The sequence below is a fragment of the Vicia villosa genome, linkage group LG7, assembly GCF_029867415.1.
Source record: "Vicia villosa cultivar HV-30 ecotype Madison, WI linkage group LG7, Vvil1.0, whole genome shotgun sequence".
Classification (NCBI taxonomy): Eukaryota; Viridiplantae; Streptophyta; class Magnoliopsida; order Fabales; family Fabaceae; genus Vicia; species Vicia villosa.
In genome coordinates this window covers 83332656-83472895 of record NC_081186.1, presented here as the reverse complement: position 1 = coordinate 83472895, position 140240 = coordinate 83332656, and the positions used below count along the sequence as shown (strand labels likewise).

The 140240-nt window shown below is 34.0% G+C and overlaps 10 protein-coding genes and 1 pseudogene across 13 annotated transcripts; 4 read left to right on the top strand and 7 right to left on the bottom strand.

The window, feature by feature from the left end:
* The first annotated feature begins 22823 nt into the window (after positions 1–22823).
* LOC131617631 (protein yippee-like) lies at positions 22824–25281 on the top strand. 2 transcript variants are annotated; one of them, XM_058888889.1, is made up of 6 exons: positions 22824–22979; positions 23119–23243; positions 24035–24078; positions 24267–24375; positions 24463–24518; positions 24991–25281. In XM_058888889.1, the coding sequence occupies exons 2-6, from the start codon at positions 23148–23150 to the stop codon at positions 25073–25075; spliced, it is 390 nt and encodes a 129-aa protein (XP_058744872.1). In that variant the 5' UTR covers positions 22824–22979; positions 23119–23147; the 3' UTR covers positions 25076–25281. The 2 variants fall into 2 exon arrangements, with proteins under 2 accessions (XP_058744872.1, XP_058744873.1); XM_058888890.1 differs by having other exon boundaries at positions 22847–22979; positions 23146–23243.
* A 5967-nt stretch (positions 25282–31248) lies between these two features.
* On the top strand, positions 31249–43900 carry LOC131621014 (uncharacterized). Of its 2 annotated transcripts, none has more exons than XM_058892212.1 (5): positions 31249–31403; positions 39744–39861; positions 41403–41517; positions 41932–43101; positions 43376–43900. In XM_058892212.1, the coding sequence occupies exons 3-5, from the start codon at positions 41446–41448 to the stop codon at positions 43655–43657; spliced, it is 1524 nt and encodes a 507-aa protein (XP_058748195.1). In that variant the 5' UTR covers positions 31249–31403; positions 39744–39861; positions 41403–41445; the 3' UTR covers positions 43658–43900. The 2 variants fall into 2 exon arrangements, with proteins under 2 accessions (XP_058748195.1, XP_058748194.1); XM_058892211.1 differs by lacking the exon at positions 31249–31403 and adding an exon at positions 31473–38976.
* Positions 43901–44458: 558 nt separating this feature from the next.
* On the top strand, positions 44459–45561 carry LOC131617630 (uncharacterized). The gene is made up of 3 exons (XM_058888888.1): positions 44459–44941; positions 45029–45096; positions 45247–45561. Exons 1-3 carry the CDS (start codon positions 44684–44686, stop codon positions 45404–45406), a joined length of 486 nt encoding a protein of 161 aa, XP_058744871.1. The 5' UTR covers positions 44459–44683; the 3' UTR covers positions 45407–45561.
* A 7653-nt stretch (positions 45562–53214) lies between these two features.
* On the top strand, positions 53215–53990 carry LOC131621013 (pleckstrin homology domain-containing protein 1). The gene has a single exon (XM_058892210.1). The coding sequence runs from the start codon at positions 53346–53348 to the stop codon at positions 53778–53780; it is 435 nt and encodes a 144-aa protein (XP_058748193.1). The 5' UTR covers positions 53215–53345; the 3' UTR covers positions 53781–53990.
* A 1246-nt stretch (positions 53991–55236) lies between these two features.
* LOC131619518 (probable LRR receptor-like serine/threonine-protein kinase At3g47570) lies at positions 55237–57473 on the bottom strand. Its single transcript, XM_058890606.1, has 3 exons — positions 57178–57473; positions 56274–56719; positions 55237–56164 (listed from the first exon to the last, which is right to left on the bottom strand). The coding sequence occupies exons 1-3, from the start codon at positions 57471–57473 to the stop codon at positions 55812–55814; spliced, it is 1095 nt and encodes a 364-aa protein (XP_058746589.1). The 3' UTR covers positions 55237–55811.
* A 2909-nt stretch (positions 57474–60382) lies between these two features.
* LOC131621012 (probable LRR receptor-like serine/threonine-protein kinase At3g47570) lies at positions 60383–63802 on the bottom strand. 2 transcript variants are annotated; one of them, XM_058892209.1, is made up of 3 exons: positions 63056–63801; positions 61028–62599; positions 60383–60918 (listed from the first exon to the last, which is right to left on the bottom strand). In XM_058892209.1, the coding sequence occupies exons 1-3, from the start codon at positions 63705–63707 to the stop codon at positions 60566–60568; spliced, it is 2577 nt and encodes an 858-aa protein (XP_058748192.1). In that variant the 5' UTR covers positions 63708–63801; the 3' UTR covers positions 60383–60565. The 2 variants fall into 2 exon arrangements, with proteins under 2 accessions (XP_058748192.1, XP_058748191.1); XM_058892208.1 differs by having other exon boundaries at positions 61028–63802.
* Positions 63803–73700: 9898 nt separating this feature from the next.
* On the bottom strand, positions 73701–77277 carry LOC131617629 (probable LRR receptor-like serine/threonine-protein kinase At3g47570; annotated as a pseudogene).
* A 10968-nt stretch (positions 77278–88245) lies between these two features.
* LOC131619517 (uncharacterized) lies at positions 88246–89283 on the bottom strand. The gene is made up of 2 exons (XM_058890605.1): positions 88938–89283; positions 88246–88700 (listed from the first exon to the last, which is right to left on the bottom strand). Exons 1-2 carry the CDS (start codon positions 89281–89283, stop codon positions 88246–88248), a joined length of 801 nt encoding a protein of 266 aa, XP_058746588.1.
* Positions 89284–92939: 3656 nt separating this feature from the next.
* On the bottom strand, positions 92940–96288 carry LOC131617628 (probable LRR receptor-like serine/threonine-protein kinase At3g47570). The gene is made up of 2 exons (XM_058888887.1): positions 93603–96288; positions 92940–93493 (listed from the first exon to the last, which is right to left on the bottom strand). Exons 1-2 carry the CDS (start codon positions 96271–96273, stop codon positions 93141–93143), a joined length of 3024 nt encoding a protein of 1007 aa, XP_058744870.1. The 5' UTR covers positions 96274–96288; the 3' UTR covers positions 92940–93140.
* A 10968-nt stretch (positions 96289–107256) lies between these two features.
* Positions 107257–108294, bottom strand: LOC131619516 (uncharacterized). The gene is made up of 2 exons (XM_058890604.1): positions 107949–108294; positions 107257–107711 (listed from the first exon to the last, which is right to left on the bottom strand). Exons 1-2 carry the CDS (start codon positions 108292–108294, stop codon positions 107257–107259), a joined length of 801 nt encoding a protein of 266 aa, XP_058746587.1.
* A 4133-nt stretch (positions 108295–112427) lies between these two features.
* LOC131617627 (probable LRR receptor-like serine/threonine-protein kinase At3g47570) lies at positions 112428–115776 on the bottom strand. Its single transcript, XM_058888886.1, has 2 exons — positions 113091–115776; positions 112428–112981 (listed from the first exon to the last, which is right to left on the bottom strand). The coding sequence occupies exons 1-2, from the start codon at positions 115759–115761 to the stop codon at positions 112629–112631; spliced, it is 3024 nt and encodes a 1007-aa protein (XP_058744869.1). The 5' UTR covers positions 115762–115776; the 3' UTR covers positions 112428–112628.
* Positions 115777–140240: the final 24464 nt, after the last annotated feature.

Genomic DNA, 140240 nt, shown 5'->3' with positions numbered 1-140240 from the left:
GATTGAGTTGTGTAAACAAATTAAACGTGTAGTACTTGTCATTTATCTTATTGTGTGGATTACTTACATCGTTTAACGGATTAATTAATTTAACTTGAAAACATTTATTTTAGTTGTAACTATTCTTTATCCTACTCATCAACAGTCTTAAAGTGTTTGAATTTTGAATTATTTTGCTTTAACAATACAAATAAAAATATTTTAAAATAATCGAATTATATTAAGTGTGTCATAACATAATTGGAAGAAAAAAAAATGATTTTAAGATACTACAAAGAAATCTAAGGAATGATATCTATTATTTATAGGGTCAAATATGTTTTTCATTCCTATGGATAAATCAACATTCAACATTCAATTTTAGTCCTTAAAAAATTTTCCTTCTAAAATTTTAATGTATGCAGTTTTATTCCCTGCTATTTTTTAAAATTTTAAAAAATGTTTAGTTACCTTTTAATTTTTAAATAATTTTTTATACATGTTTAGAATACTGTAAATAATTTAATTATCAAACTTTAAAATTTTTTAAAATGAAAAAATTAAATATGAATTTTTCAAATTTCAAAAGATAATGATAAAAGTAATGAAAATCTCAACTTAAAAATCAAATTTTGAATTCTTTTTTCAAAAAAAATTTTAAAAACGTTCAATATAATTATTCAAAAATATATATTGATTTAACAGTAGAGACTAAAATTACATACTCCCTCGGTCCCAAATTATAAGAGAAAATTACTTTTTAGATTCATTGAATAATTAATGTATTTGGTTTATATAAAGACCAGATACATTAATTCTTCACTGAATCTAAAAAGTGATTTTCTCTTGTAATTTGGGACGGATGGAGTATATAATAATTTAGTAAGGAACAAAACACATCATTTATTTTTATAGGGATAAAAACAAATTTTGATATTTTACATGGATTAATAATATATTTAATTCTTATTTATATGCAAAGTTTTTTTTAGTTTTTTTTTAAGGAATCATGAATACAATATTATTCATTAAGGCTGCATAATGCAACTTTAATAGAAAAATATTAACAACTTAGTTGAGATGTAGTAACAATTGCACTAATTTTTTTTATGGAAACTAAATCGAAATTACATTTATTGTGTAGGATTGTTTTGTCTGCAGTTGCCGACATTTTAGTTTTTCCTCTATCAAAATTAATGAACGTGAATAAGGTGAAAAATACTGTCTAAAAGGACATGTACATTTCTAAAATTTATGAACTTGTTTTGCTTTTTTGGATGCCAAGAAAACAGCTTGTGGTATGAGGTCCCTAGTGTAAAACTTTTTTTCTTCTATTCAATGGAAAACTGATTTTATTGCACTTGTGTTGTGTGTCTCTAAAGAAGTAGGAGTGTACATTCTTATGAAATTTTATATATTTTTTATTAAAAATATAACTATTATTTTTTTTCTTTAAAGAATATCAAATACATTTTCTTAAAAATATTTAGAAATTCAACTTTCCTATTTTTATTTTCGGATAACCTATATCTGACTTAATTTTCTTTGTTTCTATGTAGGATTTTGTTAGTCGAAAGTTTCGACATCAAACTTAATTTACTTTTGATAAGTAAAGAAAGAAAATATCTTTCAAAACATTGTGAGATTTTGACAGGAAGAGCTTGCAAATAGATGTCAGTCGAAGTCGTCCTAGTGCGAGAGGAAATCGTTAGATAGGACTTAGAAATATTTTCTAAGTTTAAATCTTTATTCGATGAAGGCAATACTGAGGTTGCTCTCGACGAAGTTAATTCAAATTTAAATAAGAGATAACGGTTGTTCATCCTTATTCAGTTTCAAAGAAGAGAAACGTGTAACCTAGAGATAATTGAAAGACATACCGAGCGAAACATGTGGATTTGTGAAGAAGAGACCGTCGATTGCAATTATTTTTGATTTAGTATAAATAGGGGTCTTAGTATTAGGATTTCTGTATGTTCAATTCTGTACAAATACTCAATATCACTCAAAGTACCAATGTTTATCGAGATATTGCAAGATGTTGCACCGAGGAAGGTATGGAGCATGAGGTCATTGCCCCATATACACCTTGGCATAATGGTATAGCTAAGAGAAAAAAATAGAAATATATTGAACATGGCCAGAAGTATGTTAAAAGCTAAGGAAATGCTAAAGAGATTTTTGGGAAAAGTAGTTAAGACAACAATATACATACTTAATAGATTTCCAACCAAAAAGATAGTCGACAAGACACCTTATGAGGCTTGGATATGACTAAAGCAAAATGTTAGCCATCTTAGAGTATTTGGATCAATGTGTTTCATGCATGTACCTGAACAATTAAGGAGAAAGCTAGATGATAGAAGTCAAACCATGATGCTCATAGGTTATCATTCGACTAGTGCATACAATTTATTCTCCTAATGATGATACACTAGTGATCAATAGGGATGTTCTGGTGGAACTAAGCAAAGGGTGGAATTGGACTCACGAGTTAGTTCGACATTTGTAAGAGATAATCCCAATTGTGCTTAAAGCATATCTACAAAATGTGGTTACAACCATGCAAAATAAAGAACCACCCGAGCATAATATAAGAAGATCGACTAGAATAAGAGTCGAGTCGACAAGGCTAGCTAGATATGAGAGATTTCCAAATCAAGAAATTGATGCAGATTGTGATCTTATAGGAGAAGTGATAAAGATGGTTGAATCAGAACCAATTAATTTAGATCAAACCTTGAATGATTTGAATTGGTTGGTAGCCATGAAAGAAGAACTCAGGGCAATTAAGAAAAACAAGACATGGGAACTTGTTGAAAAATCTAACAAGAAACCAATTGATGTAAAGTGGATGTTCAAGATGAAATTGAGGTCAAGTGGTGAAATTGTCAAGTATAAGGCAAGAATAATGGTTAGAGGATTTTTACAAAAGGTTAGTATCAACTTCAATAAAGTCTATGCACCTGTTGCAAGGTTGGAGACAATCAGGATTGTTATGTTGACTACATCATACAAAGGATGGAAGATACATCTATTATATGTAAATTCAACATTTTTGAATGGATCGTTATAAGAAGAAGTCTATGTTAGTCAACCACCGGGATTTGAAATCAAAGGGCAAGAGCAGAAGATTTACAGATTGAGGAAGGCTCTATATGGCTTGAAGCCTTCCCCCAATGGCTTGGAATAGAAAAATAGACAACTTCCTGATCAAAGCAGGTTTCACAAAATGTGTTTCAGAACACGGAGTATATGTCAATGATGCAGACAGGGACAATTGAATTATTTTATGTCTATATGTGGATGATTTGTTGATCGCAAGTGAAGATGAGGCAGAGATACAAAGAGTCAAGTCGAAACTGATGCAGGAATTTGTCGTATTTCTTAAGGATGAAGTTTAAAAACACAAGTGAATGAGTGTTCTTACACCAAAAGAAATATACTCAAGACATCTTGAAAAGGTTCAAGATGAGAAACTATAATGTAGCAATCACACCATTGGAGACAAGAGCAAAGTTGAAAAGAGAAACAAATGAAGAGTTTGTAAATGCCACATTGTACAAACAAATCGTTAGATCTGTAAGGTACTTATGCAATAACATACTTAACATTTTCCAAAGTGTTGGACTTTTAAGTAGGTTTATGGAGAAGCCACAAAAGTGTTATCTCACTGCAGTCAAGAGGATGCTGAGATTCATAGGGGACAATCGACAATGGTGTGTTGATGCCATACGAGAAGAACATGAAGAACAATGCAGAAGTGTATGGTTATACAAATTCCGTCTTTAGTGGAGATCAAGATGAAAGAAAGTATTGCATGCTACCTATTCATGATTGGTGGAGCATCAATCTCTTAAAGCTCAAGAGAGTAAAGAATTGTAGCATTATCATCAAGTGAAGTTGATTATGTAACTGCATCTAATGCAACATGTCAAGCATTATGGATATAGATGTTACTAAAAGATCTCAAGATCATGGAACTTAGGAAGATGAAGTTGTTTGTAGATGACAAGTCATCTATCGACCTAGCCAATCATCCTATGTGTCATGGTAAGAGTAAACACATAGAGACACATAGAGAGGATGTATCATTTTCTCATGGATCAAGTAAATTAAAGAAAACTTAAACTTGAGCATTGCAAGTCAGAATTTCAATTAAGTGACATATTCACCAAACCATTAAAGAAAGTCATATTTTATGAGTTGAAGAGAAGAATTGGAATGAGAAGTCTTGAAAACATAAATTATAAGGTGTGTTAGAAGCTAATAATTCATTGTTTTAGTAGACAAATCTGTGTTCAACCTTATCGAAATAGTTGTAGACTATATAGTAGAATTTATCAGTGTAAAGTGTAAAGTTAGCTGTATTTGACATAATGAAATATAATTGTTATGTCGAAATATGTCATTATAGTTTTTTTTCCTCTCACCTTCTTCTTAAATAATTGAAAATAAAAAAGTTTAAATGAGACACTTATTATAAAATAGATGGAATATGAGATTATTTTCTATTACATTTTCCCATTTCCTCCTCCCACGTACAACCAAAGAGATGAAACCCATCCCATCCCATTTCAATTCCTCAAGACAAAAGTCAGCTACAAAACACGAGGTCGTCCTCTCATTTCACACTTCCCAATGTCTTACACCACTTGCCCGCACGAATGGCTGTGTCAGTACTTGCACGTGTGCCTCTCATTCTTTTCATTTTTTATATTCAACTCTATATTTTGTGGGACCCTTTAAGCACTGTCAAACGTCTCTATCTTACTCATGTTGTAAAGTTATATGCTTCACGTGCAATCAACTCATACTCATATCTGGCTTGTGCCATGTTTGGAGCATTGCATTATATTTATTCCATTTTGACGTTTTCTAATTTCATTGCTACCTTCCACAATTCTCTTACGTTGTATTTTCAGAAGCATTTTTCAAGATGGAGTCATTCTATTCTATGTCATGGCTAGTGAGTTTCATTTTCAAACTCTAGTATTTTATAGCTTATTCTTTTTCATTTTTATTGATTCTATATATTGGATATTTCATGTTCGTGTGGCTCTATATATTTGTTCATGTCATGGGTATACTGTTCAACTAGGGTTTCAAATGGATTTTTATTTTTACAAATATGAAATGTGTTCTTTGACAAAGATATTTGTAATACAAATGTCAAATTTTCAAGAAAATATATTTATAATATAAAAATAACAAAAAAAAATAGTGTCTAAATCAATAAAAAAAAAAGTGTCTAAATCAATAAAAAAGAAAGTGTCTAAATCAATAAAAAAAATAGTGTCTAAATCAATAATATATGGAAAGTGTAATGAAATGGATAATGTATAAGTTCATTTATAAATTTTCTTGAAACTTAGAGAATATATACACAATATAAAACATTGCAACAAAATGGTATGGCTTTTCTTGAAACTTAGAGAATATATGCACAATACTACACAACATACACTAAGAACAATGTGTATTTTTTTTAATGAGATTCATTATAATGCAATTGGTAATGCTCACTTTATTGAGAATGATCGATTTAGTAAAAATAAGAAATCACATAACATAGATATTATATGCAGATTCACTAAGAATCTTTTCTACCTAGAACATCTTCTCAAATTCTTTCCCCTTTTGTTTTCTTAATGTCAAACGATACACATACACAATAAAACAATATTCAAAATATGCAAAATACACATTTAGTAGATCAACTAGCTGACAATGTTCAAGTCACTAATGAACAGAACAAATGATGGGAGAAGCGCAAAAAATAGCAATGAAAGTGTCTAAAAAGCAAAACAACCCAACTGTTTCAAATAAGTAGGGGTCCGTTTTTTTAAAAAAAAAATATTATTTATAATATTATATAATTTTGTGTAAAAAAATTTTACAAAGAAATTTTTTTATAGAAACTTCAAATAAAAATTTTGTTTGAATAATTATTCTTAAAATGTGATTTTAAGTATTTCATCTATGTAAAAATATTTGAATATCAAAATTTAAACAAATAACTTAATTTTGAAGCTATTTCAAATAGATTTTCATAAAAATTATTTTTGAAATAGCACTTTTTTAAAAAATTGAGATTTTAACTAAATTTTAGTATTTAATAATGTATGTTTATGTTATAGGATGTTAAAATTAGTGTTTTATTTTTAAAAAAATATATAAAAAATTTGTAATATCTTGAAAAAACGGTTTTTAAAAATCTACTTTCAAAAATAAAAAAAAATTATTTTTTTAAAAGTAAAACAAACAGACTATATATTATTTTATTCAATTAAAAAAAAAAGATGACTACAAAAGAGATTTTTTTTCTAGATTAATTGATAGAAGGACTCTTTGAGTAATATTTTAACTTTAGTTGTTCATTATGACCTGAGTTTTACTAAGTTGATTGAAAGAGAACATTTCAAAAGCGTGGTTTATCTTAAAGTTTGAATATTATGAAATCAAGGTAGCCAAATAGAGCGGAGCGGAATGAAATGAGACATAATGGAACAGAACAGAACAGAATGAATATACCATTCTATTATTTGAAAATTTTAAAATGGAATAAGGCAAATTATTCATTCTACCCAAATCGGAAGAGAATGAATATGGTAGTAAATGATAAAATGTAATGAAATTCATACCATTTCTGCTCTGCTCCATCAGTTTTTAAATTGAAAATTAATTTTTAACATTCCATTCGTTTTTAACATTAATGAATTGATATTACTATAGTTTTATGTATCATTTCTATCATAAATTATAAGTCTTTTAAAAAATTATATTCATAAATTCTTAATCCTTTTAGAATTTCTTTATTAAAAATTAATTTTTTTTAATCACACCTCCATTTATTACTCTCTTTTATTTATATTCTTTAAATTATCATTATTTAAATTTTAAATAATTTGTTTTCACATTTAAAATTAACTACTAATCTATAAATTGAGTTTTTTTCTCCTATTCTTTTTTAATCAGAATAAATGGTATATCTTAGGTGAACAAAATAATTTCGATTGTGATTTGATATTAAATTTGAGATAATGACTTGATTGTCGACTAAACATGCAATACAAATAATTTTTAGATCCATCATACGTGTAAACACAACAACCATGTCCATACCCCTGCACAAAAATATTAATGTCGTTGATAATGATCAATGGGGGACCATCAGGTTTGCTACAAGGTTAAAGCATGATTAGCATCAAACTAATACACCTGGAAAATAAGTTTATGTAATCTACAAAAAGCTTTAATTTTAATTTTCTATTGACTTTTAAGTTTTGCTAGATAGGGATGGCCCAAAAATTCAACTTGGGATGTATCCTTTACAACCTTGTGGGCCTTGAATTTTCTAGGACCATACTCGACATTAACATGTGTTAATGATTACTTATTTCTCTCTTTTTCAGTTCCATATCAAACACTTGATGAAAAGAAATTTCTAAATCTTTTAATTTCAATCATCTTGTTTCCTTTACAGCTAATTATTTGATTGTGCTATGTTGACAAAGGTGTATTATTTTGGGTTTGGAAAGTAGTTTATCTTTAATAATTCAATCAAGATTAACTTTTTATGGAATGTCATGATTCACAAATTGAAGTACATGAAATACAAGAGGTACTAGTGATACTACATGTGACAAAAGGAAGGACTTGTTGACATGCCATGATAACTACATGCTTTGGTTTGTGTAAGATCATTTCTTTTGCCTTTTGGTGATCTAATAAAAGTTGTCCATGTGTGTGTAAATTGAATGTATATCTTTTGTTCTTGTTCTTTTAGATGGGCATTAACTAGTAGGGTGTTCGCGGTGCGGTTTGGACGATTTTGACGAAAAAAATTATCTGAACCGCAAGAGAAAAAATGGTGCAGTTTAGTTTGGTTCGATTGACTTTTAAAAAAAATCTGAACCAAACCAAACCAAACTAAAGTGGTTTGGTTTGGTTCGGTTGGTTCGGTTTTTTACAAATATTTTATTGAGCTATACATACACATATAGATGACAACATAATTTTGTATTTAGACATTCATACACTATCAAATAGCAACAAAACTCGTCATATTTTGACAACAATTTTCCATTTAATATGTAAAGGTTAAATTAGACAAAAGTGGAATATTAAACATAAAATAATATTAAAATTATTATAATGAAATAAAAAATAGAAGAGACAAGATTAGTGAAGGTGAAAAAGGAAAAAAAAAGTGTTGAGAGATTAGAGAAGAAGATGTGCGATAAAAACGAAACTGAAATACGAAACATTTACATAAAAATGAGAAGGTGAAAAAGAAAGAGTATAAGAGAGTAGAAATTATAGAAGAAGAGGGAAGATGTATGCGACAAAGAATGTGCAATAATGTTATTAGAGATTTGAGAAGATCATGACTGAAATTATATGTGTAAGGATGAGAAAATTGTTCGTAATCATAATGCTAATGTATAATAGGTTTAAGTTTGGGTTGGATGTGAGTTAAGTAAAATTTAGGTTGTAACATAATGCGGTTTGATTCGGTTTGGTTTGGTTTACAAAATACAAACCGCAAACTGAACTGAACTGTGCGGCTTTGTTAAAAAATGACCCAAACTAATCCGAACTAAATGCGGTTTTTTGCTGTTTCAGTTTGGTTTGATTTGGTTTGCGGTTTTCTATTGGGTTGGTTTGGTTTTGAACACCCCTATTAACTAGCATGAATATCTGAATTCTACTAGGAACTTTCTTTGGTCATGTTAGATAATAGTTGGTTGAATTTATGCTATTTGAATAGTTATAAATTTAATTATATATAATTAACCAAAATTTTCATTTGATACGTGTCTTTTATATATATATATATATATATATATATATATATATATATATATATATATATATATATATATATATATATATATATATATATATATATATATATATATATATCACGAAATCTCTCCTTCATTATATCTTGCATATCTCTCAACTTTTGCTATCTTTTCCTTTTTCGAATTTTCATAATTTTTAATATTTTATTGGAATTCTAGTATTGTTTTTGTTATTTATGTTCTTGCATCTTCTATACGATGATATAGTATCAAAATTTAATATTAACCCTCTTTATTATTTTGTTGTTGAATTTTCAAAAGTATAATAGTGTGTTTTTTTTTATGTTTGATTTTGTTGAATAAGAAACTTCTCATGATGATGATTATTGAACATATGGAAAGGTGTGATGGATGAATCACGCTTTTCTTATTAAGGTTGTTTTTCTTATTACATGAATGAAGTTTATGGCTTCTATAGTTATGCATTGCATGTATGTGTTAGGAGTTAGTTATTCAAGTGAAACTAACATAACTAACATTCTAACTACCTCATATCTTAACTAACTAATCATTCTCTAATATTTTCCCTCATACTCATGATGGCTTGAAGCAAGATATCTCGAGTTTGTCCTGAAAATGAACAAATAGATTAGTTTGTAATGATTTTGTAAGGATGTCTAGAGGTTGTTGCATGTAAACCTCTTCTTGAATATCAACATTTTGGAAGGCATTGTTGATGTCCACTTATTACACTTCCCACTTACAGATAGTTGCTAGTGTGAGTATGATCCTTATTGTGGTAGGTTTTACGACTAGAGAGAATGGATCATGGAAATCAAATCCAAGTTGTTGATGAAAGCCCTTTGCTACAAGTTGTGATTTATACTTGTTGATGCTCGCATCTGCATTCTCTTTGACTTGGTAAACTCATTTGCATCCTATTGGCTTCCTATTAGGTGGTAGAGTAGTCAGGACCCAGGTACAAATCTTCATAAGCGACTCATAGTATAATTTCATTGCTTGGAACCATTCAGGTTGAGCTAAGGCTTGCTTTTTTATGGTACGTTCTACATGAACTATGAAAGCCTTTGGTTTGGATTTCCCAGTCCTAGCTCTAGTGAGCATGGGATGATCATTAACTAAAAGTGGGGCTGGGTGATTTGAGTGTGAAAATATGGTGAAATAGACTCATACATGGAATGACAGTTATGCGATGTTGTCCAATAGGTGCAACAAACACAGTTAGTGACTGAGATATGATAGGGGGAGTAGAAGGACTGTGTAGAAATTGACAAGTGTCAGACACGTGTGAAGAGCTACTTAGTAACTATTGATGTGATGGTTGATATTATCAAGAAGTAGTTTTTTGGTTGTGTGCATTAGGTAATCACTGTGGCCTATAGGTAAGGTAGTTGTGTTTGCATTGTTATGAATTGTTTGGATAGTTGGAAGCACATATGTATGTGTAGTGTGATATAAGTGATGAGTGGATTTAGACTCAAGTAGGAACAACATAAAGCTTTAAGTTTTGGATTATTGGCCAGGTTGAAAGTTTGAAGTGATGTCTGCCTTGAGATAACTTATTTTGCAAGGAAACTCCGTTTCATTGAAAATTACATCTTTTGATATAAAGATCTTGCCTTCCAGGTTAAGACATCTATGACCTTTGTGTGTTGGAGAAACACCTAGATATGTGCATTGATCACTTCTGAACTGAAGCTTGTTCATTCTGTAATGCTTGAGTAAAGGATAACAGACACATCCAAATATTTCAATTGTACTATACTCAAGTTGCATGTTGAAGAGAACCTGAAAAGGTAAGTTGTAGTTATGTAAAACATTAGTAGGCATCCAGTTGATCAAGTACACTACAGTGGTGAAATTATAATCCCAAAGACTTATTGGCATGGGTGCATCTGCTAGCATGGTGAGTACCATTTCCATAATTCATTTGTGTTTTCTTTCCACCATTTCATCCTGATGTGAGATGTGTGGACAAGTCAATCTATGGATTATGCCTAGTTCATTAAGTAACTTTGTGAAGGGTCTGAATTCACCCCCAAAGTCTGATTATATTGTCTTGATCTTGGCCTAAAATTAAGTTGACTTATAGCTTTGAAGTAACTTAAATGCACTTAATACATCACTTTTGTGCTTGAGTAAGTAGATCCAAGTATACCTAGAAAAGCATCCATAAAGGAAATATATTAGGAGTATCCACTGCTTGAAGGTACAGGTGATGGTTCCCATAAATTAGTATGAACAAGTTCAAATAGAGTGGTGTGCTTAGTGTTGGACAATGGTGCAAATAATTTATGAGCTTTGCCAAGACAACAAGACTCACAGAAATCAAAAGGTTCTTTATTATTAATATGCAAGCTACACAAATTCAACACTTTATAAATAGCTTTGGGATAAGCATGCCACATGGAAATTTTAGCAAAGCTAGGGTTGTCATGTTTATCAATAATGAGAGATTTATTGGAAACTACTACATTATTAGCTATAGATTCTACATCATATGCATTGTGCTTCAAGTTACACCTTAAAGATTCCACATTTGGAGTATTGAAGTAATATAGCCCACTTTGATCTAGGAATCCTTCAAGCAGCACTTGGCTAGATGCTTGAGATCTCACAAAGCATTTATTAGGATGAAACTCAAAATATACTTTGTTATCTTTGGCAAATTTTGAAACGGAAATGAGTTTTCTAGTTATCTTGGGCACATGTAAAAGATCAGTTGCAGGCTTACATGTAGGAATTTGACATAAGAGGGTAATGCAATTTAGTGTTTCCTATTTCTTGAAATTCTAAGTTATGTCCATTTCCAACAACTAATTTATTTGGTCCAACATATGATTTAATAAATTGCAAATTGGAAGAGTTAGAAGTGATATGGCGAGATCCACCAGAGTCTGCAAACCATGTGTGATACTCCAATCCACGAAGTAGTTGCAACTGATCTTGATCAGCTAGATATGCATTTGCAGAAGTAGACAATGTGTCTTGATTCTTATTATCTTCTTAAGCATGTTTGATGTTGGTGGAGATAGTGCCTTGAGATTAATATTTTGGTGGTGTAGGTTCAAAGAATTTATTAAACTTGTGCCAAAAATCCACCAATGCATGCCTGTTGCAAAGTTTACAAGTTGGCCTGTTTCCAGTTGTGAAGTTTGATTTGCTTTGACTTCTTCCCCAAGCAATTTTTCGTCTACCACATGAGTATAACCTAAACCTCTCGAGTTTGTTGGTCTAGTAGCATGGGTGTTCACCCCATCTTGAACAATGTTGGCTTATGCATTTGGTTCTGCAAGTTCTTGATGATATTTGTCAAGTTGAGGTTCCTGAACATACAATAACCCTTCTACTTCATAAATATCCATTGGATCGGTTTCACTATATACTAGTATAATGAAAGGATTATACTCTTCAAGAAGTCCTAGAAGGATTGAGTCAATTTGATCACGTTATGAGATTGGATCCCTAATTTCCATGAGTGAATCTGCAATAGCTCTAAATCTGAGAAAAAATTCAGAGATTATTTTGGTACCTTTCTTGGTCATCTTACAATCTGCACGAAGTTGATGAACTCATGTCTTCTTTTGAGCATTGAAGTGTCTGTGCACCTTTTCCCACACCTCATGAGCATGTTTGCAACAGAGAATGCAAGAAAGCACAGACTCTGAGATTGTTAATTGTTACCAAGTGAACACAACTTGGTCTTTCACGATCCATTCCTCAAAAGGTTAAGATACAATATTTTCAATCCGGTCATGTTCATTCTTGAAAATAGGTGGGATGTGAGGGTTTACCACAATCTTGTGAAGTTTGTGTGCGAGAATTACACCCTCAACTTGTTGATTTCATAAAAGGGAGTTGCTTTCTTATAGTTTAATCGAGAGTTTTAAAGTAACCGTTTTAGCTAAACCTATGACTGCCATGACTTTTAACGTAGCTTGTGAGGTTTGAAATTCTGGTTGTGTACATTGTGGTGAAGTTTCAAGCTTTACTATTGTGGCTCCTTTGAGATTTAATGTAGGTCTGAGTTAGACTTTGAGAGAACTGCTTCTTCGAAGCTTTAATTGGTGTTGTTTCACTAGCAATTCTTGCCAATAGCTGGAACTTTAATTTCTTTGAAATTGGATCCTCCGATAAAGAAGTAACACATGTTCTTGCTTGTTCTGAACAATTCAATTTCTTTGAAATTGAAACTTCTTGATAACGCGACGAAACGATGGTTCCAGTTTCTCTAAAACTCAAAGACTCGAGCAGATCAATAAAAAGAAGATGGTGATGGTGCAAGAGCAGGATTGAGGTAGCGGAAAGGCAATACGGTCCACTTAGGTGTGTGATACCATGTTTAATAAGAAACTTCTTATGATCAGGCCCGACTTTGCATAATTTTAGGGGCCCAATTTTTTTTATAATTAGATAAAAAATATTAAAAATAAATTAAAATATTAAAAACATAAAAATTATATAAAAAATTATAATTTAAATAATATTTTAAAATTTTTAGTGTTTTGTTGATTAATATACAATTGTATTTTTTATGTGTTATTTTTAATTATTAAAATTAATTTTGTTTTTAAAAAAAATTAGATTCATTTCTTAAATTAAAACAGGATTGGGTCGGCCCTGCTTATGATGATATGATAATGGAAATGTGTGATGGATTTACAATTGTATTTTTCATTATATGAATGAAGCCTATGATTTCTATATTTATACATTGCATTAGAAGTTACTTATTCAAGTGAAACTAACCTAACTAATTTCCTAATTACCTTCTATCTTAACTCACTAATCATTCTCTAATAGATTTTATTCAAAAAAAATTTTTGTTAAATCGTTAAACTATTTTCAACATGTCATTTTTCACTTTATCATACGAGATTGAATTGTAAGCAACATGCACTTTTTGTGAGTTTAATTTGTTAGTGAACTCTAGAGTTTGATTTATGGATCACATTATTAACATTTTAATTTTAAAAGACAATACTTTTCCATTTTTTTTTAGATGTTAAGTGTGTGAATATAGACAAATAAAAATATTCTCCATTTTATTGGGAAGTTGATTTTGTTTTGGCTCATTGATGTCTTTGATATAGCTTCTCAACCGATTTGATGTTTGATGGCAGATCATTTCTTACTAATTTGATTGATTATGTGGTTGTTTGATTGACAAATCAGTTTGATTGCAGACCATTTTCTTTAGATTAAAATGAATAATTTGTCACTCATGCAAAATATTAAATTGCAAAACTCATTTTTTCATCAATTTGATTGGTTATGTGGTTGTTTGTCTAGTAGGCCAAATTCATAAATGTGTGGAAATTTTGTAAATACTAATAAGTTGGTGCATAAGTTACCACTTATTGCTTTAATACCTATCCATATGTATGGGGAGAACAATCCTTTATGTGAATGATAACAGAACAATGCATACAAAACCTAGACATATATCTAGCAAGTACAAGTACAATCTAATCAATATGCAAAAATAGGCCAAAGTGTGTCCTTTAGAAAATAGGGAGTGCAAATTGAATCCCAAAAAAAAGAACACTAGTTATATATTAGTGCTATATTTTGGGCCATAGTTAATGGATCTCGAGTTCATTTGGTTTTACAAATTTTTTGAATCAATTTATGGAAAATTATACTTTAGCACCCCACATCAGTAACCGACACTTTCAAATCTTAGATGAAAATGACCTTATTGTCTTTAACTAAAAAAAATAATAATAAAACAGTCCAATGCAATTAACATTTTTGAAATATTTTGTAATTGATTATGGGTAAGGTTACGTGTTAGATTTGTGTTTGCCTAAGAATTATTTTTTTTGAAAATTTTTGAACTTCTCTAGACTTAAACATATATTCATTAATAAGTCAACCTTTTTTATTTTTTATCTGTTTTAGTTTTTATTAGATATTTCGAAAATACTATACAAATTCGATAAAAATACACAAATTTTATGCATTTATATAACATGTGTAATAAATCTATTAAACTGGAATAAGATTAGGTTTTCACTTAATTTTTAGATAAATCTATTGTTATATGTAAGGTTGATCATGAATTTTTAGAGAATCCAGTAAAAATTAACGGGATTATACTGAATTTTTTATAATAACTGATATAAATGTAAGGCAACCATGGTTCTCACCGTATGAAGACCAGAGAGATTCGTGGACCTCAGGCTCGCCATCAGAGAGGAGAAAAAAGGGGGACGCTCCTAAGGAGATGATGACAAGACACATATTGAGGTGCATTGTCATGTTGATACAAAGGCATATGTTGAGGTATTCGATCATACAATGTTGCATGAGCATGATACAATTGACGATCATCAAGGGCTCGCATGGTAGGATTTGCATGAGGGTCATTCGACCTGATAGTGCTGACAAGGTATCATGATCATGCTGCCTTCAAATAATGTCATAGAGAAGTATACAGATTTTAATTTAATTTAATTTTAGGTATTAGTGGTTTATTTAAAATAACCTATATTTTATGAACTAAATATTATAGGACTAAATCCCATTGAAGATCCCTACTCATGGGTTCAAGATGGGAAATTTTTAAGGGTGAAGATGCTTGAAGAGGTCACGAGTTTAGTGGATGATGTTGCCTTGCGGTCGCTGGTGCGATGTTCACTCAGCATGTTTGACGCTCATTCGCCATCTTCTTTTGTGGAGAGATGACTTAATAAGACATCTTCATTCCATCTTCTATTTGGGAAGATGACGACCACCATAGATGATGTCTCTAGCCTATGCTATCTCCCTCTTGCTGGTAACTTCTTCCCCCTATGTTGATGAATGTTGAGCTAGCTACTATGAGTACAGATACATACTTGGGAATTACACAGGGGACCATTTTGGAGGAATTTAAGCTTAACATGGTTGCTCATTTTCTTATACATAATTGGTGGAGCATGTCATGTACTAGGAGGCCTCTAGAGTATACATTCCACATCTAGTTAGATCATTATTTTGGCATATAAGTAGCATGCTTACATTGATGCGAGGTGGATATCCCTTCTAATCGACCTTTGATTTCATATACGGGCGTATGAATGTGATGCTTTTTAATATTCTAATCTTTCAATGCTTGATAATTGTCATACTATCAAGGTTCTGATCTTTCAATGTACCTATTATGAACCTTAGCGCCATGTGGTACTTTGTCTTATCATTCACAAACTGTCTTTCATCGATTTTTTAACTGTTGAGTATATTATGAATGTCTAAAGTCTTTGCTAGATCATGGTTGTGAATACCACATCTAACCTTTATGTTCCAACCATAACCACTTGGCACATATCTCAAATAAAAAGAACACTCGACCCTTTTGCTACAAGGAACATGTCGACTTTCCTTTGTCCATGTAATACCTATCGATATGTTCGCTTACCATGTTTGAATCTCATTTGTTATCTTCTTTTGTGGAGCGATGATTTAAGGAGACATATTCATTCTATCTTCTATTTGGTTAGATGACGATCACCATGGATGGTGTCTCTAGCCTATCCTATCTCCCCCATGTTGGTAACTTCTTTCCCTCCATTAATGAGTGTTGAGCTAGCTACGATGAGTACAGACACATACTTGGGCGTTACCCATGGGACCATTTTGGAGGAATTTAAGCTTAACATAGTCGATCGTTTTCTTATACATCATTGGATTTAAGCTTGTTCTAATCAATCAAAGGATTTTTTTCATGGTATAACCTATTACCCTATTAGGTTTAAAAAACTATCACTTTTGTAATGCTCATAATTGAATAGAGGAATTCATAATTTATTAATGATAACACCATTTATAAACATTCATTTTTTTAGCTTAGCTAATCGATTAGCCCCAAGAGTTAATTAATTAGCAGCACTAAAAAGCTCATGGATTATATTTTCGTTTTGAGATACACTTTGCCCTATAAATTGACATTCCATTTATCTTTTTATTCACACTAGAAAATGTATTTTGAATACTTTTTTTCACTCTTCAATCTCTTCAATCTCTTTATTTCTTCTTTGCTTTTACCTTAGTGCTTTAAGAGTAAAATTTACTTGTGAGGTGTTAATTTCCGGTGTTGGGGCATTTTTATAATATCTTTTTTTGAGATTTTTTTTGTTTGATTTTGAGCTAAACAAAGTTAAAAGTATCTTGTTTGGCTTTTGAGGTTGTCCGTCAAAATCTCGTTTGATTTGTGAGTTTCGTCTGTTATAGAATCTCTCATTAGTTTGTGAGACTGTCCTTCAAAATCAAAGTAAATACATATGAGTACGATTTATTAAAACCAAAACCAACAAACAGTAGATTCTAACCACTCATGGTCTCTAACCACGAGGAGGGGAAATGAAGAGGAAGAAGAATCAACCAAGGTGTCCCGAAGAGTGACTCAGATCTGACTCCAATCCGCAAAGATTAGCTTCTATGTTGTTTGTAGCACTTCCCTCACTCTCCAAAATGTTTATCTGCTTGTCCTAGCCTGCCGCCATGAAGAATCATGATGAATGACCCAAAAAGTGTGAAAAATCACTTAAATAGGAAGGCTGACACACCAGGTCACGCTAAGCGCGGTAAGAGCGCTTAGCGCGATACGAGCGCTTAGCGTGGTACGAGCGCTTAACGCGGTTAAAACTGTCATAATTCATGGTTCAGGTGCTCCTAGCGCGCTAGAAAGTCCGCTTAGAGCGGGTTGCTGTATTGAAAAAAATAGATCTTGTTTTCATTATAACTTTAGAACCGTAACTCCGATTGATGCACGATCGTAAACGTTGGAAAGTTTTTTCAATGCTCTATAAGACAATGACTAAAGTTCACTAAAGAGAATTGCTTGAACACCTACAAAAATGAGCACTGATATAAGAAATCAAACTATTTACAAAAAAAGAAGCAAAAATACTTTATTTAAATGATATGTACACAACAATATGGGTTTTGGCCTATTAACCAAAAGAAATGAGTCAAATGGCGCCCAAAACAAAGCGAATATATACATAATTTTGTATGCATCAACTACCCTGATGTCTATCCTAAACACGTTTTCTCTGATATCTTCCTCTACATCTAACTAAAGGTTATCCTCTTCTTAGGGACCCTCTTAACCTTCAACGTCACCTTTAGAGTCACCCACAATGTTAGAGTTATCTCTATTCTCTAAAAAGTGCATGAGAGGATATGTCACTGCTAAAGGGACCATGTCTAGTATTTCAGGATCTTCTGCCCTAGTTAATAAAGAATCATAAATTATATCATCTCGACTAGATAAGTCTGCTAATGGAATGTTCAGCTTTTCTATGTTGGCCATAACTAAGTAATAAACATAAACAAGTGAAAAGGGTAAGTGTTATCTTGAGAAGACTACCAAGTTTGAGTCTAATGGGAAAAGGAAGAGTCACGAGAAACCCATTAACGTTGCCTAAATGCGAGAGTAATGGTCAAACAAAACAAACAGTAAATCACTTGCAAGGAAGATACTGCAGGGAGAGATGTGGTACAAAGCTTTGTGAAAAAAAGATCAAAATAGAAACTTTTGGTGATCAATCCTTTTTATAGGTAACCAAGAATTGTATGTCTATGACTTAGATTAAGAATAATACTACAAGGAATGATCAATGATTCAAAATTAACCTCAATTTCATAACGACACTTGAGTACATTCAAGTGCTATAATGGTGACGCCACTCCCTACCATAGGATCCTAGGGCCACATGGAGAAGTTAATATGCAAAATGTTTTAGTTACATGACATGTATTTAATGCGCATGCTCCCAGTGTCACCTACTCATATTCAACACGTCTTTAGCCTCATCTTCAAGATAAGAATTTGCCCGGGCTCATCGAAGCGGAAAAGAATGTCGATTTAGAGGACAACCTTAAAGTTTATGTCACAATCCTAGCTTTATACATGATAACAAGTACTTGAGGGATAACTATTTTGGATCGCCCAAATGGTCCAACAAGTCTTGCCCAACACCAAAGAGCCAATCTAGAATACCCTCGCAGGAGAACGTGGAACATGTATACCTTCGCCAGAGGGCCGCTCACCAAATATCAATTATTCAAACACTTGGATCTAATTAGCAATATCATGCATTTTGCAATTAACCAATCAGTAGCGATTTTAACTCTCCGTCATATACAAGCTCATTTAATGCATATGTCTTTGACCCTACTAACTTTGGAGTTGAAGTCTTATCATCAAAGACATTACCCTTGATCTACCACATTGGAGGCCCAACCATCGTGTCAGAAAAGCTCTACGTTCATACGTTATCAATGTTATGTTCAAATTTTTACTCATTGGGGTTTAATTTTTTTCTTCTATTTTTTAATTTTTAAAACTCAATTTAACATTATTTATAAATTTATCCCTACTATTTTCTATTACAAATAAATAAAATAATAAATAATTAAGATATTATAGAAGAATGAGAAACAATAATATCAAAAATTAATAACATGTATTATTTATATTAGTATGCATAAAAATATTTTTTTAAAAAAATATAAAAGTAAAAGTATTCTTATTTAAGATTTTTTTATTAGTTTATTACAAGTCTAAAGGATTAAATAGATTTTTTAAAAGAACTTTGAATATCGTTAGTATTATATTCTTTAACAATTATTTATTAATTTATTAAATTTTGTATGCGAAGAATTATTAGTGTTAGAACATTAAATAGTGTTAGAATTATACTCTTTAACAAATTTGTTTTTATTGTTAGCAAAAAAAAAAAAAATTGTTTTTATTGATTAAAAAACTTTGAATAATGTTAGAACTTTGAATAGTGTTAGAACTTTGAAAAGTGTTAGACTCTTAACAAATTTGTTTTTATTGATTAAAGAACTTTGAATAGTGTTAGATAGAACTTTGAAAACTGTTATACTCTTCAGCAAATTTGTTTTTTTTTTTTTTTTTAAAATTTTTTAATTAAATTATTATAGAAAAAGAGAAACAATAATGTCAAAAATTAATAAAATTATATTAGTTTGCATATAATTATTGTAAAAAATATGTAAAAAGTAAAAATATTTGTATATAACAGTTTTCCTTAATTAATTTTATTACAAGGCAAAAAGGTGTAAATAAATTTGTTTTATGTGTGCAATATAAATTTATTAAACTTTAGAAAAAGAATTGATCAACACTTTGATTCCCTTGAATTTATTTGGATATTAATAGGTGTGATAAAGTGGGTCGTGACCCACCAGACCGATCCACGCACCCGTCATAAAATAACGTGAAGGGTTGAGATTTTAGGTCCGTCGTCTATCAATGTCCGTCCCGTCAAAATTTGCCGCTCGCCAATGCTCGCTCCGCCAAAACCCACCTCCCACCAAAGTTTGCATTGACTATTGTTCTGCCTATTCTACCTTAAGTCCATTATTTTTTTTAGTTAATTCTAGTAATTCCAATTTTTGATAATTTAATATATACATTTATTTGTAAATATATGTAATATAATAAGTAAAATTTGTTAAATAGATATTTTTAAAAAAATTGTTTTAAAAAATAAGTGAAAAATTTAATTGAAAGGTAAAAAAAAGTCTATTAATATATTAAAAATATGTAAAAATAAATTAATAAAAAAATAAGCGGGTAAATCTGTCGTCCGCCAACCCTGTTACTTTGACGGGCCGACTTGTTTTTTAGACCCATTTTCATTGGCTTGCACGCCCCGCTATTTTTTCCACGAACGTAAGACTTGGCGGACGGCCTATTTCGCACCTTATATATTAGTACTCTTGTCCAATCAAATCATATTAATTAATTACAATTTTTTTTTTATAATAAATTTAGATCTATTGATAGAGGAGATACCCATGGGATTCAGATCTGCAGAGGGGCACCTAGTGTGTCGCATCTGCTTTTTGCTGACGATTGTTTCATGTTTTGCAGGGCTACTATAGCGGAGGTTTCACATATCATGGAGATCTTGACTACTTATGCGAAAGCAACAGGCCAGGAGATTAATTTGAATAAATCTGAAGTTTTCTTTAGCCGCAATCTCAGTCAACCGGCTCAGGAGGATCTAGCAAAGATTATGGGAGTCCGTCATGTTCTCGGAATGGGGAAGTATTTGGGTTCGCCTTCTATGATCGGTAGAAGTAAAAAAGCTACGTTTGCGTTTATCAGAGATCGTATATGGGCTAGAATTAACTCTTGGAAAGGTCGCGCCTTATCTATGGCGGGGAAAGAAGTTATGATCAAGTCAGTTCTCCAATCTATTCCGGCTTATCTGATGAGTATCTATATTATTCCGGATGCGGTTATTAATGATATTGAGAAGATGCTGAATGCTTTTTGGTGGTGTGGAAGCTCTAATCGAAAGGGTATTCGGTGGATGGCTTGGGATAAACTAGCTTGCTCCAAGAATGAGGGGGGTCTAGGGTTCAGAGATTTTAGAGCTTTTAATATGGCTATGGTTGCAAAACAAGGTTGGTTTCTCATGAATAACCCGGAAGCGTTGGTGTCCAGAGTATTTAAAGCAAGGTACTTCCCTAAAACTACTTTCTTTGATGCTACTCTTGGTTACAATCCTAGCTTTGTCTGGCGGAGTATTTGGAAAGCAAGGGAGGTACTAACTATTGGTTGTAGGTGGAGTATAGGTGACGGTAGTCAGATAAGGATTATGAATGAACCTTGGATTCGAGGAAGTTCAGAGGGTTGTGTGAAGGGGCCACAACAACAAGGTATGTATGATTTGGTTTTTAAAGACTTGCTACTCCCCACCGTTAAACAGTGGAATATGAGGTGATTCGTGATTTGTTTGATCATGTAGGTGCGGAGGAAATTCTTTTGGTCCCACTTGTGGATGATGTTACGGAGGATAGGTTGATTTGGAAGGAAGAGCAGAATGGTCAATATAGTGTTCGATCGGGATATAGAGTTTGGAAGAATAAGAAGAAGTGTTTTGCTGTTCAACATCATGAGGTTAACTGGAAAGATTTGTGGTCGATCTATGGGCCTCCCCGGGTGAGACACCTTCTTTGGCGGATTTGTTCAGGTTGCTTACCCACCCGGACTCGTCTTAACCAACATCATGTTCCGTGCCCTCCTTCTTGTCCTTTCTGTGACGCTCCTGAGGAGGATGAGTGGCATGTTTTCTTTGGGTGTCCGGAAACCAGTTCATGTTGGCAGGTAGCAGGTTTGCACGATATTGTCGCTCCTTTTATTACCCGTTATAGTGACATTAAATCTATTATTTTGATGGTGTGTAGAGAGGTTGACAGAAAGGTGGCTGGCCGCTTTGCAATTATGATTGACACGTTATGGCACAATAAAAATAATTTCATTTGGAATAATGAAAAAGAGGAGGCTTCTAAACTTGGGTGGTTAGCTTTTCACAGGTGGCAGGAGTGGTTTATGGCACAAAATATTCAGGATAGTGAGGCTGCCCTTCCTAATTTGTATTGTTGGAATCCCCCTCCTTTGGGTTGGCTTAAGTGCAACGTTGATGCGGGCTTCAATAGTAGTCTTGGTACGACTAATAGAGGTTGGTGTCTTCGTGATAACAGGGGGAATTTTATTCAGGCGGGGGTTGCTTGGGATGTCGGTAAGGTCTCTGTTATTGAAGCGGAGGCGCTAGCCTTAAAAGAAGCTATTCAAGGAGTCTCAGCAAATCATTTTGATCGTATCGTGTTTGAGTGTGATTCGCAGAAGGTGGTGCAAGCTATCCGGTCCAATATTATTGGAGGTTCCGAGTTCTCTTCTATTATTCGGTCTATTAAACTTTTATTATCTATTTTTCCAAATTTCGAGGTAGAGTTTATTAGGCGTCAAGCGAATATGGCTGCTCATTGTTTATCTAAGGCGGCTAATTCTTGGGCTCGACGTAGTTACATTAATATTATACCTCATTGTATTGAACCTATTTTGTTGAATGAAAGAAGTTAGTTTTGCTTTGGTCAAAAAAAATTTATAAAAAGAAAATATCAATAAAAAAAAAGTGTTAGAAAATTATAGTAGAAGATACAAGAGTTTTGTTTTGCAAGTAAAGTATAGCAAATAAACCATGTTACATTAATGATTAAACATAAAAATTAAAAATTAACACAACACGCATCTTGTCGGGTACTACTTTTTCAGAAAAAGCGATGTTTGATTCATTCTCTCTCCAAATTTCTTGCAACTCCTTTTGCGTACTCTTCTTTCCGTAACCAAACCAAACCAAGGTAAGATTCAATTCAATTCAATTCAATTCAACCGTTTCTCTCTTCATCATCTTCTTAATTCACACCATAACTTTATATTTATCGCTTGTATTTGTTGATTTTACGTTGACCCTAAAAAACTGTTTTTGATCTTGTCAAGTTGTTTTGTGGAATTTTTGTTGTTGAGATATGGGGAGGTTGTTTGTTGTTCATCTTGAAGGGAGGATCTATAGCTGTAAACACTGTAGGACTCCTCTTGCTGTTTCTCAAGATATTGTTTCCAAGGTTCGATTTTTAATTCTGTTATTTGTTTTTTTGTTTTTCTTTTTGGGATTGTAATTTCATCCTAGTTTGAATTTACTGTGAATTTGATGAAATTATGATCATACACTATGATTCTGTCAAAGTCTAAGCATAAATTTGAATGATGTTACGGTCGCGTAAAAGCTTTCGTGATTTCGGTTGGTATAGGTGTTGTGATACCGATTATGGTCGTCGCGGTGTGAATTAGCCACATAATTGTGAATATCGGTATCGGTATATGCTGATACCGTTTTTTCGGGGCGGTCAAAACGACTGCAGGCCGTCTCATAAAACCTTTCATAGTTTGATTATGATGCATGTTGTGCTTGTTTGGCCTATTTCCCTGAGGAGCTATGAGAACTTGAAAAGCCATTCTATTCAGGTTTTGGTTTTTCTTGAAGAGAAAAGCTATTTTGACACCAATTTTCAACACCTACAATGTAATTCGCTACATAATACATACTAGTTTCATTTTTTAATAATTTATTTTACATTGATTTGTGTGCGAGATAATTTTGCTTTGATGATTTATACGGTGTATGATGTGGTGTACTCAGACATGGTGTCAAATTAGCAGAGCTCTTTCACGAATCATACTTTTGTGAATTTCAGTGTGCCAATGAATGAATAACCAAATTTTTTAGGCCTGGTTATATTGAAAGTGTTGAGATTTTCGAAACTCTAATCTTTTCTTGATGTTTTAATGGTGTTTATTAGTTGGTACCGACATTTCAGTATGGGTCATTTGAAAATGTTTGTGCTGTTTTATTCAGGCTTTCCATTCCAGACACGGGAAAGCTTATCTCTTTCGTAAGGTGTAAGTTATCCTTGATATCTGTTCTTTATCACTGTGTCATTTCAGTAATAACAGAAACTGGCATTCTGTTAGTTATGTTCTTTTATTAGTTGGCTTCTTGCTTCCGAACCTCTATAGTTCTGTCCGCGTTATATTTTGCAGTTGGTTCTGTTCGTCGATATAGTTAAAAATGTTGTATGTTTTTACAGCGCGAATGTTTCTGTTGGAGAAAAAGAGGACAGGCCTATGATCACTGGGATGCATACTGTGGCTGACATTTTCTGTGTTGGTTGTGGATCAGTCGTTGGTTGGACATATGTAAGACTTATCTCGGCGCGTCTGAGAAATTTTGCTTTTGTTTTCTGTTTCTATACTGCATTGAGTTATCCTTTTGGTTTCTTTCAGATAACTGCTCATGAAAAAAGCCAGAAATACAAAGAAGGAAAATCCGTTATTGAACGGTTAGTAGAATTGATGTTTGAGAAAACATTTTTGAATGTAATGTGATGTTGTTTGAGCTATGAAGCTCAAGCACACCAAACACCAAACACCACACTGACACATCAACATTGTGACGTCGTTTGAGCTATGAAGCACAAACACACCAGACATGCAGACACATCGATATTGGGATGTTGTTTGAGCTATAAAGCACAAACACACCAGACACGACATACACATCGACATTGTGAGGACGTTTGAGCTATCAAGCACAAACACACTAGACACGACACACTGACACATTGACATTGATAATTGTTTTAAAGAAATGAAAGAACATGAGTATAACGACATATGCCTGGGTTGTGTAAGTGCCTAACTCCTAACACCGTCGACACGTCTCAACCACTAGACACATTTTTAATATGGTGTTACGTAGGTTTTGAGCGGTATAAGTATCACAGATTATACGAGTTTTGCTTTTTTGGTCAGGTTCAAAGTATTAGGTCCTGATGGCAGTAATTATTGGGCCAGCCATGAAGCACATGTTGGTGGAAGTGATGCAGATGATGCTTAACCATCCCCTCTTGACAATTGAATTGTACATTCTTTAAATCTTCCTTCTTCCCTTGTTCAATGAATGTGGATTTATAAAGGCAATTTAGCAAAATCAGCATTTTGCCCAAAACAACATTTGAATTATTGATTCTGATGTAAAAAAAAAAAAAACTAATGTGCAAACTTCTATTCAATAATGCATTTCATGTTATTATTTGTCTTTAATTGTATTTGCCACTTTTTAGGTTTTTGTTTGAGCCTTAAAATGCCAAAGTAACACAAGAAACTTCTATTCCTTTGCCACTCCATATTTCTATTGTAAATATGAATCATTGTAAGACATGTGAAGAAATTTGTAAATATAAGTTTGGTTAAAAAAGAGTTTGCTTTATAATTTGTTTATCTTAAGTGTTAAAATGTGGAACATGTAATTTTGTTTTGATTGTTATTCTCAACTTCAAAACCAAGGTTGACTAGTGCAGTTAATTTAGTCTAAAAATCGAACTGAAACATAGTAAAAATTCATTTGAACCATAATGTATCGAACGGTTTCAATTTATCTAGAATTAAATTAAATCAAATTTATTGGTTTGGTATATAGGTTCGAAATTTCAAACTCTATCAAATCGTTAGAAATCTGGAATTAAACCTAATCAAATATATTGGTTTGGCATACAAGTTCGAAATTGCAAACCCTATCAAATCGTTAGAAGGCAGTATTCTCAAATAAAACCATTTGTTAAATTTAAAATTACATTTTTTTAATAACAAATTTAAGTTTGTTTTTAGCATTTTTTATTTTTTATTTTGATTTGATTTATATGTCATTTGTTCAATTCGATTCTATAATTGTTTTTGCAACATAGATGCGGTTCACTGACTAAATATGATAGTATAATTATTTCAATTATAATGGGTTTTTTTAACTGTCCTAAATTGATTATATAAAAAAAATAATTGAAAAAATATTAAAAATTTCAAAGTACCCGTGATATCTATTTAAGGGTGTGGGTTCCTTTCATAGATTAGAGTATGAACAACCATCATAGGTGGCCTATAATGAACATATTATAAAGGCATATTCTAATATTTCTATTACTCTCGTGACATATGACTTTTGAAAATTGTTATTGTTGTGAATTCAATGCCAAGAACAAAGTATAAAACAAGGAAGAATAAAGGACAAGGAAGAAGAGGAACACAAGAATTGGTTATAACTGCTATTCTTTCACTTTCTCTTAGAACAAGATTACAAGTTTACAAGAATAACAAATAACCTCTCTCACCCTAAATTAGGATTTGCAGCTTAGCAATGATGAGAGACTAGTATGCTATTTATAATAAAACCTAACATACTAACTAATGGGCTTTTTCAGCAAGGCCCATTACACAAGCCAACTTAATAAACAAGCTAACTTAACAAATTAGGGTTTAAACACTAAAACCTAATTTAACATGCTAACAACCCTAGCATCTTCGACATCTGCATGCTAGACCCATCTTCGACTACAACATGCACACTTCGACACCAGCATGTGAACAATCCTTCGACTTCATGCTTAACTCTGTCGAACTGTCGAACCAAAAAGCTATCCTTCGACAATACTAGAGTTCGATCTAATATCTCACAAATCTCCACCTTGGACCTAACTCTACAACGTCAAGGAACAGACTAGCTTTCTTCACGCAGCTTTATCAACTGCATACAGTGGAAAAACTTGCAACTCGGCAATGTCTTGGTGATCATATCAGCAGCATTGTCTTCAGTCGAAACCTTCAGCACTTGGACTTCTCCACGCTCGATTACTCCTCTGACGAAATGCAGCCTCACATCAATGTGCTTAGTTCGCTCATGATAGGCTGAATTCTTCGACAGGTGTATTGCACTTTGACTATCACATTTAACAGTGATACCTCGACCTTGAAGTTTCAGCTCCTTCGCAAAACCTTCAAGCCACAATGCTTCTTTCACAGCTTCAGTTAGGGCAATATACTCCGCTTCAGTGGTTGATAGAGCAACAACCTTCTGAAGTGTTGCTTTCCAACTAATTGCAGTGCCAAACATAGTGAAAACATATCCAGAAATAGATTTTCTGGAATCCATACAACCTGCATAATCAGAGTCGACATATCCTTCTATTACTGCTTTACTATCTTCACCCAAGGCTCCACCATAAATTAGGACTCTATTCAGAGACCCATTTATGTACCTTAAAATCCACTTCAATGCTTGCCAGTGAGCCTTTCCAGGATTCGCCATGTACCTGCTTACAAGACTTACTGCGTATGCTATGTCGGGTCTAGTACAAACCATAGCATACATCAAAGAACCAACTATATTAGCATATGGGATGCTATTCATATAGGCTCTTTCCACATCAGTACTGGGACACTGATCAATACTCAGCTTGAATTGAGGGTTTGTTGGAGTCACAACTGGCTTCGAATTCGACATACCAAACTTTTCAAGAATCTTCCGTAGATATGCCTCTTGAGATAGGCATAACTTCGACTTCTTTCTATCTCTTCGAATGTCAATTCCAAGAATCCTGGAAGCAGCTCCCAGATCCTTCATATCGAACTCCTTATTGAGTTCAGCCTTCACCCTCGTCACATCTTCAACATTCTTGCTTGCTATGAGAATATCATCCACATAAAGCAACAAAATAACAAATGAATTACCAGGTCGAAATCTGAAGTAAACACAGTGGTCGAACTGACTTCTAATGAAACTTATGCGTGCCATGAACTTGTCGAATCTCCTATTCCACTGTCGAGGAGATTGTTTCAGCCCATACAAAGATCTTTTTAGCTTGCACACATAATCTTCCTTTCCCTTTTCGACATACCCTTCAGGTTGCCTCATCAGGATCGTTTCATCTAAATCACCATACAAGAACGCAGTCTTCACATCCATTTGTTCCAGTTCAAGGTCGAACTGTGCCACCATGGCAAGCAACATTCGAATGGACCTATGCTTTACAACAGGAGAAAACACATCATTGAAGTCGACACCTTCTTTCTGAGTGAAACCCCTTGCAACTAACCTTGCCTTGTATCTTTTCGACGTCACTCCTTCAATTCCTTCCTTAACTTTGAAAATCCATTTACAGCTGACTAACCTTGCCCCAACAGGTTTCTTGATCAGTTCCCAAGTATGATTATCATGAAGAGATTTCATCTCATCATCCATGGCCTTCAGCCATTCAGTCTTATTTCGACTCCTCATAACTTCCTTATAGTCTCTAGGTTCTTCGTTTAGAACCTCACTTGCAGAGATTAAGGCAAAAGCTATAAGATCTGCATATCCAAGTCTCTGAGGTGGCTTGATGACTCTTCTCGACCTATCTCTCGACAATAGGTAGTCATCGTCAGTTTCCTCAACTTCAGCATCTTCTGCTTCTTCTTCGACTTCATCTGGGATATGCAATTCAGCATCAACATGCTCCACCTCAACAGGAATCTCTACCTGTTCCAGCTCTTCTGCACTTCGATCATCATCATCAGTTTTCTTAAAAGCCATTTCAGCTTCATTGAAAACTACATCTCGACTGGTGATACACCTCCTGTGACCTGGCTCTAGGCACCATAGCCTATAAGCTTTGACTCCTTCAGGGTATCCCATGAACATGCATTTCAGAGCTCTAGGTTCGACCTTGTCTTGCCTAATGTGAGCATAGGCTATGCAGCCAAATACTCTCAGTTTGTCGAGATCTGGTGGATGTCCCGACCAAACTTCTTCAGGTGTCTTCATATCTAACGCTGTCGAAGGACATCTGTTTATCAGATATGTTGCTGTCGAAACAGCCTCAGCCCAGAACACCTTCTTTAAACCGGCACTAGTCAACATGCATCTGACTCTCTCCAAAATAGTTCGATTAAACCTTTCAGCCAAACCATTTTGCTGTGGAGTACCTGCAGTAGTTCTATGCCTTGCAATACCAGAGGCAGCACAAAAACTGTCGAATGCCTCATTGCAAAATTCAAGGCCATTGTCGGTTCTCAACCTCTTGACCTTCCTGCCAGTCTGATTTTCAACCAGAGTCTTCCAACTTTTGAAATTCTCAAAAGTTTCATCCTTAGTCTTCTGGATGAATACCCATAATTTTCTGGAATAATCATCTACTATGGATAGAAAATACCTTGCTCCTGAATGTGATGCACACCTTGCAGGCCCCCAAAGATCAGCATGGATGTAATCAAGGGATCCATGTGTTCTTTGTTTGCCTTTGTTGAACTTCACTCTGCAAGATTTTCCAAGTACACAGGGTTCACAAAACTTCAGCTTTTCGACTTTGTCTCCACCAAGCAGATTTTGTTTCCCTAATTCGACCAGACCCCTTTCACTGACATGGCCCAATCTCATGTGCCAGATTTCTGTTTTCGACAAAGGTTTCGTGGATGCAACATTTGTCGAACCACTTACAACTTCAGCCTCAAGAGTATACAAGCCTTGTTTCTTCACGCCTCTCAAGACTTCCTTCGAACCCTTCATGACTCTTAGGATACTTTTCTCTCCTTGGAAAACATATCCTTTCTTGTCGAATTCACCAAGAGAAAGCAGATTTCTCTTCAAATCAGGAACATACCTGACTTCAGTCAACAACCTTATTGACTCATCATGGAGCTTGAATCTAACAGATCCAATACCTGCAATCTTGCAAGCCTTGTTGTTTCCCAGCAATACTGATCCACCATCTTGATCACATAATTCCTCGAACAAGTCTTTGTTTGGAGTCATGTGCCAAGTGCACCCTGAATCCATAATCCACTCTCTTCTCGAGTCACTGCTTGAAACTACAAGAACATCAGATGATTCAAAATCATCTTGAACAATGGCTGCATTGCCATTATCCTTACCTCCATGATCTTTCAGGCGTTCAGGGCACACCTTTCTTGTGTGACCCTCCTTCTTACAATGATAGCATCGAATGCCAGATGCTTCGCCACTGTAAGACTTCGACTGACTTTTGCCTTTCTTCTTGTCGAACTTACCATCCTTTCGTAAGAGTTTTCCTTTAACGGCCAAACCTTCGCCAACAGTCGAAGGTTTATGCTCCTTTCGTTCATTCAAGTCCTTAGAGTACAAGGCTGATTGAACTTCTTCAAACGTCAAGGACTCCCTTCCATACAAGAGAGTTTCTTTGAAGTGAGCATGTGATCGAGGCAAAGAACACAATAGTAACAGCGCTTGATCTTCATCATCGATCTTCACATCAATATTTTCAAGATCAAGAATCAGCTTGTTGAACATATCCAACTGCTCAGCCAATACTTTGTCTTCAATCATCTTGAATGAATACAAAGCTTGCTTCAGGTAGAGTCGATTTACCAGCGATTTGGTCATATACAAACTTTCAAGTTTCACCCATAACCCTGATGCCGTCGTCTCCTTTGATACCTGCCGGAGAACCTTATCACCAAGGCTCAACAAAATTGCGCTGTGTGCTTTCTCGATCATATTCGTCTTCTCCGCTGCCGTCAATTCTGCATTCATGGCTGCCTCTCCCTTCAACGCTTCCAAACAACCCTGCTGAACCAGTAGGGCTTTCATCTTCAAACGCCACAGACCGAAATCATTCACTCCGGTGAACTTTTCAATCTCATACTTTGTTGAAGGCATCTTCTCCACGCTCACCGCACCAATTTGTTGTGAATTCAATGCCAAGAACAAAGTATAAAACAAGGAAGAATAAAGGACAAGGAAGAAGAGGAACACAAGAATTGGTTATAACTGCTATTCTTTCACTTTCTCTTAGAACAAGATTACAAGTTTACAAGAATAACAAATAACCTCTCTCACCCTAAATTAGGATTTGCAGCTTAGCAATGATGAGAGACTAGTATGCTATTTATAATAAAACCTAACATACTAACTAATGGGCTTTTTCAGCAAGGCCCATTACACAAGCCAACTTAATAAACAAGCTAACTTAACAAATTAGGGTTTAAACACTAAAACCTAATTTAACATGCTAACAACCCTAGCATCTTCGACATCTGCATGCTAGACCCATCTTCGACTACAACATGCACACTTCGACACCAGCATGTGAACAATCCTTCGACTTCATGCTTAACTCTGTCGAACTGTCGAACCAAAAAGCTATCCTTCGACAATACTAGAGTTCGATCCAATATCTCACAGTTATATTAGTATAAATAATTGTTAATTTATTTTACTCCACCTTTTCAAAACCTGTAAGTGAACTCAAAAAAATATAATTGCCTACCCACAACTCATCACTAGAGACAAGTATAATTTGTTTCAATTAATTTCTTGCCTTCCTAGCTCATGTAGAGGTTCCTCGTCGTGGCTCATGCAACCATAGAAACTTCAACAACAGGTTAAATTTTTATTATTTTTCTTGTTAATTGTTATACTTAATTATTGAAATAAAATACATGATGAGTTTGTTGCAAATATAGTTTAATTTGTATTATTTTTCTTTGTTAATTTAATTTACATTTTATATAAATAAAACTCAATAAATCTTTTGCTCTAATTTATTTTATTACTTATATTGACTTCCTCATTTGTATCTATCTATAATTATATAATATAGTAACTTCGAATGAATATTTTCCAATTTTTAATCTCATATTTATTGGAAAATTTTGAGATATATTACCATAAAAAATAAATCAACTTTGTGGGATTCTAGTAATTTGTATATTATTTAAACCTCCCTCGGAGCTTCATGTAGGAATCTCATCGTGTGTGTTGTTTCTTTCGATGCTTGGTTAATTCTCCATTAGTTTGGAGAATGTGTTTCTTATTGAAGGAAAATTCAAGAATAAGGATGATAAGTAGTTTTATGTGACAAATGTTTATGCTTCATGTATGCGAAGATTTCAATGTTATTTGTCCTTTGGTGTAGAGGAAGTGTCTATAGGAAGGTGTGAGAAGAGATGATTTATGTGCCTTCAATCAGTTTAATGAAGATTCTTCGTTGATTGATCAACCTTTAATAGAGAGAAGGTTTGCGTGAGTTTGGGGAGATGAGTGTTCAATGAGTCTTCTTGTAGATTAAAGGTGTCAAGAGGAATGGAGTCTTCTTTGGTCTAATAGAATTCAAATTGCTTTGATTCGAGGGTTATTAGATATGGATGAGGATAATTAGGGTCAAAACCTTTAAGTATGATAAAATGTTGGGCACTTTCCAGGTTACAAGAAGTTCATTAGAGAACAACTACAATTGTTGGATGTGCGAGGGTGGCGAAATTTTACCGTTTAAAACCCAAAATTTTAATCTTAATCTCCTGTCTTTCTTCTCTTTTAAATACTAGGAATAGTTGATAGTGGATTTATAGAGTTGATAGAAAACTCAATTTCACAATTTAACATTGTAACATGAGAGTTTGTCTCGCTATTTTTGGTCCATTTTTAGTCTAATATAGACTTTGGCTTATCCATGAAAATTGTAGTCTTGCATGTTAAATTTTATTTGTCGCAAGTCGCACCTCAATCAGAGTTACAAAGCTCTACTGAACAAAGATCGTGATGTATAATTTGCAGAAAATAGACTTGTGAATCTTCCTAAAAATTTGTCACGATCCCTTTTTTTCCTCTTTCTTTGAGTTCTTGAGACCTACAAAACTGTTTAAACCTTTTCAAAACGACACATTACTAGGAAAAGCGTCATTAAATAATTAAAAACACATGTTGAGTTTGGCTCATTAGTATCTCTATATATGCTTGTAACACTGAAACCCTAATTTTGAAAATTCAGAACGAATCTATAAGACGGAACTATAGAGGCTCTATAGTCATAGACGTAGGCAATTGGCCGAATTGCGTGACCAAAGTTTTTGTGTGTTTCTCTCTGATCTGATATGTATTTGCGTTATTTATGTAAAAATTAGTATCAGATGAGTCTTAATCCTGGACGTGTAAAATTCAAGTGACTCGGTTCGACGGAACGAGTAATTTCAGTTTATGGCTAAGGGGGATTAAGGATCCGTTAGCTCATCAAGGTTTATAGAAGGCACTTCATGATGAGAAACAAACGAACATCATGACCATTGATTGGAACGAGATGAAGGAAAAGAAAATATTTTTTATAAAACTTTGCATTTTTGATGACGTGATGAATTATATCCTGAACCTCACAACTCCGAAGGATGTTTGTGATAAATTGGAAAATAAGATGAACAAATTATTCGCGAAGCATCATCTCTATAGCCTGAAGATGTAAGAAGAATGCAATTTGCAGGATCATTTCAACGATTTGACATGACTTGGTTTGAAGGTTGATGATGGGGATGAAGTCGTTACTTTGTTGTGCTCTCTACTAAGCTCTTAGGAACACTTGGTGACCACTCTCACATATGGGAAGGAATCAATCATGTTGGATTCTATTTATTTTTACCCTTTTGAAACACGCACAACATCACCAAAGTGTAGAGGAAGGTGGAGGAAGTTCAGGTGAAGGTTTGTTTGTGAAGGGAGGTCAAGACCGTGGCAGAAGCAAGGGTAAGGCAGTGGGTTCTTGAAAGAATAAGAGGTTCAAGTCTAAGGACATAAAAGTATCATAATGTTATGGTTTCAAGCAAATTGGCCATTGGAAGAGGGACTGTCCAAACAAGTTAGGCAACAATAGTTCATTAAATGTAGTTCAGTCCGATGGTTATTGTAGGGAAGCAGATTTGTTATGTGTTTCATCTGTAAAGTGCACTAATGCATGAATCCTTGATTCTGGGTGCTTCTACTATATGACACCGTACCGGGAGTGGTTTAACTCTTTTAAATCAAGTGATTTTAGTTTTGTCCATTTAGGTGATGGCAAAACGTGTACCATCATTAAAAATGGGCGAATTAAAATTGCTTTGGATGATGGTGGAGTGCACATGTTGAGTGAGGTGCATTATGTTCTACAATTGTGGAAGAATTGGATTTCTCTAGGTACTCTTTAAAAAATGGTTATTAATTTTGGTTAGATGGAGATAAAGACATCATGAGAATTCACAAGAGTGCAATGACAATGATGAGGACAAGGAGGACTGCAAGAAACATTTATAAATTGTTGGGGCCACAATTATGAGTGATGTAGCATATGTTGAAACTAATAAAGATGTAACCAAATTGTGGCACATGTGCTTGGGTTATATCAGTGACATGGGATGATGGGAATATATAAGAGGAATTTGCTGCAGGGTGTTCGCAGTTGCACAATGGGATTGTGCAAGTATTATGTTCTTGGAAAACATTGTAGAGTTTGTTTCAAGACCAAGCAACACAAGACCAAATGAATCTTATGATATGTCAATTCGAATGTCTGGGGACCTAGAAAAAGAGCCTTCCGTTGGAGGTTTTAGGTATTTTGTGACATTCACTGATGATTTTTCTCGTAAATTCTGGGTTTGTTTTATAAAATATATATCTGAGGTCTTTGCCAAGTTCAAACTGTGGAAGGAATAGGTTGAGAACCAAACAAGTAGAAAAATAAAGTATTTACGGTATGATAATGGAACTCAATACACTGACAGGAAGTTCATGCATTTATATGAGGAGAGTGAAATTCAGAGGCATTTTTTGTGAGGAAGACAACACAATTGAGTGGTGTTGCAGAGAGGGTGAACAATATTCTAACGGAGAAGGAAAGGTGCCTTCGGTTGAATGTGGGTTTTTCAAAAGGTTTATGGGCAGCAACATTCAATCTGGAATGCAATCTAGTCAACAAATCACCATAAGTTTCATTGGATGGCAAAGTTGTAGAGGAGATGAGGATAAGTAACCCCATTGATATGAGTAATTTGAGGATTTTTTGGGTGTCCAACATATGTGTATATTTCCAGTGAGTATTAGTCTAAACATAACCCCAAGTCAAAATAATGCATCTTTATTGACTACAATAAAGGTGTGGAGGGGTACAAGTTGTGGGATCTGGTTAAGAGGAATGCGCTTGCCAACAGAGATGTTGTATTTGATGAGCAGTCGATGTAGAAACAGTCAAATGTGATAATTGTGTCAGATACTGAGGTATAAAATTTCAGTAAGGACAAGATTTAGGCGGCCATTGACGAACCGCCAGTGAGTCCAAGGCAGATTGTAGCTTAATAATAGAATGAACCATACTCAAATTCAGGTGAAGTGCAAGATTCAGGTGGAGTACAAGATTATACACTTGTGCGTGATAGAGACCCCCGCCTTATTACACCTCTAATAAGATACGAGTTTGAAGACTTAGCAACATATGCTCTTTTTACCAGTTCAAGAGAAACTTCTGCTTTTCGAGAGGCTATAGCTAGCCAGGATACATGGATGAATGATGTTGTGGATGAGATGAAATTCTTGAAAAAGAATGAGACACGACTTCTTGTTCATCTGCCACAGGGAAAGGGAGCTACTAGTTGTAAGTTGGTGTACAAGAAAAAGCCAGCAGAAACATAAAAATAAGAGGAAAAGTTCAAGACTTTCCTAGTTGTAAAGAGGTATTCACAGCAAGAGGGGATTAATTACGATGAGATTTTCAGTCTGTTGGTTAGACACACTTCTATCGGGGCCTTATTGGCTATGGTAGCCAACAAGGATACACATTTAGAGCAGATGGATGTGAAAATAGCTTTCCTCTATGGTAATCTAGAGGAGCAAATCTACATGGAGCAGCCAGGGGATTCAATGTTACTGGACATGAGAGACTTGTTTTCAAATTGAAGAAGTCTTTGTATGGCTTAAAGATGTCGTGTTTATGTGAGGAGCCTTGATAATGGCTCTTTTGTTTTCCTGCTATTTCATGTTGATGATATGTTGATTGTTGTCAACTTTTTGCACGATGAAAATGAGTTGAAGACTAAGTTGGGTAAGGAGTTTGATATGAAAGATTTGGGTGTTGTAAAGAAGATTCTCGGTATGAAAATTCACAAAGACAAATGAGCTAATAAATTATAATTATCTCTAAAAAGCTATGTTGAAGGTGTTTTGAGCATATTTCACATGAGAAAAGAAACTCGTGTGAATACTCCATCGACAAATCATTTTAAGCTCTCTTTGGAATAATGTCCGAAGACATACTCAGAGATTGAATGTATGTCTAAAGATTCCTTATGTCAGTGCAATTGGTTGATTGAAGTATGATATGATTTGCACTAGACCAAATTTCACAAAAGCAGTTAGCCAAGTGTGAAAGTTCATGTCAAAGTTAGGGAAACATCATTGGGAAGTAATGAAGTGGATCCTAAGGTACTTGAAGGATACAACATATCATGGTATCATGTTTAGTAGGGAGCAGGGTGTTCCATCAGTTATGGGATATGTGTATTTTGATTATGCAAGTGATCTGAATGATAGGAGGTCTATAATAAGGCATGTCTTTACTCTTGAGAGTGGACCTATAAGATGGAAATCATCGGTTCAAACAATAATAGCTATGTCTACAATTGAGGGAGAATATATGGTCGTAGCTGAAGTTGCCAAGGAAGCATTGTAGCTTACATGGTTGGTGAAAGAGTTGATGTTGAGCAAGGTGAAGTTAAGTTGCATTGTGATAGTTATAATGCTATCTATTTGGTGAACAATTAGGTGTATCATGCTAGGACCACATATATTGATGTGAGGTTCCACAAGATCACAGAGTTGTTGGCGTCCAGACAAATATTATTTCATAAGGTTCACACTTCAGAGAATATAACTTATATGTTGACCAAATCAATCATTGGTGACAAGTTCAAACACTTTTTGGACTTGTTATATGTTTCTCTCTGTTCATATTTCATAAGAGTTTGATATTCGCTAATGTGAAAATTATTGAGTGTGACTCATAAATAATGTTAAGTAGGAAGGGGCAGAACCACTGTTAAAAAACTACCCTTAATAATAATGAAAAAAATGTAATCCTAATATGATTAATATAATTGGTCCAAGGCTAACAACTAGGGGTGGAAATAGGCCAGGCCGGCCTACAGAGGCCTATAGCCTAGCCTACCAGGCCAAGCCAGGCCTATTTGATAAAAAGGACAGGCTTGGGCTTTTTTAAAAGCCTATTTAATAAAATAGGCCAGACCTAGGCTATTAAAAAAGCCTATAAAGTCTTGTAGGCCTGTCTATATTTTCATATATATTAAAATTAGTCTAAATAGGTTGACCTATATATGCATATATATTAGAAAAAGTGTTAAATAGATTGGTCTATATATGCATATATATTAGAAAAAAATGCTAAACAAATCGGTTTAAATGTTCATATATATGCGACCTATAAGGCTTCTTAAGTAAAATGAATTAATTGAAAACATTAATAAAAAAAGGCTTTTAAATAAACTTTCAGGCCAGACCAAGCTTTTAAAAAGGTCAGGCCAGACTGAAAAAATGAGCCTATAGTAGGTCATAGGTCAGACTCAGGCCTTGTAAGCTTATCGTAGGCCAGACCCAGGCCTTATAAAGCCTAACATAGATTAGCCTATTCCTACCCCTACTAACAACCAAATAAATTAGTGAACACTTTTCCAAAAAAAGGATAACTCAGGAAAGAGAAAGTTGTTAGTTAGAAAATGAATCGGACACCCCTCTTTATTCGGTTCTCCTTTTATATTAAAGTCAAACTACCAATGCATTAATTTATTATAATGATGAATTAATATTGATTAAAACCAACCGTACAACAAAGTGAATAATGGAAAATTGTTAGGAAACTATTATTTCAAGTTCCGTTTGAGAGTTTAGAAGGGATAAAAAGAAGTAACTTTGAAGAAGTAACAGAGGGAATTTTTATGCTTATTTTGTAAATAATAATAATAATAATAATAATAATAATAATAATATTATTATTTATAATTAACCTATTTTCAATTTCTAGAGTATGACATGGAAGAAGATTACCCCAACAAAACACAAACGCAAAACCGCTTTTAGGTGCGAAGGTTGCATTAGTCATAAAGTGCAGGGTTAAGAAGTCACCCTTTGGAAAAAATATAATGAAAAAACCAGTTATAACGAATAAAAATGTATAAATAATAAAAAAGGGAATAGAATAAAATCCAAGGTTAATTAAATGAGATAATAAAAGATTACGTCTGTTTAATAAAAATCATGAGTTTGAACTTTGAAGTCAGTCATAAACATACAACTTTGTTAAACTTTTTTTAGAGAAAATATTGCTGTTCACGTGATCCTTTTTAATTGAGAGATTAGTTGATGTAATTTCTTAAAATAATATTTAGTTTTAGGGTGATAAGCAGGTAATATCCACTGTTTAATTCTGTTTGGCAAAAGTTCGTAAGAAAACGAGTGTTTAATTCTGTTTCGCAAAAGTTCGTAAGAAAACGAGGCAGAGTAGAACCGACATAGTGGAAGGAACGAGTAAGAAGGCTAAAACAGACATACTCGACGGACCGAGCCGTTCGCCGCTCGGTCACCTTTGATTAAAATAAAGAATAGATTAAAAAATTATTTTGGTGATTAAAAAATTATAATATAGTTCCAACTAATTAATCAAATCAAGCCAACCATGTAACGTAGCATTCAAGTGATAGAAACACGTAACGTAACGACAACAACTGCACATCATCTATTCTCTTCACTTTTCTTCTCTCCTTCTCCTTCTCCTTCCTCCACCACCCTCTTCCTCAATTCCACTAATGCCACTCTCACTTTCATCTCTCTCACGTTTCCTCATTTCGAACTTTCCAGAACCTCCACTCACACTCACTCTATCCCCACCCTTTCTTCACCAAAAACCACACCACCTAGCCTCAAATTCATAATTACCAACATTCTCGGAATGAATCGTAGCTTCAGAGCTTCGGATTCGCAAATTGCGGTAATGCAGAGGCGTCGTCAATTGGGGGTTTCCAGATCGTCGTCGTTTTTTGTTGATAAAGATGACGAGCTTGCGTTGTTTAATCAGATGAGGAATTGCGAGGATGAGAATGATGATCTTTTGTTGCGTGATTCTAATGAGGAGTTTGTTGATTCCGCATTAGGTAAATATACTAATAAGGAAATTAATTAGGTTGTGTGTTTAATGCGTTAATTTTGTGTTAGATAGATGATTTAGTAATTTTGTTAATTATTTTGAGGATGAACTTTTTCTATAATATTATATTTAGAGATAAATGTAGTATATATATATAACACATTTTGAAATCAAGAGCGCTTATTTGATGTAATGATTATGGTTTTTGTTGATTCATCATGTTGATCAAGATTTTACATAATGATCACGCGCACGTGTAAAGGCTTTTGCGATTTCGGACAGTTAGTATGTTGTGATACTAATTGCCGTCGTCGTGTGAATTAACCATAATTTGGTTTTTAATATAAAAAACGGTGACAATGGTATTGGTTTTGTTGCGGCGTTTTCGCGGTCGCGTTTTTTAAAGCCTGATGTTGATCAACAAAGAGGGCACGTAAAGGCTTTTGCGATTTCGTACAAATGTTGTGATACTAATTGCAGTCGTCAAGTGTGAGTTAACTACAATTTCTTTTTCATCACAAAAACGGTGAATTATGGTATGGGTGTCAGCACCTTCTAATACCGTTATATAGCGGCTGTTTTGGCGGTAACAAATTGTTTTCTAAAACCTTGATGTTGATGATTATTATGCATTGTAGTTTTTTTTGTGGTGAATTTATGCTTTGCAGTTTTAGGTGGATGATGGTGAAGAACTGAAAAATCATTTGTTGTTGAATTTGTTTTTTTATTGTTGTTGAATTGTTGGTATCATTTGTAATTTTTTGTACCTTTCAGGCTTAAATTCGAGGAGTTCTCCGTTATTTAACATTTCATCATCAACTGAAGCTCCTGTGCGTAAGACTGGTGCTGATGATTTTCTCAATTCTGAAACTGATAAGAATGACTATGAATGGTATGTGTTTGTTCCTTGTACCTTTCTTTGCCTTTTCCATCTTTGTTTTTTTATGAAATATTTGTGATAATGGCTTTCTGTTTTGGTAATTAGTGTAATAATGCAGCTTGAAGGTTGTTTTTTAGTTGGATAAAAGATTGTACAATGTGGTTTCTATTTTTAGAGAAAGTTGAGTTTTTTCAGTTGATATTAGCTCATACTATCTTTGATACTTTTACTTTTGTGGTATGAGTATTTCAACTTTTTCCTTGATCTCTCACAATAAAGGGAAGACAAAAAAATAAAGAAAATGTAAGAGATGTCTGGTCATTTTCTTCAATTTGATGGTAAAAATTTAACAATGGCAATTAGTTTGGAAGTTTCCATTTTCTTATTTTTTTGCTCCGTGAGTATAGGTGTAGGTAGCACTCATTGTCATTAACACTAATTTCCTTCATCTTACTTATGCAAATTAAAAGACAAAGCTTATTCCTTAAATAGTAATATAGGGTCCTATGGTATAGCATGTTCTTTCCAATAAAATGTGGTGTTACTATTATATGTTAATGGTTAACATCAACGCTAATTACGGCTCTTTATAGAATAAGGGGGATTTGTGTCATTATTGTGCCCTTGTTACATGATATTTGACAGTTGACACGGACAGGGGTTAGGAGTATTGGTAGTTTTATGTGGTTAAATGATAACAAAATGCTTTCATTACATTCATGGGACTTGGGAACATCAGATGCGTGGATGGGAACTGTTGTTCAAAATCCAAGTTTTAGGCCAAGTTTCTCTAAATCTGCAAATTTCGCAGTTAACGGTGCATCTACCCTTTGGTTTAATTTTAAATATATCATGATCTTATCTCACTTGAAATCAAAAGTGGGTGAAACCTTGTGCAATCACAATTAATCTCATTGAGAGGATAATTTTCTTGGGTTTTCCCGTTTTAGTATTATTATGATATGATGATATGGACAAAATTTCTAAAATGCTATCTTGTTTTTGTAACTTGAAGTTTAGAAGATAATGTATTTTTAGAAGTTATTGATTACTTATTTATTGAAAAACTGTAGTCTGTAGCCCAGTGGCTTATGCCTCCCCATTCTCACCGGCTTAAAAAGACATTGTAAGAAATTACATGTTTGAGTATTTGAATCAGCTTAATTTCATTATTTGTGCTATTATGTTACTGCTGTAATTTTTTGTTACTAATATTATTCTTGTTCTAATAATGGGACTCTTCATTATGTACTGAAACTACTAACACAACAAAAGTACTTGAGAAAAATGAAAACCAATACTACAAAGTTTTACTAGTATTGAGTGAAACATAAAGGTGTGACCTATGTAGTCAACCCTGGAATAAAGTTTGGTAGTTTTGTTGTACAAAGGTTCTTGCATAGACATTGCGTATTGCGTGTCTGAAGCAACGAGAAATAAATGAATAAACACTACTATATATTATATTTTTCTGACATGCTCTAATGTTTATTTAAGATGTAAGAAAATGATTTATTTTAAATTGGGGCTCAACATACTTATTGTTTTTTCAGGCTTCTAACTCCTCCTGGGACTCCTCTTTTTCCTTCTTTGGAGATGGAAACTAAAAAAACTGTTATGAGTCAGCTTGGTGCTTCAACCACACGTCCCATGGCATTAAAATCTAGAGTAAGCAAATTAACAAGATCTTTTGGATCATGTCATGGTCTTTGGGAGATGTTTTCTGTTACATTGGATTTGAGTACACTAATGAAATTATACTTTTCGCGTTAAGTTCCTGGTTTTGAGGAATTGTAGTTTTTGTCTTAGATTTGCATAGGATGCCTCAGTTATATTGATTATCTGTTTTTCTTGTTTGCTCCTTTGTTTGATATCCTTTTTCCTCCTTTTCCGCTGTAATTTTTCTCTGTATGAATAAGTTTCTTCTTTTATGAATAAATCTTATTTTGTCTTAATATTTGTAGGCAATATATTAGTAAGTTGATAACTCTTAGTTTTAAACTCTTGTTGTGATAAAATTATTAAACAATTATCTTATGCTAGCCAGAAGTCATTCTTGTATTTATTTTGTTGTGGTTGTAGATGGCAAATCCTCCGCCGGAGCATAGTAGAAGGAACACCTTAGTTTCTAAGCAAGCTTCGTCTCCTGGGTTGACCGCTTCAGGTGGTGGAACCAGGAGGCCTTCATCATCAGGGAATCCAGGATCAAGACCTGCAACTCCCACGGGACGGTCTACATTAACCACATCTTCAAAATCATCTAGACCTTCGACGCCTACTTCCCGGACATCGATACCTTCAACACCTACTTCCCGTACATTGATACCTTCAACGCCTACTTCTCGAACATCGATACCTTCAACGCCTACTTCTCGGACATCGATACCTTCAATGCCTACTTCCCGGACACCGATACCTTCAACTAGGACAATGGTAGCTGCGGCCAAGCCCAGTCTTCCTTCAGCTAAGACTACAGTTCCTGCCATCAAGACGACTACAGTTCCTGCAGCTAAACCCACAGTTCCTTCTAGGTCTTCAACACCCTTGTCAAGATCTACTACAAGATCTTCAACACCGACCAGCAGGCCTACCTTATCTAATTCCAGGCCCACCTTATCTAACTCCAGGCCTGTATCAAGGGCATCAACACCTACGCGCCAACCATCCACACCATTAAATGTGTCAACCATCTCTGCTCCATCAGTTAAGACTTCTTCAATACCCAAGCCAGCTCCAGCCTTGTTGAAGCAGCCAACACCATCACGGGGAACTTCACCAATAGCAAGATCACGACCATGGAAGCCATCTGAAATGCCTAACTTTTCACTTGATGCTCCCCCCAACTTGAGGACAACACTTTCGGAAAGATCAGTTTCAGCAACTAGGGGAAGACCTGGAGCACCCTCCGCACGCTCTTCGTCTATTGAGCCGGCTTCTATTGGCAGACCAAAGAGGCAATCATGCTCTCCTTCTAGAGGACGGCCAGCCAATGGCATTTCTCATACAAGTGGAAGCTCTATGCCTGCTGTTAATCGTGGATATTCCAAAGCGAATGACAAAGTCAGTCCTGTTGCAATGGGCACTAAAATGGTTGAGAGGGTAATAAATATGAGGAAACTAGCACCTCCCAAGATGGATGTCAAAAACTCTCCCCGTAGTAATCTATCTGGCAAGTCAACTCCATCTCCAGATAGCTCTGGTTTTGGAAGAACACTCTCGAAGAAATCCTTGGATATGGCTATTAGGCATATGGTATGCATATGCAATTTTCGTATTTTTCTTCCATCAGTTCAGAATAAATTTGTAATGCATATGATGAATAGTGTCAATCACTACTCTTGTATAAAATACTGTAAAATGATATGTATAGTAACTTATTCCCTTTCTGGATGCATAGTGTTTCAAGATTACTTGAGAGTTCCTCAATTAGTGTTTGTTTCACTTCATTCTTTTTTATTTAATTATTGCATCAATTTTTTTTTTTTGTATTTTTCGCCCTAATTATTTCTTGTTTCTTTTTGAACAGGATATAAGAAAAAGGGTTCCCGGAAATTCACGACCATTGATGACAAATATTCCAGCTTCTTCAATGTATAGTGTGCGATCAGGACATCAGCGAAGCATAAATGTTAGTGTCTCGGGTTCTCCACATGCTACTAGCAGTAATGCTGGTTCAGAAACGAGTGTAAACCAAAATGGTCTTTACTCAGATAATAGTGAAATAGATTATTATGATATGGCGAGTGACAGAGGTGTTCAATCTCCTGCCAGTGTGCGGGGCAGGTACAACTACAGACCATCATACTGAGTTTTAGAGATAGTGGATTTTCATTGGAGCTACCATTCTTCTATTGATGTAAAGTTTGTTGGAAATGATACATCCTTGTGTAATTGAAGGTAATTGTTTTATATATAGAATTGTAGATCAGCTATATCCTGAAATGGTATTTCTCTAATTCAAAAACTGTGTATGGAAACCTTGAAGGATTAGTTTTATAAATGGATTGATTTATAAGGCTAAAAGGGCATTAGTCCATTAGTTGGTTTAAAACACTGTCTCTAATGTGTGAATATTTTGAAAACATTGAATTGCTTAAATAATTCAAAAGTGTGGAATTATATAAAAAAATGCAATGGAATTCATTTAAAAAACTAAAGTGAACTATTTGGATTTGATGCTCTAAATGTCGCAATATAGGTCAGGAATGGATAACAATAAATGCATAAAGATTCATTAATTTCTCAATATTTTGTACACATAAGATATATCATTTTATATATTTTAAAAGAATGATATATATATATATATATATATATATATATATATATATATATATATATATATATATATATATATATATATATATATATATATATATATATATATATATATATATATAAAATTTATTTTAATTTTGTTTTTAATTGGATGCATGGGGTGGTTGAGATTATGAAGGAGAATCAAATTTTTAATTTATTTTTTAATTAATTAAAATTTTGTTTTTAATTAGATATAGGGTGGTTGAGATTATGAAGGAGAGAGGAAAATTTTCATTTATTTTTTAATTAATTAAAATTTTGTGATTGGTTGTATGTAAAACAATTTCTTATGTCTACTATCAAAATTGATATTTAATTGGCAAAATCTTTTTGGATATATCATACAACATTTAAGAAAAAAATCTTTACGGTAAATCATATCTTTTATAACTTCAAAGTTATCCACATGCACCTTATATATTTGCCTAAACCGTTTTTTCAATTCATATTTTAGATTGAACCAACACAGTTTCATATTGCATCTATCATTTATTCTCTTAGCCTCTCAAGAACCATGAAGTGCAGATACTTTACAAAAGAGGAAAGTGATGATCTCATTGATACCGATACCATGGTAACTAGTGACAACGATGATGCTTCTAAGAGATTGAAGGATACAAAGCTTGATGCAAGATTCTTATCCTTTCTTGAGAAAGATGATTCTTTTTTCACTCCATGGAGCTGGGAACCAAATGCTTTCAAGAATGAGAATGCTTCTACCGAAGAAAAAGAGTACCTCTCTTTTCATCCTGGATCATATTTCAAATTTCAGGTAATTTTTTTCAACTATCTTTTTGATTCTTGGTATACAAATGCCCTATCTTCAAGATTTGAATTCACCCTCATGTTATATTTTCAGATTATTGATGAAAAGATTCTGAACGAAAAGGCTGAAGAAAATTATAAGCAGGACTCACCTTCTCCAAGGTAACTTGTTGTTGTTTCCTAATTTTTATGATTACTTGAATTTTTTTTATCACATTTAATGCGTCAAAACTTTAGTTTTTCAATGATTTATAAACTTCTAGTTAATCTAATTATGTTTTTCTTATTATTATTATTATTTTGAATTTTCAGATCATGCTCAGAAGATTTGTATCCAGCTCCACTCAATCTTGTGATCACAAAAGTACCAACTTACTTTCCAGTATCTTATTATTATAGAAACAGGAAGTGCTATAGATCAAAGAAGCGTAGTGATGCCATTGTCAAAGGTCCAGAGTTCATTCGGGTGTGATTAACAAACATGAATAGTATGCTAGGGTTTCATTTTAATTTAGGAGAGTCTAAAGTCGTTTCAGAAACATGTAATTGATTTATTATGGTTGACTGTTCTAGAGTAGAACAATCTTGGCTTGTAGAACTGATTTTGACTTATGGATATGAAGCTTTTGTGTGTTTTATAAATTATCTTGGCTTGTAGAACTGATTTTGACTCATGCGATAATTTTTTTATTAAAAAATTGTAAAGAATATCCGATGACATTATGGTCATGATATGTAACTTCAATCATGATTATAAGAACCATAAATAAAACAATATTTTAAAAAAAAACCATTAACAGTTGATACAATTAAATAAATTAGTTTATGAAACTTTTTTCTTTAACAATTTATATTATTAATTTTTTAGGTTATGTTTGGATCTTATGAAGTTAACAGAGGGAAATGTGGTGATATGGAATAGAGTGGAGCGGAACAAGTATATTAATTTATTGTTTGAAAATTTTAGGACGGAACAAGATAAATTGTTCTTTCCGTCCAAATCGAAGTATAAGAAATATGGTGATAAGTGATAGAATGAAATGAAATTCTTATCACTATATTCCGCTCCATTGCATTCAATTTTAAGTAAATCAAACAACGCAACATCATTTTATTGCATCACATTCTACTCCGCTTCATCCAATTTTAAATAAACCAAGCAATGAAACATCATTTCATTCTATCACATTCCATTCCGCTCCGCTCCATCCGATTCCATCAATTCAAACAAAGTCTTAGCCATGTGAAAAATCGTGATTTAATTAAATAAATTTTTGTAAAAAATTGAATAAATATGTGTATAAAACCTTGCTTAGTTTTTTTTTCTCTTGAAACTTAGGGGTCCTATCTATACCGAAAACAAAAACAAAAACAAAAAGTAGGGAGAGTTTAATTAAAGCAATCAAATGTTACAAGGAGCTAAAGTACACACAAGCAACGGTACAAAGTATGATGTCAACCTATAGGATTTGGGCAATAGGACCCGTCTTCTACCCACCCTTTAAAATAATCCTCGTATCCGAACTCATATCTGCATAGATATCAATGTTAGTAACTGTAGTTGTATCTTATGGGTACCTAAATACTAGGGGCGGTTCCATGACCCAGCTAGCTCAGACACGCGCCCGGGCTCGATCCCTATTTTCTTTGTATACCCTCCAACTTAATAGCTGATTTTTAGACAAAATTAATAAAAATATTGTGAAAATTAAAACAGATGTTGATATTATTCGAAAATTCACCGAAAAAAGGTCTCGGAGAGGGCATTTACCTCATAATTTTATTTAACACAGTATTTGCTGGTTAGATTTTATCTCTCTTATGTAGCACACTTTAGGACTATTTATATATTATGTCACATATAACTTGTAGTTAAAATTTTTGGCCGGACTGTCTAAAATTTTTGCCTCCGCCACTGCTAAATATCCATACCCATACTCGTTTGTCTAATAAAAAATAATCGATTAATTATAATTTATTATGTCATTTAGCAGGGTCTCTTTCAAAGACTTGGGCCTCTACAGCCATAGCAACTTCTGTTCTATCATTATTGAAGTACTCATTTTGTGTTTTGGTTCTTCCTCTTCTCTAATTTCTTTGGATGAAGTTTCAACATAGGTACTCATTTTGATTCTTCTTCTTCTGTGATTTCTTTGGATGAAGTTTCTTTTGTGTTTTGGTTCAAAGAGGTTTTTCGCTTTTACATTTGTTCTGGAACGACCCAATCAGTATAATTGGGCCAATCCAGCCTTCGGCCCAAGACACTTTAGACCACGCGTGACAAGTTCCGCCCGGTCGCTCCGGGCAAACTCACAAGACAGCCGACCACGAGGGACCCTCGTGCCCGGTAAACAACCAGTTCGTGTGTCACCTAAATATTCGCTCCAAAAGGAGGAGTTTAATCCACATAAGAACATCCTATAAATAGCCCTCTCCACACAGAGGGCAAGGTAATCTTTACGACCCCCAAATTTTCTCACTTTGTTGTACCTTGTGGAATACATACTTTGGCATCGTAGTGCCTTGCAGGTACAACCCTTTTTTCCCATCAATCATCTCGAACATCAAGCCTTCATTGTTGCTGGCCATCTGATCCACTCGGTAAGATCAGTGGCGCCGTCTGTGGGAAAATCTAGCTCCCCCGTTCCTTTTTCTTGCACCTTCTTGATCCATTCTTGTCTCCTACAAGAACCCAGGGACCAAAGCTTTAATCAAATCATTACTCATGGCCGGCAATAACAAAGACCCCTCTTCATTAGAAGCTTCAAAACTCATAAAAAACGACATCTCCGTCGTTATACCTCCACCTAGGAGCACCGTACCTCGCGACGGTGCCTCAGCATCTCCCTCCCCAAGAGATCTCCAAGACGAGACATTCTAACGTCTCGAAGACGCATGCGGGAGGGACGACCACGAAGAAATTCTGGGCAACCCTTTTTCCTCCAAGGGTCAGACTCCCCCGTACCAGACTATGACCGCCGTTCTGGCCGCTCTGGCTCAGACCAAGGCGCTCATTAAGCAGCAAAACGATAGGATCGAGGCCCTTGAGTAGAAGCGTCGTTCAAAAACTCCCCCCGGTCACAAACCTCGTTCTCGACGCGACGTAGTAACCAAGAAACGCCCTCGTTCCCCCTCCCCCAGGGAGAATGCGGGTCCTTCCTCCAAGATAGGGTCAGGCGACCGTCACTCTCGACGCCGATCAATATCCCTTCGGCCAAAAAGGAAGTCTAGATCGCCTCCGGCAAGGCACGACGACAACCGGAGGCGACGCAGGCGTAGCCACAGCCGATCTTCCTCTCCGTCCACTAGCGACGAGGAAGAGGAGTGCCATGGTCCTCTATCCCACGCAATCTTAGAGGCTCCCTTGCCGACCGGTCTCGAGAAGCCCCCTCCTTTGGGCACATACGACGGGACCATGGATCTAGACGAACATATAGAGAATATCGACGCCCTTCTTGATTACAGAGGGGTGCACGGGGCCATCAAATGCCGTTTGTTCCCTACCACCCTGCGCAAAGGAGCCATGACTTGGTATAAAAGTTTACCTGACGAATCCATCACTTCCTGGAAGGTGCTCGGAAAACTTTTCTCCAGACACTTCACAGCCTCCCGGAGACACCGGAAATCTGAAGCCTCGTTGGAAGACATCATCTAAGGAAAATACTAGTCTCTACGGGCTTATATTGAAAGATTCAACAAAGAAGCCGTGCAAGTGTCCACGACAGCCCATATGAAGAAATTCCTACTCAAGCGAGGTCTCCAACCACGTTCAGACTTCGCCAAGGCCGTCGGGATCGAAACACCCGCTACTCTGGACGAATTCTTCCTCAAAGCCCAAGCGTACATACAGTATGAGGAGAAAGAAGCCGCCCACACTGTCTGTAACTCCAGGCAAGAAGAGAGCAGTAAAAATGCCCACCAAGATGATTCCTGCCGGGGAGCGGACAAAAAGAAGGACGACAAAGGCCGGGACCCCAAGGATTACAAAACCCCAGTTGGGAAGTTCCGAGAATACACCCCGTTGAACGCTTCAAGGGAACGCATCTTAAATGATTGCGCGACGCCGAATTACAGACGGGCATGGTCTGTTTCCCAAAGACCATGCCAGCACGACCAAACGTGGATAAATCGAAGTTCTGCCGATTCCACAAAGGTCACGGGCACAACACTGAAGACTGCATCCAACTGAATGACGCAATAGAGATATTAATCCGAGAGGGACACCTGAAACAATACACAAAGAAGCAAGAGGCTGCCAAAGAAGCTAAACCGATCACCAAGGAAAAGTCGGCGGAGGACACGCCCGCCATGCAAGTGGCCATGAGCGTCACCAGGCCTGAATATTTTTACCTCCCTGATTGGATCAAGTCGGCAACCACTCCGTCTCCTCATAGCTCTTGAGAAATGTTCCCGTCCGCTTTGGTCATATCCGGCGGGGGATTCAGCAAGCTCACCGTCGGATCCGTAAAACGCAAATTGAACGAGCTGATCTCAGCCAGTGCAAACAAAACCTCTACTCTCGACCATGCCAAAGGCAGCCCATCCTCCATATCCTTCTACAAAGAAGAGTTGCCCGGAGGAGCACCCAACACAACCATTCCCCTTCTCATCCGGGTTCGGATGGCCAACTTTGACGTGCGGCGCATATTGGTCGACTAAGGAAGTTCAGTGGACATCATGTACTCCCAACTGTTCAAAACACTGCAACTTAATGACAGCCACCTCACCCCGTACGTAGGGTCAGACCTGCAAGGCTTCAACGGCACGGTGACTAAGCCATGGGGGTTCGTGGAGCTCATAGTTTCAATCGGATCGGCGGAAACCACGAGGGCCGTTAAAGTCCAATTCCTGGTCATCGACTGCCCATCGATATACCAGTGCATCCTTGGATGCCCAACCCTAGCCGAATTAATCGCGGTCCCCTCAACCGTGCACCTCAAGCTTAAATACTATACGACCAAAGGACAAGTCGCAACACTCAACAGCGATATTGAAGCGGCCAGAAGATGCTTCGAAGCCTCCGCCAAAGGCCTGAGCACGATAAAGACACCGGCTCAAGACAAAACAGCGACCAGCGCAGTCTCCGAGACCAACAAATCAATGCCCCGCATCGACACTGTCGACCTCGACAGTCGTTTTCAGGGAGAGTCCGAGCAGAGACACAGGCACATCAGAAGGGATCCTCCGGCCAATTCCAGACGGAGACTTCGAACTCGTGGCCCTCGGAGAAGATCCGAACAAGGGAGTCAAGATCGGAGCAGACCTGCCGGACCTGGCCAAAAGACAACTCAAAGCTTGCCTCCGTGAAAATGCCGACCTATTCGCCTGGAGCGCCGCCGAGATGCCCGGACTCGATCCAGAAGTGCCTTGTCATCACCTGACTATCGACCCCGCTTGCAAGGCCGTCGCTTAGAGAAGAAGATAATAATCACCAGAGAAAACGGATGCGGCCAAACTAGCTGTAAAAGACCTCCTAGAGGCCAAATTTATATCTGAGGCCAAGTACACCACTTGGCTCTCCAATGTTGTACTTGTTAAAAAATCAAATGGAAAATGGCGCATGTGCACTGACTACACCGATCTTAATAGGGCTTGCCCAAAAGATGCTTATCCTCTGCCTAATATAGATAAACTAGTCGATAATTCTGCCAGTTTTAAATTACTTTCATTTATGGACGCATACTCCGGGTACAATCAAATACCCATGGCTAAAACTGACAAGAAATACACGGCCTTCATGACCGAATCGGGAAACTACTATTACAACGTAATGCCCTTCGGTCTGAAAAACGCCGGTGCAACATACCAGTGCATGATGAACAAAGTGTTCCGAGCGAAAATAGGCGACATGCTCGAAGTCTATATGGACGATATGATCATCAAATCCCAAAAAGAAACCGATCATGCCGCCCATCTCAAAAAGGTTTTCGAGCAAGCCCGAAAGTGCAAGATGAGGTTCAACCCTGAGAAATGTACGTTCGGCGTTCGGGCAGGAAAATTCCTCAGTTTTTACCCAACGGAAAGAGGAATCGAAGCCAACCCGGATAAATGCAGGGCTTTTTCGGATTTGCCTACCCCGAGCTCAAAAAAGTCAATCTAAACCCTAAACGGCATGCTCACGTCACTATCCAGGTTTGTGGCCAAATCCGCCCAACACGCTCTTCCATTGTTTAAACTCTTGCGCAAGGAAACCGCCTTCGAATGGACGGAAGAGTGTGAGCGCGCCCTCTCCCATCTCAAGAAAGCCCTCTCCAACCCACCGGTCTTATCCCGGCCTGAGTCCGGAGAAATCCTATACCTCTATCTCGCCGTATCCACCGAGGCCGTCAGCGCGACCTTAATATGGGAAACCTCGGAGTGCCAGAAACCCATTTACTTCAGAAGCAAAGCACTCCAAGGCCCCGAGGTCAGATACCAACAAATCGAAAAGGTTGGACTTGCATTAATAACCTCGGCCCGGAGACTTAGGCACTATTTCCTAGCCCATACCATAGTCGTGCGAACCGAGCAACCCGTGAAACAATTGCTTGCACGCCCCGATATGAACGGAAGGATGCTCCGTCGGTCATTAGAGCTTGCAGAGTTCGACATCAAGTACGAAGGAAGAAAAGCCCTTAAGGCACAGGTCTTGGAAGATTTCGTGGCCGAAATGGCCTTCCCCGAACTGCTATTCTGCCTCTGTATTGGTGCTTTACCCTGCTACACACCGCTAGAACTGCTAGCCCCTTATTTCAGTGTTAGAATTCTGGGGTGTTGCACTCTTTTCCTTGTCACCTGCTGATTCAAAGTTATTTTTGGGTGAGTACCTTTCAATGGACGAGAAATTTCGAGGGGATTTCTCCATCAATTCTGCCTTCAAAACTAAACTGGATACTTCAGCTACGGTCCATACAGTCTGTAAACCCATCTTCTCTTGCAAGGATACCTTTAGGCCACTGATGTATCGAGCCACTTTCTGATTCTCCTAATTCATTGCACTCAGAAAACTGTAGGAACTTAGCTGTGTATTCAATCACGATTCTCTTTCCCTAAACACACTCTATGTACATCTTATAAAGAATATGTTCATAATCTTACAGTAAAAATCGCTCCAGCATCAATTGTTTCATTCTTCCCCGAGTTCTAACTAGCCCCTTTCTTTTTCTTTGCCTATGATTTTGAACAACAAGTTTATCCCACCAGACAACTGCAATACTTTTAAGCCTGATCTCAACCATCTTGACTTGCTTGCTCTTAGGTACACCCATAACGTTGAAGAACCTATCGACGTTGATCTGCCAATTGAGAAACTCCTCAACTCTCATCATTTCGTAGAACAATGGAATATTAGCCTTCACTCGATAGTCATGGTTCTTTTGTAGATTCCTATGATCAACCTCTTCCTAATCGGTTGCTCTCTTGTGTCTCTTCGCCGATTCCCATTGTTGTTGGCGAACCCATTGTTGTTGACGTTGTTCGCCTGATTTGCTAAATTTTCTATTTGTTCAGTCAATGTGGTTAGGGCCGCGGTAAAAGCCGTGGTAATTCCCTCAAGATATGCTTTGGTTACCGGTTGATCCGCCATAGCTGTCAAGCTACAAAAAGAACAACATGAAACATAAGCGCATAACCTGTAGATAAGCTCTCGAGTCCACTTAGGAATGAAGAAAACTTTAGATTCTATTATAATAAAAGAGATCATCCTTATGGTTATGCCAAAGGTCTTCAAATTCAAAAAACAAAGAAACCCTATTGGTCGTTTTGGGCCTTAAATCCACAACAGAATTAAATAAAACAAATAAAATATAAATTGCTTAAACATTTAAACTAAAATCTCTTAAATATTAAAATGTTTTCCGTTGCGCGATTTCAACTTCGATACGCGTAATCCTCCCACGTCACAAGTGTATAATTTCTTTTTGAGATTAGTTGTTATGCATTGTCAGTGTAAAAAGTTTTACACAATCAATTCATCACAACTATTCACAATGATTATTTAAATATATTTAAAATAAAAGTCAAACGTAACTTATGATCTAACGATTACCATTCACTGACGTTGTAAAATTTCTTACACTGTCAGTGTATTCAAATTAAATTATTTCTTCTTACTCATATGCAAATTTCTATGTTAAATATATTGGTTATATTTTTATTATCAAATAACTAAAACCACACCTAAAAAATTGTAATTTTTCTCCCTATTTTATTAACACCCCTAATTAGAACTCCTAATATATTTAATCTGTTTTTTTTATAAATTAAACAATATCTAACTTTTTAAATAAATCGGGGAGGAGAGACACACGTGTGCTACGAGTCCAGCGAAGCAACACGATGTAACTACTTTTCTCTCCAGCAAGGTTAGTTCCAATTCAGTTTCCAATCCCTCCTTCCACTTCCCCAAACCCTCTTCACAAAACCAACCTAAAATGGCGAGCCTCTGGCGCGCGGCAACCGCGTTAATCGAAAATCCGACCGATCACGACGGCACAGAATTCTGGTCCGACCCGGAACGCACCGGCTGGCTAATGAAACAAGGCGAATACATCAAAACCTGGCGGCGCCGTTGGTTCGTACTCAAACAGGGGAAACTCTTCTGGTTCAAAGAATCCACCATCACGCGCGTGTCCAAACCGCGTGGCGTTATCCCCGTCGCGAGTTGTCTGACTGTGAAAGGCGCGGAGGATATTCTCCATAGACCGTATTCGTTTGAGCTTTCGACACGCGCTGATACGATGTATTTTGTTGCGGATTCTGATAAGGAGAAGGAGGATTGGATTAACTCGATTGGAAGGTCGATTGTTCAGCATTCGAGATCTGTTACCGATTCGGAGATCGTTGATTACGATAACGCGAAACGGTGATCGAAATATTGGTCACGCGCTTTGATGGTTTGTTCTGAAATTCACGCGCCGTAGGTAATTTTTGTTTTGTGTGGATGTGTATATTGTTATATTAAGTTCCGATCGTGTTGTTGGCGTTGTTGTGAGGAATTTCTGTTTATGTACTTGAATTGTAGTATGAATTATTACTATAGTTCAAATTCTCAATTTGTAAACTTGCTTTGACGTTTATTTTTATTATGATTAGGTGTTTCATAAACTATCTAGTATTGACACATCTGAAGAAAGACGTGCGTGTGTCCGTGTTTGGGTCAGATACGGATCCTAACACTGACTCTGACTCTTGTGATTACATTCAATTTACTAATTCTTTAAAATTATTATCCGGTCTAATGTGTGGTGTTAGTATTGTGTTCGTGCCTCATAGTTCTTAAACTTGAGGGATTTGTTCAATTAGAATGATTTTGAAAGAGTTCATATAAATGGTTTTGTGAAACTAAGAAGTTAACGAAACAACTTATCACATTGTTTGAATTATTGTCGGCTTATCAAAATAGCTTACAACTTATCGCCAAACATATAAAGTTAATTTATATTTTTGCTATAAAAATGGCTTATAGATAAGTTCTGTCATGATAAAACTTATACAATAAGCTAGCTGCATATAATACTGATGTGAAAGTTGTTTCTACTATGTTATGGCCTTTGTGTGAAAGTTTCATCATCAACTAATTATATCATTGTATTTTGCTTTCTTGAAAGATTAACATCACGCAGTTACAAATAAGTCGAACTCATCCTTCCTATACTGTGAAATATACTTGAGTCCCCTATACTGTTAAATATAATTAGAGTTTAGGGCCTCTAACTAATTACATTTTTCATTACCATATACTACGGTAATATGGTGTAATATGACATACTGAATGGGTCATTTCATTACCATCAAAGTTATGTTTGCAGAATACATGATTTCTTAAGGTCACAGCTTGTATCTATCACACGATTTCAGTTAATTTCGGGCCTAAGTGTTTGTCTGTTTTATTTCTTGCAACATTATGAGAGTCTGTACTCACAGACCCTAGAAGAAAGCAAATGTAATTTGTAAATCTATTTGCTCAAACTCTACCTTGCACCGTCATGTTACAGAACAAAGATATTTATCGGTTGCCTACAGTTGGAAGAGTTAGGATTTCGTGGACAAATATTAAATTTCCGTAGTTCAGTTAAAAGCAACCAAGCTAGAGAGACAAATTGTGTTTAGTTGCATGCAACTCTGGTTGTAACATTTTTTATGCACATCTGCAGAGCGGGGTAATCTGTGTGGAACATGCAACTCCAGTCCTAGCAAAGATCAGATGCTAACTTGAGTCCCTTAAAGATAGTTTTAATAATCTATCAATTTTGAATAAACCTTTTTCCTGAAGTTAGAGTGTCATTTGAATATTGTAGACGAGACACAATCAAAGCCAACATTTGAACCTTAAATTTTGATTAAAGACCAAGATCTATCGTCTTATCAAACAAATCATTCAGATTCTCTACAACTAAAAGGAACAAAAAAGGTACAAGAGGGTCTCTTTGCTTAAGTCCCTTCTAAATATTAATTTTTTAGTAGAACAGCAAGATTTTTAAACAACACATGCGCATGCATCCCCCACACGCATTCCTGTGTTCTCCAAAGCCAAATATACCTAGTATATATATACTCAAGAAAGCATTAACTAACACAAGTCTATCTAACATATACTCAAGAAAACACTAATTAACATAATTATAAGCTAGCTTTCAAAAATCAACTTTAAAAATAAGACAATCATTCTCAATCTTCGTTGCCAAATAAATAAGTTCCGTAAGTGCTAACATACCATCAACAAACTTTGAGGAATGTAAATCTTTCCTTTTGTTGAGTCCAAATCTTAGTTTTATTTAACAGAAAACAAGTCTGATTAAAAAAAACCAGCAGATGGCTCTTTCTCTTGAAATCAATACTATTTTAAGCTTTCTTATGAACACAATTACATTCTTATGACAGTAGCAATGGTATTCATATCATGGAAACATTGATTTGATTTCATTCAACCTAAATATAACATCTTTTATCAACATTCGCTGATTAGGAAATTCTTCAGAACAAGCAACTCCGACTTTAGCAAACATCACCAAACACTTCCTAATCTTGTTTTCCACGGTTCCTGTCTGATCTTCTGCAAATGGCTCAAGCAAACGTTGATCCACTATTTCAAGAATTTCTTCTGGAATTTTCACCTTGCAAAATTGGTGCAGGTTTACATTATCAGAAAACATGTTATCTGTTGGTCTCTTTCCGGTGAGCATTTCTAACAGAAGAATTCCATAGCTGTAGATATCTCCCAGTGATGATATTGGACCACCTGCTCCGTACTCTTTTTAAACAATAATTGCAACAATTTAGAAATATTATTACACGTTAAAGAAATGTAATGACTTTGAATTATTACAATTTGTAACAAGTAAGGAATATAAGGAACTTACCATGAGGAAGATATCCTATAGTTCCTTTAATTGTTGAGGAGTTAACTTGATCTTTACTTGAATGTTCGGTGGCTCCACGAATTAGCCTAGCTAAACCAAAGTCTCCCAAATGGGCAACAATATCTTCATCCAGAAGAACGTTGCTTGGCTTAACGTCACAATGAACTACAACTTCGTCTTCATCATGGTGAAGATAATCCAATGCATGAGCTATATCCAGAGCAATATCTACCATCTGTATTATGCTGAGACTATGATTTTCAGACCCTTCATGATTATGCAACACATTTTCAAGACTCCCATTAGGCATGAACTCAAAAACAATAGCCTTGAAATCTTCACCCTTGTAATCAACACTTGAACAGCAAGTTAGGATCTTCACAAGATTCCGGTGTTTCATCTTTCCTAAAGCATTGCATTCTGCCACGAAGCTCTTTGCTGCCCCGCTAATTACCAGTAAACAAATTGACACGCTAATTAGAACCTTTTTGTGCAAACAAAAAAATTAAAACCATTTTTTTAATAGAAAATCTTGAGATTTTATTGTGTAGTTTGTTCTTCATACACAAAATTTCAATGTTGGAGTGTGTATCCAAAAGAGAAGTGGTAAGTTACTAGAATGGTTTGATTGAAAAATAATCCACTTCCCCAAAATAATGCTCCTAATACGGAAGGACAACCAGTCGAAGCAGTGACTAGTGTCGTTGGTACTTTAATGTCTGTGGGATAAATCGCTTCCATGGTGGTACAACATAAGTTCCGTCGACGTTACATGAAGTGCTGGTTCCCCCCACCACCGGTTACTCTTCCAACAACTCCCAGGGTTACACAGCCCACTATTGGAGATTTTAGGCCATATGTCTCAAGCTTAATGCTTCCCATGGGTAATAGATATTTTCCTTACGGTATGCCTACATCAATGATGAAAGGTCTCCACACTAGTGCGTCTACGTACGCAGATAGTGTGACAGCCATACCTTCGCTTATTAACCCATACTTGTTGTCTGGATCTTCCATAAGTAATCTAAGTCCAGTAGCGTTGCCATAAGGAGGGATAGGATATACCCTTAAAGTGATGCCAACGCTACCAACAAGTTTTCTTTGGACTTTGAGATAACAAATGGATGAGAGTAACCATGATATGGTTAACATGCTCACCCAATAGATAGGGACAGTGTGTAACCCATTGATATCAAACATGATTCACTGTTATCAACAGATAGTAAACCAAATGGGTCGAATTGATGACTTTTAGGGGGATCCTCAAACACCCATTCGAAAAATCCTTCACGTTCAAAATATTAGACCAATTCAGGATGCAGAAGTACCAAACTATGAAGGGATTCCTGTTAATTAGAGGCAACAACAAGTTATACCCCAATTGGTTGAACATCCAATCACGACTACAAAAACGCTTTTAACCTTGGATCCAAAATGCATTGTACCTCGGCTAAAGAAGCGAGGTAACGAAGGGCGTCATGAAAAGTAACAACTTTTTCCCTCGATTTTTAAAACACAAAGGGGGAATGCTTTTAGTATTTTTAAAACTAGCACATCAAACCTCTCGAATTATCAATACACCAAGGGGTAAGATTGATATATACTTTTTAAATTCAATACAAACTACAAAATATTTATAAATTAATTGTTTATCCATAATATTACGTTGTTTACACATAATATTCCTGTATATATATATATATATATATATATATATATATATATATATATATATATATATATATATATATATATATATATATATATAACAAATATTTAATTTGATTCATCGTTATCACTGTTGGTGAATATCAGATGTTGAATCCTCGTTTCATTGAAATGTTAGGGAAGATAAAATGTTGGATGCAATAGATCCCCTTTGCATTAATTTGTTTCTTATGTAAAATAAGAAAAATGTTAGTTAAATGAATAAATATATGATTATTGATGAACACCATAAAAATTTTATTATTGAAGAACACAAACTTGAAACACAATTTATTTTCTGCTCTTGCAATCCATCGTAGAGAAGTTTACCAAGTTTTTTACGCTTCAATGCTTTCATGTTATATGTTTTATTAACAATTATTGATATTCATAATGCTTTTATAATGAATGTCTGTTAGGTTTCACGCAAATCACTAATGTGAGCGTCTTGAGCATTGATAAACATAAAATTGACGACACAAATTTGTTTAACGACGGTGATCATTATTCTCAATTATCACGCCAAAATTATTCCCTCGATTTATGACAAAAACTAAGGTAAAAGGTGTATAAGCTTTTTTTAACATTACATTGTTTACACAGAATATTAAATTACATTATTACAACAAATGCAGTGTTATCATAGTAGTTGTTGTTCTTGGAGAACAACACATCTTTGCTCTAATACAGATCCTGTTGGATAAATTTTGTGTTTATTATTTTAAAGTTCTATGGACTGCATGCAATCAACTTTTAACGAGCTATCTACCCTAAGTAAGGAATTATCTGTTCCAATTTTGAAAAATGTTTTTTCTGCACTTGCAATCCATCATAGAAAACTTTTCCAAGCTTCTTTAAGTTCCAAGATTTAATTATTTTGAGCAAATGTTATCAAGGAAAATGCTTTCACAATAAAGATATATAGTGGTGGATGTATATAGTTTATTGTGAATTGATGTCTTGGCAATATCTTGAGCATTGTTCCTTTAAGAATGTAAGGTAGAGATTTGTTGTTGTATTGGTGTAACATTTTCAGAACTTTCTATTGTGGTTTTGAACTGCGTTGGATTCCCACATCTTCATTGGTCTATCACAACCACATATGGGTAAACATGGAAATCCAACTGAATTATCGCTACTTCCAAAATAATTGCTTCCAACCATGCTTCTAATTAAAAGGATAGAGTATGAACGCAGAAGAAGAAGATGAATGGAGTAACACTGAAGACGAATTAGAAGAATGAAACGAAAGGGGAAGAATAATTCGAAGGAATGGGAAGAATTGAACGGAAGGGGAAGAAAAACCTTAGAATAAGGGGATTTTATTCAATCCATACATTTAATCAACAATAAATACACAGTCAGCAACATCTCAATGCCACATAGCCATAAACACAATACCCAGTCAGCCATACAAGTAAAAGGGCGTGGCGACAATGGATTCTTTGTTTTATAAGGGCGCATTCACAAAAAAATACTTCAGGGGAAAAATCAAAACTCGCCCTAATGACAGAGGGATCATATATTTAACCCTATTCTTAAATATCACATTTTCATTATTTATTTTTAAATTTTTATGTTATAATTGATTTTAAAAACTATAGTAGTTTTCATAATAGCAATGCTATGGTGACACCATTTCTTACACCCATTTGTTACTCCGTATACACTGTTCACTGTATTATTCGGTGAACAATGTTTTTTTAAATAAAATAATAACATTTTAAAAAAAATTTGTTTTAAATTTGTTTTAAAATTTATTTTATAACTCAAATATATGGTTGTGTCATTGACCAACTTCATAATTGAGTTAACCACAAAAGTGTATGTTATTAACAAACTATTTTACCTATAATTTATTAACCAATAAAATATATGCTATTAACCATATTCGACACTAACTTATGAATATATTAACCAACTTTATTATAATATTTAATATATTTTATGTTTAAGAATTAATTAACCAGATTATGAACTGTATTAACCAATTTTATCCATATTATTAACCAAAGTTAATTTATCACGTAAGATTATTATTTTAAGTGAGAATATATATTAATCAAACTCTGAATTGTATTAACCAAGTTATAACACTCAATTAATAAACTTGTATTTCCCAGTCAAGACACTAATAACCAAACTATGAATTGTATTAACCAACTTATAAGAGTCAATTAACCAACTTTTTATCTCCAATTAAGACTATATTTTATTGCCAGAATATCTATTAATCAAGCTATAAACTCTATTAACCAAATTTTTACACAATATTAACCATAATTGTTTTGGAGAGAGAAAAAAATATAAAAAATATCAAAATTATGTATGTCATTGTTCACCATAGTGTAGAAATTGGATGTCAAAATATCATTTCTTATTTTATAAACCAAAACTGCCAAACAAAAAACGCATATAACCAACAATATTTCCATACAATATTATTACAAACACAAATTATTACCCTAATACATAGAAATTGTAATTCAAACTAACACAAGAAAAAACATTTGACGGATACAAGACTATTCAAGATTTTTTATGAACACAATTGTATTATTATCACAGTAGCAATGGTGTTTATATCATGGCAACCTTGATTTGATTTCATTCAACCTAACTATAACATCTTTTATCAACATTCGCTGGTTAGGAAATTCTTCAGAACAAGCAACTCCTATTTGAGCAAACATCACCAAACACTTCCTAACCTTGTTTTCCACAATCCCTGTCTGATCTTCAGCAAATGGCTCAAGCAAACGTTGATCCACTATCTCAAGAATTCCTTCTGGAATCTTCACCTTACAGAATTGGTGTAGGCTTATATTCTCACAAAACATGTTATTTGTGGGTCTCTTTCCAGTGAGCATTTCTAATACAAGAATTCCATAACTGTAGATATCTCCCTGCGATGATATTGGACCACCTGCTCCGTACTCTTTTCAAACAATAATTTCAACAGTTTAGGAATATTTTAACACATTAAAGAAATGTAACGACTTTGAATTATTACAGTTTGTAACAAGTAAGGGATATAAGAAACTTACCAGGAGGAAGATATCCTATAGTTCCTTTAACTGTTGAGGAACTAACTTGATCTTTACTTGAATGTTCGGCGGCTCCATGAATGAGCCTAGCTAAACCAAAGTCTCCCAAATGGCCAACAATATCTTCATCAAGAAGAACATTGCTTGGCTTAATATCACAATGAACTACGACTTGGTCTTCATCATGGTGAAGATAATCCAATGCATGAGCTACATCAAGAGCAATGTCTACCCTTTGTGTGAGGCTGAGATTATGATTTTCGGACCCTTCATTATCATGCAACAACTTTTCTAGACTCCCATTAGACATGAACTCAAAAACAATAGCCTTGAAATCTTCACCGTTGTAATCAACACTTGAACAACAAGTTAGGATCTTCACAAGATTCCGGTGTTTCATCTTTCCTAGAGCATTGCATTCTGCCACGAAACTCTTTGCTGCCCCGCGTGTTTCAAGATTCAACACCTTTACAGCAATAGGTCTTCCAAAGTTGAGAAGAGATCCTTTGTAAACAGATCCAAAACTTCCTGTCCCTACCAAATTGGCTGAAGAAAATCCATTGGTTGCTTCGTGTAACTCTCCGTAAGTAACTCTTAGTGCCCTATTTTGAAGAGATGGTGAAGAAGGTAACTTTTTGGACTTTCTCGTGAGAAAATGGACAGTTATAAAAGCTATGAAAGAGATCAAAATCCCACCAATTACACTGATGATGATAAGTTTCTCTTTTATAGATCTTTTGTGTTTCTTGGAAGGTACTTTCAAACATGGTGGAAGCTTCAATTGAGATATCCCACCACAAAGGTTCTTATTTCCAATTAATGAAATTGCTGATACATTGCTAAAGACACCTCTTTTGGGAACTTCACCATAAAGATTGTTGAAAGACAAGTTCAACATAATCAAAAATTTCAGATTTTCTAGTTCAAAAGGGATTGTGCTTGAGAATTTGTTGTGAGAAATGTCAATGAATTCTAAGGACTTTAAAGATCCCAAGAACGAAGGTATTTCTCCATGGAAAAAGTTTCCCCCTAGAAAGAGATTTGTTAATGACATACAAGAAGTGAGATCCTTGGGAATTTCACCGGTGAACTTATTTGAGTGTAGATCCAATAGTGAAAGATGATCCAAGTTACCAAACTCTAAAGGAATGGGACCAGTCAATGAGTTGGAGCATAAGTATAAGAATATTAAATTCTTTAGATAGCCAAATATCTGATTGGGTATATCCCCACTCAGTTTGTTATCACAGATATTTAATATCTGCAATTGGGTGCAATATCTAAGGGTTAATGGAATTTGTCCTTCTAATTTGTTTTGAGCTAGATATAACTCAGACAAGACAGTAAGATTGCCAATACTCGTAGGAATATTGCCAGATAATTTGTTATCTTGCAAGTCCAATCTTATTAGATTTGTAAGATTTCCAATTGAATCTGGAATTATTCCCTCAAACAAATTATTTCCAAGGCTTAAGTAAGTTAACCCGGTAAGTTGTCCAATTCTCTTAGGTATCACTCCAGATATTTGATTAAACTCCATCCTTAGCCAAGCAAGATGGGTGGAAAAGTTTCCTATAAGACTCGGCAATTCACCACCAAAATTATTACTATGAAAAGAGAATGTTGACAGTTCAGTACAGTTGGATAATGAAGAAAGAAAGTCCAAATCTTTAGTCCTTCCACTTCCAAAATTATTACTCTCGATATTTAAATATTCAAGTTTATTTAATCGACCCAAAGTAAGAGGTACTGACCCATTAAAAGAATTCCCCCCTATATCAAATATTTGCAAATCAGTGAGGTTTGATATTGAAGTGGGAAAATTCCCGGTTATATAGTTGTCTCCTACATAGAACTCTACAAGATAGGGAAAAATATGACCTAAATTTGATGGAAAACTACCATATAACTCATTTACTCCAAGATCAAAACATTGAATATTTGATAGGTTGTAAAGGGAAGGAGGGATTTCACCTGACAAATTACTATTTAAAGCTAAAGACAGATATTTCAAACTTGACAACTTACCTAAAGAATAAGGTATGGTTCCTTCCAAATGATTTTCTAAAAGAGATAGATATTGGAGTGATGAAACATTTTGTAGGGAAGATGGAATTGTACCAACTAGATTGTTGTTCTCAAAAATCAAGGTAGTAAGTTGCTTCATTGATCCAAACCACGTGGGAACTCTTCCTGTGAACCGATTTTCCAGCAACTCCAATACTTTGATATTTGTGCAGTTAGTAAGCTCTTTAGGAATCTCTCCTTGAAGTTTGTTATTTCCTAAGCTAAGAAGTTGCAATCGCTTCAAACGACCAATCAAAGCTGGAATTTCACCATGCAAAGCGAGGTTTTGAAGTTTGAGTATTCTGAGAAATGTGAGATTTCCTAAGGATGGACCAAGAGTACCACCCCAAGTTTGATTCTCCAAATGCAAGACAGATACTCTCATGTGACGGCGCCCACATGTGACACCCTCCCAATCACAGAAATGCAAAGAGTGATTCCATGATGGTAGAGAATCAGGCACACCATTTGTAATTTTTTCCTTCAAAGCTAGCAAAGCAAGCTTATCCGTCTGTGAGCTTAAGGAGAGTGCATATGTTGTTGTTGTTGAGTTCATGTAATAAACCATCACTTGGGTAGCAAAGCAGAGAAGAAACATCGTACAAATCCTCATTTTGCTATTGGGAAATATATATTGTGTTATACATCAGCTTTGAGAGATCATCAGTATATAAAGAGAAATATGTATGACTGTAAATAAATTTCACAGTTTATTTTGATAAAGAACGTCAGTAATTAAGTAATTCATATGAAACACAAAACCGCAACGACCCTAATCAGTAAACCTTGAATATTGGTGCAACAAGTAATGAAAACCGTGTGAGTCCCACCTTTCACATGTTAATGATATTAAGTCCTTCGTTTGACCTCCTCGTGATGAAGCATTTCATTGTTCTTTGGCAATGATTTTCAATGACACCCAAATTTATAATGAAAAAAGTTGAAAATTTTAGATTCTCTCAATTTTTCAAAATAAATGTTAGCTCTATTTAGAGAATAGAAAAATCATTAATAAAATGTAATGATGAAAAGTTTAATAGTGATTAAATACACATATACTTTTTGACTTTGTATTATTCTTCTTTCTTCAAATATAACTCTCCCGTTATTTTTAAAAATGGAGTTTGTTGGAACAATTTGATGTTACCAGTATATGAAAGAAGAAGGAAAATGTGTTTCTTCTGGCTTAAAAAACTTTACTTTCTTAGTTGAAATTGATTAAAGGCAAAGAGATGTGATTCATTGATTAGTGGAATATTTTTTATTGAATTAAGAAGATGAATATGTATGAGATTTTCCCAACCTTAATACACATAAAATTTGTTGTATACATAAGTCATCTAACTAGTTAATTATCTCTTAACTAAGCCAACTAATTAGTGTTGAAATTGCTACAAATTTTTAGAATATTCTAAATATAATATGTATGAAAATGGTATAATATCCTAGAACTGTAGTGTATATGAATATGGTAGAACAATCTAGAACTATAGTGTGTATGGATATGGTAGATCAATCTAGAATTATAAGTGTATGTAAAAGATAGAATAACCTAGAACCATCATGACACTAATCTATCATGAGAATACTAGAAAGAACTAAAGAGATGTAGAAATATTCACCACCATTGAGAGGTTGGTGACTTGAGCCTATAAATAGGCAAATGATATCTTGTAATTGATCATCCAAAAAATCAATGACATAGTCTACTTTCTAAACATCTCTCTAAAACTATCTTTTATCAACTATCAACTAATCAGCTACCAACAGTGGTATCAAAGCTACATTCGGTCATACATTGGGCGTAGTTATATTACCTACCTACCATTCCAAAATCCTCCCACCTATTTCAAAAATTTCCTTTGTAATATTAACCTACTCCAAAAACAATTTCTAAGCTATGGATAACATCACTCAATCATCATCTGTTTCTGTCCCTATTTTCAATGGTGAAAATTATGATTTCTGGCGTGTTAAAATGGAAACATTTTTTTCATCTCAAGAGTTATGGGACATAGTAGAAGAAGGCTTCACTGTTCCCGCGGATACATCAACTCTTAATGCAACTCAAGAAAAGGAGTTGAAGAAAAATAAACAGAAAAATTCAAAGGTGTTGTTCACCCTGCAACAAGTCGTGACTGATGCAATTTTTCCAAGAATTATGGGACCTAAGACTGCCAAAGATGCGTGGAACACATTGAAGGAGTAGTTTCAAGGAAGTGATAAGGTACACGCTGTTAAACTTCAATCTCTAAGAAGAGATTTTGAACTATTGAAGATGAAGGATTTTGAAACAGCTAAAGATTACTATTCTAAATTCAAAGAAATAGTTAATCAAATGAGAGCTTTTGGGGATGATATTCTTGACAAGAAAATTGTTGAGAAAATTCTAATTACTATGCCCCCAAAGTTTGACCCAATCGTGACAACGATTGAGGAAACCAAAGATTTGTCCACTCTATCAGTGACATAACTAGTGGGCTCTCTTGAAGCATATGAGCAAAGACTGAATAGGCATAAAGAAGATACGCTTGAAAATGTCTTCCGATCAAAGCTCAAATTTCGGCCCCAAAATAAAGAAGATGAAGGAAAGAAGAGTTATGGAGAAACTTCTAGAAGAAGAGAAGCTTCTAGAAATTTCTTTAAGAACAAGACAGTTAAAAATCCTCCATGCAATATATGCAAAAGACTAGGCCACGGAGAGAAAAATTGTTGGTATCGTAATATGCCACAATGCAACCATTGCAAGAAGTTTGGACACATAGAGAAAAAGTTTCGCAACAAAGATAGGCATCAAGCTAATATCGTAGAGGATCATGATCAAGAATAATGTATGTTCTATACCACTCAAGACTTAATGAAAGAAAAAGGAAGTTGGTACTTGGACAGTGGATGTAGCAATCACATGGCCAAGGATGAGACTATTTTCAAAAGCATTGACGAGTCTGTAAAGTGAAAGTACGACTGGGAAATGGTAGTGTGGTTGAATCAAAAGGCAAAGGCCTTGTCATGGTGGAGACAGATAAAAGTACACGACTCATCCATGATGTCTTACTAGTTCCCAACCTAAAAGAAAATCTTCTAAGCACTGGTCAAATGATGGAGAGAGGCTATACACTTCACTTTGAAGGAGGTGTATGCAAAATATTAGACAACAAAAATAAAAGGGCCGAGATTGCCCAAGTGAAGATGAATACGAGCAATAGAAGCTTCCCGCTAAATTTAAAATATGCAACTAACATTGCCATGAAAGTACAAGTTGATGATTCATGGCTCTGGCATCGAAGATTTGGCCACTTCAACACACATGCCTTGAAGCAGTTACATGAGAAGAACATGATGAGAGATCTTCCAAGCATAAAGGACAACAATGAATTGTGCGAAGGGTGTCTCCTTGGTAAGCAACACCGATTTCCATTTTCAGCAGGTGGAGCATGGAAAGTGAAAGACCTATTGGAGCTGATACATACCGACGTATGTGGACCGATGAGGACGCCATCACATGAGAACAACAAGTACTTTATACTCTTCATTGACGACTTCTCTAAAATGACATGGGTCTATTTCCTAAAAGAAAAATCAGAAGTCTTTGGAGTATTCAAAAAGTTCAAGGCCCTTGCGGAAAATCAAAGTGGAAAACAGATAAAAGTACTAAGAAGTGATTGCGGTAAAGAGTACACCTCTCGCGAGTTTGACAGATTTTGCGAGGATGAAGGCATAGAGCGACAACTTACAGTCGCATATTCACCTCAACAAAATGGTGGGTCCGAGAGATAGAATCGCACAATTATGGAGATGGCTAAATCAATGCTCAAGGAGAAGGGACTGCCTAACACATTCTGGGCTGAAGCACTCTACACTGCTGTTTACATACTCAATAGATGTCCAACTAAGGCAGTACAAGATAAGACTCCAATTAAAGCCTGGAGAGGGAAGAAGCCATCAGCAAAGCACCTAAGGGTCTTTGGATCTATATGCTACATTCATATTCCAGACGTGAATAGGCATAAGCTTGAAGACAAGACTATACGATGTATCTTCCTAGGGTATAACACAATCTCTAAGGGCTACCGTGTCTACAACTTGCAAACTAAAAAACACATCATCAATCGAGATGTTGAAGTTGATGAGAATGCTTCTTGGAATTGGGATGAAGAAAAAGTGGAGAAGAACATCCTTATGCCAGCTCAACTACCTCAAGAAGAACCCGAGGACGAAGAACATGAGGAAGAAGAATCAAGTGAACCTCTTTCGCCTCCACCACAACAACAACAACAACAAGAATTATCATCACCAGAGTCTACTCCAAGACGAGTAAGATCTTTGGTGGACATATATGAAACCTGTAACATGGCCATACTTGAAAAGATATCATTAGGGTTAAGTGGGTCTATAAGACAAAGCTCAACCCTGATGGCACCATACAGAAACACAAGGCGAGGCTAGTAGCTAAGGGTTACTCACAACAACCTTGGATCGACTACAATAAGACATTTTCACCAGTAGCTCGTCTTGATACCATAAGAGCTCCAATAGCTCTTGCGGCACAAAAAGGATGGAGTATCCATCAACTAGATGTCAAGTCTGCCTTCCTCAACGACGTACTTAAAGAAGAGATCTATGTGGAGCAGCCACAAGGATTCATGTCTGAAGGCAAAGAAAGCAAAGTGTTAAGACTAAGAAAAGCACTTTACGGTTTGAAGCAAACACCTCGAGCATGGTATAGCAGAATTGATCAGTATTTCATGGATCTAGGATTCAGGAGGAGCAAGAGTGAGCCTACACTTTACATCAAGTCCCAAGGTCAGTACAATCTCTTACTCTCTCTATATGTAGATAACCTTATATACACGGGAAACAATACTGAGATGATGATGAAGTTTAAAGAAGACATGATGAAGACCTTTGAGATGACCAACCTTGGTTTGATGAGTTACTTACTCGGTATAGAGGTAAGTCAGAGAAATGAAGGGGCATTCATCTCGCAAAAGAAATATACAGAAGGATTACTTAAGAAATTCAAGATGTACGGTTGCAAACCTGTCTCTACTCCACTCATAACAAATGAGAAACTACATAAGAGTGATGGAGCACCAAAAGCTGATGCATCCAAATACAGAAGTCTAATTGGAAGTCTTCTATATTTAACCGCTACACGGCCAGATATAATGTATGTTACAAGTCTTCTATCAAGATTCATGCAAAGCCTAAGTCAATTACACTTTGGAGTAGGAAAAAGAATTTTGAGGTATCTACGAGGAACAAAAGAGTTAGGTATATGGTACACTACCAAAACCAACTCAGAATTACTTGGCTACATCGACAGTGATTGGGCAGGTTCGCTAGATGACATGAAGAGCACCTCTGGCTATGCTTTCTCTCTAGGATCAGGAATTTTTTCATGGGCGTCAAAGTAGCAAGCTACAGTTGCACAATCAACAGCAGAAGCCGAGTAAGTGGCAGCTCCTGAAGCAAATAGTCAAGCTATATGGCTTCGCAGGATACTCGAAGACATGGGAGAAAAACAAGATGAGCCTACTAAGATCAATTGTGACAATAAATCAGCAATTGTAATGGCGAAAAATCCAGTGCATCACATTATATTTCTAGAATATAGAGAGATGTCTAGAAAGAAGGCTATGTCATAAATTTTAAAATATAATGAGTGTAAAATATTAGATATTTACACTACTTTCTACTTAATTTTAGGCACATTATACCCGTTTTTAGATATAATCGGTGTAAAACAGTAAATAATTATATTAAATTTTATGAAATTTACAATATTTATTTTGTGAATATCCTAACTTATTGTTCAAGTGTTAAAGGGTGAGAAAAGAGTGGTAGCTAAGTGGTACTAATGTATTTTCTAGGGGTGGACAAGAAATGCTCAACCAACCGAAACCCGGTCCAACCGTTTAAAATCGCAAGCATTCAGTCGGATCATATCGGGTCTACGGTCGGTTTTTCAGCCTGTGACGGTTATAGATGGTCCAAAACGGATGGCAAGTCTTGATCCATATAAACCTGAAACCGAAGATGTGTTAACAAGTAGCTGTAGTTTTATTTTTTATCCTCTTATTAAAGTCACACGTGATTTGTCAGGAAAAATATGGAGTAGTGTGCCTTTTTATTAATGGTGTAGCCTGCTGTAGCCTACGCAATCTAATCTGAAGGTATTTGGATCTATAACACATAAACATGTTCCAGATCAGTTGAGAAGAAAACTTGGTGACAAGTTGAGTCAGATGATCCTAACAGGATATCATTCGACAGGAGGATACAAGTTGTTCGACCTAGTGAGCAAGCAAGTAGTGATCAACAGGGACGTGATCATAGATGAGCTTAAAGAATGAGATTGGACTAAAAATGTCAAGAAGGATTTAGTGAGAATCTTTTGTGAAGAACCAGCCACTGAAGTCGAAAGAGAAGAAGTTCGACAAGAAGTTAAAGGTGATGTAGGCCCAAGCATACCTCAGAGAACAAGACACATGCCTATAAGGTTGCAAGAATTTGTGATTACATCAGATGATATGGTCAATGATGAAGGTGAACTGGTACATTACGCTTTCTACGCAGATGTCGAACCAGTCAATGCAGCTGAGGCATTGAAGGATTCGAAGTGGGTGAAAGCTATGAATGAGTAATTGAAGTACTTCAAAGACAACAACACTTGGTCACTTGTTGAATTTCCTCAAGGCAGAATGTCTCACAATCTGTGGAATATCTTGCTCCACATCTTGCCTCCTGGTTTGTGCTCATAGAGTCAAAATGTCTCAACACTATGCTGTGGTATCTTGCTTCTCATGTCTTAAAATGACGCAAATTAAATGTAACCACAAGACCAACTTTCACAGTCTTCCAAATACCACAATTCATCTCCTCAACAAGGATTCTCATCTTCTCTTTCCATAAACTATACTTTTCTCCATTAAAGAATAAGAGTTTATTTAGTTAATCACCTGAAAACATTTCCTTCCTCTAGGGACAATTAGTATTTAATAGGAGTTAAGCTCTGATGGCGCTTGTTGAATATGTGACTTCAAACATAGAAGGGGGATGGCGTGAACATCGGTATCAAAATTCGTAATTGATTTTAATGATTATTAATGGAAAATTTTGTTAGTATGAAAGGAAAGCAAATATAAGTTGCGTATAGGGGTGTAAGAGCACCCACATCCAAAGAACCCATTTGAGTTCTTTAAATGGACCCCACTAAATATATTATATTATTTTACACTTTCCAATTATTTGAACAACTCCTTTACATTTTTTAAATATCCATACAATCTATCAAAAAATTTATAAAGGGTCCCATTAAACACTACAATATACTTCAAATTTAATTTTATATTAATATTTTTACCCCAATTTAAGTGTAGGAGCGTTGTTGTGCAGAAAGACGCTTGCAAACTAAAGCACGCTACACAAAACAGATTATCCATAGTTTTCTGACATGGTTACTTAGGAATGTGTGAAAGAACGATAAAAATTTACCGATATTCATGCTCTAAGCGAATTAGAAAAATCCAATTAAACTGACAATCCAAACCAAACCAAATCAAAATAAAACCGATTGTTATTGGTTTGGTTCTAAAACCGAACCAAACTAATAAAAACCGATATGGTTTGGTTCGCTTCTCGGTTTTAATTTTTAGGAACCGCCAAACCGATGAACCGAACCAATGGAAATAATGACGCTCTAAATATTTTATTTCACTCATAATTAAGCTCAAATTTTTTATCGGTCCAACCATTATCCATCTTTGTTAACACTTCCTTTCACCAAAACACGTAGTTAGAACCAAACTTTAAAACATAGAAAGTAGAAACCATAAGTCACAAAAAACATGCTTTCACTAAACTGCTGCTCTGGCTACCCGCAACCATTGTTCCTTTCACTACCATCATTTTGATATGTTATGGTCGTCTCTTCGTGTTCAAGTTCTCTTCGTTAATTCTCGTATTATTTTTTAAACCTTTTTCGTTTATTCTTCTTCAACAAAATTCCTTCTATTATTGTTACAAAATAGTTTTTATGCGTATTTGAGGTGTGAAACATGTTAATTGATGTGTGTTATGTTGTGTTCTATTTTTTAAGCTTTGAAATCCCTTTCCAACTTTCTGATGTCAAGTGTTAACTTTCATATTTGATAGTGAAATTATTTCATGATGCAAAGGAAATCTTGTCACTCTTTCGAATGGATTAAGAGCAACTTTTAATTTGTTTGAAAAAATAGAGCTTGAAATAAATGACATGAAATGTACTATTTTAAAAATAATAGCATAAAATACACCAAAAAACACGATAGTGGAGAGTATACTAATGAATATAATATTTTGAAAAATAAACATTATAAATCGATCATCCAAACCAAACCAGACCAAACCAAACCGATGGAAATATCATCGGTTCGGACATTTTTTTGACCAAAAATTGGTCCAAACCGATCAGATTACACCAAAATAAATAGAAAGAGTTAAGAGAGATTGCACTAGAATTTATCGAGGTTCAAACGATCTCTTGACCAACTCCTCTCTTAAAAAATTTCTTATTAAGTGTTCCAGTAAAATAATATTTTTGAGCTTTTACTAGTTTATGCCATGAACCTTCTTACGAGCAATTAGGGATTATCACTTATTTAAGCTCAAAATGGAAATTTTTGATTTAACGTCGTTACTAATCGATTATTGGCGTTACAAAAATTATAATTAATTAACCCCAATAGAATAATCGGTTATACAACATAAAAATGCTACTAATTGATCATATAACATCCCTAATCCACTATCCCAGTGTATAAAACCTTTTTTTCTGCTGATTTTTTAAAAAAGAGAGGTTTTAAAAAAGTTTTTGTCTCTGTTTGAAAAAGTTGCCTTATATATATAGCTTTTATTTCAATAACAATAAAAATCACAATATTTTATCTTTTAAAACTTCTATAATAGAATGATAATAAAAATAGAGAAAAATGAATATATATAGTCAGTATAAAATAATTTTATACTAACAACCAATAAACGATTTATATCCAATTAAATCATATTTAAATTTTAAAAATACTTTAATTATTTAACAATTTATCATATTTTTATTTTTATTGGACGAGAATAGTGCATATCCATTGTATTCATAAAAACATGTTATTAGTTTTTTCTCCAACCAAAATTACTATACAATCCCTGGCTTACATTTTTTTTTGGTTTATCACCACCGGTTTAGTATATTTTATAAATAACAAGCCATTATCATTGCTAAATAAAGACAAATGGTTAACAAGATCGATGCCTTTTTCTATATAGCTACAAGGTAATTAGTAAGTGCTAGCCATTCACAAATAGATGCGAAACATTATGAATGATATATATAGTAACTAAGCAAGGGATAGAAAGAACTTTACCAGGAGGAACATATCTCATGGTTCCTTTTATTGCGTTTAGCAACGACAGCGATTTTCAAAAAGCTCTTAAAGACCTATCTACGAAAGCGCTTTTCAACAAAAAGCGCTGTCTAAGAAGATAAAAGAAATCATAAAAGCTGAAAAAAAGTGCAGCTAAAGTCTACCTACGAAAGCTCTTTTTAAAGAAAAGCGCTGCTAAGGACCCACTTACGAAAGCGCTTTTCAATGGAAAGCGTTGCCTTAGGCCTATATATGAAAGTGCATTTTAAGAAAAAGCGCTGCCTTAGGCCTATCTACGACAGCACCTTTTCCTAAAAAGCGCTGCTAAAACCTATAGCAGCGCCACCTACGGCAGCTCTTTTAAAGCCCAAAAAGGCACTTTCGTAGGTTTTTTTGGCATTGCATGACGTGACTCATCTGGACGTTAATGTCGTGTCTTAGAACCATGGTTGTTCATTTTTGTATATACTCAAAGTTTACAAGTTCGAATCATTCGGGTAAATACACGCTTTAAAATTTATTTTGTGCAACTTTCATCTTTCCATTTCCATATTCTTCTTGTTCGTGTTTTGCATCAGGTCCCCCAACACAAAATTCAACCAAATTTGAGACATAGCAAGTTTCTGTATTGGAAATTTAAAAGTTCTGAGGCGAATTGTTTAGTAAAAGGAAACATTTGTTTCTAGATATTATAATCTGGTTCTGGCCTCAACTAGAAGCTGTCTTCAATCCTTAATGTTAAATTTTGTTTCCTAACACTCATTGTAAGCATTCCTATGCTATGGCCTTACTGTGAAAGTTTTATCATCCACTAATTAAATCATTGTATTTTGCTTTCTTGAAAAGATCCGTGGTGTTATTCACGCAGTTACATAGGAGCCAAACTCATCCTTCCCTATACTGAGAAAAAAACTTGCAAACTTCAACTTCAATCCTAGCAAAGGATACTGAAGATGAATCATAGATTCACTTTATTCAAACACAATTTGAGTTTCAACACTATGAAACTGTGTTACTCTTATATTTTTTAGAATATCCGTGTGATAGGTTGAAATTAAAACATCAAATAAACAAGTTAATAGGGCATCTATTTTATATTATGGCGAAGACTTTCCAAAGTTAAATATGCATATAACTAACGATATTTCCAAACAACATCTTGCATTTAATGCAACATATTACAATCACAAACTATTGTCCAAATACATAGAAATTGTAATTCAAACTAACACAAGAAAAATCATTTGACGGATACAAGACTAGTCAAGATTTTTTATGAACACAATTATATTATTATCACACTAGCAATGTTGTTTATATCATGGCAACCTTGATTTGATTTCATTCAACCTAACTATAACATCTTTTATCAACATCCTCTGGTTAGGAAATTCTTTTGAACAAGCAACTCCTATTTGAGCAAACATCACCAAACACTTCCTAACCTTGTTTTCCACAAATGGCTCAAGCAAACGTAGATCCACTACCTCAAGAATTTTCTCTGGAATTTTCATCTTGCAAAATTGATGTAGGCTTACATTCTCACAAAACATGTTATTTGTGGGTCTCTTTCCGGTGAGCATTTCTAATACAAGAATTCCATAACTGTAGATATCTCCCTGAGATGATATTGGACCGCCTGCTCCGTACTCTTTTCAAACAATAATTTCAACAGTTTAGGAATATTTTAACACATTGAAGAAATGTAACGACTTTGAATTATTACAGTTTGTAAGAAGTAAGGGAAACAAGGAGCTTACCAGGAGGAAGATATCCTATAGTTCCTTTAAGTGTTGAGGAACTAACTTTGATCTTTACTTGAACGTCCGGTGGCTCCACAAATGAGCCTAGCTAAACCAAAGTCTCCCAAATGGGCAACAATATCATCATCAAGAAGAACATTACTTGGCTTAACATCACAATGAACTACAACTTGGTCTTTATCATGGTGAAGATAATCCAATGCATGAGCTACATCAAAAGCAATGTCAACCCTTTGTGTGAGGCTGAGACTATGATTTTCAGACCCTTCATTATCATGCAACGACTTTTCTAGACTCCCATTAGTCATGAACTCAAAAACAATAGCCTTGAAATCTTCGCCGTTGTAATCAATACTTGAACAACAAGTTAGGATCTTAACAAGATTTCGATGCTTCATCTTTCCTAAAGCATTGCATTCTGCAACAAAACTCTTTGCTGCCCCATGCGTTTCAAGATTCAATACCTTTACAGCAATAGGTCTTTCAATATTGAGAAGAGATCCTTTGTAGACTGATCCAAAACTTCCTGTCCCCACCAAGTTTGATGAAGAAAAACCATTGGTTGATTCATGTAGCTCGCCATAAGTAACCCTCAAGTTTTCATTTTGCAAATATGTTGTAGAAGGTAATCTTTTAGGCTTTCTCGTAAGGAAATGGACGATTATGAAAGCTATGAAAGAGATCAAAATCCCAACAAATACACTGATGATGATAAGTTTCTTTTTTTGAGATCTTTTGTGTTTCTTGGAGGGTACCTTAAAACATTGAGGGAGCTTGAATTGAGAAATCCCACCACAAAGGTTCTTATTTCCAATTAGTGAAACTGCTGTGGCATTGCTAAAGACACCTTCTTTGGGAACTTCACCATACAGATTGTTATATGACAAGTCCAAATCATTCAAAAATGTCAGGTTTTCTAGTTCAAAGGGGATTGTACTTGAGAAATTGTTGTTAGAAATGTCCAAGACTTCTAAGGATTTTAAAGAGGCCAAAAATACAGGTATACTTCCATATAAGAAGTTTCTCCCTAACCTAAGTTCCATCAAAGATAAGCAAGAAGCTAGATCCTTAGGAATCTCACCAGATAAATTATTTGAGTCTAAATACAATTCTGAAAGATGCTTCATTTTACCAAACTCTGAAGGAATGGGACCAGTCAAAGAATTGTTGCTCAAGTAAATATATATTAAATCATCTAGATATCTAAATGTTTGATTTGGTATATCACCAACTAATTTATTTTTAACAAAACTTAATACCAGCAATTGGGTACAATATCTGAGGGAAAATGGAATGCTTCCTTCCAATTTATTGAATGAAAGATATAATTCAGACAAGATAGTAAGATTTCCAATATTTGTAGGAACGATACCAGATAAATTGTTTTTTTCCAGGACTAATCTTACAAGATTTGTAAGCTTTCCAATTGAATTTGGAACTGGTCCCTCAATGAAATTGCTTCCAATGTTTAAGTATGCTAAACCAATTAGTTGTCCAATTCTTTCAGGTATCAAACCAAATATTTGATTAGACCCTAGTTCAAAATATCTAAGACTAATTGAAAGGTTTCCTATAATTTCAGGCAACTTACTACCAAATTTATTTTTACCTAAATCGAGTGTCAATAGTTGAGTGCAGTTAGTTAAAGGAGAAAGGAAGTCTAAATCGTTAGCCTTTCCACTCCCAAAATTATTTCCATTGATATTAAAATGTACAAGTTTATTTAATCGACCTAAAGTAAGAGGTATTGGCCCATCAAAATAATTCACTTCTATAGCAAAAGTTTCCAAATCGGTGAGGTTGGATATTGATGTAGGAAAATTTCCTGTTATATGGTTATCTCCTACTATGAATTCAACAAGATTAGGAAAAATAAGATTTAGATTTGATGGAAGACTACCAAATAACTCATTTTCTCCCAGATCAAAATATAGAATATTTGATAGGTTGTAAAGAGAATTAGGTATTTCGCCTGAAAAATTGTTTAAAGCTAGATAGAGTAGTTTCAAACTTGACAACTTACCTATAGAATAAGGTATGGTTCCTTCCAAATGATTTTCTGTAAGAGATAGCCATTGGAGTGATGAAACATTTTGAAGGGAAGATGGAATTGTACCAACTAGATTATTGTTCTCAAGAGCCAAGGTAGTAAGTTGCTTCATTGATCTAAACCATGTTGGAACTCTTCCTTTGAGATGATTTTCCCGCAAATCAAATACATTGATATTTGTGCAGTTAGTAAGCTCTTTTGGAATCTCTCCTTGAAGTTTGTTATTTCTTAAGTTAAGAACTTGCAATCGCTTCAATCGACCAATCTGAGTTGGAATTTCACCATGCAAAAAGAGGTTTTTAAGTCTGAGTATTCTGAGAAATGTGAGATTTCCCAAGGATGTACAAAGAGTACCACCCCATGTTTGATTTTCAAGATGCAAGACAGTGACTCTCATGTGACGATGGCCACATGTAACACCCTGCCAATCACAGAAATGTTGAGATTCATTCGGTTAAGAGTCCCACATCGGACAATATATGGCATGAACATGTCCTTATAAAGTGGGGGCAATCCTCACCCTACAAGCCGGTTTTGTAGGGTTGAGTTAGGCCCAACCACACTTCTTAACATGGTATCAGAGCCTCGTTTAAGATCCGGTGGGCCACCTTCTATGGTTTCCGCTATCGGGCCACCCGCCATTTATTTCCATGCTCCAGTTGTCTAGTCCTGGGCGTGAGGGGGTGTGTTAAGAGTCCCACATCGGACAATATATGGCATGAACATGTCCTTATAAAGTGGGGGCAATCCTCACCCTACAAGCCGGTTTTGTAGGGTTGAGTTAGGCCCAACCACACTTCTTAACACATTCCATGATGGTAAGGAATCAGACACACCATTTGTAAGTTTTTCTTTCAAAGCAAGCTTATCAGTGTATGAAGTCAAAGAAAGAGCATTTGTTGGTGAGAGCATGTAAAAGACCAACACTTGGATTGCAAAGAAGAGGAAACAAGACATTAAAATTCTCATTTTACTTTTGGAGATATGTATTACGAGTAACCAAATATGAATATATATAGTCGACTCATGCTACCTCAGTCTCGCGAGTGATTCAACAATTTTATTTTTATATTATGTCAAAGATAGATGCATGATAATGATATTTTAGTCAGAATATTCTCTCTTTTAATAACACAACTTTTTTAATCTATCTATTCATTAACTAAATCATTCATTTTGAAACTCATGAAGTACTTTGTTGGTTTCCATCCTTAAAATAGGATTCCTTAATAAACTTGATAATAGTATAAATTTTATTGATAATTTTCAGGACGGACACATGTATTGCAGTTTTAAAGCTCGTAGCTTATGTTATTTGTGTTGGCACATAGAATATTTCATGCCAGCATATATAATTTTCGTGTTAGCACATAACTTTTTCAGGTCGACACATACAATTATGTGATGATTTTTCGTGTTGACACATAATTGGTTCAGGCCGACACATACTGTTATGTAGGTCAAAATTTCATATTTTTTCAATTCCGAAGTTTCTCTCTTTGCCACCAAAGTTCCTCAACTATAAATACATCATACATGCTTCATTCCAACTTGATGAAACTATAAACACTTACCACCATTACTCTTCATCTTCAACCTCCAACCTATGCATACACACTAACAAATCGCACATAATCATCTTTTATTAAGGTGTCATGCAGACGAGGATTGATAAGTCCTATTAGGTTTGTTGTAACTGAAAATATTGGGTTGAGAATTGAGAGGGGGTTTCATCTAGAAAAACCTAGGGGTTTCCTTCCAAGATCTTTTGTAGATTTGGGGGTTTGTACAATAATTCCAAAAGAGGATTGCGGCCAACTAAAATCCTTGGAGTATTGGTAACTCGAAAAGGAGTAGCGCGAGAGAGGAAAATCAAAGGATTGCAGCCTAGTCAAATCTTTGGAGTTTTATAACTCGCAAAAGAGTAGCGCGAGAACTGCGACTCAATGGATTGCGGCCAAGTGAAAGCTTTGGAGTTTTGGTAACTCGCAAAGGAGTGACGCGAGAACGAAGAATCAAATCAAAAGTTCTTGGGTTCAATAATTCACAATTGGCTTCGATCGAGTGAAAACTTTGAAGATTGAGGATCTTACAAAGGAGTACGTGATACGGTGAATCAATTAGGTATATTGTATCTTGGTCTTTTAAAAGGTCGAAAGAAGAGAAGGGGTTGAATCAACAAAAAATGGTTAGGGTTTATAAGGGTTGCTTTTGGATCACTTCTTTTGTAGTTATTTTTTGCAAAGAAAGAAATAACTTCTCAATTTCATTTAAAATTAAGGGTAGACGTACCCTCATGCGAGGACGACGTAGAGAACTGCGTTACCAAATCCTTGTATCGCTTTCTATCTTATTCTCTTTTACTCTCATTTAATTTCTATATGCAATTTGTTAAGTGTGTTGTTTAATAGATCAATTCGTATAAATATTTTCCTTGACTATTCAAGTTGAAAATTGCTTTGTTGATTATCTTACAATCACTTTGATTGTAAGTGATTTTGCATATTAGCAAAGCTTAAAGGAAAAATCTGAAAAATTGACCACACACTAATTATTCGATAAAATACTAGTTTTTTCATTTCACAATGTGTCAAATAACATTGTTTGATCGATTCACTCGTAAGAATTTTTCTGCACTTATTTTGTTTAAAGTGGTGTGTTGATTAGCTTATAATCACTTTGATTAAAACTGGTTTTCATATCAACACAACTCATAGGAAAAATTATGAAAATTAGATTGAACACAAAGTGTTCAACAAATTGCTAGTTTTGCTTTACCAATAATTTCATTGGAAATAGGTAATCATTGTGATTTGTTTTAAATGGTATATTGAGAAAATATTTTGTTAATTGTTTTTATCATTGTATTAATTCCATGTGGCTTGTGCGTATCCAAGTTCCAATAATTAGGTTCGTTTAGATTACTTTTATCGATCTAGATTAAAACCTTCCGCTTGCATCTTTTCCAATAAGCTTTTAAATATCTAATATTTTTAATTGGCTAATTTTCCTTGGGGATCTATTCACCCCCTCTAGATAAGTCGTCGTAGTCTAACAAGTGGTATCGAAGCTCTGGTTTATTCCGTGCTTCGAAACTCTTATTAGAAAAGGCGTACGAACCTAAAGGGGCTTACAATAGAGCACCTATTTTTTAGAAGAAAACTATAGTTATTGAAAAACTTGTATGCGCGTATATATAAATTTTTATGAGAAAGATGAGTGGGATGCTATTTTAAATGGTTCAACACCAATTACTCAAACCAATACTAATGGTTTCGCCACACTCAAGCCCGAAGCACTATGGAAGGATGATGATAAGAAAAATACATCAAATTTCAGCAATCGTTTGAACGCACTTGGACTTTCTATTTCCAATGCACTTGCTACTAACAAAATTTTGTGATGTCTTACTAATTATTGGCAACTGAAGGTCATCGTGATCAAGGAAGCCAATGATCTTACAACACTTAATTTCATTATATTATTTTTGGTAAGTTTGAAGAACATGAGCAAGAACTCACTTGCTTAGACAAACATTAGAAAATTTTTGAAAAGAAGAAAAAGGAGAAAACCACGAATAAGGAGGAAGGAACAATGCCTCAAGCTCTTAGGACTTCTTGTTTAAGGTTATCATAAGGTGAGCACGTTGATAGTGATTCTAGTGATGGTAAATTTTTAAATTGTCATTATGGTTGCAAGAAAAGCCTCCTTTGACGTCATAGAATCAACAATCTTCTCAAACACATTCACATTCACACACTGATGGATGAAGAACAACGCCTTCTGATCTCTCTTCCTCGTTTCTCTCTGCGCTTCTCTTTGCTCTTCCGTTGCATCCGCTACAACCGGAGCATATCTTTCAGTGACAAGATCTAGAACATCTTGAGCACCAAATAATACACGCATTTGAATCATCCATCTATTCCAGTTTTTGCCATCAAGAACTGGAAGTTTGGTATTCAATTTGCTTCCACTCATCTTCAAAGTTGTACAGAAAAACAAATCCCACTCACACTCAAACAGTGTTACCCAACCCACAAACAACCAAGAAAAAAATGTGATTCAACACAACTTTGTTTCCCAGAAACAAAATCAATCACACAGTCACACAAACTCGCGTTCACTCGTGTTTCCCTGTGTTTGAAACCGGAGCTCTAGATACCAATTGTTGGTGCACAAGAATCAATGATGATAGCAAAGAGAAAAGAATAACGGCGCAAAAGAAAGAGGGAGAATAAATGTGTTGTTGTTGTATTAATGACAACTACTAAAAGGCTATTTATACAAAAGAAAATTGCCACCTCAGCCCTAATAAAGCTAACTTAGTGACCAAGATAAAAGATACAAATAGTACAAAACAAACAAATACTAAAGTACTCTTAAATAAATAAACAGGTACTTTATCTGGACCCAGAAGGTAGAACTTCTAGTCAACACTATCTTCTGAGTAACCATCAGAAGATCAGCACACATCAGAACTTCTGATGCTCAACTTCTGAATATTGAATTACTCTTCAATAAAATTAACCTCAGAAAATTTCCAAAAATATGAAATGCACGCAAGTGTTTTGAAAACATAAAACTCACAAAAGGTTATTAAGGTAAAAACACTTCTAAAGGGGGTGTCAGGATTACATATGGGAATGACAAGTAAAAATCTCCATAAAGTGTCATAGTTATAAGCTATTGAAACAACAAAGTTCAATGGATATAAATTTAACAAAGTATACAAAACAAAATGTTCGTTGTTTTACAACTTATATCTACAATTTTACAACTTTTACCTACAAAACTGGGTTGTTGCTAGTCAAATTTCTCTAAATGTGATAGTTTTCACTCAAAACGGGAAGCGGCGTTACCCCACCACGATTTAGATTTCACACAATTTTCATCATACCATAAAGATTTCAGTTACACAAATCTTTCATGATCATTTCACAAATCCATCAATTTCTCAAAGAAAGTCACCCTATATCATTCCACCAACCCACTGATTGTGGAAAATGGGAGAAAGGAAATGGTTCAAATGTATTACTCCATTCGTCTCATAATAAGTGTCTCATTTACACTTTTTCTATGTCTCAAATTAAGAGTCTCTTTAGAATATTAATCCAATATTTATTATTTTTTTCCACTACTAAATTCCTATATATTAACTTTTATGTTTTTCAACAATTCTACTACCTATAATAAATAAGGATACTTTAGTAAATGATATTAATTTTATCATTAAAATCAACACATCTAATCATTTTCTTATGAACCGTACAAAGTTCAAATAAAACATTTATTATGAGACGGAGGGAGTATTATTTAAAAATAAATACATGCCTGAAAAGCTAAGATAATTGATCTTAATTTGATTGATGATAGATTGATTTTCCATAGTTTTGAATGAGTGCAATTAACTTTGTTGGAAGTGTATATACTTTTTAGTTAGTCATTTCAATAAAAAGAAACATAGAAGAAAGAAAAAGTGAAAGGTAAGAAAAATGGTGGATAGTGAAATGATATTCTTTTCTTGAAAGTTAAAATGATAGTGCTATTAAACAAACTTTTCTATTCTCCTATAAAAATCAAATGACTAATATATAGAGAAATATATTTATGCACTAAGTAAGTGCAAGGAAACCAAATCAAATAATGCAAATGGGATATATTTTAATTCCAACTTGGAAAGTTTAGTTAGCAGCGTCATAGCAATAAGGATGTTATTCACGTAGTTACAACTTGGAAATTAAATTGGATGATCATCAATCCAACAACTTTCTTGGATACACTACAAATCAAAGTATTGGGATCGTTGACAAAAGAAAAAGTAGCAAGAACGATAAAGTAAAAAATTTTGTAGCACAAAAGTCCCTTTTGGAACACTAGTGCATGCTCCGTCATATGCATGGTGAAGTAGTATCGCTTCAATTTTCACTTTGTTAGTAAGTCATTTCTTTCTTTTACTTGTTTATTTATTTTAGGTACATGACATGCTTTGTGTATGATATATATGTATTATGAATATTCATTTGCAAAATAATTCTTAATAATCATGCTGACTTATCAATTTATACACTTATAATGACCTCATCACATTAAATTTTCATGTATTCTTTTTTCTTTATTTTTTGTGAACACCTATGTGTATATAAGCATGTTTAGCTTCATTAAACATCAAACATAACACATTTGACATTATATCATATTTGATTCTATTAACATGCAACTTGTCAAGGAATTCTCTAAGCTTGTCAAGGAGTTAAATTACCTTCACTAAAAATTTGATAAAATTAACCTCGGAAAATTTCCAAAAATCTGAAATGCACGCAAGTTTTTTAAAAACATAAAACTCACAAAAGGTTATTTGTAAGTTTAAGAGTGCCTAAGAGGGGGGGGGGGGGGGGGAGGGGGGGGTGAATTAGGTCTTCAAAAAATTTATCGATTTTATGAGAATACTTCTAACAATTTTTGGTTGAAATGTGTGAAGGTTTTTTGAATGGTTCTTTTCTTTTCTTGGTATTATTGATGAAAGCAATAAAATGCGGAAGAGTAAAGAACGCAAGGATATATACTGGTTCCCCTCACAATCCGAGAGTACTCCAGTCCCCTTTCCAACACGAAAGAGATTTCACTATAGTTAGAATTATTGTACAAGCCTATGCTTTACTATCTAACCTATAGGGTGATCAAAGGCTCTTAACACCTTTAAGATCAAACAACACTAATGTGAATGAAGAACAATCCTCTTCAAACACAACACTTACTTCCAACAATCCTGGATAGTAAGGAAGAATAATCTTTTTGAATGATACAAGAGTTAATGATGAAAGATGAATAATATATCAATCTTGGATTGATCTTCTCTACCAATCATGCAATTTATAAGAATAACAAGTTCTCAAATGTTGATGAATATGATATGAATTTTCTGGTTATGGTTTATGAGACAATGCAGAAAATTCTTTTTGAAAGTTCGGTAATCACAACACTTGAATGAAAATTTTATGATATATAATGATGTTAAATTGCAATAGGAAGAGGTGATTTGAATTCTGAAAATATAGGATATATATAGTGTCTTAACACCCCTAGGAAAATGTATGAATAAATGAAAAGGTGCAAAGGTTGATGGAACAAAAAGGACTCACGTTCAAATATTAACACATACTGTTTTTTGATTCTGGAACGATGGAAATCGATTTACCATTATGGGAAATTGATTTCCCTGAAACGTTGTGCCTTAAAAATTCAAAAACTAATACTGGAAATCGATTTACCACCACAGGAAATCGATTTCCACAAGCAAAAAACAATTTTCCAGAAGCTGACTTGACTGAGCACGCATAGGAAATCGATTTCCACTTATAGGAAATCGATTTCCACTTATAGGAAAGCGATTTCCAGACTAAAAAAGTTAGAAAAACATAATTTTCAATAAGCCAAAATGCACATGATTTGAGGATGATTTTGAGCACTAAATTTATTCTTATAAGAACATGTTTGTACCTATTTGAAAGATGAGCTTCATAAAGTCTTCAAGTGATCTTGTATGTTGACAATCTTCTTTGACTTTAATAATTTGAGTAGTACAATCTTTGATGCATCATTTCTTGATATTTATGAGTGCACACATGTTGTCTTCATCAAAACAAATAACATTTGGAGAAGCTTGCAATCACATTATTAAGGTAAAAACACTTCTAAAGGGGGTGTCAAGATTACATATGGGAATGACAAGTAAAAATCTCCACAAAGTGTCGTAGTTATAAGCTATTGAAACAACAAACTTCAGTGGATATAGATTTATCAAAGTATACAGAACAAAATGTCCGTCGGTGTAGGTTTTACAACTTATATCCACAATTTTACAACTTTTACCTACAAAACTAGACAGTTGCTAGTCAAATTTCTCTGAATGTGATAGCTTTCACTCAAAACGGGAAGCGGCGTTACCCCACCACGATTTAATTTCACACAATTTTCACCACACCATAAAGATTCCAGTTACACAAATTTTTCATGATCATTTCACGAATCCATCAATTTCTCAAAGAAAGAAAGTCACCCAATATCATTCTACCAACCACTCATTGTGGAAAATGGGAGAAAGGAAATGGTTCCAATGTATTACTCCCTCCGTCTCATAATAAGTGTCTCATTTATATTTTTTCTATGTTTCAAATTAAATATCTCTTTAGAATATCAATGCAACATTTATTATTTTTTCTATTACTATACCCATATATATATATATATATATATATATATATATATATATATATATATATATATATATATATATATTAACTTTTACGTTTTTCAACAACTCCACTACCTATAATAAATAAGGGTACTTTAGTAAATGATATTAATTTTATCATTAAAATCAACACATCTAATCATTTTTTATGAACCGTACAAAGCTCAAATAAAACATTTATTATGAGACGGAGGGAGTATTATTTAAAAATAAAGATAATTGATCTTAATTTGATCGATGATAGATTGATTTTCCATAGTTTTGAATGAGTGCAATTAACTTTGTTGGAAGTGTATGTACTTTTTAGTTAGTCAAGTCAATAAAAAGAAACATAGAAGAAAGAAAAAGTGAAATGATATTCTCATTGTTTCTTGAAAGATAAAATGATAGTGCTATTAAACAAACTTTTCTATTCTCCTATAAGAATCAAATGACTAATATATAGAGAAATATATTTATGCACTAAGTAAGTGAAAGGAAACCAAATCAAATAATGCAAATGGGATATATTTTAATTCCAACTTGGAAAGTTTAGTTAGCAGAGTCATAGCAAAAAAACCTAATATTATATCATAGCCTCAGTGCAAACATAACAAGTGAAGTCGTAAAGGCTTAACTATATGTTATCTCCAATCCTTAATCCTTAATGTTAAATTGTGTTTCCTAAGACTTATTGCAATAATTCCTCAGATATGGCAAATTTCTTGAAAGATCCGTGATGTTATTCACGTAGTTACAAAGGAGCCAAACTTATCCTTTCCTATACTGTGAAATATAATTCGTAATTAGGCCTATAAGCTACCAATAAGGTACTTAACCAATTACATTTTTCATGTAATCTGACTTAAGTAATGGGTTCAAGTCAGAGCTTATATTATATATTCATTACACGATTTCAATTAATTTCAATTTATCATAATTTATCATAAAAGAAGGGTGATATCCATTATGTCAATTTTATAGACCCATCAATAACACAAACAAAAATGATCATAAAAAGTAATATTTTCCAAAAATATAAATTTTTGGATCTATGTAATTAGCTCTCTCTGCTTAAGGATTGTTTTCATGATCCATGAATGCTGACTTTTCTATAGTTGTTCTAAAATATTTATAAATAATAATACTAATAAAAATCAATTAAACTTGCCCTTCATTGTATTATTATAACACTTGCAAGATTAAATCAATTAAACTCATTTGTTCTTGCTACATGACTTGCAATTTTAAATAAATTAAATCCATAAAAATAGGGGTGGACAAATTTTTTGAACATATCATATTTCTTTAATATTTTGAGACACACAAAGTGTACCTACTCTACAAAGTGTATCTACTCTGAAGTAGTAAATATTTTTAATATTTTGAGACCCACAAAATGTACTATTATGCCGTACTAAGTGTTTCATTATGATAAAAAAAAAATTTATTAGTAATGTAATATAAAAAAATTAGAAATGTGTGAAGTAATTGTAAAATATAATAATAAAAGAATTTAATATTGAATTAATATGCAATGATATATAAAATGAAAAAGTTATGTTAGGAAACAAATAATTTCTTTAGTAGTAATATGAGTAAAAGAATAAATATTACATAAATTAAAAAAATATGGAAACACAAAAAATGTGAAGTGATGTTGTATTTTATTTTAATGAACAAACGTATTAGTATAATGGATTATCAATAATATATTATATTTTGACATTTATGAAGTACTAGTATATGTTATTGGAGGTTGATTTTATATTGTTTTAGAATATAATTTAGTGATAGCTTTGATACGTTGATAAAAGAACCAGGTATTACATAATTGTGTTTCGATAACCGTGTTGCAGGAGTACATGGATAATCATAAGATTAAACATATCATTCTCTTAAAGTTGAAGCATGACTATGAAAGTAACATAATATAACAAATTTAATCTAAAAAAGAGGAATAACGAAGAAAAAAAGGAATAAAGAAGCAGAAGAAGATGAAGAGGGAAGAAGAATTGAATATTGGAAGTTGTGAGTGATTGAGAAATAGAGAAGGAAAAGTATATGAAGATTTTAGAGGTAGGAAAATGAGAGCTGAGCCAAAAGAGAAGAAAATTGATTTAGCTTAGGAAAAAGAAATTGAAGAGAGAAGGAAATCTAGGAAAAGATAAGATTTGTATTGAAAGAAGGAAAACCAAATTTTGAAGTAAAGGATGTTGTGCAGTCCGCTCCAACAGAGATGATGTGAAAACAGGTGAATAAAATATATTTTAGTTCATCTATTAATAATAAAATATGGCAATAGTAGAAGAATAGTATAAGTATAACTAAAAGGGAAGAATAAGAAAGAAACATGAATGCTGAAAGCTAAGAGCATACACGTGGATGACATATTGAAAAAAAGGGCAAAATAGTATTTGATAGAACATATGATTTTCTTATATGATAGATATATTTGATGTATGTCCCTTACTTTAGCACTCATATAGTTAGTTATTTCTCCTTAATTATATATCAAAAATACAAAAAACAATAAAAATATATATAAATATAAAAATATTTGTTTCATTCTATTTTAGTTAAATACAACTTTTTTCACAATAAACACAGACAAAAGGGGATCCCTTAGACGTATATTCTTGCAGAATCTGGAGTATTTAGATACGAGCCATATAGCTTACCGTTCGTATATTTTTATTTTGTTAGGGAATTGTGACTATATTCATCTCATTTTTAAAATAAAATGGTTGAAAAAGGATCTCTTCGGCACATATCCTTGTGGATTCCCGAGTATTAGGATACGAGTCATATAGCTCGCCGATCAAGTACTCGTCTTTCACCTTAAAATAAAACTCAAAACATCAAACATTTATTTTTCCGCCCCGCCACATCGAAAACCTTTTTACAATAAAAATAATCAACCCACACTTATTTTCGACCACACACCATGATCGCGCAAAGAAAAGGAAAAAAAGAAAGATGGCAACACGACCCCAGATTTCCATCAACCTCGAGTATGCTATAACTCAAACACCGTTGACAAATCCCAATACTCTTACTTTCTGAATAAAGGGATTGGCCTGATCCATTCCCTTTGGAATTCTCAGCCGATAAAAATAAACAAATCCCCCGCAAGACGCGGCCTTTCGTTATTCAAATCCCTAACTTTTGTCTGGATCTCCCTTTCGAGTTTTCAATCCACCGAGATACCCCTTTTTGCCTATGCTTCCTTTTCAGGTTTTCAACTTAGCGGGTTTATTTAGTTCTTTTCTATTCTCTTCTTTTTTATCCCTAATTTTTGCCCGAACCTTTTTCTTTTTGTGATTCGTAAGGACGCCCATTTTTTCCTAAGCCGTCGACTTAGCGAGTCTCTTTTTAAATGAAGTGTTTTTTAACTGCGTATGTGTTCACGGTAAGTGGGAAATATTCACCGTCCATAGTTGTGAGTAACAAGGCTCCACTAGAGAAAAACTTTTTGACAACCTATGGTCCTTCATAATTATGAGCCCATTTTCCCTAGGATCTGTGCTATTCGGAGGCATGATTCTCTTCAACACGAGATTGCCAACTTCAAAGATATGAGGTTGAACCCTGCAATCGAAGGAAGCCTTCATCCTCTTTTGATATATCTAGCCATGACAAATAGCCGCCTACCTATTTTCCTGGATGAGATTCAACTGATCCCGCCTCGTTTGAACCCTTTCCGCTTATTCGAGTTTCACGCCCTGAATAATCCTTAAAGACGGAATCTCCACTTCCACTAGCAATACGGCTTCCATACTGTACACAAGAGAGAACAAATTTTCCCCAGTCGATGTGCACACTGAAGTACGATACCCATGCAAAGCAAAATGCAACATCTCATGCCAATCCTTATAGGTTATAACCATTTTCTGCACAATCTTCTTGTTATTCTTGTTAACAGCCTTAACAACACTAATCATTTTTTGTCTGTAAGGAGAAGAATAATAATGCATGATCTTGAAACTTTCGCACAACTCCTTCATCATTTTGTTGTTCAAATTGGATCCATTATCAGTGGTAATCCTCTCAGGAACCCCATTTCGGCATATGATGTCTCTCTTGATGAAACGTGCGACTACTTGCTTGGTAACGTTTGCATATGATGCAGCTTTTACCCATTTGGTGAAGTAATTAATAGCTACCAGAATGAATCGATGACCATTGAAAGCAGTTGGTTAAATTCTCCCAATCATATCAACGCCCCACATTGTAAAAGGCCAAGGAGAAGACATGACATGCAATGGAGTAGGGGGTACATTCATTTTGTCAGCATATACTTGACATTTGTGACAAGTTCTGGCATAATCACAACAATCTGAATTCTTGGTGGACCAATAATAGGCTGCTCTTAGAACTTTCTTTGCCATAATATTACCACGAGAATGTGTTTCGAATGCACCTTCATGTGTTTCTTCTATGATCTTTGCTGCTTCGTGTCTATCCACGCATCTGAGCAACACCGAATTATAATTTCTCTTGTACGAAACCCCACCATTGAGAAAGAACTTTGCTGCCAACTTTCTCAAAGTCTTCTTGTCTGACACAGACACATCCTTAGGATATTCTTGACCTTTAAGGTGCCTCTTAACACCATAGAACCAGGGCTTCTCATCACTGACCGCATCAGTTGCATAACTGTATGCCGACTCATAATATGTTGGCTCATCCAATCGTTCAATTGTAACACGGGGTGCTTCATTAGGCCAAGCCACTTTGATCATGGAAGACAGACAAATGTGTGGGTAAGTGTCAATAACCGTGGATATAAGTTTGAGATTTTGTCTAAAAACTATAAACTAGAGATTTTTACCTACTACTCCTACACTTAAATCTGACAGCTTCAATTTTTCGTATTAACCAAGATGTCCTTCTCATTATTTACAACATCTCAAAATAATATTTGGTTAAAAAATTTATTATGAAAATTCAAAAAATCTGAAAATACATTCAAATATTTTTCACTGTTTTTTGACAAATATTTTTTTAGATTTTTGAAAATTTTGGTAATTCATATTCAATAGGAAAAAAACTGGTATATTTTTTTTGTTTTTTAAGAATATTTGAAAAGACTGATAGAAAATTGTATTTTTCCTAGATATCTATAATTTTATACATAATTTTTTGAAAAGTCAGGAGTTAAAGTTAAATTTATTTTAGTTTTATTAAAAAAAAATCTGGTGTAAAATCGTAAATTTGTGAAAAAAATTATGATTTCTCACCTGTTATTTTAAAGAGGCTTGCTATTTGTACACCAAAAAACATAAACCATTCACTTACACGGAATCAAATATAGCATAGATATATGTATTGTTGTGTCAAAGTATAGGAAAATTAATAATTACATATTTATCAAAAGCAAAACCGTATAATGTTACGATGTAAATGTCACTTTTAGTGTACAAATAACATTTCTCTTTTTTAAAACTGGTGTAAAAGTATGCTTTTTACTCTTAATTTTCAAAAAATCTATTAAGCACTCATTCATAAACACCCTAAAATCTAATAAAATCTTAGAAATTTTCCAAAAGTCCGGAAAACTTACAATTGTTTTTTAAAAGCGTAAAATTCACAGAGAATATTAATATAAAAACACTACCATGGTTTTAAATTGCTGTCTGCAACCGCAATTGCATCCGCAATATTGCGGATGTGGTTGCCTCCGCAACTGCATCGGACCGCAATTGCGGTGTGATTTTAAAATCTTTCCTCCAGATGTATTAGGAACCCATCAGACAATTTTAAATATGTTTTTTTAAGTATTTTCATCAAAAATCAATATATTAGACTTTTAAAACTCAATTTACTTCTTATATAATGAAAAAACACAACATTAAGTGTTTTTCAATATAATATTTCAAACACTTCCTTTTAAAAATTCACGCCTCAACGGCCGCAATGTGCATCGCCACAAACGCAATAATCGCAATCGCAACATCCGCAACCGCAACCGCATCCGCAACCGCAATTTAAAACCATGAACACTATTATAGTTCAGATGGTGTGAAGTTTAATTGTGGGATAAGAGGTAAAAATCTCCACAAAATGCTTTAGCTATGAGCTATCAAAATAGCAAAGTTCTATGAATGTAGGTTAATCAAAGTACACAGAACAAATCGTCTGCAAGTGTAGGTTTTACGACTTATACCCATGGTTTTACAACTTTTACATATGAAATTGTTACGTTGTTATTCAAATTTCTTCAAATGAAAAAGCTTTCACCCCAATCTTTGGAAGCAGCTTCACCCAACCAAGATTTAGATTCCACAAATTTCTTTAAGAAAGTCACCAAGGATCATTCCACCAATCATATTAATTGTGGAAAATGGGAGAAAGGAAATGTCTCAAATGTATTATTATTTAAAAATAAATGCATGCCCCGAAAAGTGGAGATAATTGATCTTCACCTTATAGTTGTTGGATTGATTTTCCATAGACTTAATGAGTGCAATTAACTTTGTTGAAAGTGTTTATACTTTTTAGTTAGTAAATTCAATAAAAAGAGACACAAAAGAAAGAAAAAGAAAGAAAAAGTGAAAGGTAAGAAAAATGGTAGATAGTGAAATGATATTGTCATTGTTTGTTAAATGATAGTGCTACAAAACTAACTTTTCTATTCTCCTATAAAAATCAAATGACTTATATAATATATTATATATATATATATATATATATATACCTATATATATATATATATATATATATATATATATATATATATATATATATATATATATATATATATATATATATATATATATATATATATATATATATATATATATATATATATAGAAAGAGAAATATATTTATGCACTAAGTAAGTGCAAGGAAACCAAATCAAATAATGCAAATGGGATATATTTTACTTCCAACCCAATATTATATCATAGACTCGGTGCAAATAAAACAAGTGAAGTCGTAAAGGCTCTCGAATAGCGTACATTATTACGTTAAGTTCACATCGTATTTTTGTTGTTGTGAAGAAATTGTTTATGTACTTGAATTGTATGAATTACTATAGTAATAGTTCAAATTCTCAAATTGTAAACTTTGCTTTGTCGTTAATTTTTTTATTATTTGGTGTTTCTTAAACTTGACTGATTTGTTCAATTAGAATGACTTTGGAAGAGCTCATATAAATAGCTTAAAGTTAATTTATAATTTTGCTATAAAAATGGCTTATAGATAAGCACTTATCATGATAAACACTTATATAGTCTAAGTTTGGTTTCACGTTTAAAGTATTTAGAATTGATTTTGACGTGTTTGGTTGATCTCGAGCAGAATTGATTATGCTTTCCAGAATTGATTCTACTTGAAGCTAGGATTTGTAACTTTCGATCAAATTAAACGTGATTTTTAAACGTAATTTTTACACTAAAATTTATGGTTCAACTCTATAGCAAAAATTTCTCTAAACATAAATCACTTTACCTTTAATTCACTTTTATCCAGAATCAATTTTACATAATTAATTCACTCAAAATTAATTTTTTGTACCGCAGAACCAAACACAGGCATATAAGTTGCAAATAAGTTGTTACATACACATCGTCGGGTATGTGTTTGATTCCACTTAAGGCAATCTAAAACAACTGTCACCTATAAAATTGAAATCTATATTATACAGTTAGTATGTGTTTGGGACCGTGGTAGATTGCATATATATGCATGTGCGCCCACACGTACATATTGTAGCTTCCATGACGGGACTCATCTGGACGTTAATGTCGTGTCTTAGAACCATGGTTGTTGATTTTTGTATATACTCGAAGTTTACGTGTTCGAATCATTCGGGTAAATAAACGCTTTAAAATTTATTTTGTGCAACTTTCATCATACCATTTCCATATTCTTCTTGTTCGTGTTTTGTGCAACTTTCATAGTTTAGTAAAAGGAAACATTTGTTTCTAGATATTATAATCTGCTTCTGGCCTCAACTAGAAGGTGTCTTCAATCCTTAATGTTCAATTTTGTTTCCTAACACTCATTGCAAGCATTCCTATACTATGGCCTTAGTCATGTGAAAGTTTCATCATCCACTAATTAAATCATTGTATTTTTCTTTCTTGAAAAGATCCTTCCCTTTACTGTGAAATATACTTGACTATACTGTGATAAATACTTCCCTATACTGTGAAAAAAACTTGACTATACTGTGAAATATATATAGTTCATGTCTAGGTTAATTTCATTAACGTCAAGCTTATGTTAGTAGAATACATGATATCTTTGTTTATGACATTTTTTATGTGCAATTTCATGTAATTGTTCCATAACAGGTCTGTTTGATATGTCGATATTAAAACATCAAATAAACAAGTTAATAGGGCATCTATTTAGATAGTTTTATTTTGACCGATCGAAGACTTCCAAAGTTAAATATGCATATAACTAACAATATTTCCAAACAACATCTTGCATTTAATGCAACTTATTACAAACACAAATTATTAACCAAATACATAGAAATTGTAATTCAAACTAACACAAGAAAAAACATTTGACGGATACAAGACTACTCAAGATTTCTTATGAACACAATTATATTATTATCACAGTAGCAATGTTGTTTATATCATGGCAACCTTGATTTGATTTCATTCAACCTAACTATAACATCTTTTATCAACATCCGCTGGTTAGGAAATTCTTCAGAACAAGCAACTCCTATTTGAGTAAACATCACCAAACACTTCCTAACCTTGTTTTCCACAATCCCTGTTTGATCTTCAACAAATGGCTCAAGCAAACGTTGATCCACTACCTCAAGAATTTGCTCTGGAATTTTCATCTTGCAAAATTGATGTAGGCTTACATTCTCACAAAACATGTTATCTATTGGCCTCTTTCCAGTGAGCATTTCTAATAGAAGAATTCCATAACTGTAGATATCTCCCTGCGATGATACTGGACCGCCTGCTCCGTACTCTTTTCAGACAATAATTTCAATAATTTAGGAATATTTTAATATATTAAAAAAATGTAATAACTTTGAATTATTACACTTTGTAAAAAGTTAGGGAAATAAGGAACTTACCAGGAGGAAGATATCCTATAGTTCCTTTAATTGTTGAGGAACTAACTTGATCTTTACTTGAATGTTCGGCGGCTCCATGAATGAGTCTAGCTAAACCAAAGTCTCCCAAATGGGCAACAATATCTTCATCAAGAAGAACATTGCTTGGCTTAATATCACAATGAACTACAACCTGGTCTTCGTCATGGTGAAGATAATCCAACGCATGGGCTACATCAAGAGCAATGTCTACCCTTTGTAAGAGACTGAGACTATGATTTTCAGATCCTTCATTATCATGCAACAATTTTTCTAGACTCCCATTAGACATGAACTCAAAAACAATAGCCTTGAAATCTTCACCGTTGTAATCAACACTTGAACAACAAGTTAGGATCTTCACAAGATTCCGGTGTTTCATCTTTCCTAGAGCTTTGCACTCTGCCACGAAACTCTTTACTGCCCCGCGTGTTTCAAGATTCAACACCTTTACAGCAATAGGTCTTTCAAAGTTGAGAAGAGATCCTTTGTAAACAGATCCAAAACTTCCTGTCCCTACCAAATTGGCTGAAGAAAATCCATTGGTTGCTTCATGTAACTCTCCGTAAGTAACTCTCAGTGGCCTATTTAGCAGAGATGGTGAAGAAGGTAACTTTTTGGACTTTCTAGTAAGAAAATGCACAATCATAAAAGCTATGAAAGAGATCAAAATTCCACTAAATACACTAACTATGATAAGTTTCTTTTTTTGAGATCTTTTCTGTTTTTTGGAAGGTGTCTTCAAACATGGTGGAAGCTTCAATTCAGATATCCCACCGCAAAGGTTCTTATTTCCAATTAGTGAAACTGTTGTGGCATTGCTAAAGACACCTTCTTTGGGAACTTCCCCATACAAATTGTTAAATGACAAGTCCAAATAATTCAAAAATGTCAGGTTTTCTAGTTGAAAGGGGATTGTACTTGAGAAATTGTTGTAAGAAATGTCTAAGACTTCTAAGGATTTTAAAGAAGTCAAGAATAAAGGTATACTTCCATGTAAGAAGTTTCTCCCCAACCCAAGATCTGTCAATGATAAGCAAGAAGCAAGAGCATTTGGAATTTCACCAGACAACTTATTTGAGTGTAGATACAATTGTGAAAGATGCTTCAAATTACTAAACTCTGAAGGAATGAGACCAGTCAACGAATTGTTGTATAAGAACAAATTTATCAAACCTTCTAGATAGCCAAATGTTTGATTAGGTATTTCACCACTCAGTTTGTTATCACAAATATCTAATTTTTGCATTTGGGTGCAATATCGGAGGGTAAATGGAATGCGTCCTTCTAATTTGTTATCAGCTAGATAAAATTCAGACAAGACTGCAAGATTGCCAATACTCGTAGGAATATTTCCAGATAATTGGTTTTCTTGCAAGGACAATCTTATTAGATTTGTAAGATTTCCAATTGAATCTGGAATTGTTCCCTCAAACAAATTATTTGCAAGGTTTAAGTAAGTTAACCCGGTAAGTTGTCCAATTCGCTTAGGTATCACTCCATATATTTGATTAACTTGCATAACAAGTCGAATAAGATTGGTGGAAAAGTTACCTATAAGATCAGGAAATTCACCACCAAATCTATTAACTTGAAAATCGAGTATTGACAATTTAGTGCAGTTGGATAATGAGGAAAGAAAGTCCAAATCGTGAGCTCTTCCACTCCCAAAATTATTATAACCGATAGAGAAAATCTCAAGTTTATTTAATCGACCCAAAGTGTTAGGTATTGGACCATTAAAAGAATTCTCTCCTATATCAATTCTTTCCAAATCGGTTAGGTTGGAAATTGATGTAGGAAAGTTTCCGGTTATATGGTTATCTCCTACTAAGAATTCAACAAGATTAGGAAAAATAAGATTTAGATTTGATGGAAGACTACCAAATAAATCATTTTCTCCCAGATCAAAATATAGAATATTTGATAGGTTGTAAAGAGAATGAGGTATTTCGCCTGAAAAATTGTTTAAAGCTAGATAGAGTAGTTTCAAACTTGACAACTTACCTATAGAATAAGGTATGGTTCCTTCCAAATGATTTTCTGTAAGAGCTAGCCATTGGAGTGATGAAACATTTTGTAGGGAAGATGGAATTGTACCAACTAGATTATTCTTCTCAAGAGCCAAGGTAATAAGTTGCTTCATTGATCTAAACCATGTTGGAACTCTTCCTTTGAGATGATTTTCCCGCAAATCAAATACATTGATATTTGTGCAGTTAGTAAGCTCTTTTGGAATCTCTCCTTGAAGTTTGTTATTTCTTAAGTTAAGAATTTGCAAGCGCTTCAATCGACCAATCTGAGCTGGAATTTCACCATGCAAAGCGAGGTTTTGAAGTTTGAGTATTCTGAGAAATGTAAGATTTCCCAAGGATGGACCAAGAGTACCACCCCATGTTTGATTTTCAAAATGCAAGACAGTGACTCTCATGTGACGATGGCCACATGTAACACCCTGCCAATCACAGAAATGTTGAGATTCATTCCATGATGGCAGAGAATCTGGCACACCATTTGTAAGTTTTTCCTTCAAAGCAAGCAAAGAAAGTTTATCGGTGTATGAAGTCAAAGAAAGAGCATTTGTTGGTGAGAGCATGTAATACACCAACACTTGGATTGCAAAGAAGAGGAAACAAGACATTAAAATTCTCATTTTGCTATTGGAGATATGTATTACGAGTAACCAAATATCAATATATATAGTCGACTCATGCTACCTCAGTCTCGCGAGTGATTCAACAATTTTATTTTTATATTATGTCAAAGATAGATGCATGATAATGATATTTTAGTCAGAATATTCTCTCTTTTAATAACACAACTTTTTTAATCTATCTATTCATTAACTAAATCATTCATTTTGAAACTCATGAAGTACTTTGTTGGTTTCCATCCTTAAAATAGGATTCCTTAATAAACTTGATAATAGTATAAATTTTATTGATAATTTTCAGGACGGACACATGTATTGCAGTTTTAAAGCTCGTAGCTTATGTTATTTGTGTTGGCACATAGAATATTTCATGCCAGCATATATAATTTTCGTGTTAGCACATAACTTTTTTAGGTCGACACATACAATTATGTGACGATTTTTCGTGTTGACACATAATTGGTTCAGGCCGACACATACTGTTATGTAGGTCAAAATTTCATATTTTTTCAATTCCGAAGTTTCTCTCTTTGCCACCAAAGTTCCTCAACTATAAATACATCATACATGCTTCATTCCAACTTGATGAAACTATAAACACTTACCACCATTACTCTTCATCTTCAACCTCCAACCTATGCATACACACTAACAAATCGCACATAATCATCTTTTGTTAAGGTGTCATGCAGACGAGGATTGATAAGTCCTATTAGGTTTGTTGTAACTGAAAATATTGGGTTGAGAATTGAGAGGGGGTTTCATCTAGAAAAACCTAGGGGTTTCCTTCCAAGATCTTTTGTAGATTTGGGGGTTTGTACAATAATTCCAAAAGAGGATTGCGGCCAACTAAAATCCTTGGAGTATTGGTAACTCGAAAAGGAGTAGCGCGAGAGCGGAAAATCAAAGGATTGCAGCCGAGTCAAATCTTTGGAGTTTTATAACTCGCAAAAGAGTAGCGCGAGAACAGCGACTCAATGGATTGCGGCCAAGTGAAAGCTTTGGAGTTTTGGTAACTCGCAAAGGAGTGACGCGAGAACGAAGAATCAAATCAGAAGTTCTTGGGTTCAATAATTCACAATTGGCTTCGATCGAGTGAAAACTTTGAAGATTGAGGATCTTACAAAGGAGTACGTGATACGGTGAATCAATTAGGTATATTGTATCTTGGTCTTTTAAAAGGTCGAAAGAAGAGAAGGGGTTGAATCAACAAAAAATGGTTAGGGTTTATAAGGGTTGCTTTTGGATCACTTCTTTTGTAGTTATTTTTTGCAAAGAAAGAAATAACTTCTCAATTTCATTTAAAATTAAGGGTAGACGTACCCTCATGCGAGGACGACGTAGAGAACTGCGTTACCAAATCCTTGTATCGCTTTCTATCTTATTCTCTTTTACTCTCATTTAATTTCTATATGCAATTTGTTAAGTGTGTTGTTTAATAGATCAATTCGTATAAATATTTTCCTTGACTATTCAAGTTGAAAATTGCTTTGTTGATTATCTTACAATCACTTTGATTGTAAGTGATTTTGCATATTAGCAAAGCTTAAAGGAAAAATCTGAAAAATTGACCACACACTAATTATTCGATAAAATACTAGTTTTTTCATTTCACAATGTGTCAAATAACATTGTTTGATCGATTCACTCGTAAGAATTTTTCTGCACTTATTTTGTTTAAAGTGGTGTGTTGATTAGCTTATAATCACTTTGATTAAAACTGGTTTTCATATCAACACAACTCATAGGAAAAATTATGAAAATTAGATTGAACACAAAGTGTTCAACAAATTGCTAGTTTTGCTTTACCAATAATTTCATTGGAAATAGGTAATCATTGTGATTTGTTTTAAATGGTATATTGAGAAAATATTTTGTTAATTGTTTTTATCATTGTATTAATTCCATGTGGCTTGTGCGTATCCAAGTTCCAATAATTAGGTTCGTTTAGATTACTTTTATCGATCTAGATTAAAACCTTCCGCTTGCATCTTTTCCAATAAGCTTTTAAATATCTAATATTTTTAATTGGCTAATTTTCCTTGGGGATCTATTCACCCCCTCTAGATAAGTCGTCGTAGTCTAACAAGTGGTATCGAAGCTCTGGTTTATTCCGTGCTTCGAAACTCTTATTAGAAAAGGCGTACGAACCTAAAGGGGCTTACAATAGAGCACCTATTTTTTAGAAGAAAACTATAGTTATTGAAAAACTTGTATGCGCGTATATATAAATTTTTATGAGAAAGATGAGTGGGATGCTATTTTAAATGGTTCAACACCAATTACTCAAACCAATACTAATGGTTTCGCCACACTCAAGCCCGAAGCACTATGGAAGGATGATGATAAGAAAAATACATCAAATTTCAGCAATCGTTTGAACGCACTTGGACTTTCTATTTCCAATGCACTTGCTACTAACAAAATTTTGTGATGTCTTACTAATTATTGGCAACTGAAGGTCATCGTGATCAAGGAAGCCAATGATCTTACAACACTTAATTTCATTATATTATTTTTGGTAAGTTTGAAGAACATGAGCAAGAACTCACTTGCTTAGACAAACATTAGAAAATTTTTGAAAAGAAGAAAAAGGAGAAAACCACGAATAAGGAGGAAGGAACAATGCCTCAAGCTCTTAGGACTTCTTGTTTAAGGTTATCATAAGGTGAGCACGTTGATAGTGATTCTAGTGATGGTAAATTTTTAAATTGTCATTATGGTTGCAAGAAAAGCCTCCTTTGACGTCATAGAATCAACAATCTTCTCAAACACATTCACATTCACACACTGATGGATGAAGAACAACGCCTTCTGATCTCTCTTCCTCGTTTCTCTCTGCGCTTCTCTTTGCTCTTCCGTTGCATCCGCTACAACCGGAGCATATCTTTCAGTGACAAGATCTAGAACATCTTGAGCACCAAATAATACACGCATTTGAATCATCCATCTATTCCAGTTTTTGCCATCAAGAACTGGAAGTTTGGTATTCAATTTGCTTCCACTCATCTTCAAAGTTGTACAGAAAAACAAATCCCACTCACACTCAAACAGTGTTACCCAACCCACAAACAACCAAGAAAAAAATGTGATTCAACACAACTTTGTTTCCCAGAAACAAAATCAATCACACAGTCACACAAACTCGCGTTCACTCGTGTTTCCCTGTGTTTGAAACCGGAGCTCTAGATACCAATTGTTGGTGCACAAGAATCAATGATGATAGCAAAGAGAAAAGAATAACGGCGCAAAAGAAAGAGGGAGAATAAATGTGTTGTTGTTGTATTAATGACAACTACTAAAAGGCTATTTATACAAAAGAAAATTGCCACCTCAGCCCTAATAAAGCTAACTTAGTGACCAAGATAAAAGATACAAATAGTACAAAACAAACAAATACTAAAGTACTCTTAAATAAATAAACAGGTACTTTATCTGGACCCAGAAGGTAGAACTTCTAGTCAACACTATCTTCTGAGTAACCATCAGAAGATCAGCACACATCAGAACTTCTGATGCTCAACTTCTGAATATTGAATTACTCTTCAATAAAATTAACCTCAGAAAATTTCCAAAAATATGAAATGCACGCAAGTGTTTTGAAAACATAAAACTCACAAAAGGTTATTAAGGTAAAAACACTTCTAAAGGGGGTGTCAGGATTACATATGGGAATGACAAGTAAAAATCTCCATAAAGTGTCATAGTTATAAGCTATTGAAACAACAAAGTTCAATGGATATAAATTTAACAAAGTATACAAAACAAAATGTTCGTTGTTTTACAACTTATATCTACAATTTTACAACTTTTACCTACAAAACTGGGTTGTTGCTAGTCAAATTTCTCTAAATGTGATAGTTTTCACTCAAAACGGGAAGCGGCGTTACCCCACCACGATTTAGATTTCACACAATTTTCATCATACCATAAAGATTTCAGTTACACAAATCTTTCATGATCATTTCACAAATCCATCAATTTCTCAAAGAAAGTCACCCTATATCATTCCACCAACCCACTGATTGTGGAAAATGGGAGAAAGGAAATGGTTCAAATGTATTACTCCATTCGTCTCATAATAAGTGTCTCATTTACACTTTTTCTATGTCTCAAATTAAGAGTCTCTTTAGAATATTAATCCAATATTTATTATTTTTTTCCACTACTAAATTCCTATATATTAACTTTTATGTTTTTCAACAATTCTACTACCTATAATAAATAAGGATACTTTAGTAAATGATATTAATTTTATCATTAAAATCAACACATCTAATCATTTTCTTATGAACCGTACAAAGTTCAAATAAAACATTTATTATGAGACGGAGGGAGTATTATTTAAAAATAAATACATGCCTGAAAAGCTAAGATAATTGATCTTAATTTGATTGATGATAGATTGATTTTCCATAGTTTTGAATGAGTGCAATTAACTTTGTTGGAAGTGTATATACTTTTTAGTTAGTCATTTCAATAAAAAGAAACATAGAAGAAAGAAAAAGTGAAAGGTAAGAAAAATGGTGGATAGTGAAATGATATTCTCATTGTTTCTTGAAAGTTAAAATGATAGTGCTATTAAACAAACTTTTCTATTCTCCTATAAAAATCAAATGACTAATATATAGAGAAATATATTTATGCACTAAGTAAGTGCAAGGAAACCAAATCAAATAATGCAAATGGGATATATTTTAATTCCAACTTGGAAAGTTTAGTTAGCAGCGTCATAGCAATAAGGATGTTATTCACGTAGTTACAACTTGGAAATTAAATTGGATGATCATCAATCCAACAACTTTCTTGGATACACTACAAATCAAAGTATTGGGATCGTTGACAAAAGAAAAAGTAGCAAGAACGATAAAGTAAAAAATTTTGTAGCACAAAAGTCCCTTTTGGAACACTAGTGCATGCTCCGTCATATGCATGGTGAAGTAGTATCGCTTCAATTTTCACTTTGTTAGTAAGTCATTTCTTTCTTTTACTTGTTTATTTATTTTAGGTACATGACATGCTTTGTGTATGATATATATGTATTATGAATATTCATTTGCAAAATAATTCTTAATAATCATGCTGACTTATCAATTTATACACTTATAATGACCTCATCACATTAAATTTTCATGTATTCTTTTTTCTTTATTTTTTGTGAACACCTATGTGTATATAAGCATGTTTAGCTTCATTAAACATCAAACATAACACATTTGACATTATATCATATTTGATTCTATTAACATGCAACTTGTCAAGGAATTCTCTAAGCTTGTCAAGGAGTTAAATTACCTTCACTAAAAATTTGATAAAATTAACCTCGGAAAATTTCCAAAAATCTGAAATGCACGCAAGTTTTTTAAAAACATAAAACTCACAAAAGGTTATTTGTAAGTTTAAGAGTGCCTAAGAGGGGGGGGGGGGGGGGGGGGGGGGGGGAGGGGGGGGTGAATTAGGTCTTCAAAAAATTTATCGATTTTATGAGAATACTTCTAACAATTTTTGGTTGAAATGTGTGAAGGTTTTTTGAATGGTTCTTTTCTTTTCTTGGTATTATTGATGAAAGCAATAAAATGCGGAAGAGTAAAGAACGCAAGGATATATACTGGTTCCCCTCACAATCCGAGAGTACTCCAGTCCCCTTTCCAACACGAAAGAGATTTCACTATAGTTAGAATTATTGTACAAGCCTATGCTTTACTATCTAACCTATAGGGTGATCAAAGGCTCTTAACACCTTTAAGATCAAACAACACTAATGTGAATGAAGAACAATCCTCTTCAAACACAACACTTACTTCCAACAATCCTGGATAGTAAGGAAGAATAATCTTTTTGAATGATACAAGAGTTAATGATGAAAGATGAATAATATATCAATCTTGGATTGATCTTCTCTACCAATCATGCAATTTATAAGAATAACAAGTTCTCAAATGTTGATGAATATGATATGAATTTTCTGGTTATGGTTTATGAGACAATGCAGAAAATTCTTTTTGAAAGTTCGGTAATCACAACACTTGAATGAAAATTTTATGATATATAATGATGTTAAATTGCAATAGGAAGAGGTGATTTGAATTCTGAAAATATAGGATATATATAGTGTCTTAACACCCCTAGGAAAATGTATGAATAAATGAAAAGGTGCAAAGGTTGATGGAACAAAAAGGACTCACGTTCAAATATTAACACATACTGTTTTTTGATTCTGGAACGATGGAAATCGATTTACCATTATGGGAAATTGATTTCCCTGAAACGTTGTGCCTTAAAAATTCAAAAACTAATACTGGAAATCGATTTACCACCACAGGAAATCGATTTCCACAAGCAAAAAACAATTTTCCAGAAGCTGACTTGACTGAGCACGCATAGGAAATCGATTTCCACTTATAGGAAATCGATTTCCACTTATAGGAAAGCGATTTCCAGACTAAAAAAGTTAGAAAAACATAATTTTCAATAAGCCAAAATGCACATGATTTGAGGATGATTTTGAGCACTAAATTTATTCTTATAAGAACATGTTTGTACCTATTTGAAAGATGAGCTTCATAAAGTCTTCAAGTGATCTTGTATGTTGACAATCTTCTTTGACTTTAATAATTTGAGTAGTACAATCTTTGATGCATCATTTCTTGATATTTATGAGTGCACACATGTTGTCTTCATCAAAACAAATAACATTTGGAGAAGCTTGCAATCACATTATTAAGGTAAAAACACTTCTAAAGGGGGTGTCAAGATTACATATGGGAATGACAAGTAAAAATCTCCACAAAGTGTCGTAGTTATAAGCTATTGAAACAACAAACTTCAGTGGATATAGATTTATCAAAGTATACAGAACAAAATGTCCGTCGGTGTAGGTTTTACAACTTATATCCACAATTTTACAACTTTTACCTACAAAACTAGACAGTTGCTAGTCAAATTTCTCTGAATGTGATAGCTTTCACTCAAAACGGGAAGCGGCGTTACCCCACCACGATTTAATTTCACACAATTTTCACCACACCATAAAGATTCCAGTTACACAAATTTTTCATGATCATTTCACGAATCCATCAATTTCTCAAAGAAAGAAAGTCACCCAATATCATTCTACCAACCACTCATTGTGGAAAATGGGAGAAAGGAAATGGTTCCAATGTATTACTCCCTCCGTCTCATAATAAGTGTCTCATTTATATTTTTTCTATGTTTCAAATTAAATATCTCTTTAGAATATCAATGCAACATTTATTATTTTTTCTATTACTATACCCATATATATATATATATATATATATATATATATATATATATATATATATATATATATATATATATTAACTTTTACGTTTTTCAACAACTCCACTACCTATAATAAATAAGGGTACTTTAGTAAATGATATTAATTTTATCATTAAAATCAACACATCTAATCATTTTTTATGAACCGTACAAAGCTCAAATAAAACATTTATTATGAGACGGAGGGAGTATTATTTAAAAATAAAGATAATTGATCTTAATTTGATCGATGATAGATTGATTTTCCATAGTTTTGAATGAGTGCAATTAACTTTGTTGGAAGTGTATGTACTTTTTAGTTAGTCAAGTCAATAAAAAGAAACATAGAAGAAAGAAAAAGTGAAATGATATTCTCATTGTTTCTTGAAAGATAAAATGATAGTGCTATTAAACAAACTTTTCTATTCTCCTATAAGAATCAAATGACTAATATATAGAGAAATATATTTATGCACTAAGTAAGTGAAAGGAAACCAAATCAAATAATGCAAATGGGATATATTTTAATTCCAACTTGGAAAGTTTAGTTAGCAGAGTCATAGCAAAAAAACCTAATATTATATCATAGCCTCAGTGCAAACATAACAAGTGAAGTCGTAAAGGCTTAACTATATGTTATCTCCAATCCTTAATCCTTAATGTTAAATTGTGTTTCCTAAGACTTATTGCAATAATTCCTCAGATATGGCAAATTTCTTGAAAGATCCGTGATGTTATTCACGTAGTTACAAAGGAGCCAAACTTATCCTTTCCTATACTGTGAAATATAATTCGTAATTAGGCCTATAAGCTACCAATAAGGTACTTAACCAATTACATTTTTCATGTAATCTGACTTAAGTAATGGGTTCAAGTCAGAGCTTATATTATATATTCATTACACGATTTCAATTAATTTCAATTTATCATAATTTATCATAAAAGAAGGGTGATATCCATTATGTCAATTTTATAGACCCATCAATAACACAAACAAAAATGATCATAAAAAGTAATATTTTCCAAAAATATAAATTTTTGGATCTATGTAATTAGCTCTCTCTGCTTAAGGATTGTTTTCATGATCCATGAATGCTGACTTTTCTATAGTTGTTCTAAAATATTTATAAATAATAATACTAATAAAAATCAATTAAACTTGCCCTTCATTGTATTATTATAACACTTGCAAGATTAAATCAATTAAACTCATTTGTTCTTGCTACATGACTTGCAATTTTAAATAAATTAAATCCATAAAAATAGGGGTGGACAAATTTTTTGAACATATCATATTTCTTTAATATTTTGAGACACACAAAGTGTACCTACTCTACAAAGTGTATCTACTCTGAAGTAGTAAATATTTTTAATATTTTGAGACCCACAAAATGTACTATTATGCCGTACTAAGTGTTTCATTATGATAAAAAAAAAATTTATTAGTAATGTAATATAAAAAAATTAGAAATGTGTGAAGTAATTGTAAAATATAATAATAAAAGAATTTAATATTGAATTAATATGCAATGATATATAAAATGAAAAAGTTATGTTAGGAAACAAATAATTTCTTTAGTAGTAATATGAGTAAAAGAATAAATATTACATAAATTAAAAAAATATGGAAACACAAAAAATGTGAAGTGATGTTGTATTTTATTTTAATGAACAAACGTATTAGTATAATGGATTATCAATAATATATTATATTTTGACATTTATGAAGTACTAGTATATGTTATTGGAGGTTGATTTTATATTGTTTTAGAATATAATTTAGTGATAGCTTTGATACGTTGATAAAAGAACCAGGTATTACATAATTGTGTTTCGATAACCGTGTTGCAGGAGTACATGGATAATCATAAGATTAAACATATCATTCTCTTAAAGTTGAAGCATGACTATGAAAGTAACATAATATAACAAATTTAATCTAAAAAAGAGGAATAACGAAGAAAAAAAGGAATAAAGAAGCAGAAGAAGATGAAGAGGGAAGAAGAATTGAATATTGGAAGTTGTGAGTGATTGAGAAATAGAGAAGGAAAAGTATATGAAGATTTTAGAGGTAGGAAAATGAGAGCTGAGCCAAAAGAGAAGAAAATTGATTTAGCTTAGGAAAAAGAAATTGAAGAGAGAAGGAAATCTAGGAAAAGATAAGATTTGTATTGAAAGAAGGAAAACCAAATTTTGAAGTAAAGGATGTTGTGCAGTCCGCTCCAACAGAGATGATGTGAAAACAGGTGAATAAAATATATTTTAGTTCATCTATTAATAATAAAATATGGCAATAGTAGAAGAATAGTATAAGTATAACTAAAAGGGAAGAATAAGAAAGAAACATGAATGCTGAAAGCTAAGAGCATACACGTGGATGACATATTGAAAAAAAGGGCAAAATAGTATTTGATAGAACATATGATTTTCTTATATGATAGATATATTTGATGTATGTCCCTTACTTTAGCACTCATATAGTTAGTTATTTCTCCTTAATTATATATCAAAAATACAAAAAACAATAAAAATATATATAAATATAAAAATATTTGTTTCATTCTATTTTAGTTAAATACAACTTTTTTCACAATAAACACAGACAAAAGGGGATCCCTTAGACGTATATTCTTGCAGAATCTGGAGTATTTAGATACGAGCCATATAGCTTACCGTTCGTATATTTTTATTTTGTTAGGGAATTGTGACTATATTCATCTCATTTTTAAAATAAAATGGTTGAAAAAGGATCTCTTCGGCACATATCCTTGTGGATTCCCGAGTATTAGGATACGAGTCATATAGCTCGCCGATCAAGTACTCGTCTTTCACCTTAAAATAAAACTCAAAACATCAAACATTTATTTTTCCGCCCCGCCACATCGAAAACCTTTTTACAATAAAAATAATCAACCCACACTTATTTTCGACCACACACCATGATCGCGCAAAGAAAAGGAAAAAAAGAAAGATGGCAACACGACCCCAGATTTCCATCAACCTCGAGTATGCTATAACTCAAACACCGTTGACAAATCCCAATACTCTTACTTTCTGAATAAAGGGATTGGCCTGATCCATTCCCTTTGGAATTCTCAGCCGATAAAAATAAACAAATCCCCCGCAAGACGCGGCCTTTCGTTATTCAAATCCCTAACTTTTGTCTGGATCTCCCTTTCGAGTTTTCAATCCACCGAGATACCCCTTTTTGCCTATGCTTCCTTTTCAGGTTTTCAACTTAGCGGGTTTATTTAGTTCTTTTCTATTCTCTTCTTTTTTATCCCTAATTTTTGCCCGAACCTTTTTCTTTTTGTGATTCGTAAGGACGCCCATTTTTTCCTAAGCCGTCGACTTAGCGAGTCTCTTTTTAAATGAAGTGTTTTTTAACTGCGTATGTGTTCACGGTAAGTGGGAAATATTCACCGTCCATAGTTGTGAGTAACAAGGCTCCACTAGAGAAAAACTTTTTGACAACCTATGGTCCTTCATAATTATGAGCCCATTTTCCCTAGGATCTGTGCTATTCGGAGGCATGATTCTCTTCAACACGAGATTGCCAACTTCAAAGATATGAGGTTGAACCCTGCAATCGAAGGAAGCCTTCATCCTCTTTTGATATATCTAGCCATGACAAATAGCCGCCTACCTATTTTCCTGGATGAGATTCAACTGATCCCGCCTCGTTTGAACCCTTTCCGCTTATTCGAGTTTCACGCCCTGAATAATCCTTAAAGACGGAATCTCCACTTCCACTAGCAATACGGCTTCCATACTGTACACAAGAGAGAACAAATTTTCCCCAGTCGATGTGCACACTGAAGTACGATACCCATGCAAAGCAAAATGCAACATCTCATGCCAATCCTTATAGGTTATAACCATTTTCTGCACAATCTTCTTGTTATTCTTGTTAACAGCCTTAACAACACTAATCATTTTTTGTCTGTAAGGAGAAGAATAATAATGCATGATCTTGAAACTTTCGCACAACTCCTTCATCATTTTGTTGTTCAAATTGGATCCATTATCAGTGGTAATCCTCTCAGGAACCCCATTTCGGCATATGATGTCTCTCTTGATGAAACGTGCGACTACTTGCTTGGTAACGTTTGCATATGATGCAGCTTTTACCCATTTGGTGAAGTAATTAATAGCTACCAGAATGAATCGATGACCATTGAAAGCAGTTGGTTAAATTCTCCCAATCATATCAACGCCCCACATTGTAAAAGGCCAAGGAGAAGACATGACATGCAATGGAGTAGGGGGTACATTCATTTTGTCAGCATATACTTGACATTTGTGACAAGTTCTGGCATAATCACAACAATCTGAATTCTTGGTGGACCAATAATAGGCTGCTCTTAGAACTTTCTTTGCCATAATATTACCACGAGAATGTGTTTCGAATGCACCTTCATGTGTTTCTTCTATGATCTTTGCTGCTTCGTGTCTATCCACGCATCTGAGCAACACCGAATTATAATTTCTCTTGTACGAAACCCCACCATTGAGAAAGAACTTTGCTGCCAACTTTCTCAAAGTCTTCTTGTCTGACACAGACACATCCTTAGGATATTCTTGACCTTTAAGGTGCCTCTTAACACCATAGAACCAGGGCTTCTCATCACTGACCGCATCAGTTGCATAACTGTATGCCGACTCATAATATGTTGGCTCATCCAATCGTTCAATTGTAACACGGGGTGCTTCATTAGGCCAAGCCACTTTGATCATGGAAGACAGACAAATGTGTGGGTAAGTGTCAATAACCGTGGATATAAGTTTGAGATTTTGTCTAAAAACTATAAACTAGAGATTTTTACCTACTACTCCTACACTTAAATCTGACAGCTTCAATTTTTCGTATTAACCAAGATGTCCTTCTCATTATTTACAACATCTCAAAATAATATTTGGTTAAAAAATTTATTATGAAAATTCAAAAAATCTGAAAATACATTCAAATATTTTTCACTGTTTTTTGACAAATATTTTTTTAGATTTTTGAAAATTTTGGTAATTCATATTCAATAGGAAAAAAACTGGTATATTTTTTTTGTTTTTTAAGAATATTTGAAAAGACTGATAGAAAATTGTATTTTTCCTAGATATCTATAATTTTATACATAATTTTTTGAAAAGTCAGGAGTTAAAGTTAAATTTATTTTAGTTTTATTAAAAAAAAATCTGGTGTAAAATCGTAAATTTGTGAAAAAAATTATGATTTCTCACCTGTTATTTTAAAGAGGCTTGCTATTTGTACACCAAAAAACATAAACCATTCACTTACACGGAATCAAATATAGCATAGATATATGTATTGTTGTGTCAAAGTATAGGAAAATTAATAATTACATATTTATCAAAAGCAAAACCGTATAATGTTACGATGTAAATGTCACTTTTAGTGTACAAATAACATTTCTCTTTTTTAAAACTGGTGTAAAAGTATGCTTTTTACTCTTAATTTTCAAAAAATCTATTAAGCACTCATTCATAAACACCCTAAAATCTAATAAAATCTTAGAAATTTTCCAAAAGTCCGGAAAACTTACAATTGTTTTTTAAAAGCGTAAAATTCACAGAGAATATTAATATAAAAACACTACCATGGTTTTAAATTGCTGTCTGCAACCGCAATTGCATCCGCAATATTGCGGATGTGGTTGCCTCCGCAACCGCATCGGACCGCAATTGCGGTGTGATTTTAAAATCTTTCCTCCAGATGTATTAGGAACCCATCAGACAATTTTAAATATGTTTTTTTAAGTATTTTCATCAAAAATCAATATATTAGACTTTTAAAACTCAATTTACTTCTTATATAATGAAAAAACACAACATTAAGTGTTTTTCAATATAATATTTCAAACACTTCCTTTTAAAAATTCACGCCTCAACGGCCGCAATGTGCATCGCCACAAACGCAATAATCGCAATCGCAACATCCGCAACCGCAACCGCATCCGCAACCGCAATTTAAAACCATGAACACTATTATAGTTCAGATGGTGTGAAGTTTAATTGTGGGATAAGAGGTAAAAATCTCCACAAAATGCTTTAGCTATGAGCTATCAAAATAGCAAAGTTCTATGAATGTAGGTTAATCAAAGTACACAGAACAAATCGTCTGCAAGTGTAGGTTTTACGACTTATACCCATGGTTTTACAACTTTTACATATGAAATTGTTACGTTGTTATTCAAATTTCTTCAAATGAAAAAGCTTTCACCCCAATCTTTGGAAGCAGCTTCACCCAACCAAGATTTAGATTCCACAAATTTCTTTAAGAAAGTCACCAAGGATCATTCCACCAATCATATTAATTGTGGAAAATGGGAGAAAGGAAATGTCTCAAATGTATTATTATTTAAAAATAAATGCATGCCCCGAAAAGTGGAGATAATTGATCTTCACCTTATAGTTGTTGGATTGATTTTCCATAGACTTAATGAGTGCAATTAACTTTGTTGAAAGTGTTTATACTTTTTAGTTAGTAAATTCAATAAAAAGAGACACAAAAGAAAGAAAAAGAAAGAAAAAGTGAAAGGTAAGAAAAATGGTAGATAGTGAAATGATATTGTCATTGTTTGTTAAATGATAGTGCTACAAAACTAACTTTTCTATTCTCCTATAAAAATCAAATGACTTATATATATATATATATATATATATATATATATATATATATATATATATATATATATATATATATATATATATATATATATATATATATATATATATATATATATATATATATATATATATATATATATATATATATATATATATATATATATATATATATATATATATATATATATATATATATATATATATATATATATATATATATATATATATATATATAGGAGGAGGGATCAAATTACACCCGAAGAGTTACACCACGAGTTACACTCGTTCAATAACTACATCTCGAATTAATATTTTTTAAATTTAACCGTTGGATTGAAACATAATATCATATAGATCATACCTATAAAGTTTGAGCTTAATCTATAATGATTTACTATGTCATTGAATTACATCAAAATTAACGTTATATGAAAGTTCATTTTGACGTTAATCTTTGGATATCTTGATGATATAGTAAATCATTATAGATTAAACTCAAACTTTATAGGTATGATCTATATGATATTATATTTCAATCCAACGGTTGAATTTAAAAAATATTAATTCGAGATGTGGTTATTGAACGAGTGTAACTCGTGGTGTAACTCTTCGGGTGTAATTTGATCCCTCCTCATATATATAGAAAGAGAAATATATTTATGCACTAAGTAAGTGCAAGGAAACCAAATCAAATAATGCAAATGGGATATATTTTACTTCCAACCCAATATTATATCATAGACTCGGTGCAAATAAAACAAGTGAAGTCGTAAAGGCTCTCGAATAGCGTACATTATTACGTTAAGTTCACATCGTATTTTTGTTGTTGTGAAGAAATTGTTTATGTACTTGAATTGTATGAATTACTATAGTAATAGTTCAAATTCTCAAATTGTAAACTTTGCTTTGTCGTTAATTTTTTTATTATTTGGTGTTTCTTAAACTTGACTGATTTGTTCAATTAGAATGACTTTGGAAGAGCTCATATAAATAGCTTAAAGTTAATTTATAATTTTGCTATAAAAATGGCTTATAGATAAGCACTTATCATGATAAACACTTATATAGTCTAAGTTTGGTTTCACGTTTAAAGTATTTAGAATTGATTTTGACGTGTTTGGTTGATCTCGAGCAGAATTGATTATGCTTTCCAGAATTGATTCTACTTGAAGCTAGGATTTGTAACTTTCGATCAAATTAAACGTGATTTTTAAACGTAATTTTTACACTAAAATTTATGGTTCAACTCTATAGCAAAAATTTCTCTAAACATAAATCACTTTACCTTTAATTCACTTTTATCCAGAATCAATTTTACATAATTAATTCACTCAAAATTAATTTTTTGTACCGCAGAACCAAACACAGGCATATAAGTTGCAAATAAGTTGTTACATACACATCGTCGGGTATGTGTTTGATTCCACTTAAGGCAATCTAAAACAACTGTCACCTATAAAATTGAAATCTATATTATACAGTTAGTATGTGTTTGGGACCGTGGTAGATTGCATATATATGCATGTGCGCCCACACGTACATATTGTAGCTTCCATGACGGGACTCATCTGGACGTTAATGTCGTGTCTTAGAACCATGGTTGTTGATTTTTGTATATACTCGAAGTTTACGTGTTCGAATCATTCGGGTAAATAAACGCTTTAAAATTTATTTTGTGCAACTTTCATCATACCATTTCCATATTCTTCTTGTTCGTGTTTTGTGCAACTTTCATAGTTTAGTAAAAGGAAACATTTGTTTCTAGATATTATAATCTGCTTCTGGCCTCAACTAGAAGGTGTCTTCAATCCTTAATGTTCAATTTTGTTTCCTAACACTCATTGCAAGCATTCCTATACTATGGCCTTAGTCATGTGAAAGTTTCATCATCCACTAATTAAATCATTGTATTTTTCTTTCTTGAAAAGATCCTTCCCTTTACTGTGAAATATACTTGACTATACTGTGATAAATACTTCCCTATACTGTGAAAAAAACTTGACTATACTGTGAAATATATATAGTTCATGTCTAGGTTAATTTCATTAACGTCAAGCTTATGTTAGTAGAATACATGATATCTTTGTTTATGACATTTTTTATGTGCAATTTCATGTAATTGTTCCATAACAGGTCTGTTTGATATGTCGATATTAAAACATCAAATAAACAAGTTAATAGGGCATCTATTTAGATAGTTTTATTTTGACCGATCGAAGACTTCCAAAGTTAAATATGCATATAACTAACAATATTTCCAAACAACATCTTGCATTTAATGCAACTTATTACAAACACAAATTATTAACCAAATACATAGAAATTGTAATTCAAACTAACACAAGAAAAAACATTTGACGGATACAAGACTACTCAAGATTTCTTATGAACACAATTATATTATTATCACAGTAGCAATGTTGTTTATATCATGGCAACCTTGATTTGATTTCATTCAACCTAACTATAACATCTTTTATCAACATCCGCTGGTTAGGAAATTCTTCAGAACAAGCAACTCCTATTTGAGTAAACATCACCAAACACTTCCTAACCTTGTTTTCCACAATCCCTGTTTGATCTTCAACAAATGGCTCAAGCAAACGTTGATCCACTACCTCAAGAATTTGCTCTGGAATTTTCATCTTGCAAAATTGATGTAGGCTTACATTCTCACAAAACATGTTATCTATTGGCCTCTTTCCAGTGAGCATTTCTAATAGAAGAATTCCATAACTGTAGATATCTCCCTGCGATGATACTGGACCGCCTGCTCCGTACTCTTTTCAGACAATAATTTCAATAATTTAGGAATATTTTAATATATTAAAAAAATGTAATAACTTTGAATTATTACACTTTGTAAAAAGTTAGGGAAATAAGGAACTTACCAGGAGGAAGATATCCTATAGTTCCTTTAATTGTTGAGGAACTAACTTGATCTTTACTTGAATGTTCGGCGGCTCCATGAATGAGTCTAGCTAAACCAAAGTCTCCCAAATGGGCAACAATATCTTCATCAAGAAGAACATTGCTTGGCTTAATATCACAATGAACTACAACCTGGTCTTCGTCATGGTGAAGATAATCCAACGCATGGGCTACATCAAGAGCAATGTCTACCCTTTGTAAGAGACTGAGACTATGATTTTCAGATCCTTCATTATCATGCAACAATTTTTCTAGACTCCCATTAGACATGAACTCAAAAACAATAGCCTTGAAATCTTCACCGTTGTAATCAACACTTGAACAACAAGTTAGGATCTTCACAAGATTCCGGTGTTTCATCTTTCCTAGAGCTTTGCACTCTGCCACGAAACTCTTTACTGCCCCGCGTGTTTCAAGATTCAACACCTTTACAGCAATAGGTCTTTCAAAGTTGAGAAGAGATCCTTTGTAAACAGATCCAAAACTTCCTGTCCCTACCAAATTGGCTGAAGAAAATCCATTGGTTGCTTCATGTAACTCTCCGTAAGTAACTCTCAGTGGCCTATTTAGCAGAGATGGTGAAGAAGGTAACTTTTTGGACTTTCTAGTAAGAAAATGCACAATCATAAAAGCTATGAAAGAGATCAAAATTCCACTAAATACACTAACTATGATAAGTTTCTTTTTTTGAGATCTTTTCTGTTTTTTGGAAGGTGTCTTCAAACATGGTGGAAGCTTCAATTCAGATATCCCACCGCAAAGGTTCTTATTTCCAATTAGTGAAACTGTTGTGGCATTGCTAAAGACACCTTCTTTGGGAACTTCCCCATACAAATTGTTAAATGACAAGTCCAAATAATTCAAAAATGTCAGGTTTTCTAGTTGAAAGGGGATTGTACTTGAGAAATTGTTGTAAGAAATGTCTAAGACTTCTAAGGATTTTAAAGAAGTCAAGAATAAAGGTATACTTCCATGTAAGAAGTTTCTCCCCAACCCAAGATCTGTCAATGATAAGCAAGAAGCAAGAGCATTTGGAATTTCACCAGACAACTTATTTGAGTGTAGATACAATTGTGAAAGATGCTTCAAATTACTAAACTCTGAAGGAATGAGACCAGTCAACGAATTGTTGTATAAGAACAAATTTATCAAACCTTCTAGATAGCCAAATGTTTGATTAGGTATTTCACCACTCAGTTTGTTATCACAAATATCTAATTTTTGCATTTGGGTGCAATATCGGAGGGTAAATGGAATGCGTCCTTCTAATTTGTTATCAGCTAGATAAAATTCAGACAAGACTGCAAGATTGCCAATACTCGTAGGAATATTTCCAGATAATTGGTTTTCTTGCAAGGACAATCTTATTAGATTTGTAAGATTTCCAATTGAATCTGGAATTGTTCCCTCAAACAAATTATTTGCAAGGTTTAAGTAAGTTAACCCGGTAAGTTGTCCAATTCGCTTAGGTATCACTCCATATATTTGATTAACTTGCATAACAAGTCGAATAAGATTGGTGGAAAAGTTACCTATAAGATCAGGAAATTCACCACCAAATCTATTAACTTGAAAATCGAGTATTGACAATTTAGTGCAGTTGGATAATGAGGAAAGAAAGTCCAAATCGTGAGCTCTTCCACTCCCAAAATTATTATAACCGATAGAGAAAATCTCAAGTTTATTTAATCGACCCAAAGTGTTAGGTATTGGACCATTAAAAGAATTCTCTCCTATATCAATTCTTTCCAAATCGGTTAGGTTGGAAATTGATGTAGGAAAGTTTCCGGTTATATGGTTATCTCCTACTAAGAATTCAACAAGATTAGGAAAAATAAGATTTAGATTTGATGGAAGACTACCAAATAAATCATTTTCTCCCAGATCAAAATATAGAATATTTGATAGGTTGTAAAGAGAATGAGGTATTTCGCCTGAAAAATTGTTTAAAGCTAGATAGAGTAGTTTCAAACTTGACAACTTACCTATAGAATAAGGTATGGTTCCTTCCAAATGATTTTCTGTAAGAGCTAGCCATTGGAGTGATGAAACATTTTGTAGGGAAGATGGAATTGTACCAACTAGATTATTCTTCTCAAGAGCCAAGGTAATAAGTTGCTTCATTGATCTAAACCATGTTGGAACTCTTCCTTTGAGATGATTTTCCCGCAAATCAAATACATTGATATTTGTGCAGTTAGTAAGCTCTTTTGGAATCTCTCCTTGAAGTTTGTTATTTCTTAAGTTAAGAATTTGCAAGCGCTTCAATCGACCAATCTGAGCTGGAATTTCACCATGCAAAGCGAGGTTTTGAAGTTTGAGTATTCTGAGAAATGTAAGATTTCCCAAGGATGGACCAAGAGTACCACCCCATGTTTGATTTTCAAAATGCAAGACAGTGACTCTCATGTGACGATGGCCACATGTAACACCCTGCCAATCACAGAAATGTTGAGATTCATTCCATGATGGCAGAGAATCTGGCACACCATTTGTAAGTTTTTCCTTCAAAGCAAGCAAAGAAAGTTTATCGGTGTATGAAGTCAAAGAAAGAGCATTTGTTGGTGAGAGCATGTAATACACCAACACTTGGATTGCAAAGAAGAGGAAACAAGACATTAAAATTCTCATTTTGCTATTGGAGATATGTATTACGAGTAACCAAATATCAATATATATAGTCGACTCATGCTACCTCAGTCTCGCGAGTGATTCAACAATTTTATTTTTATATTATGTCAAAGATAGATGCATGATAATGATATTTTAGTCAGAATATTCTCTCTTTTAATAACACAACTTTTTTAATCTATCTATTCATTAACTAAATCATTCATTTTGAAACTCATGAAGTACTTTGTTGGTTTCCATCCTTAAAATAGGATTCCTTAATAAACTTGATAATAGTATAAATTTTATTGATAATTTTCAGGACGGACACATGTATTGCAGTTTTAAAGCTCGTAGCTTATGTTATTTGTGTTGGCACATAGAATATTTCATGCCAGCATATATAATTTTCGTGTTAGCACATAACTTTTTTAGGTCGACACATACAATTATGTGACGATTTTTCGTGTTGACACATAATTGGTTCAGGCCGACACATACTGTTATGTAGGTCAAAATTTCATATTTTTTCAATTCCGAAGTTTCTCTCTTTGCCACCAAAGTTCCTCAACTATAAATACATCATACATGCTTCATTCCAACTTGATGAAACTATAAACACTTACCACCATTACTCTTCATCTTCAACCTCCAACCTATGCATACACACTAACAAATCGCACATAATCATCTTTTGTTAAGGTGTCATGCAGACGAGGATTGATAAGTCCTATTAGGTTTGTTGTAACTGAAAATATTGGGTTGAGAATTGAGAGGGGGTTTCATCTAGAAAAACCTAGGGGTTTCCTTCCAAGATCTTTTGTAGATTTGGGGGTTTGTACAATAATTCCAAAAGAGGATTGCGGCCAACTAAAATCCTTGGAGTATTGGTAACTCGAAAAGGAGTAGCGCGAGAGCGGAAAATCAAAGGATTGCAGCCGAGTCAAATCTTTGGAGTTTTATAACTCGCAAAAGAGTAGCGCGAGAACAGCGACTCAATGGATTGCGGCCAAGTGAAAGCTTTGGAGTTTTGGTAACTCGCAAAGGAGTGACGCGAGAACGAAGAATCAAATCAGAAGTTCTTGGGTTCAATAATTCACAATTGGCTTCGATCGAGTGAAAACTTTGAAGATTGAGGATCTTACAAAGGAGTACGTGATATGGTGAATCAATTAGGTATATTGTATCTTGGTCTTTTAGAAGGTCGAAAGAAGAGAAGGGGTTGAATCAACAAAAAATGGTTAGGGTTTATAAGGGTTGCTTTTGGATCACTTCTTTTGTAGTTATTTTTTTTGCAAAGTAAGAAATAACTTCTCAATTTCATTTAAAATTAAGGGTAGACGTACCCTCATGCGAGGACGACGTAGAGAACTGCGTTACCAAATCCTTGTATCGCTTTCTATCTTATTCTCTTTTACTCTCATTTAATTTCTATATGCAATTTGTTAAGTGTGTTGTTTAATAGATCAATTCGTATAAATATTTTCCTTGACTATTCAAGTTAAAAATTGCTTTGTTGATTATCTTACAATCACTTTGATTGTAAGTGATTTTGCATATTAGCAAAGCTTAAAGGAAAAATCTAAAAAATTGACCACACACTAATTATTCGATAAAATACTAGTTTTTTTCATTTCACAATGTGTCAAATAACATTGTTTGATCGATTGACTCGTAAGAATTTTTCTACACTTATTTTGTTTAAAGTGGTGTGTTGATTAGCTTATAATCACTTTGATTAAAACTGGTTTTCATATCAACACAACTCATAGGAAAAATTCTGAAAATTAGATTGCACACAAAGTGTTCAACAAATTGCTAGTTTTGCTTTACCAATAATTTCATTGGAAATAGGTAATCATTGTGATTTGTGTTAAATGGTATATTGAGAAAATATTTTGTTAATTGTTTTTATCATTGTATTAATTCCATGTGGCTTGCGCGTATCCAAGTTCCAATAATTAGGTTCGTTTAGATTACTTTTATCGATCTAGATTAAAACCTTCCGCTTGCATCTTTTCAAATAAGCTTTTAAATATCTAATATTTTTAATTGGCTAATTTTCCTTGGGGATCTATTCACCCCCTCTAGATAAGTCGTCGTAGTCTAACAAGTGGTATCGAAGCTCTGGTTTATTCCGTGCTTCGAAACTCTTATTAGAAAAGGCGTACGAACCTAAAGGGGCTTACAATAGAGCACCTATTTTTTAGAAGAAAACTATAGTTATTGAAAAACTTGTATGCGCGTATATATAAATTTTTATGAGAAAGATGAGTGGGATGCTATTTTAAATGGTTCAACACCAATTACTCAAACCAATACTAATGGTTTCGCCACACTCAAGCCCGAAGCACTATGGAAGGATGATGATAAGAAAAATACATCAAATTTCAGCAATCGTTTGAACGCACTTGGACTTTCTATTTCCAATGCACTTGCTACTAACAAAATTTTGTGATGTCTTACTAATTATTGGCAACTGAAGGTCATCGTGATCAAGGAAGCCAATGATCTTACAACACTTAATTTCATTATATTATTTTTGGTAAGTTTGAAGAACATGAGCAAGAACTCACTTGCTTAGACAAACATTAGAAAAATTTTGAAAAGAAGAAAAAGGAGAAAACCACGAATAAGGAGGAAGGAACAATGCCTCAAGCTCTTAGGACTTCTTGTTTAAGGTTATCATAAGGTGAGCACGTTGATAGTGATTCTAGTGATGGTAAATTTTTAAATTGTCATTATGGTTGCAAGAAAAGCCTCCTTTGACGTCATAGAATCAGCAGTCTTCTCAAACACATTCACATTCACACACTGATGGATGAAGAACAACGCCTTCTGATCTCTCTTCCTCGTTTCTCTCGGCGCTTCTCTTTGCTCTTCCGTTGCATCCGCTGCAACCGGAGCATATCTTTCAGTGACAAGATCTAGAACATCTTGAGCACCAAATAATACACGCATTTGAATCATCCATCTATTCTAGTTTTTGCCATCAAGAACTGGAAGTTTGGTATTCAATTTGCTTCCACTCATCTTCAAAGTTGTACAGAAAAACAAATCCCACTCACACTCAAACAGTGTTACCCAACCCACAAACAACCAAGAAAAAAATGTGATTCAACACAACTTTGTTTCCCAGAAACAAAATCAATCACACAGTCACACAAACTCGCGTTCACTCGTGTTTCCCTGTGTTTGAAACCGGAGCTCTAGATACCAATTGTTGGTGCACAAGAATCAATGATGATAGCAAAGAGAAAAGAATAACGGCACAAAAGAAAGAGGGAGAATAAATGTGCTGTTGTTGTATTAATGACAACTACTACAAGGCTATTTATACAAAAGAAAATTGCCACCTCAGCCCTAATAAAGCTAACTTAGTGACCAAGATAAAAGATACAAATAGTACAAAACAAACAAATACTAAAGTACTCTTAAATAAATAAACAGGTACTTTATCTGGACCCAAAAGGTAGAACTTCTGATCAACACTATCTTCTGAGTAACCATCAGAAGATCAGCACACATCAGAACTTCTGATGCTCAACTTCTGAATATTGAATTACTCTTCAATAAAATTAACCTCAGAAAATTTCCAAAAATATGAAATGCACGCAAGTTTTTTGAAAACATAAAACTCACAAAAGGTTATTAAGGTAAAAACACTTCTAAAGGGGGTGTCAGGATTACATATGGGAATGACAAGTAAAAATCTCCATAAAGTGTCATAGTTATAAGCTATTGAAACAACAAAGTTCAATGGATATAAATTTAACAAAGTATACAAAACAAAATGTTCGTTGTTTTACAACTTATATCCACAATTTTACAACTTTTACCTACAAAACTGGGTTGTTGCTAGTCAAATTTCACTAAATGTGATAGTTTTCACTCAAAACGGGAAGCGGCGTTACCCCACCACGATTTAGATTTCAAACAATTTTCATCGCACCATAAAGATTTCAGTTAAACAAATCTTTCATGATCATTTCACAAATCCATCAATTTCTCAAAGAAAGTCACCCAATATCATTCCACCAACCCACTGATTGTGGAAAATGGGAGAAAGGAAATGGTTCAAATGTATTACTCCCTTCGTCTCATAATAAGTGTCTCATTTACACTTTTTCTATGTCTCAAATTAAGAGTCTCTTTAGAATATTAATCCAATATTTATTATTTTTTCCACTACTAAATTCCTATATATTAACTTTTATGTTTTTCAACAATTCTACTACCTATAATAAATAAGGATACTTTAGTAAATGATATTAATTTTATCATTAAAATCAACACATCTAATCATTTTCTTATGAACCGTACAAAGTTCAAATAAAACATTTATTATGAGACGGAGGGAGTATTATTTAAAAATAAATACATGCCTGAAAAGTTAAGATAATTGATCTTAATTTGATTGATGATAGATTGATTTTCCATAGTTTTGAATGAGTGCAATTAACTTTGTTGGAAGTGTATATACTTTTTAGTTAGTCATTTCAATAAAAAGAAACATAGAAGAAAGAAAAAGTGAAAGGTAAGAAAAATGGTGGATAGTGAAATGATATTCTCTTTGTTTCTTGAAAGTTAAAATGATAGTGCTATTAAACAAACTTTTCTATTCTCCTATAAAAATCAAATGACTAATATATAGAGAAATATATTTATGCACTAAGTAAGTGCAAGGAAACCAAATCAAATAATGCAAATGGGATATATTTTAATTCCAACTTGGAAAGTTTAGTTAGCAGAGTCATAGCAATAAGGATGTTATTCACGTAGTTACAACTTGGAAATTAAATTGGATGATCATCAATCCAACAACTTTCTTGGATACACTACAAATCAAAGTATTGGGATCGTTGACAAAAGAAAAAGTAGCAAGAACGATAAAGTAAAAAATTTTGTAGCACAAAAGTCCCTTTTGGAACACTAGTGCATGCTCCGTCATATGCATGGTGAAGTAGTATCGCTTCAATTTTCACTTTGTTAGTAAGTCATTTCTTTCTTTTACTTGTTTATTTTTTTTAGGTACATGACATGCTTTGTGTATGATATATATGTATTATGAATATTCATTTGCAAAATAATTCTTAATAATCATGCTGACTTATCAATTTATACACTTATAATGACCTCATCACATTAAATTTTCATGTATTCTTTTTTCTTTATTTTTTGTGAACACTTATGTGTATATAAGCATGTTTAGCTTCATTAAACATCAAACATAACACATTTGGCATTATATCATATTTGATTCTATTAACATGCAACTTGTCAAGGAATTCTCTAAGCTTGTCAAGGAGTTAAATTACCTTCACTAAAAATTTGATAAAATTAACCTCGGAAAATTTCCAAAAATCTGAAATGCACGCAAGTTTTTTAAAAACATAAAACTCACAAAAGGTTATTTGTAAGTTTAAGAGTGCCTAAGGGGGGGGGGGGGGAAATTAGGTCTTCAAAAAATTTATCGATTTTATGAGAATACTTCTAACAATTTTTGGTTGAAATGTGTGAAGGTTTTCTGAATGGTTCTTTTCTTTTCTTGGTATTATTGATGAAAGCAATAAAATGCGGAAGAGTAAAGAACGCAAGGATATATACTGGTTCCCCTCACAATCCGAGAGTACTCCAGTCCCCTTTCCAACACGAAAGAGATTTCACTATAGTTAGAATTACTGTACAAGCCTATGCTTTACTATCTAACCTATAGGGTGATCAAAGGCTCTTAACACCTTTAAGATCAAACAACACTAATGTGAATGAAGAACAATCCTCTTCAAACACAACACTTACTTCCAACAATCCTGGATAGTAAGGAAGAATAATCTTTTTGAATGATACAAGAGTTAATGATGAAAGATGAATAATATATCAATCTTGGAGAAAACGAGTGACGGAGGGACGCCGACGGAGGAGAGAACGACTAACGGAGGGACGCCGACGGTGGTGGCTGGCACCGATGGTGGTGGACGGAAGGGCGATGGAGGATGATACAGTGAGGGTTTTTTGGTTGCAGTGAACAAAAAACGAAAGAGAGAAAGTGAGAAACAGTAACCGGTGAGAAGCGTGTTTTTGTTTTTAATTTTTAGTAATAAAGGCTACTAAAGCGCTTCTGAAAAGCGCTCTCATAGCCTGGTCTATACCAGCGCTTTTGACTAAAAAGCGCTCTCATTAAACCCCCCTATAGCAGCGCTTTGAAAAGCGCTTTAATATACCCCCCCTTACCAAAGCGCTTTTTAAAAGCGCTCTCATGCCCCCCCTTACCAAAGCGCTTTTTAAAAGCGCTTTCATACACCCCCCCTACCAGAGCGCTTTTTTTCATCATTTTCCCTTTGTTTATTAATTTTGTTTTTAGCGAACCCTACGAGAGCGCTTTTTGCTAAAAGCGCTTTAGTAGCTGCGCTGCTATAGCTTAATTTTGGCGTAGTGTCTCTACCAATCATGCAATTTATAAGAATAACAAGTGCTCAAATATTGATGAATATGATATGAATTTTCTGGTTATGGTTTATGAGACAATGCAGAAAATTCTTTTTGAAAGTTCGGTAATCACACCACTTGAATGAAAATTTTATGATATATAATGATGTTAAATTGCAATAGGAAGAGGTGATTTGAATTCTGAAAATATAGGATATATATATAGTGTCTTAACACCCCTAGGAAAATGTATGAATAAATGAAAAGGTGAAAAGGTTGATGGAACAAAAAGGACTCACGTTCAAATATTAACACATACTGTTTTTTGATTCTGGAACGATGGAAATCGATTTACCATTATGGGAAATCGATTTCCCTGAAACGTTGTGCCTTAAAAATTCAAAAACTGATACTGGAAATCGATTTACCACCACAAGAAATCGATTTCCACAAGCAAAAAACAATTTTCCAGAAGCTGACTTGACTGGGCACGCATAGGAAATCGATTTCCACTTATAGGAAATCGATTTCCACTTATAGGAAAGCGATTTCCAGACTAAAAAAGTTAGAAAAACAGAATTTTCAATAAGCCAAAATGCACATGATTTGAGGATGATTTTGAGCACTAAATTTATTCTTATAAGAACATGTTTGTACCTATTTGAAAGATGAGCTTCATAAAGTCTTCAAGTGATCTTGTATGTTGACAATCTTCTTTGACTTTAATAATTTGAGTAGTACAATCTTTGATGCATCCTTTCTTGATATTTATGAGTGCACACATGTTGTCTTCATCAAAACAAATAACATTTGGAGAAGCTTGCAATCACATTATTAAGGTAAAAACACTTCTAAAGGGGGTGTCAAGATTACATATGGGAATGACAAGTAAAAATCTCCACAAAGTGTCGTAGTTATAAGCTATTGAAACAACAAACTTCAGTGGATATAGATTTATCAAAGTATATAGAACAAAATGTCCGTCGGTGTAGGTTTTACAACTTATATCCACAATTTTACAACTTTTACCTACAAAACTAGACAGTTGCTAGTCAAATTTCTCTAAATGTGATAGCTTTCACTCAAAACGGGAAGCGGCGTTACCCCACCACGATTCAATTTCACACAATTTTCACCACACCATAAAGATTCCAGTTACACAAATTTTTCATGATCATTTCACGAATCCATCAATTTCTCAAAGAAAGTAAGTCACCCAATATCATTCTACCAACCACTCATTGTGGAAAATGGGAGAAAGGAAATGGTTCCAATGTATTACTCCCTCCGTATCATAATAAGTGTCTCATTTATATTTTTTCTATGTTTCAAATTAAATATCTCTTTAGAATATCAATGCAACATTTATTATTTTTTCTATTACTATACCCCTATATATATTAACTTTTACGTTTTTCAACAACTCCACTACCTATAATAAATAAGGGTATTTTAGTAAATGATATTAATTTTATCATTAAAATCAACACATCTAATCATTTTTTTATGAACCGTACAAAGCTCAAATAAAATATTTATTATGAGACGGAGGGAGTATTATTTAAAAATAAATACATGCCTGAAAAGTTAAGATAATTGATCTTAATTTGATCGATGATAGATTGATTTTCCATAGTTTTGAATGAGTGCAATTAACTTTGTTGGAAGTGTATGTACTTTTTAGTTAGTCAAGTCAATAAAAAGAAACATAGAAGAAAGAAAAAGTGAAATGATATTCTCATTGTTTCTTGAAAGATAAAATGATAGTGCTATTAAACAAACTTTTCTATTCTCCTATAAAAATCAAATGACTAATATATAGAGAAATATATTTATGCACTAAGTAAGTGAAAGGAAACCAAATCAAATAATGCAAATGGGATATATTTTAATTCCAACTTGGAAAGTTTAGTTAGCAGAGTCATAGCAAAAAAACCTAATATTATATCATAGCCTCAGTGCAAACATAACAAGTGAAGTCGTAAAGGCTTAACTATATGTTATCTCCAATCCTTAATCCTTAATGTTAAATTGTGTTTCCTAAGACTTATTGCAATAATTCCTCAGATATGGCAAATTTCTTGAAAGATCCGTGATGTTATTCACGTAGTTACAAAGGAGCCAAACTTAACCTTTCCTATACTGTGAAATATAATTCGTAATTAGGCCTATAAGCTACCAATAAGGTACTTAACCAATTACATTTTTCATGTAATCTGACTTAAGTAATGGGTTCAAGTCAGAGCTTATATTATATATTCATTACACGATTTCAATTAATTTCAATTTATCATAATTTATCATAAAAGAAGAGTGATATCCATTATGTCAATTTTATAGACCCATCAATAACACAAACAAAAATGATCATAAAAAGTAATATTTTCCAAAAATATAAATTTTTGGATCTATGTAATTAGCTCTCTCTGCTTAAGGATTGTTTTCATGATCCATGAATGCTGACTTTTCTATAGTTGTTCTAAAATATTTATAAATAATAATACTAATAAAAATCAATTAAACTTGCCCTTCATTGTATTATTATAACATTTGCAAGATTAAATCAATTAAACTCATTTGTACTTGCTACATGACTTGCAATTTTAAATAAATTAAATCCATAAAAATAGGGGCGGACAAATTTTTTGAACATATCATATTTCTTTAATATTTTGAGACACACAAAGTGTACCTACTCTACAAAGTGTATCTACTCTGAAGTAGTAAGTGTTTTTAATATTTTGAGACCCACAAAATGTACTATTATGTCGTACTAAGTGTTTCATTATGATAAAATAAAGATAAATAAATAAATTTATTAGTAATGTAATATAAAAAAATTAGAAATGTGTGAAGTAATTGTATAAAATATAATAATAAAAGAATTTAATATTGAATTAATATGCAATGATATATAAAATGAAAAAGTTATGTTAGGAAACAAATAATTTCTTTAGTAGTAATATGAGTAAAAGAATAAATATTACATAAATTAAAAAAATATGGAAATACAAAAAATGTGAAGTGATGTTGTATTTTATTTTAATGAACAAACGTATTAGTATAATGGATTATCAATAATATATTATATTTTGACATTTATGAAGTACTAGTATATGTTATTGTAGGTTGATTTTATATTGTTTTAGAATATAATTTAGTGATAGCTTTGATACGTTGGTAAAAGAACCAGGTATTGCATAATTGTGTTTCGATAACCGTGTTGCAGGAGTACATGGATAATCATAAGATTAAACATATCATTCTCTTAAAGTTGAAGCATGACTATGAAAGTAACATAATCACTACAAGAAATTTGACATATACCAACGGCAAAAATCCAATGGTAAAGGTCCGAAAACCGTTGGTAAAGGTTAAAAAACCTATACCAACGGACATTTGCTTCCGTCAACTATAATTCGCTATACCAACGGTAATTTGCCGTCCCAATACCTTATACCAACGGCAATTTTCAAGGGTTGCACAAAATTTTGGGCTATAGCAACGGCTAATTACACTATTTAATTACTTTATCCACCACATATTTCCGTTGGTATAGGACAAAATTAGCGTTGGTATATGTCTCTCTTTTTTTTTTGACAATTATTTCTTTACCATAATTAATATTTTTTAATAATCAAATTTTGACAATACATTTTATATGTATCACACAAAATTTAAAACAACATCAAAGGAAATTGGATTATATTGTCAAAATAACAAGTCTTACAAACATATTAAAATAACACTAATATTAAAATAACACTAATGCCAATTATATAATAGCTTTTTATTCTACACCACAGATATAACCCAAAACAAAAAACAAAAAAGTCACTCTTTCCTAATTTAAATTATTCTTATCATCATACACATATTGATTTACTCCTCCATCCGCTCCTCCGATTTACTCCTCCATCCGCTCCTCCATGCGCTGATTAATAAAGACAACCAGAGGGACATCCCCATTATCTTTCGGAAACCGGTAAGCAACTAGTTTGTTAGCATCTCTTATCAATGACAATGAATCAGTTGGATCTTCAAAGAAGCGTATGATACAATTGTTCTATACCTGTACTAGAGTCGAGCTTCAGACATAATAGGTTTTTACAAGATTGAAATGTATCAATAAAGAAACTCAATGTACCAAGAAACAGAGTTCAAATTCAACTTTAAACAATTAAGTTAGAATATGTATACCTCAGCTACTAATAAGGTCTCATCATGCTGGAACATAAATTGTATATGGTGATAATTGAGGCATTCCATCACCAATGTTACTCACAACAGTTAAAATCATTGTCCATATTTTTGCTGAAGCTAGACGTAATGACAAGTACATGAATGGATCAAATGTCCCAGAGACCTTCCTACAAACAGCACAAACTAATATTTATATTGGCCCTGCATAAAATGATGAATGTGATCCACAAGGTAAAGAGAGTTACCATTAGAAAGAATCCAAAATATTTCACATGAACATATGAAAGACAACAACGTTGATCTCAAATAAATTTAGAAAAAATGAAAAAGCAATAGTGACAGGAAAGGAGCACATAGTTTTATATAACTTTTCTCTTCTCTTATTTTAAATTCTAACATATTTGAGAGAATAACAATAAACATTATATTAACAAAAGAAAATTCTATTGGACAAACAAATAAAACAACCTATTGTGTAGCATTTTCTTCATAATAGAAACCGGGTACCATCTATTAAATAGCACATGATAGCAAATACACCATAATTCATACGATATCGCCTAGTTTAGAGAATAAGTGAAGAAAGTACCATATCTTGATCCAATAACGGCATAAGTATATTGAACAAGATTGGTCAACTTCAAGAGGGTACCTCCAGCATCCAACAGCAATGCACCATATGCTCTGCCACCACCATGAGTAGCTTGATCCACCTACACATTTCACTTCAATACCATCATCATCATCACCACAAAAAATTGATGTAAAACGTTTGAGAGAAAATAAGTTTCAAAAGTATTATGACTTGTTAGCGTAATACCCTTGATCATATATGAAATTAGATCTGAAGTGAAGAAAATAGTCAAAAAGCTTTGGTGTATGTGCTAACCATTGAAGTGCACTGTTCATGAAGCAAATATTTCCTAGATTCTATAATCCAGTTAATCCCAAGGAACCGGCTTCACCAAGGTCTAGAGAGAAGGTCAAAGAACCCTCACACATACAATCAGAATTCAAACTTTCAGCAGTACATTTCGTCATCATCGAAGCACTGCTAGAAAACCTTGCCATCTTTTTTCCCTTTCCTACATCTCATTGAGTCTGACAACCCGTAAACTTGCAACTCCAGAAGAGTATGTATACATTGTTCATAGTTAAAACTAGTTTGGCAGATAAGGCAATCCAATCATAGCCAATAATTCTCAAAGGGTAATGTCATCATAGTTAATTGTAAAAAAAGCCATTAAGAGACACACAACACAAGACAAGAAATCAGAATAAAAAACAATAGCATATAAAAGTCTCACAGAAATTTGAGTTATCCTCACTTCATTCATACAGGAAACACAATAAGGTAGATTCAAATACACTGTTGCATCTACAAACCTAATATAATAGGTCAGTTCCCACTAAAGATTATTGACACTTGAAAATAAAAAATAAAGCAGGAATACAAAAATACTTGTGAGTAAAAATCACAAATAAAAACAACATTTTGTTATATAAGGAAAACATGAAAGAAACAAGTAGCTTCTAAAAAAACCTACAGTAAGCATTCTAAATATGAATCGAACAAAATCATGGAACTTGCGACCAAACACTGAAAAATAATAGCTTAAACCCACAAAATAACTGCAGAGAAACGTGGTTCTCCCTTACCTCCAGTAAATCTAGTTGTGACAAGAGATTTAGAGAAGAGGGGTTGAGCGACTGAAGGATTGATGTCTTGTGAGAAGAAATTTGGAGCGATTCAGTTTAGGGAGGGAGCTATTGAGCGAATGAAGTGTTCAGCCATCGATTGAGTTCAGCGAGCGGTTGAGTTCAGCCATCGAATGAGGGTTTCAGCAGCATATGAAGGGTTGCACGATTGTGTTCAGGGAAGGAGCGATTAGCGATTGAAGGGTTATCGTGTGAAGAGAAATTTTGGGATTGAGGGTTTCTGAAGAGAAATTTTATGCGATAGAGCTATTGAAGTGTGAGAGAAATATGAGAGTTTCGGTAATCACTACATGAAAAACACTCCCTAGCCACGTGAAGTTGTGACGTGATTATCACGTGGGTAAAAAAAGTTAGTTGCGACGTGATAATCACGTCACTAATTTTTTTAATATTAAAATAATATACATAACGTAAACATTGTGGGTGTCAGAACTTTATTTTTATTTAAAAAAATTGCGGCGTGGGAATCACGTCGCAACCATAAAATTAAAATAAAAAATTGAAAAGGCAATGACGTTCACATGGGGGGAGTTTGAAAATTTTCAAAATTTTAGTTGTGACGTGGGATTCACGTCGCAAAAATTTAAGAGGGAAAAGGTCTGACTTGAATAGGTGAGAGAAACAGCTTTTGCATGTGAGAGAATATTAATTATGATTGTTGGGATGGTTGCGACATGAATATCACGTGGCAAAGTTGTGACGTGATTTTCACGCCACTGATTGGCTTGTGACGTGATTTTCACGTCACTGATTGGCTTATATACACAACACGTTTCACTTTCCCCATAAGCCATTCGTTCCCATTTTTTCTCCTCTTCTCTTCTTCTCTTCCAATCTCATACCCACCATATCTATAGATTCAAATCTAAAATTTTTTTCTCACAAATTTCTTCCAAATCTTGTATCAAAGGTAAATTACATCAATTAATTTTTATCATTTCGTTTTTATAATTGCAACAATTAATATTTCTGTTTGTTAATTTAGTTTTTTTTAAAGGTTTTTGAAGAGAAGAAGATTGAAGAAAAAGAAGGTTGAAGAAGAAGAAGGTTGAAGGAGATTGAAGAAGAGGTATTTTTGTAATTTTTTAAATAAATTTTAATAGAATAATTGAAATTTTTGTTTAAATATTATATTTTGTTTTGTTATAAATTAATTTAAAACGAAATTATATATATTTTTTATTATATATTTTGTAAAAAGAATATATTATAAAAAAAAAGAATTTGATTTTGATACACTTTTTATTTACTATGCAAGAATAGAATTTACTAAGTAACAATAGAAATTGATACTCTTTTTAAAAAAAATTGTTTTGAAAAATGTGGTCTTATTATTTACTAAGTAAGAAAAGAATTTGATACTTTTTTTAAAAAATACAATTTGATTTTCTGAGTGATAATTTAATATATTACCAAATGTGACAAAAACTGCATTAACTTGAACCACAAAAAATGACAGTATATATGTGCATTAACTCCTGATAATTTTAATTTTTAAAATTAAATTTATTTACTTATAAAAAATTAAGTTTGTATCAAACATGACATTAATAATAATTAGTATGTGATCATGACATTAAATAATATACTAATAAAAAAAAGATTTTACCAATAAAAACACATTTATATTTTATTTACTGGGTTCAGTTTAAATGGTTTCACTTGAATGTGCATATATTATTCTTTTTACTTTAGATCTACAAGAAAATCAAAGCTTTATAATAATCGTTTTTTGGTTCCATACATAACTTTTTTAGAGAGTAATTATCATCCAAAAATAATAGAATAAAATGAGAAATGAATTTTCTTCGGTTAATTGGAGGTCTGAAATTGAATTAAATGTTGAGATTATTAATTTAATTTATATATTTTAATTTAATTAAATGTTGAATTAAATTGAATTAAATGTTGAGTATTTATTTTAATTAATTTAATTTATATATTTTAGTATATTTAGATTATTAATTTAATTTATATACAATTTATTAATTGGGTTTCAAAAATTATTTTAAAAAAAAAGAATTAGTGACGTGATTTACATGTCACTAAATAGTGACATGGGAATCACGTCGCAACTCATCAATTAACTACAATTATTAGTGACGTGATTTTCACTTCACTAATTAGTGACATGAAAATCACGTGGCAAATAAAGCTGCTTTTCTGAACACCATCTGCTGCGTCTGCTTTGAGTTAAATGTTGAGAATCTCTATGCAAACATTTGCGACGTGATTTTCATGTCACTAATTAGTGAAGTGAAAATCACGTCACAACTTAGTTGCCACTTGCTCTCCAGCGGCGTAATTACCCACGTCGCAAAAATCAGTTTGTGATGTGATTTTGCTTGTTGTGGCGTGAAATTCACGTCACTAATGAGCGTTTTTTTTGTAGTGAATGAGAAATTTGAAGCGTTGTATATTTCTTTTACTTATTTGTTTTTATAAAAAGAAATTAAGCGCCTTTATTGAAAATTGAGAGCCTTTTATTTCAGATCTTATACCAATGGTTGGCATGTAATTTTGGTCTCTATAGGCCATCTATACCAACGCTTTTTTTATAGTCACTAAAGGTGTCCGATGGTATATGGCAAATTTTTTGTAGTGAATATAACAAATTTAATCTAAAAAAGAGGAATAACGAAGAAAAAAAGGAATAAAGAAGCAGAAGAAGATGAAGAGGGAAGAAGAATTGAATATTGGAAGTTGTGAGTGATTGGGAAATAGAGAAGGAAAAGTATATGAAGATTTTAGAGGTAGGAAAATGAGAGCTGAGCCAAAAGAGAAGAAAATTGATTTAGCTTAGGAAAAAGAAATTGAAGAGAGAAGGAAATCTAGGAAAAGATAAGATTTGTATTGAAAGAAGGAAAACCAAATTTTGAAGCAAAGGATGTTGTGCAGTCCGCTCCAACAGAGATGATGTGAAAACAGGTGAATAAAATATATTTTAGTTCATCTATTAATAATAAAATATGGCAATAGTAGAAGAATAGTATAAGTATAACTAAAAGGGAAGAATAAGAAAGAAACATGAATGCTGAAAGCTAAGAGCATACACGTGGATGACATATTGAAAAAAAGGGCAAAATAGTATTTGATAGAACATATGATTTTCTTATATGATAGATATATTTGATGTATGTCCCTTACTTTAGCACTCATATAGTTAGTTATTTCTCCTTAATTATATATCAAAAATACAAAAAACAATAAAAATATATATAAATATAAAAATATTTGTTTCATTCTATTTTAGTTAAATACAACTTTTTTCACAATAAACACAGACAAAAGGGGATCCCTTAGACGTATATCCTTGCAGAATCTGGAGTATTTAGATACGAGCCATATAGCTTACCGTTCGTATATTTTTATTTTGTTAGGGAATTGTGACTATATTCATCTCATTTTTAAAATAAAATGGTTGAAAAAGGATCTCTTCGGCACATATCCTTGTGGATTCCCGAGTATTAGGATACGAGTCATATAGCTCGTCGATCAAGTACTCGTCTTTCACCTTAAAATAAAACTCAAAACATCAAACATTTATTTTTCCGCCCCGGCACATCGAAACCCTTTTTACAATAAAAATAATCAACCCACACTTATTTTCGACCACACACCATGATCGCGCAAAGAAAAGGAAAAAAAGAAAGATGGCAACACGACCCCAGATTTCCATCAACCTCGAGTATGCTATAACTCAAACACCGTTGACAAATCCCAATACTCTTACTTTCTGAATAAAGGGATTGGCCAGATCCATTCCCTTTGGAATTCTCAGCCGATAAAAATAAACAAATCCCCCGCAAGACGCGGCCTTTCGTTATTCAAATCCCTAACGTTTGTCTGGATCTCCCTTTCGAGTTTTCAATCCACCGAGATACCCCTTTTTGCCTATGCTTCCTTTTCAGGTTTTCAACTTAGCGGGTTTATTTAGTTCTTTTCTATTCTCTTCTTTTTTATCCCTAATTTTTGCCCGAACCTTTTTCTTTTTGTGATTCTGTTAGTTACCAATTTGTGTAAATATCTTAGTTAAATTTTGGTAACTCTCAAGTCTTTTTGTGGTTAATAGTAGTATTTTATTATCATTTGGTACATATATATTCTTATATTTATATTATTGTTGAATAGTTCTTATCTTTGCAATCTGTGTTGGATTTTGTAGTTTTTATAGATAATTGGAAGCTTGGACCATGGAAAAAGAGCTTTGAAGATGTTCCAAGACCAAAGCCAAGGATTGCTGAAAAGAGGTAGCGCGCTAAGCGAGGTTGAGCCCGCTAAGCGCGGTTTTGAAGAAAAGAAGGAAGTTCTGGCAGAGAGTTCCGCGCTAAGCGAGGTCTGGAGCCCGCTTAGCGCGGTTGGGCGGTTTAGCAATTTTTGATGGCGCGCTTAGCGGGCTATACCGCGCTAAGCGCGGTCTGCGAAACTTTGTTTACTAGTTTATGGGGCAGATCACTTAAAATGATATAGAGATATTTTTTTTGAGAGAGAACCAAGAGCACAAAACACTGTAGCAAACTAAGAGTTGAAGATTCGAAGCTTTGATCGTCGATTAATTGCCTTTGATGCTTGTTGATCTTCATCCTTTCCTTGTTGAGCAAGCTACCAGTCTCATGGATAGCTAAATCTCTTTTGTATCAAGATAAGATGTAATCTTCCTAGCCTTTTGTATGTATTTCTTGTGAATATATTGTGTATGAACAAGTGATGATCAATATAGATGGTTTAGTTTGTTTATTAAAGCTTTTCTTTGGTATAAATGTTTGAGACATCAATGTTTGTATCTAGACCTAACTTATCATCTTTCAAACTATAAGTTGCAGACATGGATTTAGCGTTTGATGTTTACTAAGTATCGGATTTAAAACGTTATTTGTATTGTTTAAACGGTGGAGAAATCGTCGGTTAAACAATACGGTAAATCTAGCTATATCGTTGCGGACACGGACGATATAGACGTCGATACGTAATTATATTGATCGTTAGCAAGTTCATAGACATATATTTATAAGGAAACATACAAATTTAGGTCGATGAAATCGAATCTTGATACATTTTCTTTAACTTAGAACTTTCATTAATTTACTCTTTGCTACTAAAAGTGATTGAATGATCTTTTGCAAACTTAAAACTAAAGTAACATTAACTCAAGGCAAAATAGGCTATAGAACGGCGGTGATATCGCAATAATCCCTGTGGATACGATATAAACGAAAATTACACTACATTACTCTTTCAACAAAATGGTGCCGTTGTCGGGGATTGTTGTTTAGATATTGCAAGCATTGCAATAGTTTGTTTTGTATTGAGTCTTATAATTAATTTCTTGTTTCTAAAATTATATTCCTTGTGTTTGTTAATTTGCTTGGTTAGTTTTTCAGATTACAGTTTATGCGAGGACGTATACCTGCAGATCAACTCCTTTTTGATCCTGAGATTGAAAGGACTGCGCGTAGAGAGAATAGCAAAACTCGTAGGAGGAGACAACTAGCTAGGGAAAGAAGACAACAACAAGAAGCATCTTCTTCTTCAACTCCGGTTGAAAACTTGGTTGAGGAAGAAATGGCTGCGGATCCTCCACCTCGAGGGCCATGTGTTAACAGCCCTCGTCTCAATGCACAATTTGCTCGTGATCAGGCCAATGGAAGAAACTCCGAAATGAAGACGGGGTTACTTCAATTATTATACCAAAATCCGTTCACAGGGGCAGATCACGAGGATCCATTTACTCATCTAACAAAGTTCTATGAGATCGCTGGAACCATTGGTGCTCCGGAAGCCGAAGAAGAACAGGTGTTCAGGAGACTCTTTCCTCATTCCTTAATTGGAAAAGCTAAGGAATGGTACCTTGATCAACCCAATAATGTCATGACAAATTGGAACGAGTTAGAAGAGAAGTTCTTGGATCGGTTCTTTCCTCACAATAGGTTCATGGAAGCAAAAACTTCTATTGCGGCGTTCTCTCAAGGTTCGAATGAATCTCTCAATGAAGCATGGGAGAGGTTCAAGTCCATGGTTAGAAAATGCAAAGGTCATGGGTTTGATGAATTGTCTCAAATCCATATCTTTAGGAATGGACTCCAACCTCAACCAAAAACTCTTTTAGATGCTACCGCGGGTGGTTCGTTGATGTCAAAAACAGCTGTTGAAGCAATTGCTATCATTGATAGGATGGCTTTGAATGATCATCAAGGGCAACACAACCGGAGTGCATCGCAAAGAAAACCAGGAGTTCTTGAACTGAATACTAGTGATGCAATACTTGCTCAAAACAAGTTATTGACACAACAAGTAGAATTGCTCACTCAACAAATGTCAAAACTCCCTCAACAAATCAAAGAGATACATGGGATCCCTTCTAAAAATCAACAGGTGATGTGTTGTGAATTGTGTAGGGGTGACCATCAAACTGGTTTTTGTCCTCCACCGGGTGAAGAGGTGAATTATGTGTCTAATCCTAATCAAGGATATGGTGGGAGACAACAACAACAACCTTACAACAATAACCAAGGTTACCAACAAAGAGGTAATCAAGGTTATCAACAAGGATGGAGGCCGGATGCGGGTCCATCGAATCGTCAAAATCCTTATCAAGGTGGTTACAATCAACAACCTCAACAAACAAAGCTTTCAATCGAGGACACTCTTAGCCAATTCATGCAATTGCAAATTGCAAGCCAAAAGAGTACGGATGCCGCAATAAAGAACCTTGAAACTCAAGTCGGGCAATTGTCAAAGCAACTTGCCGATCAAAACAAAGGTCCTTTTCCGGCTACTACACAAGAAAATCCTCGTGAGCATTGTAAGTCAATTCTAACTCGTAGCGGTAGAAATATTGATATGGGTGTAGGAGAGATAGTTGAGGAAGAAATTGTTGAAAGTGAAAAAAATAGGGAGATTGAAGTAGAAAAAAATGTTGAGGGTGATTTAGTTGAAAATGAGAAAGAGAAAGAATTAGTGGAAAAAGAAACTCTTGAGAAAGTTGTAGAAAAAGAGAGAAAAAAATTGAGTGTGAGTGAAAAAGGGAAGATGAAAGAAAACTCAATTCATGTGAAGAAACTACCTTACCCTCCCGGTCCGTCAAAGAAAGAAGATGCAAAGCACTATGCTCGGTTCTTGGACATCTTTAGCAAGTTGCAAATCAATGTTCCTTTTTCCGAGGCATTAGAGCAAATGCCGATGTATGCAAAATTCATCAAAGACATCATCACTAAGAAGAGAAGATTCTTGGATCCGGAGGTAGTAACGGTGAGCTCTTGTTGTAATGCGTTAATTCAACGCACTACTCCGATAAAATCAAATGATCCTGGACGGGTAACCTTACCGGTGTCTATTGGAAATGTTCACATAGGCAAAGGTTTGGTGGATACCGGTTCTAGCATTAATTTGATCCCATTGTCTATGGTGAGAAGATTAGGAATCAATGACTTGAAGCCGACGAGAATGACGTTATCATTAGCGGATAAATCCACAGCTCATCCTCATGGAGTTGCGGAAGACTTGCTTGTCAAGGTTGACAAATTTTGGTTTCCTGTTGATTTTGTTGTCATAGACATGGAAGAAGATCCTGATATACCATTGATCTTAGGAAGGCCTTTTATGAAGACGGCCCGAATGATGATAGATATTGATGATGGCTTTATGAAATTAAGGTACCAAGATGAAGAGTTATGTCTTGATCTCTTTGAAGCCATCAAGCATCTGAGTGATGATGATGATTGTTTTAGAATCGATGCTACCGAAAGGGCTATTATGAAAGTGGAGAATCAAATGCACTTGTCGAATCCTCTTGAGAAGACTTTAATGGAAGCTCTTGAAGTTCTCACCAAAGATCAAGAGAAAGAAATTGAAGATTGCTTGAGAAATTTAGAGGCTTGTGATGAGATGAATCCATTTGAAACTCAAATTGAAGAGTTGAAGGATGAACCTAAAGTTGAAGAGCAAAAGGTGGAGTTGAATGTGTTACCATCTCACTTGAAATACGTGTTTCTCGGTGACAATTCTACTAAGCCGGTTATCATTAATAACGGTTTGTCTAGCAAGGAAGAGCATTGATTGAAGGAAGTATTGACAAAGAATCAAGAAGCAATAGGATGGGTTTTATCCAACTTGAAGGGTATTAGTCCGGCCTATTGTATGCATAAGATTATGTTAGAAGATGATTTTCGGCCCGTGGCACAACCTCAAAGGCGATTGAATCCAACCATGAAAGAAGTTGTTAGAAAAGAGGTTGTGAAGTTATTAGAGGCGGGGATGATTTATCCCATCTCCGATAGCGAATGGGTGAGTCCGGTGCATGTGGTTCCTAAGAAGGGTGGATTGACGGTTGTGAGAAATGAGAAGAACGAGTTGATTCCTTCGAGAGCGGTGACCGGGTGGCGTATGTGTATTGACTATAGGAGGTTGAACCAAGCAACAAGAAAAGATCACTTTCCATTACCTTTTATGGCTCAAATGTTAGAAAAGTTAGCCGGAAGAAATTTCTATTGTTTCTTGGATGGTTATTCGGGATACAATCAAATATCAGTGAATCCGGCGGACCACGAGAAAACGGCCTTTACATGTCCTTTTGGCGTTTTTGCATACCGAAGAATGCCATTTGGACTATGTAATGCTCCCGCAAAATTTCAAAGGTGCATGCAAGCTATCTTCTCAGATTTGATCGAGAAAAGCATCGAGGTGTTCATGGATGATTTTTCTGTGTACGGGTCGTCATTTGACTTGTGCTTGAAAAATCTTGATGTGGTGATGGAAAGATGTATTGAAACAAATTTGGTTCTCAACTGGGAGAAGTGCACTTTCATGGTAACGGATGGGATTGTTCTTGGCCACAAGGTATCTTCAAAGGGGCTTGAGGTCGATCCGGCAAAAATCGAGGTTATTGAAAAGCTTCCCCCACCGGTGAATGTGAAAGGCATAAGGAGATTTTTGGGACATGCTGGGTTCTATAGAAGATTCATCAAGGATTTCTCCAAGGTCGCAAAGCCTTTGAGTAATTTACTCAACAAAGGTATGGAATTTAATTTTGATGAATCATGTCTAAAAGCTTTCCTAGAACTCAAAGCAAATTTGATCACCACACCCATAATTGTCGCTCCTAATTGGTCGCTTGAGTTTGAACTCATCTGCGATGCGAGTGACTATGCGGTTGGTGCGGTCTTAGGCCAAAGGAAGAACAAACAATTCCATGCTATACATTATGCGAGCAAAGTTTTAAATGAGGCACAGGTTAACTATGCCACTACCGAAAAAGAATTGCTCGCAATTGTATTTGCATTGGAAAAGTTTCATTCTTACCTCATTGGTTCTAAAGTGGTGTGTTATACTGATCATGCCGCAATCAAATATCTTCTCACCAAGCCTGATTCAAAACAGAGGCTTATTCGGTGGATTCTCTTGCTTCAAGAATTTGATCTTGATGTGAAAGATAAGAAAGGTACAGAAAATTTGATTGCGGATCATTTGTCTCGGTTAGTGAATACCGAGGTGACAAACAATGAAAAAGAAGTAAGGGAAGAATTCCCAGATGAAAAACTGTACATGGTACAAGAAGTTAGACCCTTGTTCGCGGATATGGCTAACCACAAAGCATCCGGCTGGATACCGGAGGATCTAACTTGGAATCAAAGAAAAAAATTTTTGAACGATGCTAATTTTTATGTTTGGGATGATCCTCACTTGTTTAAGTTGAGTAGTGACAATCTTTTGAGAAGATGTGTCGCGGATGAGGAGACAAAAAGCATTTTGTGGCATTGCCACAATTCGCCGTATGGTGGTCATTTTAATGGTTTGCGTACGGCCACAAAAGTCCTTCAATCGGGATTTTGGTGGCCTACTTTGTTCAAAGATGCTTACCACCATGTTGCCTCATGCGACAGTTGTCAACGAACTGGTGGAATAGGGAAAAGAGAGGAAATGCCCCTCCAAAGTATTGTAGAAGTAGAAGTATTTGATTGTTGGGGCATTGATTTTGTTGGACCATTCCCTTCCTCTATGTCAAATGAATACATCTTGGTAGCTGTGGATTACGTGTCTAAGTGGGTGGAAGCGATTGCTTCACCCAAAGCGGATGGTAAGACCGTGATAAAATTTTTGAAGAAAAATATATTTTCGCGGTTTGGCACGCCAAGAGTGTTAATTAGTGATGGTGGATCTCATTTCTGTAATGCCCCGCTTGAAAAAGTGTTGGAGCAATATGGAGTAAAGCACAAGGTGGCTACTCCATATCATCCACAAACTAATGGGCAATTTTAGAGGACCAATAGAGAAATTAAGAGAATTCTTGAAAAAACTGTGTCTAGCTCTAGGAAGGATTGGTCGATGAAATTAGATGAAACCTTGTGGGCGTATCGGACCGCTTTCAAAGCACCAATCGGTCTTACACCATTCCAAATGGTGTATGGTAAAAGTTGTCACCTTCCCGTAGAACTAGAACATAAGGCATATTGGGCCTTGAAACTTTTGAATTTTGACCACAAGTTGTGTGGTGACCAAAGAAAAATCCAACTTCATGAGTTGGAAGAAATGAGATTGCATGCCTACAAGTCTAATTCTATCTACAAGGAAAAGACCAAATTCTATCATGATAGTAAGATTAGAATGAAAGATTTTAAGGTAGGACAATTGGTGTTACTCTTCAATTCCCGGTTAAGACTTTTTTCGGGAAAGTTGAAATCGAAATGGTCCGGACCGTTTTTGGTCAAAGAGGTTAGAAGCCATGGGGCTATTGTGATAGAGGACCAAAAATCAAAGCAAGAATGGGTAGTTAACGGTCAAAGGTTGAAGGTTTATCGAGGGAGTGATTTTAATCGTGAAACTTGTGTTTTATCGTTTGGTGATCCTTGATTGCCTTTGACCGTCGAGCTGACCGACGTTAAACAAAGCGCTTATTGGGAGGCACCCCAATTTGTAAATATTCAGCTTGTTTTATGTTTTTTTTACCGTTTATGTTTTTTGCGTTCTGGTCGAGTCAAAATCAGTCTACCGGTAAAGTTACACTTGCTGGTAGAAGAAAATTTTTTCTGAGTTCTGTCACAGGCGCTTAGCGCGCCCCTAGCCCGCTTAGCGCGCTTTGAAGGTTTTTGAACCCTTAGTTCCAGAGAGAAGCACGCTTAGCGCGCTTAAGACCCCGCTTAGCGCGGGTTGGTTTTCAGAGAAAAAATTTTTTGCAATTTTGGGCCTTTGTTTTTGACCCGGCCCAGTGCGTTTCTGAATGGAGAAAATAGGGTTTTGAGGTCTTGTTGCCTCATTTCCCTCATTTTGCTCTCCTAAGTATTTTCTCTCTTTGCTTCTCCATTTTTGTGTTGCTTAGTAATCAAAGTCCTTGCTTTTTCTTCTTCTTCATCATCACCAAGGTAATTTCTCCATTTCCTTTGCTATTTCTTTATGCTTGTTTTATATATTAGGGTTTAATTTTAGATTAGGAATAGAAATTTTGTGGTTAAGGGTTTGTGTGTTGAAAACTTAGTGTAGATTATGATTTCTAGTACCTTGTACATGTTTAGAATCTATTTTGGGTGCTGGAAATGTTTGGAAACAACCCTGGTTCGCAGGGAATTTTTTCTGCAAATCGCAGAGCCCGCTTAGCGCGGTCTGGGGATTTCAGAAAAATTCCCTCTTCTGCCTGTTTTTGTTTGATGCAGGGGGAGTGATCTTTTGCTTTGATTCTTACTGTGGCTGTTTATTTTTGTTATTTATTGTGCTAACATGTTGGTTTTTGTGTTGCCATTTCTTTAATTATTTCAGATGGGACCAAAATTCTTAGGCTCTAAGAAGCGAAAGACCGGAACCGAAGGTGGCAGTTATTCTCAAGCACCTAGGGCTATTCCGTTTAATCAAAACCGTTTTAAGAGTCATGTCCAAGAGGAGTGGTATAAGAAGCTAGAGGTTAGGACATGGTGGCTAGAGCGAATTGTGAGAATCAATCCTGAGGGAACCTATGGGTGGTGTCATAACACCATTGAGGAGTATGGTTGGCTTAAACTTTGTGAGCCTGCACCTAAGTTTCATTTGGAGATTGTAAGAGAGTTTTATGCTAATGCCGTTCCAAATGAGGAATTTCCGGTTGAAGGTGTGGCCTTTGAGTTCAAAACTTGGGTACGTGGTAAGGAAATCGATTTTTCTCGTCAGGCTATCCGTGAATTTCTTGGAAC

What these genes read in the sequence shown, in the direction of transcription:
- LOC131621012 (XM_058892208.1), bottom strand. Translation starts at nt 63,707, where the DNA reads ATGAGGATTTGTACGATGTTTCTTCTCTGCTTTGCTACCCAAGTGATG. An exon ending in TATAGGATATCTTCCTCCTG is followed by an intron (nt 60,919 to 61,027) that starts GTAAGTTTCTTA and finishes TTGTTTGAAAAG; the next exon opens with AGTACGGAGCAGGTGGTCCA.
- LOC131617630 (XM_058888888.1), top strand. Translation starts at nt 44,684, where the DNA reads ATGAAGTGCAGATACTTTACAAAAGAGGAAAGTGATGATCTCATTGAT. An exon ending in GATCATATTTCAAATTTCAG is followed by an intron (nt 44,942 to 45,028) that starts GTAATTTTTTTC and finishes TTATATTTTCAG; the next exon opens with ATTATTGATGAAAAGATTCT. An exon ending in CAGGACTCACCTTCTCCAAG is followed by an intron (nt 45,097 to 45,246) that starts GTAACTTGTTGT and finishes TTGAATTTTCAG; the next exon opens with ATCATGCTCAGAAGATTTGT.
- LOC131617627 (XM_058888886.1), bottom strand. Translation starts at nt 115,761, where the DNA reads ATGAGAATTTTAATGTCTTGTTTCCTCTTCTTTGCAATCCAAGTGTTG. An exon ending in TATAGGATATCTTCCTCCTG is followed by an intron (nt 112,982 to 113,090) that starts GTAAGTTCCTTA and finishes TTGTCTGAAAAG; the next exon opens with AGTACGGAGCAGGCGGTCCA.
- LOC131619517 (XM_058890605.1), bottom strand. Translation starts at nt 89,283, where the DNA reads ATGATCAAAGTGGCTTGGCCTAATGAAGCACCCCGTGTTACAATTGAA. An exon ending in ATTCGAAACACATTCTCGTG is followed by an intron (nt 88,701 to 88,937) that starts GTAATATTATGG and finishes TCATTCTGGTAG; the next exon opens with CTATTAATTACTTCACCAAA.
- LOC131617631 (XM_058888889.1), top strand. Translation starts at nt 23,148, where the DNA reads ATGGGGAGGTTGTTTGTTGTTCATCTTGAAGGGAGGATCTATAGCTGT. An exon ending in CTCAAGATATTGTTTCCAAG is followed by an intron (nt 23,244 to 24,034) that starts GTTCGATTTTTA and finishes TGTTTTATTCAG; the next exon opens with GCTTTCCATTCCAGACACGG. An exon ending in GCTTATCTCTTTCGTAAGGT is followed by an intron (nt 24,079 to 24,266) that starts GTAAGTTATCCT and finishes ATGTTTTTACAG; the next exon opens with CGCGAATGTTTCTGTTGGAG.
- LOC131621014 (XM_058892211.1), top strand. Translation starts at nt 38,775, where the DNA reads ATGAATCGTAGCTTCAGAGCTTCGGATTCGCAAATTGCGGTAATGCAG. An exon ending in GATAAGAATGACTATGAATG is followed by an intron (nt 39,862 to 41,402) that starts GTATGTGTTTGT and finishes TTGTTTTTTCAG; the next exon opens with GCTTCTAACTCCTCCTGGGA. An exon ending in CCATGGCATTAAAATCTAGA is followed by an intron (nt 41,518 to 41,931) that starts GTAAGCAAATTA and finishes TTGTGGTTGTAG; the next exon opens with ATGGCAAATCCTCCGCCGGA.
- LOC131621013 (XM_058892210.1), top strand. Translation starts at nt 53,346, where the DNA reads ATGGCGAGCCTCTGGCGCGCGGCAACCGCGTTAATCGAAAATCCGACC.
- LOC131619518 (XM_058890606.1), bottom strand. Translation starts at nt 57,473, where the DNA reads ATGTTTGATATCAATGGGTTACACACTGTCCCTATCTATTGGGTGAGC. An exon ending in ATCATTGATGTAGGCATACC is followed by an intron (nt 56,720 to 57,177) that starts GTAAGGAAAATA and finishes ACTGGTAATTAG; the next exon opens with CGGGGCAGCAAAGAGCTTCG. An exon ending in TATAGGATATCTTCCTCATG is followed by an intron (nt 56,165 to 56,273) that starts GTAAGTTCCTTA and finishes TTGTTTAAAAAG; the next exon opens with AGTACGGAGCAGGTGGTCCA.
- LOC131617628 (XM_058888887.1), bottom strand. Translation starts at nt 96,273, where the DNA reads ATGAGAATTTTAATGTCTTGTTTCCTCTTCTTTGCAATCCAAGTGTTG. An exon ending in TATAGGATATCTTCCTCCTG is followed by an intron (nt 93,494 to 93,602) that starts GTAAGTTCCTTA and finishes TTGTCTGAAAAG; the next exon opens with AGTACGGAGCAGGCGGTCCA.
- LOC131619516 (XM_058890604.1), bottom strand. Translation starts at nt 108,294, where the DNA reads ATGATCAAAGTGGCTTGGCCTAATGAAGCACCCCGTGTTACAATTGAA. An exon ending in ATTCGAAACACATTCTCGTG is followed by an intron (nt 107,712 to 107,948) that starts GTAATATTATGG and finishes TCATTCTGGTAG; the next exon opens with CTATTAATTACTTCACCAAA.